At 42.1% G+C, this 144,179-nt stretch overlaps 3 protein-coding genes and 2 long non-coding RNA genes across 7 annotated transcripts; 2 read left to right on the top strand and 3 right to left on the bottom strand.

Moving 5' to 3' along the window:
• The first annotated feature begins 13,766 nt into the window (after positions 1 to 13,766).
• dclre1b (DNA cross-link repair 1B) lies at positions 13,767 to 18,657 on the top strand. Of its 2 annotated transcripts, none has more exons than XM_085444427.1 (5): positions 13,767 to 13,997; positions 14,525 to 14,808; positions 15,519 to 15,684; positions 15,808 to 15,990; positions 16,727 to 18,657. In XM_085444427.1, the coding sequence occupies exons 2-5, from the start codon at positions 14,611 to 14,613 to the stop codon at positions 17,938 to 17,940; spliced, it is 1,761 nt and encodes a 586-aa protein (XP_085300553.1). In that variant the 5' UTR covers positions 13,767 to 13,997; positions 14,525 to 14,610; the 3' UTR covers positions 17,941 to 18,657. The 2 variants fall into 2 exon arrangements, with proteins under 2 accessions (XP_085300553.1, XP_085300552.1); XM_085444426.1 differs by lacking the exon at positions 13,767 to 13,997 and adding an exon at positions 14,156 to 14,338.
• A 16,659-nt stretch (positions 18,658 to 35,316) lies between these two features.
• On the bottom strand, positions 35,317 to 38,573 carry LOC146684059 (uncharacterized). Its single transcript, XM_085444598.1, has 5 exons — positions 38,374 to 38,573; positions 37,003 to 38,283; positions 36,566 to 36,729; positions 36,148 to 36,292; positions 35,317 to 35,829 (listed from the first exon to the last, which is right to left on the bottom strand). The coding sequence occupies exons 2-5, from the start codon at positions 38,062 to 38,064 to the stop codon at positions 35,317 to 35,319; spliced, it is 1,884 nt and encodes a 627-aa protein (XP_085300724.1). The 5' UTR covers positions 38,065 to 38,283; positions 38,374 to 38,573.
• A 645-nt stretch (positions 38,574 to 39,218) lies between these two features.
• On the bottom strand, positions 39,219 to 136,832 carry cpne5a (copine Va). Of its 2 annotated transcripts, XM_085443077.1 has the most exons (21): positions 136,386 to 136,832; positions 124,317 to 124,357; positions 122,951 to 122,997; positions 106,269 to 106,372; positions 105,127 to 105,166; positions 104,143 to 104,157; positions 103,906 to 103,982; positions 84,960 to 85,023; positions 80,489 to 80,592; positions 80,167 to 80,271; positions 77,994 to 78,035; positions 77,708 to 77,783; positions 74,570 to 74,623; positions 73,957 to 74,018; positions 54,864 to 54,910; positions 52,541 to 52,722; positions 49,609 to 49,736; positions 46,923 to 47,025; positions 44,339 to 44,396; positions 44,017 to 44,090; positions 39,219 to 42,703 (listed from the first exon to the last, which is right to left on the bottom strand). In XM_085443077.1, the coding sequence occupies exons 1-21, from the start codon at positions 136,493 to 136,495 to the stop codon at positions 42,518 to 42,520; spliced, it is 1,719 nt and encodes a 572-aa protein (XP_085299203.1). In that variant the 5' UTR covers positions 136,496 to 136,832; the 3' UTR covers positions 39,219 to 42,517. The 2 variants fall into 2 exon arrangements, with proteins under 2 accessions (XP_085299203.1, XP_085299204.1); XM_085443078.1 differs by lacking the exon at positions 104,143 to 104,157.
• Positions 110,209 to 111,691, top strand: LOC146684058 (uncharacterized). Its single transcript, XR_014917308.1, has 2 exons — positions 110,209 to 110,522; positions 111,184 to 111,691. It is a non-coding gene; the product is annotated as an uncharacterized LOC146684058 (long non-coding RNA).
• LOC146684057 (uncharacterized) lies at positions 111,731 to 113,613 on the bottom strand. Its single transcript, XR_014917307.1, has 2 exons — positions 113,161 to 113,613; positions 111,731 to 112,288 (listed from the first exon to the last, which is right to left on the bottom strand). It is a non-coding gene; the product is annotated as an uncharacterized LOC146684057 (long non-coding RNA).
• Positions 136,833 to 144,179: the final 7,347 nt, after the last annotated feature.

Below are 144,179 nucleotides of genomic sequence, written 5' to 3'. Positions count from 1 at the left end.
ACACTTTCCATACCCATTGTTCATTATCCAATCGTCACTTTTCCAATAGTTTCCATAGCAGATTCCTGATTATTTATATTGCTCTAAGTCTTTGAGTTCTCTTATCATCACAACTTTCGCTTCTTCGGGATTGCCATTTAGTCTTATCATTACTTTGCAGTTCCTCGTCCATGTCGCTTGTATCTTATTTTGTTTTCTCAGGCTGCGTGCCTGTCTTGCAATTTCAGCAGTCTTTTTTGTTAAATGTTCATTTAAATACACACCAGTCCCTTTTAGCTTCTTACCCTGTTTCAGTAACTCAATCTTTGTTTTGCGACTCACAAACCGAAGAATGATTGCTGGCTTTGTTTTACTGTCTTTTCTGGGGAGCGTGTGGCATGCTGCAATATGATGGCTCTGAATACTTACATTCTTCGTTTGAAGGAATTTTATCACTTGCTGTTCAAGCGTTTGCAGCTCCTCTACCGGGGCATCTTCACCGTCTTTACCTCCGCCAGCTGTTACTCTGGCGTAGGTTCGGTGTTGCGTCTCCAGACCACTTATGACTAAATCATCCATTCTTGTGTATTGTTCAAGGTCCTCGATTCGCCGTTCCAAGTCGTCTATTTTCTTGTCCTTGTCCTTTATGAGGTTTTTTAGTTGTTTTATTTCATCCATTAGGTCATGTAGCATACCTTGTTGTTTAGCCACTTTGCTCAGTTCATCAGACATGAAATTAAGCGATTTCCTAATCTCCTCCAACTCCTCTTCAACTCCTGGGTTAGCTTTTTTAGGTGGCATTTTGAAAATGGTGAGATTAGTATTTCCTTGTGATGGCCCGTTGAAGTCACTGTTGATTTACTTGTTGGTGCCTTGCTAGAGGAGCCTGGGCCCAGTGGCTGCTGGAGGATCCTGGGCCTGGTGGAGCAGGAGGATCCTGGGCCTAGTGGCTGCTGAAAGAGCCTGGGCCTGGTGGCTGCTGGAGGATCCTGGGCCTGGTGGCTGCTGGAAGAGCCTGGGCCTGGTGGCTGCTGGAGGATCCTGGGCCTGGTGGCTGCTGGAAGAGCCTGGGCCTGGTGGCTGCTGGAGGATCCTGGGCCTGGTGGCTGCTGGAAGAGCCTGGGCCTGGTGGCTGCTGGAAGAGCCTGGGCCTGGTGGCTGCTGCAGGATCCTGGGCCTGGTGGCTGCTGCAGGATCCTGGGCCTGGTGGCTGCTGGAAGAGCCTGGGCCTGGTGGCTGCTGGAAGAGCCTGGGCCTCAAGACTTGAAACTGTTTAGTTGAGGTTAGGAACAGATCCGCACACCAAGCATCCAAACTTTGGTGTTCACTGATTTAGGAAATTTTAAAATGAAGAAGAAGAAAAAAGGAAGATGACTCTCTGAAAAAGATAAATGAAAGCCTGCAGTGTTCAGCAAAAACACCGAGTATATCTTACAGTGTAAAAGATCCATCTGAGACATCAAAAGCACAAAAAAGCTTGAAAAATTACAGTACTAAAGTCCAATGGACTTATCTCCACGATTAAAAAACAAACGAACAAACATTCAAAACATATAACCGAGTCAAGTAGCCTTTTTGAGGAGGTTGGTGTATCATTGTCAAGGTCTGTAGTTAAGAGATGCTTTCATTAATGTTTACAACAAGGTGCAAATCACTGAACAGGAAGAGCAGATTAGACTGTGCCAGAAAACATCTAAAAGAGCCTGCACAGTGAAAAAAAATCTTTGAACAAATGAAACCAAAATGAACTTGTGCTAGAATGATTAGAAGAGAAAAGTATGGAGAAGGAGAGAGACAACTCATGATCCAAAGCATACCACATCAAACTTGGTGGAGGCAGAGAAGCAGGTCACTTGTGTTTAATGATGATGTGGCTGCTGAAAGAAGTAGCAGGATGATTTGTGAAGTGTACAGGACTCTACTCTCTGCTCTGATTCAGCCAAGTGTAAATGCTGATAGTCACTCAAGGCAAAGAAATGGGAAATTCTTCTTCAGTCAGTCAAACAGAATGTAGACAGCCAGAAAAATGCAGCAACTGACGTTGGCTATATTAAAGCCTAACAGAGCAAATCAAGGGAAGAAACACAGCATTTAGTGATGTCTATGTGTTCTAGACTTCAGGCAGTCATTGAGCATAAATGATTTGCATCCTAGTATTAAAAACAATTCTTATATTTACAGTTATGTGTTTGTTTGTCTGGTTAATTTTGAACCACTGAAAATGGACGCCCTTGTATAAAAACCTCTGTAATTCCTAATAAGTTAATACAATGTTTTTGTCAATCACATCTTGATTGTTTGATTTAAAATTCACTGTGTTGGTGTACAGAGGGAAAACTACAAAAAGTGTGTAGTTGTCCTACAAATTATGGACCTGACATGCATTGAGAGAATGTACACGATCTCATAAATAATGAAAGCCCACTCATGCTGCTCTCAAAATAGTCAACATGGCAGCCTGATATGACGGTAGGCGGATATCGAATATTGGATTGCATCTCTCATTCCTGCAATCAATAGCTGGCAGGTCAGCCTCTCTTCAGTCTGAGAATCTGACACATCAAAAACAAAAGGGATATTCAAGGTTAACGGGCCTGGAGTGTGCCTTCAAGCTCTGGCCCACGCCTTAGTGAATGTGTCAGGGTGAAATCACATTATAATAGACAAGAAGAAGAGACATTATAATAGACAAGAAGAAGAGACATTAGTAGTAAAGCTCTGACTCACAATGCAAATGCAGCTTATATGAAAAAAATCATGAAAATTACAGGAAATTAAGTATGACTACAGTCCTCCCAGACCCTTATGAAGAAAACATCGAGGGAACAGTTTACCCTGCCCGGGATAGGGTTACCGGGGCCCCGCCCTGGAGCCAGGCCCAGGGAGGGTGCCCGAGGGCGAGCGTCTGGGCCTTAGTCCATGGGGCCCGGCTGGGCACAGCCCGAAAAAAGGACATGGGCCCATCCTCCTGCAGGCCCACCACCCGCAGGAGGCGCCATAGGGGTTGGGTGCATTGTGTGCCGGGCGGCGGCCAGGAGCGGAGGCCCTGGCGGACTGACCCCCGGCTGCCAAGACTGGCAATCGGGACATGGAATGTCACCTCTCTGGTGGGGAAGGAGCCTGAGTTAGTGCGTGAGGTTGAGAGGTACCGGCTAGATGTAGTTGGGCTCGCCTCTACGCATGGCTTGGGCTCTGGAACCAGTCTCCTGGAGAGGGGCTGGACTCTGTCTCAGTCTGGAGTTGCCCCTGGTGAGAGGCGGGGGGCTGGGTATCGGTACGTTGGGGTTTTTTACCAGAGGCAGCCGACAGGTATCGACAGGCCAAGCGGAATGCGGCTCGGGCAGTGGCTGAAGCAAAAACTCGGATGTGGGAGGAGTTCGGAGAGGCCATGGAAAAAGACTTTCGGACTGCCTCGATGAGATTCTGGCAAACCATCAGGCGTCTCAGGAGGGGAAAGCGGTGCTCTACCTGCACTGTGTATAGTGCTGGCGGAGCGCTGCTGACTTCAACTGAGAAAATTGTCAGGCGGTGGAAGGAATACTTCAAGGACCTCCTTAATCCCACTGACACGTCTTCCGAGGAGGAAGCAGAGTTCGGGGATGAGGGGAATGACCCGCCAATTTCCGGAGGCGAGGTCACTGAGGCAGTTAAACAACTCCTTAGTGGTGTTGATGAGGTCCGCCCCGAGTTCCTGAAGGCTCTGGATGTTGTAGGGCTGTCCTGGTTGACACGCCTCTGCTTAGGCTGCTGCCCCCGCGACCCGGCCACGGATAAAGCGGATGAAGATGGATGGATGGATACAGTCCTCCCTCATGAGTGCTCTTTTTGTGACATTAATTGCACAAGTCCTCTATAATGAGTCAAATGTTGGGAGGGCTGATATGGCAGTTGGGGAGCTTCGTATCGTATCCTCTTGGATCTGCGTGCTGCTCTCCCGTTCCTAATGCCTTTCAGTTAACCATTAGAGATACAATGAGGATCAATTTGACTGAAACAGGTTAAGAGGGTGAAGACCTGTGGGATTTCAGCTCTACATCTGCACACTTGACAAAAAGGTTATCAGGGCACATTTGAAAAGGTTTCCTTCAGTCTGAATGATCTCTTCCTGAAAAGCTTATGACTCGTGTTTTCACACAGCTGTCAGATTCTGTTTGTCCGCACGATAAGTGACTCAGAGAAATTTCAAACAATGCACCAACAGTCAATAACATGGAGATAAGGCTAACAGCTTTTTAAAAGTGCTGAGTTTTCACGCTGTAATTTTTTCCCCTTGGCTTTTCCCTCCCTGTTTAGTCTGCTTATCGTTTCCAGCAGATGACCGAGCACATCTCTCAGTGTACTAAAAGCTGCTGCTGATTTGTAAAGAATATCACTGGCATGAGTTGTTTCGGTGATGTAATTCATCCTGGTTACAACAGATAATAAAGACTCCCAGCTATACTGAACAGGATAATTAAAGGCTACAGCTTGGGAGGAAAATTGTTCAGGTAGTTTAGTTTTAATGGGGAAGAAATACTCTGCTGCTGCTGCCTTTAAAATTAGCTTCACAATCACACTGAATTTACATATCCAGATGAACTGAGTGTAAATTTAGGAGCTTTTGGTTCTTCTAAAATCAATCTAATGGGCAGGATAAGTGTGTTAAAATAAGAGGAAAGTAATCCAACTTCTTGATCCTGAGCTGTTATCAGGTCCCTGCACAGATTTTGTCTTTTCCTGTCAAAGCTCTGGACATCAGGTCCCCAGAGCCCAAGCCTGAGAAGATACTAAATATATCTTGTGCCAGTGTCTGAATCCCATTTTAAATTAATTCACTTCAACAGAGTTCTTAGTCGTGCAGCACTCTGCCAAACTCACTCTGCCAACTGGGCTTCATAAAATGGTAATGAGAACGGTGCTGTCTGCTGACAATGAAATAGATGCAGCAACACAGATGCACTGGCTGTGGCTCCAGATTGGCTGTTTATTCCACAGCATTGAAAATATATTTACGATAGCCCGACTTTGTCTCACTGCATCAGTGTCTACAATACAAAAAAACCCATTGACTCTGAAATGAGCATCTTCTTAGACTGACACCGGCACAATGGTCTGGCAAATAATAGAGCTTTATGTCTTACTTCTCCTGTGATTACTTCTGAAAATGGTTCATATTTGACAGGAGCGAAATCGCAGCTGCAAATCAATCTGTCATAACTTCTCTGGTGGGGGTAATAGTGCTTTAAAAACTCAAGAGCAAATGCTCTGTTAACTCTGAGCTCAGAGTGCACTGCCTGCTATTTCTGTAGTCTAGCTGCTCTTTGCTGAAGTCCCAAGCGAACAGCAAACATCTTTTGTTAACAGTTGGAGCCCTGTGCAAGACTTAAACTCAAAAGCAACTACTGAAGATATTAATATAGCACCATCTATACACAGGATAAAACTCAGGGGACCATAAAACTGATACAGTGTGTTTATCTAGAACATCAGCTGACAAGGCAAATGGAGATCCAAGCCTTTTCCACCTCTGTATGGAAACCTGACATTCTGTCTTTGGAGAAAGATGCTAAAAATTACATTCAGTGACAGCCAGGAGGTTAGCACTTGAGCTGAGCTTATAAAGGACACGAGCAGTATTTCGTAACAACCACATCTGACCAGATTCCAGGAAACATAAACAGCTGTAATCGCTGATTTCAAAACTCATATTCATAATCGAGCCTGTGATTTCTTGGCTTTAAATTAGTCACTTGTGATGACAAACCCACAAAGAATTATTGTTCTGCTATGAAGGCGTTGCTGTTCTCTCATGCCTCTTTTCCACCAATGGGAGTGTAGTGCAGAACCATTCTGACTTTGGTGCCTGCAGAGAACCAGACCCTGTTAGGTATGTGTCAAGATTGGTGGCTTCAGAGGCATCATCTGTGGCAGCCCCTCTGATGGTCACTGATGTCAGTGGTTGGTCCTTTGTGCTGCTCTGTTGATTCCAGCTTTTTGGCACCACTGCCAGTTTGTGTGTGTGTGTGTGTGTGTGTGTGTGTGTGTGTGTGTGTGTGTGTGTGTGTGTGTGTGTGTGTGTGTGTGTGTGTGTGTGTGTGTGTCAGAACAATAAACGCACCATTTCAGCTCTACAATGTTGATCAAAAATCTGCATGTGATGTGTTTATGAAAAAAACATTTAAAAGCTATTTATTAATTAATTTGACAATTTAATGACTGTTTAAAAATATGTTGAAAAGTATGTCGTCTTTTAATTCTTTGCTTTGATGATTTTGGTGACTTTATAACTTGCAGCTTTCTGTTTTCCAGTTCCTCCTTCTTTTCTACATTTTAAATTTTCTGCTTTTGTGATGTTATCTCTGTGTTTCTTTCATCTTTATAATCATCCTATTCTTACAGTTTGTGTCTTTTATGTAACTCTAGATTGAATATGGTTGTAACCCTCACATATATGCCTTTCGTCAGTTCTAAACTCTGACGTAGTCTTGCAAAACACCGGTTTCTTATCTTGATGATTAAATGCTCTGAGGATGCAATGTGAGTGTGTGTGATTTAAGCTTCTTTTTAACCCATGCTCTCTGCTGTCATGCTATCAAACCGCTCATTGTTGCAATGCCTCTGTGGCTTTAACATTACTTTCAACCTTTGAAGTCTGTTAAAGCAGACAAGTGTTGAAGACAATGAAGACAAATGAAGACTTGCTGTTAAGCCTCATTATTGTAAACCACTCTGCTGCATAGATTTGCAGCCGTGGGCATTCAGACTTCAGAGGGAATGTCTGCAGTTGTCTTAATCATGTTGGGAACAGCAATTTATCTCATGTTTGACTCATATTGGTAGTTTTAGTTCATGTGAATGGCAAGCTGTCTCACCAGCTCATTTGATTCACAGCCTACTGCAATCCAATGCAACAGACCTGTAATACTTTTACAGCTCATAATCAAGTTTTGCTGTCTGAAAGTAGTAAATACAGCTCCTCAGTTATTTGGATCTGTGGTGTCGTGTTGAACTGCATTTAAAGACATTTTTATTGTTTCGTCCAGCCCTGTTTATGGATGAGGAGAACAGAACAGTAGACGGGCGTTGCACACCAGCTGAGAATTAAATGCGGTGGTATGTGGCATTGGTCAGTGCCAGTAAACGTTTATTAAAATTGGAAACACTTTTCAATGCAGTGCGGTCCAAGAGACAGCACCACTAAGAAGAGCTTTAAAATGCCCATAGAGTTGAACTACCACATCTCTCCAGAGTCATAGGAGACTGAACATAAAATTTCCACTCCATACAGAGCATGTTTTTTACCAGTATACAAAATAAATTATGTAATTCTGTAGGTTGAGGTTAACAGGATGAATTCTGTTACGATTAAGTGGGTACATGGGAATCTGCAGTCTACTCTAATTTATTTTCCCTGCCCTGAATATGCCGAGGTCACACGAAGACTTCCTTGTATGATCTTTGAAACTGTTGTATCAGCTCTCTCAGTGCTCTACCGCCGTAGCACTTAGAGTGATTCACCTTACTTTGCAGTGACTATAATTGATGCTGAGTAGGCCATCCTTAAGAATTACATATTAGCATCTGGTTGGTTCATGGGCAGAAGATAAGAGAGCGTTTGTAATTTTGTCGCCTCTCTAAGGTGGAAGCACTCTAGGATGTTTGCCTGGGCTTTTATTCCCCCATGTGCTCACATCTGCCTGTTTTAAAATCGCCGGCAAATAAATTCGATGTTAAAACATGTTCTCACTCCCCTTCAGTTTTTGTAGGATTATTATATATTTGGCTTGACTTTTTTTTTTATCCTGAAAATCCATACTAAGGATTTTATTATGAAAATTCACTATTAAGTGCTCGAAAAAAAATACAAACGTTTTCTGACCCTTAAAACACTTCATAGAAGTCCACAGCTGGATTGTCTAAGAGATCATGCTATGACTTTGAAAAGTGAATGCAAAGGGGCTGTTAACATCCTACTTTAGGTTTCTCATATGTTCTTAGGCGTTTAAATATGGGCACTGCCTGGGTTACTCAAGAACGTGTCCTGTAGCCCGTCCTGTTTTTGGCAGCTGGTTGACTGTTGGGCTGTAGTCTCATATTGCATGAAGTGTGAGCAGTTTTTCTTGACGAATCATCTATATTTACCCATCTCTCAGTTTTGATCTGTGTTTCTGTCTCTGGCAATGAAAAGAACTTTGATAACCTCATGCTGTTATTATTATCAGAAGGGTTGCCTGTTTTTTGGTAGGAGCATTGCCCCAAATAGCTTACATGTTGCTGGTCTATAAAAGGACTGATTGATGGTCATCCTTCTAGCAGGGTCCCCCGTCTCTCAGGGAATCTTCTGGACTCAGTCTCCTCCCAGAGTCATAATTGGTCGGCTTTTCAGTTTGGCTGCATTGCTAAACTTAGAAAGAACTGCACAAATTGAAAACTAAAACCGCACAAGAAGTACACATAGATGAGTATTTTTTCATTGCATTTATGAAGCTGTGCATGATCAAGCAATCAAAGTGATTGACTGACTGATTCTATCCAGAAGCAATATCTGAATATAATCCAATGTCTTGCACACAAAAAAAGGTGCGCGTCACATGATTATGCATCATAAAACTGTGTCAATCTGTTTTTGTATATATTTGACGCACAAAATGCACAGCTTTCATCTTATCAAGTAAAGTTACCACCATCGTGATGAAGTATAGTGTGCTACATATTGGGATGTCAGAATATCAAGTGAACTGCCATCTAAAAACATTGAGAAGAAAATTGAAGCCTGATAACAGAAACAAAGAGTTGCTGTTGAAAACACAACAAAGGCATGTGGGAGAGAAGAAAAAGGCACAAACAGAAGCATCCTGGGATAAAACCACCGGGAGATATGCCACAAAAGTTTCTTTTATGTCAGCCCAACTGGAGCCGCATAAGTAATATCAACCATTTTCTGTTGCTCTGTGCAAATCCACAATTTTCTAAATGATAACAAGAGCATAACAGAAGTGGGTTAGCCAGAAAGCCAGCTAAGGTAAACTAAAGGAAAGATTCTGTCTTTTTTTCTTTTTGTGCTGAAAAATCTGCCATCGTTTTAGTTTTTCCTCATTCATTTCATATCGCTGAAAAAACATCCTTTTATCCACTAAGCCAAAATAAACTGTGGCATTAATGTGGTGACAACTGATAAAACATTTACAGCTTGAGTTTGCAATTTAATTTCGATTTTCAAATCTAACGCCTCGCTGAGACACAGCACACCAAACCCCATGTAATCCATAACTGCCTTGCTTGCTTGTTCTCTTTTTCTGTCTTCCTGTGCAAACTCCCTCAGCTGCCTAATCCACTGGGGGACAAAAGACTTAAACTGCTATCAAAATAAGTGGTTCTGATCTCATATTTGAAATTTACTGACTCTGCATTTAAGCGATTTCAGACAAAGGTCAAGCTCATCGTTTTTGTGGCAGGATGGATACGGGGCTATGAGTCTCTAGAGCCTGATAGGCCTTGTGAAAAATGAAGCTTCACATGACTTTACAGTTGATTCTTTCCGTAAAATGCATTTTTATGGATTTTATAAGCAAAGAAAATGATGGTGTCCCTGCTTTTATACAGCAAATTGATATTGCAGACTCAGTGTATTGATTGTCTTCTGATTGTCCCATGAGAGTACTGCAACTATTTAATTTACTGCAAATCAATCTGTAGTTGCAAAGTGCATGGGGCTATCTACTAGACTGGTTGTTTCGTCAATTAGTGGATATAATGTGACAGGTAATGAGGAGTAGTTACTCACAGCCTTACAGACTGAAACACTGGCTCCTGGATTTTTACCAGCCTGGTGTTTTTCCTCTCTCAGTAAACTGTATACTAAGCTCCTGTCACAGGGATACTCACATCAACTTAACACACTTGACTGAGCTTCAGGCCCACTGTGATTGTGTGTGTGTGTGTGTGTGTGTGTGTGTGTGTGTGTGTGTGTGTGTGTGTGTGTGTGTGTGTGTGTGTGTGTGTGCGTGCCTCATTACCAGCAGGGTAAAGTATTGTTCTGACGTTTGCATGCTTTACCAGCCTGACTGTAGTAATAGGTATATACAACCCCATTTTCTGCAGCTGCTCAGTGCCAGTTCCTCTGAAGTTTCTCTAAGCAAATAACCAACAAAACACCCCAGTTCTGCAGGCACAAACACAACAATCACAACAGAGTACTTCTGTCTATTCCCATTGGACAGAATTACTGCAAACATTGCTCAGTGCTGGATGAGAAGTAAATTCAGCCCTTTCTGTGCTATACTGTGCCATACGTGCATTATGCACATGGGAAGCACTTTGCTAAATCACGAGCAAACGCACCATTTGTCTTGCACATTGATTCACTAAAGTATATGGCAGCCCTGTGATTGAAGTTTCTTTGGGGCCTGTTTGATCAATTATTTATCATGTCTTTTATTATGGTTTGGTGTGCAGGGCACCACTGGCAAAGCTGAGACATCTGTGAAGAGTAAAAGTAAAGTTACATTCATGTCCATTAAATGAATTCAGAATGATGGTCTCTGACCTCGCCTTTCTCTGAAGCTGCTCACTTTAATCCGGTTTCTCGTGCTTGTGTACGATTGTTTTTTTCCCTTGCGAGTAAATTATGCTTTTACTGCAAATTTGCTTCACACCCATCATTTGATGCATAAGCCATTTCAGTAAATTACCTACAATAATAGTTCTCCAACGCAGGAAGGAAAAGAGCTTCCAAAAAGAAAATCCTTTTTTTCTTGATATCCACAGGACAATTTAACCTAAACAGGAAATCTATGAAATCTTGTCCCAATTTACATGAGGAGCATAATAGTAGAGCGTCAACAGCGCTGACTTGGAAGCAATTGAAAATCTGTCATCTCAGCAGCAAGCCAGTCATGCGGAACATGTTGCATGCTATGTATATAGATCAGATTCCTGAATGATCACACTCGTCTTCATCCTATGGAGAAAAATTATGTGTTTGTTGGCAGTGTATTTTTGAGGAGCTGACAGTCAGTTGTCAGTGTTAGTCTTCCTGTGGGACAACAAGAGGATCTCTCTATCAAACAAACCTGTCTGCTTCTGCAGAAATTGTGCCAAATCTTTAAACTCTCATTTTATCATTAAATCTTTTGCTTATTGCTCGGTGCATGAACACTTGATGTGCTGATAGTAAGGAGAAATAGCCTATTACATGCAACATTACACAAATTCAGTACAGCACAAAGAAGGAACTGCAGCGTCAGTGTAGTAAACAATGCTTGACTCATCTCACCACCATCTTAAACCGCTCTCAAGTATTTAGTCGGGTGCATGTGGGGGCTATGCACAATAAAATGTGTCTAAAAGCACGTTGGCGTTACAGCATGTTTCTTGTGCATTTTTCAAACGGCTCGTATTCTTATTCTTTCTTTAGCCCCCGTATCTGTTTGTTCCCTTTTCAGGGGAAAAAAATGCTGTTTTGATTAAATGCTAGTATGGCTGACATATTGACCATGTCCCAGCTTCTCCTGATAGACAATTAATGAGGGTTTTCAGCCCTGCAGCTTGCATGTTACCTATATTAATCCTCACTGCTGAGGATTTTTTCATATCCCTGCATCATATAAAAAGAAATTTTAAAACACTTGGAGCTCTCTGGGATGAAAATTTGAGTCATTTTTCTCTCTGTATGCAGCATTGCAATGACAGTAAGCTACGAATCATGGCTGTGCATTCTGCGGCCCTAAAACTGCACCCTTAGCTGGTCCGTGGGTGATTTCCACCATGCTGACTACATGCCACACCTCTCAGCTCACTCCTGAAAGTCCAATAAACTGAACTTATCAATTCACATGAGGGGAGAAACAATAGTGCTTTTGTGGTGCAGCTTCTCCACCTCTATAGGTGTTATACAGCAGTGTGGATAAGAAGGTAGTGCTCAACACACAGGGTAAAGAGGACTAGACAGCAATCATGCTACTGTACTGTGGTATCATGACACTGTTTTTATGTCACACAATGAGAGCATAAAAGGTGTGACCCTTGAAACCCCATTGAGGATGATGGAATGGCAGAGGCTGAAGCAGAGAAAATGAAACAAAGAGCGCAGAGACTGGAGGAGGGAGAAGGTGAGAGATAAACAGAGAAAGACAGATGGAATAAGTGAGAGAGGCTGCCAAAATGAGGATATGTGTCCTCACCAGCTTCTTCTAGCCTGCAACTTGTTCTTAGCCCCCGAGGGACATTTTTAGCTCATCACACATGTCTGTAAATATCTCTGCAGCAGGGAGAGTGTGTGTGCAGCACCACTGCATCATCCCAGAAGGGAAAGAGACATAAGCCGCCATCGCCACTGAGTCTGACTGTACAAATTTGTTGACTCAGATGAATGGGGGTAATAAAAATAGATCACACTGGTCTTTATTACCGTGGGGATGGTTATATATTTAGGGAAAAAAACTAGAGAATTAAGAGAAAAACTTTTATGGGACCACCGAATCTCATTTAATCATCGTTGTCATTGCCAAAAAACATCAAGTTGGTTTACATCTTTTTATCTGTATTAATTTAAGTAACAGTTGGTAGTAGCATTTGATAGAGGGGAATAAAGGATATGGGGACATTTGCACACCGAAATTAGCGCAAGAGAATGTGTTAGATATAAAGCATTCCTTTTAAAAACAGCAGTGGCATATCACAGACTGTGCAGCCATCTGCTTTTGAAGCATCACTGGTACTGTCTGACAGCACTTTTGTTTTTTTTGTTTGTTTGTTTTTTTCTTCTTCTTGCAGAACACCATGACAGGAAAGACAGCTCCTGCTGACCTCAGCAACCTTTGGCTTGATACATGTAAACAGCTGCTAATTTTAATCTTCTCCCTGCACTGACATTCCTATAATATTTGAAGAATCACAACAAGGCACGGTGGTTTTGTGCACGCGTTATTTAAGGAATTTAATTATGTTCGTTGCTGATTGAGAAAGAATATACTAAATAATAATGAAGTGCGTTACTGTTTATTTATGCACAGTTGCATAATTATACTTAGAATATCTATGAGAAATATTTGTCCTGTTATCAATATTTTACTTGTCTCTAGACACTGTTTTAACACTGCAGCTGGAGGTGTGAACGTAGAGCAGCATTACCCCCAAAATAAACACATCTATTGCACATCAGGGACAAAATCTTTATTAGTTACAGTTTCCCGCTGTGGAACCATCACAAAGATGTGAAGTGAATAGTAACAGGGGTTCCACTGAATCCTTGCAAAGTGGGCGCATGCGTGCATTTGGGGGTGATATAATTAACTGTAAAGCAGCGTGTGATTAATGCGCTCCTGTATGGAAAGAGAACTCATGCCGCGTGATAAGAGAGGAATGCGCAGCAGTCCCAGGTATTATCCTGAAAAGTGAACAGCGTGCAAAGGAAAAGGGTGGAGAGGTGCGGGGGGTGGGGCGCTACAGTGAATTCCTATCATCACCATAGCAATGACCCCATTTAGCAGTACCCCCTTCTCAATGTATATAACAAATAATGCATATTGGGATGATGATTTTTATGAGTGTTACATATATATAGTCATATATTAGATACAGTAAGTAAGTCTCGAAGGTTTCAGAGGGGAATCAATCCATCATCCAAACACCAAAGTCTTCAGTATATCTCTCTCTTTTTTTTCGCTAGAATTGTTTAAAGCTTTAATATATTTCGGAAATAATCAAGCGCTCTTCTCTATCAATTTATAATCTCGTAAAATATGAGAAACACAATAAATGCCCTGCAAAGTTGCCATGAAGCGACTGTTTCCGCTCTGTTGGCGCCATCTTGTGGATACTACAACAGTTTGCTTACGTTGTGTATTTCTGGTAGCCTCCTGTATTGAATATATATTTTTAGAGATTTACAAATACAGTTTTAAAAATGGATATTGTTGAAATTGATTTGCTACATCCTTGGTTTCTTCCTATAAAAAGAAATTTCATTATTTTTCCTTTCCACTGTCGCCAAGTGCTGCTCCGAAGGGACCATTCGATGAGGTTTTCTCTTTAACATTGTAAGTTTTTAGTGTTTGCCTTACATCATAAAGCATATTGAGGTGACTGCTATTGCTGGGGGGGGGGTGTTTCTAGTTTTTTTTATATGGATCCAGCCGAGTGCCGCCTTTTGGTGGCAGTATTGTAGATAAGCAGCACGACCGCTACAATAAAGAAAACAAAGAAGAAGAAGGAAGAGGAGGCGTTGAGCGTTAAATTGAAAACAGAAATGGCGGGGCTTAACAGCTGCTGTTAGCACCGCAACTGTGAAAATGTAACGACCGGCCAGCTGTTTAAGGTGCTCAAGGTTGGGCTGAAGATTTTCTGAACCTAAATCAGAGGTCAATACGAGAAAAAAAAAGTATGTAGCCTTTAGTAACGAGTGTTAAATTTGTATTTAGCGATTCCGTTAGCCAGAAGCCAGTGAAGGGTTTTGTTTTTTTGTTTATGTCAACACGCTGTTGTGTTTCTGCTGACATTTTAATACGCAGTTTGCTCTGTGACAACCTTAACTGCCCGTCAAACTCCCAACTATTACTTTAATTAGTCTCTAACAGCTGGCCACAGGCGAAAAACCCGTGACATCTATCGACTGACCACACAGCTGGATGACCTCAAGCGGTGGCAATAACAATGCCCGCAAACGGGAAAGTCATTCCCCACACGCCGCTGGCCGTGGACTTCTGGCATGTGCGGAAGTGTCCGGGTATCCGGCTGTTTTTCCTGTCCCACATGCACAGCGACCACACGACAGGTTTGACGTCCACGTGGAGCAATCGCCCCATCTACTGCTCACCTACAACCGCCACTTTGTTGAAACTCAAGCTGCAGGTAAGGGAGGGTGTAGTCATTAAAAATAAAGAAACAAATGCATGTTTGAGTGTAGAAGCAGTGCTGCACGGGATCTAAAACCTTTAATTATTGAATTAGAGCTATTGGCTACACCTGGGCTCGCACAGCACAGGTATAATTAATGATTATCCAGCTACATGATTTTCTATAGCCAAGAAGCTGGAGTTTTGGAACAGAAAGAACAGTAACAAATGTGTTTGGCTACTGTAGAGCCCGACACAGAAGCAGCAGGTAAAATGGCAGATGTTCTGTACCAAGGACACTTTGACAGATGAAGTGTCAAACCCTCAACCCTGCAGTGGACAGCTATAGTATGCACACTTATAGAAAACATTAAGTGAGTGGCAGTTCTCTGGGCAAAAATGTCTTGCTGATGTCAGAGGAGACTGGCCAAGCTGTTTCACACTCATAGGAGGCAACAGTAACTCACATAAACATTCAATACTGCCAGGTTATAAACCCAAGCATCTCTGATCTGAGTGCACAACATGTCAACCCTATACAAAATATACAATAACAGTGGTGTGTTATTTCTATAGTTTCCAAACTTTGATCTTTTATCAACCTTAAACGTGTTTCAGACTAAACCTGACCGTGATCTGGAGTAGTAGATATTCTGTTGCACCAAAGTCTTTTATAAGGTTTTGATGTTTTTTGGTTTTCCTCTGAATGTTTCCATGTCTGCTTAGGTGAAAGAACAGTGGATCCATCCTTTAGAAGTGGGTGAGCCATACCTACTCCCACTGGATGATATTGGCAAGGAGAGGCTCACGGTCACACTGATAGATGCCAACCACTGTCCAGGGGCTGTCATGTTTCTATTCGAAGGCTACTTTGGCTCCATTCTATACACTGGTCTGTTTCTCTGAAGCTTCTCAGACATTGAAAAATGCAATTTCTCAAGTTGTGTCCTGTTGGATTTAATTTCTCAAGTTTTTGGTATCACGTAAATTAACATTCCGCGCCGATTTATTTCAGGCGACTTTAGATACACTCCTTCAATGCTGCGTGAGCCATGCTTACGGACCTACGCCACTATAGATGTGCTGTACCTGGACAACACTAACTGTGACCCTAACCGTACCCTGCCATCAAGACAGCGAGCCACTCAACAGATTAAGGAGATTATTCGCAGCCACCCCAGCCACAATGTTATCATAGGTCAGTTTAAACAGCTTGCTGCAGCCCTGTCAGTTACTGTATTGTGACTGTGCATAAATGGCTTTTTTTGTATTTTTTTTATTGGGTGTATATACTGCCAAAGATTAATAGGAGTTAGTGCTGTCAGCGTTAATCTTGTTAATACAACGTTAACACCACAACCGCATTAACGCGGCAAATCCCCGTTAGAGAGTTAACATGGATCGGCCCTGGCGAGGGCTGCACGTGTGTTGATGCCGTGCAGCCCTCGCCAGGGCCGATCCATGTTAACTCTCTAACGGGGATTTGCCGCGTTAATGCGGTTGTGGTGTTAACGTTGTATTAACGCTGACAGCACTAATAGGAACCTTAGCCTCACCACCACCATTAGGGGACAAAAGCTGATGTTACATACACAGGAGTCGCATTGCACTCTTTGCCAAAGGGTGTGTCTGACAACAGTACATGTAAAATTAACAAAAACAGCAATATCAGTATCAATGTTGGGATTGAAAAGAAGGATTTTTTTAAATTTGTTTTTTTGTAGCTGTGCGATATTTTGAACACAAAGCTCTTCCTCAGATTTCTGATAAACACATTGTCTCACTTTCAAAGCTATTAATTCACATCCTCAGCTTAGAAGGTGATGATTTGTCATTCTTGTGTTCACAGCTTGTTCCTGCTGATTCTCAGTAGCTAAAAAAAGGTCAGTTATTGCAGGTCTAAAGTTTTCTTGTTGCTTTATTCCGTCTTGCAGGCCTTTATTCCTTAGGTAAAGAGTCCCTGCTATTGGAGCTGGCGATGGAATTTAAAACCTGGATTGAGGTGAGCTTTGAGAGAATGGAGACCCTTAAAGCTCTGGAGCTGCCTGATGTCTTCACTACTGAGCCAGGGGCCGGCCGTATCAGAGCTGTGGACCAGTCAGAGATTTGTGCCTCTGCTTTGCACCAGTGGAACAAAGAACAACCAACTTTGGCCATCTTGCCCACCAGCAGGCCGCTGATCTCTTTCCACCCTTATGTCCATGTAGTACCCTATTCAGATCACTCCTCCTACCAAGAGCTGGAGGATTTTGTCTCAGCACTTAAACCTACCTGCCTTATACCCATTGTAGGAAAATGTGTACCTGGAAGTCTTTCTGCCTTACTCCCTCACAAAAAACGCCATGAAATCCTGGTACCAGAGTCAGTCCGACACTACATGTCGAGAGAGCCAGAGAGGCAACTCTGCTCATCAGCATACACTAGCCTTCGCCGCAAACACTTCCATCCTCTTGTTCCTAAAGGAGTGGTGTTTGAGTCTCCTGTAAGGGGATCTGGGAAGTCATGTGAAGAAGCCTGGGAGGCAGAGTGTGTGGAGCAGGATGGATCTGGGGAAGAGACAGAAACAGAAAGTAGTGAAAAGGACTCTGACTGTATTCTCCTGGACCTGAGCAAAGAGCTCACCCCCAGCAGAAATGGAAGAGGGGCTGGAGATGTGTGGAACCTCAACATCGTCCAGACAGTCACAGAAGAAAGAGCGAGGGAAGGGTCAACGCCACTGAGCGAAATCGCACCGAGCCGCTTCTCTCCAGTGGAGATTCTGGCAAACACCAATGCCTGCTTGAAGCCCAGTGTGACCACAACGTTGTCTTTAGAAACAAGTGCCAAAATAATCAATAACCAGCACAGTGAGTGTGAGAACAACCACACATTGCCAATTGAGAATACCATGAGTCAGCACTGCGGGATTGATCAGAACGACAGCGTGACATTATTTCAGAACAGCCCTGATAATGATTCCTGTGCTTCATCCAGCCCACTGGCTTTGCTGAACTATGCGTATATAGAGGAGCTTGAAAACAGACTTTTAAAGAACCTCCCCTTCTCAGAGGAGGACTTTAAGAGCTGCGGCCTCCTGCAGAAAGGTTTTGTGCAGCAGTTTACCCCTTCACCTTTACAGTATTCAAAAGACAATGACCTCTCAGACTGATTTTTGTTTGTGGTGATTTTGAGGTTGAAGTTTTTGCCTTCTTTTAGAGGCCTTTTTGTGTCGTCATAAGCACTTTAAAGCAGTTATCCTACTTGTTCCTGCGCTTTAATTCCTTGTGCTATTTCTATTTTTTATTTTTTTGTTGTTGGTGTGGCCTGGACGTTATTGGTTATTGAGCAGGAACAGTTAAGTGATGGTTTTTGTTTTTTGTTTCTTTAAGCTTTTCCCTCACGTTTGCATTTTTCTGTGTAAGATCGACAGAAAATAATTATTTCTCATTTGGAAGACGTTTTATCCGTTTGTTGGTCGGGGAAAACTAATCAGTGACTTTTTGTATGGACAAAGCTGAGGCACATTCTCAGTATTATGTGTTGGTCGTTTTCACACTTTGGGTGTACATGCTTCAGCTATACCAAACTATGGGGATACGTGTTAAGAAACCGCACTGCACCATGGGCCATTTTTGAGAATAGTGATGATTCTCAGTTTCTCTGTAAACACCACTGTTTATAATTTAGTTTCACTCCTGTGTCCTTGTTTGTATATTAAGATATCAGCCACATGTTATTGCTTACTGAGCACTTTTTGTTCCTTTTTAGTTTAAACAATAATTAAACTAAACAATTTAGTTTACCGTAATTATTGCTCGTGGATACCACTGATGCTGCGTGATGCAACTTAACATCCATGTGAATAAACATTTTTTCTAAATGTGAACATGTGTTAGTTACTGTTTTGTATTTTTTAATGTTTTTGGTAGCACAACCAAATCTTTATTCAATCTGTACAGTTTGTGGATTTTGCTGGGAAAATTAGTTTTAAGTCTCAGGATTAGAATTACATGTGAGAGAATTTGGTACCAGATTCATTTTTTTATTTAAGCTTCTGTTTTATGTTTAATTTAATGTCCTATCAGGTGACATAAGGAGTCCATTTTCACCCCAACACTTTAGAAAATGATCAACTCAATTAACAAAGCAAGTTAGCAGCGCTATTTGCAACAATAAACAAGCTGTGTACGTTACAGTCACCTCCTGTGACCGTTTAACAGCCCACTCTGACAGTGAAGCAACCTTTAAGAGAACAGAAATGATGAATCTCTTGAGCTTAAATAGTAAATATAATGTGGTTTGTGTTTTAGGCAGAAACTTTGAACCATAAAGGCTTAAAAGGCTTTCTCTGGTTCAGAATTTGGCTGTACCGTGCACCATGTGTTTTCTGAACATAAGTTGCAATGTTAAAGCTCAAATCTGATTCTGATCAATCAGCCTGCCTGAGTGATAAGCGAACAGTAACATTTTAGCAATACAAAAGCTGTGAAAAAGCAACACAAGGTTCAGTAAAATGTCATCTTTGTGGACCAAAATGTCCTGCCAGAATAATGAGTTTAATAAATTCCAAATCCCTGGATCTCTCCAGCTGATCCAGGAGAGGACAACCGCTGCCTAAGCAAAAACCCTTAGTGATCCCTCATGTGACAGGAGTATCGGGACAGATGAGGTGCATTTTTTCTAAACACAGCGTCTCCATAGTTTTTAAACCCTAAAACACTCTGCGCCAAAAGCTGGTCCACCCCAAAGATCGGGTCCCCTGACGCAAACGAAGCAATGTAGCGTACGCTGTTAAGTGCCAGGAGGATTTCCATTTCCTCTGGCGAAGCGGATGGCACAACACAGAAGAGCTAACTTGTCAGTGATTGTTTGATCAGTGGTCATGGCAATTTGCATACTAATGATGGAAGAACTGACCTCACAGCTCACTGTTCATTCAGTGGGCTAGTTTGTCATTATGCAATGAACAGTTTATACGGCACCTGCAGTGCGCTGAGACTGAAGAAGTCACTTGCATGGGTGACGAAACATTTCTCCCACTGAAAACACTACATCCACATGAACAGAATCAACCTTTGGGGCTCATGCAAAAAAAAAAAAAACATGTATTAAAACCACATGTTTGATAAAGGAAAGCATTTATCTTTAGAGAGATTGTTTTCTTGTGAAATAAAGTCAAAGGAACTCCAGTTATGGATGTAATTACATCGGAAGAAAAACGAATTTATTTGATTTTTTTGTGAATGTCATAATTTCCTCCTCACTTAATTTTTGCTAATAAAGCCACAAAATAATACTAATAAAATATTTACACAAGATGTATTTCTGTTGATTCAACATAATTTTTGTCATCTGTTGTCATACAGATCTGTTTTCTAACATAAATCTATTTGTTAATATCAAAATATTTAAAGTTGTTATTCACTGAGCACATGTTAATTTGCACTTTTTAAGATAACTCACTACACAAACTGTAGCACAAAGATTTTCAGCATTATGTGTAAATGTAGGCTAAATATTCCCCAGCTGTTTCTTGCTGCAGTGCTCTTATTCTTCCCTAAGATGGCAGTAGTTTGTTAAAAAAACAGCTGTTTTTACTTTGTCTTGCCTGTCATTTAAATGTGGTATGAAGGTTTTTTTAATTTATATATTAAAATGAATAGAATTGTGTTTTTGAACAAAATCCCAATTTTCACTCTCTGTTTTATATTAATGAGCATTAAGTTTGATAGTCACAAAAAATATTTGACTGCAGTTGGCATTCAGACCATTTCTCTAAAAAATACCAGATTCCTGCAGCGCTCTTATTGTGAAAGCCAAATCTTGACTAGTTTCAGTCCTTTCCATGTTCATACATAAAAGCTTGCACACTGCACTGACTGCAGAGAAGGACTAGATGTCCTTCCTTTTAAGTACCAAACACAATGGTGTCTTGGAGGCCTATCTGTTTTTTTGTTGTTGTTGTTGTTTTTTTCTCTATAACACAGGGAGGGCATCGACTAAAGAAACTTCAGCTGAACCAAAATCCACTCTCCAAGAGGCTGGTTTGTGTTAAACTGAAACCACAGTAATATTTACATGACTGCATATAAAACTGCCAAAGAACACAGAAAAGGAGCAAAAACTCAAAATAAAAAGTGTGATGCAGTGTTCTTGAAACTCTGCAGCACAGCACAATGACCAGTGCAATAGCTAAAAAAAAAAGTGCATCCTATCCAGCTATATCAACATTTCTTTTTTCTTGTTGTTGTTGGCTGTGACACTAACACGTCCCATTAGGCTGGACTTTGAAAAAAAAGTGCCTTGTGAAATGTTGTCTCTGTGTGAAGTTCAGAAATCTCTGAGGTGTCACACTGCGACATCGTAAAGTCACCATCAGCGGGTTGTCAGGCTGACATGAGCAGCCAACAGGAGTCTCCTCATGTGCTCAAAAAGGATGAATGACCAGCTCCTGCATGGTGTTTAGCAGCAAGTGTGGAGTAGGGAGGGCCGCTCGGGCCTTACTGTGTGCAGATAGATGTTTATTACGACCACTAGCTGATTGTGCACATCCTTTATTTAAGTAAAAGTATTAATATAGCAGTATAAAAATTCTCTCCACTTGGATTACTATCATATTTAAAGGTCCTGTACTACCCAAAAAGCTAAATTTGCATGTCTTTCCTCTAAATGTTTACATTGTTTTGCAGTAAGTTTCCCTGTTTTGGTGACATCATCTGCAGAAATGTTTGTAACCTAGTCACAAGGGGTCACAAAACAGTGCCCTCTCTTCAATGCAATGAACTAGATGCCATTTGCTCAAAGAACCAAAAAGTTACAATTTTTAACAATAATTTAAAAGAAAAAAAAGTCATCTTGTGAATCTTTTCAGGTATGAAAATGCATCACATGCAGTTAACTAACATTACAGCTCAGCCAAGTGGGATGCCATTGACGTTTGCCTCCTGTCAATCTGTCAAAGTTTTGTTTCCTCCTAAAGTGATAAGGGCGGACAGCGTACTTTCCTGCATGAAGCTGCTCACAACCATGTTGGTGGATGTATTTGTTTTAATAACCAAATGGATTTTTGGAAACTCACATCAAAATAATCTAGATGGGAAAACAGCACTGCGGGGCAGAGGAAAACATATAAATTTAACTTGGTGTTGCGCTGCCAATTTAATACTATTTTTTAAAGCCCAGACTCTACATATTTCCCACAGAATTTTGCATTTAATCATTTTCTTTGACAAAAAATATTTCTCCAGTTACTACCGCACCTCTAACCAGTGGCTTGCTGTGTTAAAAGGCACCGTGTGTTCCTCCTATACTGGTGTAAAATCTGTTTATGTAAAACCTGACATTTTTCACTTTAGTGTAGTATCTTTTGTTTGGTTTCAAATTCAGTGTGGCAACGTGTTAAGAAAGAAGAACAAAGATTGCAGCTATTCAAATGCTAACACTCTGGGCTGTTCTGCATCATTGGGTTATCATAATTGTTTTCAACACGGCAACTAATCTGGTTATTTTTTTTACATACGATAATCTCCTGGTTGATTTCAAAATAAACTGATTTGTTAGTTTAAAAAATCAGAATTATATGTCAAAATCAAAATAATCATTTAAATTTTTAATGTCTTCATGTCACAGTACTCACATCAGTTTAATTTAATAAAGAGGTATAATAATTATTTTCTGTCGAGGTATATGATCAACCTTAAATTCATAGTGTGGGACAGCAGTTAAGTAAATGTACACAGAGCTCACCATCAGTGCTGGCTACACCGCTGACAGAGGAGGAACACAGCACCAGTGAACGAGTTGCTCCATTTTCTGTGGATAACCAGGATGCAACCTGCCCCGTGGGGACTCCCAGAAATTCAGAGAGAAACACATTGTTTTGTCGAGCTCTTATAGTGCCTTGGCTTGTAGCCATTTGCAGTCTTTCTCGGCAGTAAGGGGGGCAGAGTTGTGTCCTCCTAAGATTGGTTGAAATGCAATCAGGACAAGACAACACAAGATGCTCAATTTGCATTAAGATTTCTGCATATTTAACGTGAACCTGTTTTTCTCTCACTTGCAGCACCAATGCTATTTTAAGACTGTGCACTGGTATTATCAAAATAGAAAAAAACATGTTCGTGACTAAAATCCTGACAATAATTTGGGCCAGGGAGAAGAAGGGAGCAGGGTTTTTTGTCTTTATTTTTAACTTTTTTTTACACTGTGAATCTGAACCTCTGGCAGTGAGGCCAGGAAATGAAAGGAAATGGAGTGTCACGTACCCCCACAAACATCGCAGCAGGGCATTAGAGCTAAAGTAATGGATTCCTCACACACACCATTACTTCAAAGTGGAAAGCATGAAGACACTGCCACCTGCAAGGCCAAGCTCTCTTACCACAAGTAAAATAGAATGACATGGCCTCTACAATTCACTCAGCCCCACCTTCAAATCAATGATTTTACTAAGAGTAATAATCTGATTAGCACCGTCTCTGGTTAGTTCATAGTCTCTATAGTCTCTTTTACATTCAGAAATAATTGCTGATCCAGGTCATTCACCCAGAATCACAATGTGGCTTTGAGTATTTAACATTTCTCCGTGTGCTGAAAAGAAGAATGATCCAGCTGTGTAATTTATAGCTCAGCTCAAGCAAGCGCTCTTTGTACATTCTTCAACTCTTACTAGGCACTAAAATCCACTTACCCTCAGGACCCACAAATAAAAAAAAGTTAATGTACATGACGGCTAGTACACCCAACTTTGGTTTTTAAGTATCAAAGCACTAAATCACAGTAATCACAGACTGTTGCCTGCAGACTCTCTGCTGCAGTTGTAGAGGGAAATCTTTGAACAAGACAGGAGTGTTAACATTGTTTTGTTGTGTGTGTGTGTGTGGGGGGGGGGGGGGGGGCTTCCAGGTTCACCAAAGCTTCTGAGCTTTACTGGGATCTTTGCCAACAGGTAATCCAGCTGTTTTTAATGCTTCTGAAGTGGTGCAGGAGAGATCCAGTTTTGACTGCCAGCCCTAGATTGCAGCTGTCGTTTCAAAGATTTGCCTGATGTTCTCCTTTAGACCTCTCAGTTGATATCTAGCACCTCTTCTTCCACCTGTTGTGGATCTTATTTATTGCTTGTTATTAAATATGCGTGGATCTTGTGAAATTTTCCATTTAGCCTAACTAGCTGAACTGCATATTCAATCATTTCTCAATTTTAGGCAGGTTATTCATTACTTTCAGCTGATTTTTGTTGTTGTTTTGTTTTTTATGTCTGCTCACTAAATAGTACTCACACACTGTGGATATATTTTTGGCATCTGCAGAAATAACTCTGGTTGCAAATCACAGTCTTAGACAACCTCATTATGTATGTAGCTGCTTTTCAGCACCACGGACAGCACCCAGTGGAATCCAGCCCTCTCAGTCTTCCCCGAATAGAAAATGAACCTTAAATTTTTATAATCGGAGGCAGTTTTTTTCCTTATCTTGTTTTTATGGAAGTAAAAAATATTGCTAACATGAAAATGAATGCGTTTTCCACAAAACTGGGTTTTGGTGGGTTTAAAGAAGCGTTCATCCATGATGCAGAGAGAGCCCTCTTCCCCACTCAAGCATTACAACTTGACTGCTCATGTCTGAAGCAGAGGAGAGAAAAGTAAAACCAAACCTATCAGCTTGACAGACCGCTTGACTTGACACAGGACTTTCCTCCAGGCAAAACCACTGAGCAACAGGATGGCCTTTTAACTGACTCCGCAGGGAAAAAAAATTTAGCCCTTATTTCATTTCCACTTTAATGTCTCAAATGCTGAATCTGTCAGTTTTCCGGAGCTCTTCAAAGACTCGGAGCTCAGCATAGGTGACATCAGAAGAGTACTGCAAGTCTTTCAGCAGAGCAAGACAGTAAATAAGAAAGCCACTGGTTTCTGCACTTTATAGTGATTTCTCTCAGTCCCTTTTTCCCTGACTGTCGCAGAGAGTTGGAATGATGAAGCAGAGCTGTGTCACACCCACACAGCAGCAGAGGCTGTTGTCTTTTCGCTCACAGTCTACTGCTATTTCTGTTGCCTGTGCCAGTGTTTCTGCATGCGGTGGTATGGCAGTGCATGTGTCTGAGCGTGTTCGGAGGGGGTGAACACACAAGGATGAGCGGGAGTAAGAGGGATGAGACTGAGCCCTGTGGTTGCAAAACATCTTTGTTGACTGGAGAGAATGGCAGAAAAGAAGGATTTGGGGAGGAGAGGTAAAAAGCTTCCAAATGCAAACAGAAATAAAGGCAATTATTTTGAGAACTGTAGTCTTACGATTCTCTTTTCCAGTCAAATGTTCATTAAAATTATGAGTTTTTCAACATTTTAAAAAGAAGCCATGCTGTGCCACTTGTGCAAAACAAAATCATTAAATATTGTTCAGGGTTATCAGCATGCGAGCTTCTGAGCGTCATCAAAAACCGCTGCACTGCAGTGCATGGACTGATTCGCTCATTGCAATATTTCACTTTAAAAGAGCCTCAATGAGACAGCCTTGGCTTTACTAAGAGAGACTTTATTCTCTTTATTTCTTTTTTTTTCTTCCAGAGAGAAGTCAGTGATCAATCTCTCTTTGTTAAAATCCCCCAGACCATAGTAGGGAGTCTCAGGCTTGCACAGGCTCTGATCCAGCTATTTGTGAATGACTCATAGGATAGTGCTTCCCTGTGGCGGGCTCTGTCTTCCTCTCCTCACTCCTACTGTACTCCCATGCTCTCTCCTGCTGTTCTGTTCTCCCTCCCCTGTGCTGTCTCTAATCTCCTTTGCTCAATATTGCAGCCCCCCCCCACCCTCCCTCTGTCCTTTCTTCACCTGACAGCTTTTCTATCCTTCCAGTGCTCCTCTTTAAACTCACCGCTCACCTTCCTCCCCTTGATCATCTCCTCCCCTCTATATTTTCTCTCTTCTCAGTCCCAGAGATTAGACCAGCCCCAGATCACTGTAGAGGTAACCTAAGGTGTATAGTAAATACATTTAGAGTGCACTGCAGAGAAAGCAGCAGACAAAGCAGCTGTCAGTGTGGGAATGATTATCCAAGCACTACGTGAAAACTACCACCTACTTTGATTTATTTGAAATCTCCAAAGCCTGTTACTGCATGACAGGCTGGTCAAGTCGACAACTGTGGACTTTTCAGTTTGATGCTAAACGGCACACGCAAACCAGACACTGATTCTCACTACTGAAATAATTTATAGCTGCTGAAAGCGCTCAGAAATGCAGCAGCCTTTTTATTTGGATCAGAGTGTCTTTAAATCAGACTTCTCTTGTGAGATTTATTGTATACATCAAGAGATCAGAATAGTTACACCAAAAGGGGTGTCACATGTGCCATGATATGGCTGAAAGAGAGAGTTATAAATATGAGCAGTTTTAGAGATGCATTTTTCAACCCTGGGCAATTTGCCCACAGGGCCATAAATATAATGTTGTTTGTCTGCGTCCTCGAGAACAACATATAAAACTGTGGCTGGAAATTACTTTGTCTGAGCCTCGCTTACATATTTATAAATGAATAATATATAAATGAATCAGATTTATCTATATATTATTCCTAAGACTGTTAAGGTTTATTGTTATTATTGTGCTACAGGTTTAGTTATTAATGGCTCATCACAGTTGCTGCTGGCTGATTTATCAATTAATGAGCCAGTTTAGCCTCTAATTATGGTGTGAAGTGCAGTAATATGCAAAAGTCTTGAGTCACTCCTCATTTCTTCATATTTTGCTGGGAAACATGCACATATATGGATGGAAATACAGTATAAAAGTATAAAAGTATTATAATGAGCTTGAAAGTCAGTGTTTGATATGACCACCTGTATTCTTCAACACAGCCAAAGTTTTCTTTTAATTTCTTTAAGCAGTCTTCAAGTTCTCCAGGCTTCTTTAAGGACAATCAGAGCTCTTCTTTGGATTTTGGCTGCCTTTTGTTCCATCAAGATGATGTTTTTCTATGTTTGTATTGCATTGACAGTGCATTTTGGATCTTTGTCATGCTGACAAATACAGCCATTGCCAAACCAGATTCTTTCCAGATGGTTTCTGTGTTCCTAATTCCCCCAGTTCAATCAATTCTGACAACATCCCCAACGTCACTGGGTAAAACGCAGCCTCAAACAGACCCAAATATCCATACATATATAATGATTTCAATTTTAAAAATTTACATTTTGTATTCTTCTCTCCATCAAACCTGTTGCTGTTGATTTTCACTCTAGTTCTTGTGTGTAATTTGGCACACACCAGGTTTTTCTCACTTCCTTAAAAAGGTCTGCTTGAACCCTTTTAAGGCTTCTTATTTTAAAATGTTTTTTGTGAACAGCACGTAAGTGAACAGTAGATGCATCAATTAAGGAACGGGATAAGGCTGCTTATCTGTTATGTGTATGTGTGCTTTTTTTAATAGTAGGTGAATGTTAAGTGGATTATTAAACATTCATATGAAAATGGTCAGGTTCAAGAACTGCAATGAAAATGAGTAAAATGACTGAGAGCGCAGTCCTACGACAAAATCACATTATTATGTCAAACTCCTTGGAAATAAAATATAAAGGAATGTCGGGTTGCCCGAGCCTTTTTCTCTAGGTTAGGCAGTTGTCACTTTAGTGTACAGGCAGTTAAACTGCACAGGCGCTAGTTTTATTAGTTGTAGACTGGGTTATTTATCTTCTCAGTCTTTGTATTTTGTGCTGCCATATAGAATCAAATAAAATCAGCAAAATACCCCTGACAGTTTCAATTTCGAGTTGTTTTTGTCTGTAATGGAAATGCATTTTTATGAGGAACAGGCTGTTCCAGCATGAAGCAAACAGTAAATAAGGCTCCCTCTGCAAGGGTATAATGATATTCAGTACACCGGACTCCCCCCTGAGAAGGCAGTACTATCATTCTGTGGGCACTCAGCTCATCTGCATTTTGTATTTGTTGAATGCTCATGGTGTTTTTTCACATTTTCACAATGCCTCAAGGTTAAATCGCCACTGTGTTCGTTAGTTTAACTCTAAAACAAACAGGTAATGCAAATATGAAATTGTTCTCTTTCTTTACAGTAAATTTGATGCAATAATTAAGATTATCAATCACATTTATTTTGTGAGTCGACGGCTATCTCAGCTGACAAGTCTCCAATACATTATCTCATATAGGTGGTAATGGGAAACCACCCACTGCTCCACTCTCGCTTCATTACAGTGCTCTGAAAATGCACTTTCTTTTATAATATCATTCCTTATCGGAAGCCTAATGATGATTTATAGCCGATAGGAGAACGTCTAGAGAATTGTGGCGGTGAGTGGGTTTGTGCTGTTGAGCAAGACCTGAGTTGTCGCCCCGAGGTGAGAGCAGTTCGTTTTGAATAGCAGAGCAGAAAGCTTACAAAGAGGTGTGCAGTTAGTGGGAGAAATGATTCGGAGTCCGAATCTGAAAAGAAATGTGTTTGCAGCTGACCTGAGCTCTACGCATTGATGGATGTCGTTCCACCCACCACTGCCAGACATGAAGGCAGCTCACCTTGCTACCAGAGAGAGGCTGTTTTAATTGGGAAAAGCTGGCAGTTCTGTGATGACATCTGGTTCTGGTTGGTTTCCAGGTCAATGCTGAAGCTGCAGTCCACCCTGATCTCTTATTAGAGTGGGTAAAGCATCTGCACACCTCTCTCCTCACCCTGATGAGCAAATTAAAAACAGTCTGAGCAGTATTACCTCTTGACCACACTGAGCTCTGACCTCATTATGCACCCAGAGTTAATTTGTTTATGTCGGAAATGAAAAGCTGTCATTTCTTAATATAAAAGGGGAAACTTTTAGTATTTATTTTGGCTCAGTTTTATATTTTCAGCAGTGAATATGTTGACTTTTTTTTTTTTACTGTGCCAACTTCATCATTTGACAATGTATTACAGATCTGTCCAAGACTGATGAACACATATTAACAAACTAAAGAGCCAACAAACTAAATAGATGTTACCAATATTTAATTTAGCCGTGTTAAAGAAATAGTTCCACTCCGTATCAAGTACAGCTGGCAGTAACAGTAGGAAGGGTCTCTCATTCCCAGTTCATAATATATGGATCCTTGTCAACGACCCCTTGACCTTACATGCCAACACATTGGCATCTAAGCCAAACAATCTCTTTCTAAACCTAAGCATTGGCTTTCACTGGCACTAAAAGAAAACCAGTAATCACAGCAGCATTTGTGGGGGGCAGCACTAGTTCTGAGGACAAGTGTACAGAAGATCCATAGTTTCTTAGCTTGTTCTGAATTTCTTCACATCTTTTCCCTATTTCACTTGATCACTTCTCATTTAAGGACAGAAAGCCTTTTGACCACATAGTTTTAGTTTGTTGTCCTCCACTTATTCATATAGATTATATGTTTATACAGCTATGGCTGGAATTTAGAGAAAATTCATTGTTCATTGTTCTTTCCCCACATTTTGACTGGATGTCTATTATGATGGTCAATCTTTGGTTCTGAATATAAATTAAATTTTGAATGAACAAAATGAGTTAATACGTGTTTGCATTAGAGTAAAGATGTGCTGATCGCAAATGGTTTTGAGCAAACTGTCTGCTGGTAGAAAAGTAAAGAAGTAAAGTGTTCCTCTAAGTGTATTTAGTCGATGTTTAAATATCTTTTTTTCTTTGTGTGTGTGTGTGTGTGTGTGGGGGGGGGGGGGGGGGGGGTCGTGTTATCTGCCACAAATCCAGAATAGCTAATTGGCGTAAGATCTTCTGAGCAGAGCTCTCATATGAGTGCCTTTTTTCATATTATACATGTAAAATGTTACATGCACTGTAAGTACGGTGTAATTCTATGTCATTAGCTGTTGATTTCCCTCTTTGCTGCTGCTGCTGCTTGGTGGTTATTGTTCAAGCAGTAAGTGGGTGGGCAAGGGAGGTGTTGCCTCTATCTTAGGCTGGTAATTTATGACTCCAGCTGCTGTCTCCCTCTCCCCAGGTGGACAGCTTGATTCCTCAGCAGTGCATCTAATTAGGAAGAGAAAAACACATTTCTGAGGGAGGCACAGTCTATGAAAGGATGGCACTCATCCCTGATTGGACAACAGTTTCTCAAAGGAATAGATGCGTAGATACAAATTAGGGAGCCTGATAAAAATAAATAAATAAATAAGTAAATAAAATGGAGGAAAAAAACATAAATGTGAGGAAAGTGGTTTTTTGTTTCTAATCTATGATACACACTGAAATTTCTATTTGTCTTAAAATAGCAGCAACTCGGTGCATTTAAGTACGGTCAAGACAGCCTTGTGAAATTCAAACCAAGCATCAGAATGAGGAAGAAAGGTGATCTAAGTGACTTTGAAAGTGGCATGATTGTTGATGCCTGATGGAGTAGTCTGAGTGTTCAAAAAACTGTGGTTTTCTGACATAAACATCTCTAGGGTCTACAGAGAACAATCTGAAAACAAAAATATCCAGTGAGCAGCAGCTCTGTGGACGAAAAGGCTACAGCAGCAGAAGACCACACCAGGTGCCGCTCCTGTGACTACGAACAGGAAACTGCAGCTACAATTCGCATGAGATCAAATTACACAACAGAAGATTGGAAAAACATCAGCTGGTTTGATGAGGATTGATTTCTATTATAACATTTGGATGGCAGGGTCAGAATTTGGCTTTATTAACATGAGAGCATGGACCCATCCTGCCTGCTATTAATGATTCAGGCTGCTGGTGGTGTAACGGTGTGGGGGATGAGTATTGTTACTGACCAGGTCCCTCTTTTCATGATCATAGTGTCTCAATACAGTAGAGCACCTCAGGATGTCGTGAAACCTGAGATCGCCCCAATTAAAGTGGCTCTGAAAGCAAAAATTGGGTCCAAACCAGTACCCGTGCATTGTAGTGACCAGTGAGTGTATTTTGAAAATAAATGAGACTGAGTCTTTTATAGTTGTGGATGGAGTTTATATGTAATCTGCTAAGTTGTTTCTGATGTAAGAGCTATAAGTTAAAACAGGTATAATTGCATAATATATATTTAAAAAGGGGCCTAATGTGAACCAACAGAGAAATATAGCCAGAATCTGCAGCTCCTATTGCCTTTTTGCAGCTTTATTGTGAGTTTCATCTCATTTTCAGTAGCCAAGGCCACAATATTTTGGTTCGCTGTCCCTGCTCTCATTGCTTTGTTTTCTCCCACAGCAGGCAGCTGTTTTCAGCAGAGCTCTAAAAAGCCACTATAATCCAGAAGCATAGCCAGATATCACATTAAGAGTGGATATAACAACATCAGATGGGCCTGACTGCAAGGCCCTAAGGCACAGTACTCTTGGCATGTAAAGTAACTTGTTCAATCACTAGGCACCCAAGTGAACAAACAGAAAATAAAGTAATTCCTGATGGAGATATTAGCCTGGCCAGATAGCCACACACCTGCAGAGGCACTGCACTTCCAGGGTTCATATGCAAACATGAAAATAACTTACCCAGAATGACTAAAGTGAAACTATTTCAGGTCAGTTTGAACAGCAGAAAATATTAAGAAATTTCACTTTGTGGGCCAATCTAAGTGAAATTAACATTTTTGCCTAAATAATAAATACCAATAGACTAATTACATTTTAATCTGTACTGCAATGCATTATAAAAATGCAGCAAATCAGGACCAAACATAAGAACATGTATTTTAAGTTTATACATATACAGTTTACAGTGGTTAACTGTTCATGGCAGGGCACTGTCACCCTCAGACCACCAGGAAATGTCCCAGCGCTCCCAGCAGGGTGCCTGCATGTATCAGTGTAACTCTTTTCCTGTCATGTCCATGTCACAGCAGTTTCTCTTCTCCTCCGTGTATGTGTGTGTAAACCCATCTCCTCACACTCATAGTGGAGCCTAGGGCAATCTTTTAGCTGAAATATGAGAACTCCTCTTCCAAACACTTTCTTGTGTATTCGCAGGAACACACCTGCCAAGTGTGAAGCAGCACAAATAAACGATTGCTTAGAAAAGCAAAGAACACTGAGACAGGCAGACACTGAGAGATAATAATAACTTATTACTTTGATGCTTATTATTATGAAATTCAGTATAATAAACTCTGGGCTGCATGACAAATACACACTTGGTTTTAGTTTTTGCATAGATCTCTTAGCCTTGTCAAATCACCCCTTCCTATTATATATTAGTATAAATTTACTAACATCATCTACTCATTATTTTTACATGATGTTATTTAATAAAGTTGCCACAAGCAAAATACACTTGAAATATATTCATTATCTATTATGAATATTTTTTCACTAAAGATGCAGCTAGTATTAGTAACCTAATGCTTAACCTACCTAAAATAGTGCCCCCCAACCCAGTGTCTGTATTTATGTCTGTTCATAATTTCCTATAAAAACAAAATGCTCATGGGATCACAGCACAGTTTTGAATGATACGTGAGTCTAAACTTCACTTTTCTGTTTCTCACATCATTAGTGTGAGAGAACATGAGGCAACATGCGCTGTTTTACCAATTTTTAGGCCTGAACCTCCCTCCCCCCCCCCCTTCTCTGCTGTGAGCTGAGCAGTATACTGGAAATAGACCATTCCTGGGAGACTGCAATATTTTGCTATTGCTATTTGGGATTATAGCACTTTTAACTTCTTTAACTTTAAGTCAGTGAAAATGTTACAATCGCACGTGATCCATTTTCATGAAACCTTGGTGACTAGGTAGTTATAGTACCTACCTGCTCAGCAGGAAGAGCAGATATTTCCCCATTAGAGATGGTGCCAACAAGAACTTTTTCTTTCTTTGCAGCTGCATGCATCACATCTGCCAGCCAGCCAAGTTCAAGCTGACATCCACGTCTGTGCAGACTTGAACTTTGGATATGAAATGTCATAACATCTACATATTAGTCTCTCAAACCCACAACTCTAGTTGCTACTTGGAGCTCTTTAGCTCATCTGTAGTGGCTCTCCTTTGCAAAAAGCTACATTAATATAAAATAATTAATAATAGAAACTTAACCTTAATTGTTAAATCTATACACATAAATGGTTAGTCATGAGTCCCCTTAGCTATAGATTCAAAATCCCTTAAAAACAAGCCATGGAGAAAATTGAAGAATTTAACTGTGCATAGACAGATGTGTTTTCTGCACATTAGCCAAAATAAAACCTTTATTTTTTTCATTACCCTTGTTATATTTGAAGCTTTTTATTTGTTTGATTTATAAGAATGCATGTAGGACTCAAAGAAGCTATAAAGCTGCATGCCACTTCACGATTGCTCAATTTTGTTTAGTAATAATAATAAGAAGAAAACCGTTTTAGCTATCGACACTCTCTGATTCTATATATTTAGCAACAGCATGGTGTTAATGGCATTGTAATAAAACTGCAAAGCTGAAGTGCTAAATAATCATTAATACCCCACTGTAGAGTAATGTTACATCTATTAGCAAAGTTGATAGGCTCAGTTATACTTAATATACCTTGTAACCGTAATTAAAATGAAAGAGGATCAAATATACTTTCTCTCAAAGTTGGTAAATTCTTTTGTTACATTTTTTTGACAAAACAAACATTTCACCAACAGCTTAAATAAAAAGTCATACATGTCTCTACTGATAGTAAAGTTTACTAATCCCTGTATTAGACATTAGTGTTAAAATATCTGCATATTTAACATTTATTTAAGAGTTGCTACCAAAAGCATATTTGTGAGATCACAGTGACCTTCTAGTGCTTTCCTTATCAAATTCTAATCAGTTCATCCTTGAGTCCAAATAAGCATGTGCACCAGATGGGATCAAATTCTCTCCATACACTGTCTTCAAATAAATGTTACTTTCACAGCCAAAATCTAATCAGTCCATCCTTGAGGCCAAGTGAATGTTTTGTCACAGTTACATGCTGACATCCAGGAAAACATTAGGCCTCCAGGCATGTCTGCCAATGGTTTTGAGGTATACGAAAACATAACTTTGAAAGATTGAATACTGGACTTAGCTGTCATGAACAAACTGTTTATAAAGTCCTCGCTCAAAACATTAGACTGCATATCAATTTATGTTCACAACTTACTGGGAATAGTTATTGCACTGTGCAAGTTATTCGAGTGAGGCATGAGAACTGTGCTGTCTTCCTTCCAATTCGGTGTTCCGATACCTACAGAAATACTCTGACGTCTCTGTAGCGGTTGGCTGTATTAGTGATGAGCAGGGTCAGAAGTATAAAGCACTAGTGGATGATTTTGTGGGGTGTGGTCTAGGAGAAATCATCTGCTTCTGAATGTGAATAAGAACGGAGGGATTGTAATTGACTTCAGAAGAAAGAAGACGGCTGTGTGACTTCTGTCCTTGAAATGGTTGATCTGGGCATCAACACTGACAACAGGCCGAACCAGAAGACTAACACAGAGGCTGTAAAGAAAAAGGAGATGAACAGGCGCTACTTTTTCTGTGTGCAGCAAAATAATGGAGATTTTCTATCACTCATTTGTGGCAAGCACAGTGAACTTTGATGGGGGAGCAGCATCGGCGCTGGAGACACCAACAGAATGAATAAACTGATCAGGAAGGCTGGGTCTGTGACTGGCTGCAAACTGCACACTTTTGAAGTTGTGGTAGAGAGGAGGTCACTGAACAAACTGTTATCAATCATGTATAATCCTGACCACCTCTCTGCACCGCTTAGACAGGCAGCAGAGCAGTTACTCAAATAATCTCTCATTTGGATCCACTGCCACAAGGAGAGATACAAGGCATCTTTCACACTGCATGCTCATCACCATCTTTAATCTGTCTGGAAGAAAGTCATCTGCCAGATGTTATTATTGTTATTATTTCTGTCACGGTATGGCATGGCACACCGTGGGGATGTGGGGAAGGAGGACCCAGGTGCGGAGCTCAAAGTTCAAGCAGTGCGTTTATTTACAGAGTGGAACAAAAACAACAATAAATCCCCGTGTTCTCCCAGACTCCCGTGTCGTGTCTCTGCGTGAATAGTTCGTGTCTCTGTGCTCTCCGCTCCCGTGTCAGCACCCCCCGGTGCTCGCTGCTCTTCGTGCCTTCCACGCTCCTCCTGCGGGAAACAATAGACGCAGCCGTCAGGACACAAATAACCGCGGGCATACACTTACACACATTAACTCAATTCAATGGGACGACTAACGTGGAGTCTCAAGGAAATGATCCCGCGTCGGTGGGAGCTCCAACTCTCTCCTAAGTAGCTCCCCCGACGAGGCCTGATCAGCAGCAGGTGTGTGACTTCGGGTGTGGCCAGTCCTTCCGCAGGGCCTGCTCAGGGACTGCTCAGGGATCCTGGGTTGCTCAGACCCAGGACCCTGACAGTACCCCCCCTCTAAGGGCCGGCTCCCGACGACCCCAAAACAAAAAACAGCACAACCAACCCAGGGCGGGCGGCTGGGGGAACCAGGACGGAGGGCCAGAACCAAAACAAGCAAAAACAACAAAACAACAAACCGACCCAGTCCACAGTCTCAGAGTCAGACCGCGCATCCCGCAGCGGTGCAAAAAGAAAACGAAAAGACGCCACAAACAGTCACAGGCGGCCCATCAACACAACAAGAGAGTTCAGGGGGCCTACCTCGAGCCCAACGGCGGCGACGTAGCAGCTCCGGCGGACGGCCCCGGGTCCGGCGGCAGCAGCAAAACAGTTCAGGGGGCCTGCCACGGGTCCGGTGGCGGCGGCGCTGCTCCGGTGAGCAACAGCGAGGCGTGGCAACAGGTCCATGACGCGCCGATCGCTGACGTGGACGCACCGGACGTGGAGGTCCCTCCGGTCCGCCGGCAGCGAGAGCTCCTCCTCGGCCGGCAGCGAGAGCTCCTCCTCGGCCGGCAGCGAGAGCTCCTCCTCGGCCGGCAGCGAGAGCTCCTCCTCGGCCGGCAGCGAGAGCTCCTCAGCTGGCGGTGCGGCCTCCTCCGGCTCGCCGAGCTCCTCAGCTGGCGGTGCGGCCTCCTCCGGCTCGCCGAGCTCCTCAGCTGGCGGTGCGGCCTCCTCCGGCTCGCCGAGCTCCTCAGCTGGCGGTGCGGCCTCCTCCGGCTCGCCGAGCTCCTGCTCGGGCATGCTGAGCTCCACAGCTGGCGATGCGGGCTCCTCCGGCTCGCTGAGCTCCTGCTCGGGCATGCCGAGCTCCTCCTGCTCGCTGAGCTCCTCAGCTGGCGGTGCGGGCTCCTCCGGCTCGCTGAGCGCCTCAGCTGACGGTGCGGGCTCCTCCGGCTCGCTGAGCTCCTGCTCGGGCATGCTGGGCTCCTCCGGCTCGCTGAGCTCCTGCTCGGGCATGCTGAGCTCCTCCGGCTCGCTGAGCTCCTGCTCGGGCATGCTGAGCTCCTCCGGCTCGCTGAGCTCCTGCTCGGGCATGCTGAGCTCCACAGCTGGCGATGCGGGCTCCTCCGGCTCGCTGAGCTCCTGCTCGGGCATGCCGAGCTCCTCCTGCTCGCTGAGCTCCTCAGCTGGCGGTGCGGGCTCCTCCGGCTCGCTGAGCGCCTCAGCTGACGGTGCGGGCTCCTCCGGCTCGCTGAGCGCCTCAGCTGACGGTGCGGGCTCCTCCGGCTCGCTGAGCTCCTGCTCGGGCATGCTGAGCTCCTCCGGCTCGCTGAGCTCCTGCTCGGGCATGCTGAGCTCCTCCGGCTCGCTGAGCTCCTGCTCGGGCATGCTGAGCTCCACAGCTGGCGATGCGGGCTCCTCCGGCTCGCTGAGCTCCTGCTCGGGCATGCCGAGCTCCTCCTGCTCGCTGAGCTCCTCAGCTGGCGGTGCGGGCTCCTCCGGCTCGCTGAGCGCCTCAGCTGACGGTGCGGGCTCCTCCGGCTCGCTGAGCGCCTCAGCTGACGGTGCGGGCTCCTCCGGCTCGCTGAGCGCCTCAGCTGACGGTGCGGGCTCCTCCGGCTCGCTGAGCGCCTCAGCTGACGGTGCGGGCTCCTCCGGCTCGCTGAGCGCCTCAGCTGACGGTGCGGGCTCCTCCGGCTCGCTGAGCTCCTGCTCGGGCATGCTGAGCTCCTCCGGCTCGCTGAGCTCCTGCTCGGGCATGCTGAGCTCCTCCGGCTCGCTGAGCTCCTGCTCGGGCATGCTGAGCTCCTCCGGCTCGCTGAGCTCCTGCTCGGGCATGCTGAGCTCCTCCGGCTCGCTGAGCTCCTGCTCGGGCATGCTGAGCTCCTCCGGCTCGCTGAGCTCCTGCTCGGGCATGCTGAGCTCCTGCTCGGGCATGCTGAGCTCCTCCGGCTCGCTGAGCTCCTGCTCGGGCATGCTGAGCTCCTCCGGCTCGCTGAGCGCCTCAGCTGACGGTGCGGGCTCCTCCGGCTCGCTGAGCTCCTGCTCGGGCATGCTGAGCTCCTCCGGCTCGCTGAGCGCCTCAGCTGACGGTGCGGGCTCCTCCGGCTCGCTGAGCTCCTGCTGCAGCTGGACGAAGTCTGAGGTTTCCCGAGCTTGCACTACCCCCCGGGCTTTACGCAGGGTGCAAAGGCAGGCGGAAACTCCCTTGAGCTGGCCGAGGTAGGGGTTTCCCTCCAGGATTGCCTCGATGGCGTTTAACCCCACCACTCCTGCCCTTGCGTTGGTGGTGTGAGTTACCCAGTCCATCAGGCGTTGGACGCGGGTGAGGTCGCTCTCTCCGGACAAGGCCGCTGGAGTGGGCAGTGGAATGGAGGCTGCTGCTGGTGGAGAAGATGGCTGAGCGTGTGATGTGGATGGTGAACAGGATGAAACGGTAAGCGGTGAGGTAGATGTCGCGGGGGATGATTCAGCAGGTGACGGCTGGATCACTAGCCGGGCGATAGGCTGAGGTACAGCGACCAGCTGGGCCGCGGGCTGCGCTTTGGCTACCGGCTGGGCAGCTGACCGTATAAACATAGCCCCCGAGTAAACAGTTGAGGTGAGTGACGATGAATTGTCCATATGACTCACCACAGCCGGCTGTTGAGATGTCTGTGGATTTAGCTGCGGTGAGGAACGCTGGCGGCGCGAACGTAGTTTCCGTGTCGGCGTCGGGGCCGGCGTCTCAGGCAGTGAATCCACCAGCTGTCCGAGCTGGTGGGCAGCCTGAGGAGGAGAGTGGAGGTGGAGGGTGGAAAGTAGGAAGTCCAGGACCACCGCATTAAGGGAGTCCACCAGCCAGGGGAATTCAAAAAGCATCTCCTGCAGCCGCCTCTCCACGGCGCGACGCAAACCTTCCGCTGGCTTCTCCCACCACACCTCACATAGGTGGTACACTTCGTCCATAACTTCCCTCCTGAGCCTCTCCTCGGAGACCGCTGGGTCCATTAGAGGCGGGATCATTCTGTCACGGTATGGCATGGCACACCGTGGGGATGTGGGGAAGGAGGACCCAGGTGCGGAGCTCAAAGTTCAAGCAGTGCGTTTATTTACAGAGTGGAACAAAAACAACAATAAATCCCCGTGTTCTCCCAGACTCCCGTGTCGTGTCTCTGCGTGAATAGTTCGTGTCTCTGTGCTCTCCGCTCCCGTGTCAGCACCCCCCGGTGCTCGCTGCTCTTCGTGCCTTCCACGCTCCTCCTGCGGGAAACAATAGACGCAGCCGTCAGGACACAAATAACCGCGGGCATACACTTACACACATTAACTCAATTCAATGGGACGACTAACGTGGAGTCTCAAGGAAATGATCCCGCGTCGGTGGGAGCTCCAACTCTCTCCTAAGTAGCTCCCCCGACGAGGCCTGATCAGCAGCAGGTGTGTGACTTCGGGTGTGGCCAGTCCTTCCGCAGGGCCACACCCCTCAGGCCTGCAGGTGGCTGAGCTCCATCCTCCAAGCATACCCGCAGACACACACACACACACACACACACTCACATATACAAGCATGGAGAAGAGCAGCAGCAACACCAAAATACATATAATAATAATAATATAATTCATAACTGCTCAGGGATCCTGGGTTGCTCAGACCCAGGACCCTGACAATTTCATCTAGAAAAAAAATCACAAATATAAATCAAATAATAAAGAATTTCTCATTCATTCATTAAAAATCCAACTGGTATTCTGCCAAAGTTGTCAATATTTTATTCATCTTAAGGCAATCCATTACAAAGCATTTCACAAACCACAGTATGACGACAATATCATGTCCAACACCTGGTTTGGAAATATTCAGCATGCAAGTCAAAGACCAAGAGAGGTATGTAAACAACCTGGGATAAAACAGGAGTAGTGGCAAGAAGAACCCATACAGTATGTGTCTCATAGGAACAGAATGAAAGAAACAATAGATGCAACATGCTGGATGGGGCCGTTTATCTCCAAATACATCCTAAGTAACGATAATGACGCACTGGCAGATGCACTAATCAGGTGAAATGATGGCAAACTACCAAACTTCCTGCCACTTTGGCACAAACATGCACATTTTCTAAAGAGGCCAAGTTCAACTACTGAACACACGTTGGCACTGAATGTTCTTTATGCGGGGCCTATGTACATAATTCAGCCTCAAACAGAATTTGAAAGGAAGTGGAAAAAAGAAACAAAGCCATTTCCACCAAGAGAAACGGAATAATTCTGTTGCTGCAAAAGACATCATTTATACTGAGCAATAAAATTCAGAGGTGTCAGAGGTGTTATTGATTATTTAGCTTTTTTTCCTATATTACTAAGGATTGAAGTTTCTGATTTCACTGGGGGAATTTGTTATTATCATCTCAGAAAAACAGCAGTGCTACTTTTTAAAAATTATTATTTAAAACTCCACAGACAAAGTTTGGAAATTTGCATGCGTTTCAGGTTTAACGAGCACAGTATATGTATGTATTATGTTTGCACGTATCCTATTCCCTCCTTAATGAGTGGGACAATCTGAAAGAAACTTTGGAAGAACATCGTCATACATAAAGCATTTCTAATGTTTTTAAAGATTTATTACAAATCCCAATTCTTTGGATTTTCACATTATGCAAATGCGATGGTTGTTCTCGTTTAGCGTTTGTTTTGTGTGTCACGTACAATGTTTTTGAGTCATCATTAAATACTGAATGAAGCATTTCAAAAAGCAGTGCAGGCCTGCATATATTTATATTACTTATATTTATAAGTTCATACTTCATCTTATGATAAATGTGTTCAGTACAAATTGTTTCCCTTAGATTGACTGAAAAATACAGTACAGTATGTAGCATTTTAAAACAAAGAATCCGTATTCATTTTGGGGGGTTGTTTTCCCATATTTTCAACCATACACTGAATTTTATCATTTGACATTTATAGAAATGCCCATAAACTTCTGTAAAAGAAAAAAAAAAGACTTATCAGGACATTTTCTGTTTTTTATAAAAAAAAAATTATCATCGTGTTAAATAGCTTTCTATAGAGGCATACTGGTATTTTTGACCATTATGTAACTCAGCCTAATTTGAAATGTGATGAACCAAGAAATCGGTCAGCAGATTAAACCCTGCTTTGTCTTCTGAGAGGGAAATGTCATCACTAATGAAAAAGTTTAAAGGAAAGAAACCCAAATATGGGGCTGGACTCATGACAGAAGGAGTTCAGCACCTCAGGACTGACTTTCTGCAGTATCATCAGACTCTTTCTGCTCTCTGAGAGCAACACAGCCATGGGAGTCAAAGAACAACAAACAAAAACTCTAAAGCAACATGAATTATGCAAACACATTTAACTCCGAACACAAAAGAAAACACAACCGAGATTCACATTCACAGAGAACAACACAAAAAAAATCTTTTTAAACGTTAGTTCTCCAGTTTCATTGAGTGAAATCATTTTGAAACACTGTGCTAACAAAACAGAAAGGAATTTCTTAATAAAACCCATGAATGTTTACTTTTTCCTTGAGGCCATGTAAATGCCACAGCTGAATTGTAAACAAGTCTTGACTTTGAATATTGTACAACAAGGCTCGATGACACTGGTAGCATTTATTACTTCAAAGATTCTTAGTGAAGAGCTGTAAGTATAAAAAAGTGCAGAGCAGTGGCGGAGACAGTGTGTACCAGCTCCTTTGGCTGAAATAGTCCTAATCTCACAAGTGTTTTATCATCTCCAACATTTTCTGTGTGTACATCTTAAAACATGCTGGCAGAATCACACCTGGGTAACTAAATTTGGATATGTTTCCATATAAATAGGCACATCTGGATCAAGATATTGAGTGACTATGTGAAAATGGCCATTATATATGGATAACTTGATGTACACAACTGGGCCACGACTGTCTTTTTTGTTTTTTTACACAATTTATACACAGTCGCCATAAAGATATATATATATATATATATATATATATATATATATATATATATATTAACAAGCTTAAACTAAATCTTAAAACAGAATTGTGCAATTGTGTCTTTAAGCATTTAAATAGCATCCCGATGAGTTATAAAAATGGGCCATTGTGCATTAGTATAAAACAAAATGATCTGAGAACAGTCGAGAGACAGAAGACAGCAGACAGGATGGAATAAAAAAAAAAAAAGTCTGTTTTTGTTTTGCGCAGTCACTTAAAAAAAACACTCAGTGCCTAAATATATTTTTTACTCTGTTGCAAGATTTATGATTGTTCAATCTTCATTCTGGGGAAAATCAAACAAATCAAATTTAATGAGGAGAAAAATGGCTGTTAGTTGACATCAGTCTTTCAAAAGTATATCGTATTTGAAGTCTCCTTTAAAAATACTGAACTAAATCTCAGATATTAAACTGTCACCACAACAAACATAATGGAAAGAAGCAGCAAGATGGAAAATGATGGCAGCATGAGAATAGTTTTATCTACGTTTCCTTGCATACTACATGGAAAAGTGAGTATGTGCTTGTTTTTATGATAGATACAAGTTCATTTAAATATCAGTATAATAGTAGTGATAATCCTTTTTAAAATAAAAAAGACAGTGTCAAAAAAAATTCAGGGCCCTTTCCATTATTGTCATTGTGGCTAGTCCTTTCAAAATAAGAGTTTTTTTTTAGCTTATCACCACTATTGCCTTTGTGCTTTTTATTTGGACAATATTTAGTGCATTCTGTAAATATAAATATAAGAAAGATGTATAAGACATGGTGCTAAAATATCTATATAGCAACAGCTCGCAGGAGGTGCTCTACTTTATAGCTTGCAATTAAAGATTATTCATAGGTGAACATGATTAATAAACTGCTGAATGGGTTTTGTCACATGCTCTTATATTACAGTCCTTATCAAAGTAGAAATGGGGGTCGTTTTTATTATACTGGTCACAAAATATAAGGTGGAAAACTTCTGGGGAAATATGACTTTAATACCCCACCCTTTAAAACCCCCTAAAATGAACAGATCATTCCTGCAATAAATAAATAAATAATTATACACATGATTTCCTAGTTTACACACATTGATTCCAAAAGGTATCACAAGCATGATACACACTGGCACATCCTAATATATTTATGCCTTCAAACAGGCCCTCTTTATGGGCTCACTTGCTATCCATTACATCACCATTTTGTCAGGTTAGACAGTGAACAACTGAAAGCTCCTTTCATACCGGTCTCTCAGCGCTCCGGTCCTCAAGCACTCAGAGAGTAAGCTCCCTCATCATAGCAGGTTCCCCTCTGCAGTCTCACTGCTCCAAACCACAATGGAGTCTCATCATCTTTGTGTTACGCTGGATTAATATTTACGGAAGGGCCTCAAAAGCATTTTTGCTTCAAAGAAGTGTTGGTGGAGACGGGTTCCCATCAATCTCAACCTTGCTCTGCCCGACGCAGAGCTTTGTGTGTGTGGGCGGGGAGGGGCTCACACGGGGTTGGTCGGCGGCTCATCACTGGGCGAATACACTGGCACAGGGTTGGGTTTAATGGCTCTGCTCTTCATGTAGGAGATCAGTTGGTCAGGGATCTCAGCCAGTACGTCTTTAGCCAGTCGAGCCATGCTCAGCACATGGTTACCTGTGCGGTCCATGTAGTCTCTGAATGGTACAAACTGTTGTGACATGAGAAAGAAACACATTACTTTTAAAAATCCCTGAATCAAACTGGCAATGTTTTCCTGGTTTCCTGGCTGGTTCACTGAAATGATGACTCAAAGGAACACCAAGGTTTGAAAATTCTTTGTAATGTCCAGAAGGGGGCGACTCCTCTGATTACAGAGAGAATTTTATAAGCCATGTAGGTCTATAAGAAAATTAATTTAGTTTTGGTTAATTTATAAATTCTGCAAACAATTTTGTGCTAAGTTTATGGTCCTGTTATTGCAAGACTCCACAGTGGTAGATTGATGTGCATACAGTCATGTGGAAAACAATCAAGTTTTCTCACAACTATAAGATGTGCTGTGAAAGACACCCTTACTGCTTCCATGGGAGTTAAGACTAAGCTTAAGGAGCACCGAGGTGCTGCTAATCAAATGCACTTAAAATGATCCTCAGCCAGTGTGAGCACCTCTATTAAAGAAGACGTTTTGGCAAGTTGCTGGTTTAAAGCATTCACATGTGTTTTAACACATTTCCAGCAAATTCACCTCAAGCTCAGACTGTGCAATACTCGGACAAATTGCAAACCCACCCAAGAACTATGATTCAGACTCTACAGACTTCAGTTAGCATATTAAACATTAATGTTCATGACAGTACAATATGAAAAGACTGAATAAGTATGGCTTGTTTGGAAGGGTTTCCAGGAGAAAGTGTTGCATCTGAAAAAATCACAAAAGTGCTGTAACAATGAGAGATGAGACCATAATGCACAACACCACATCTGGACAAAATCAATCACAGCATTTCAGCACAAAACCTCATACCAGCTGTCGAGCACTGTGGTAATTTAGGCTTGTTTTGCAGTCACAGGACCTGGGCACCTTTTGGTCAATGAGTGAACCGTGAACTCCTACTAAAATATTCAAATGTAGGGTATCTGTCCAAAGTATGAAATCTGGCTAAAACTAGGTGATGCAACAGGACAACGATCCCAATCACAGTAGCAAATATAAACAGAATAGCCAAAAAAGAAAAGAATCCAGATGTAGCAATGACCCAGTCAAAGTCCAGAACTCAGCCTGACTGAAATGCTGCAGCGGTACCTGCATCTGTGCATAAACAAATGCTGACTGTATGTATGAATAAAGCAGCTGGAAGATAAAGAGATCACCGATATGATTGAAATTGAAAAATGTATGCTATACTTTAAGAGATATTTTGCACTGGAATAAAAAACAGAACATAAGGTCGCCGTTGCCTAATGTTTTTATGCCTATAGAAAATGAGCTGTTCCTTCCCGTGACGAGCCGAGACGTCTCACCTGTACAATGTCTCTCTCTGCCACCTTCCCCCGTGAGGAGATTCTGACATCATCACCATCCAGCTCAACCATTGCTACAGAGAACAAAAATGGATTTTTAAACAAATCTCTAGTATACCTCAGCATCAAAATTATGTATACACTCTTTTTTAGTTCATCATGAAACTTTCCAGAGCAAATATGTCTTCATACTGTGAAGTCATTTACAATATTTATTATTCTTTGCAGAAAGTCTGAGCTGGTTTAATAAAACAAACCATCCCTAATCCGAAGAGGCAACAAAGTGCTTTCCACATATTTTGTGTGTAGTTAGTATTCTCACCATCAAACTCAGCCTGGCCAACTCCAACAATGATGATAGACATGGGGAGTTTGGCTGCCTGTCATAAACAAGAAGAAGAGACAGTCAGTTGTCAGTCACATGCCAGGAATACAATATTTTCTTTCAAAAAAACAAAAAAGAACCAAAGCCATCAAAGTTTTCCGCAGAGCATGAAAGGGTTACATTTCCAATTACGTTTATTTATCCACCAACACACATCTCATTAAAACAGTCAGTATGAACCGACATGCACAATTCCCCAGAGAAGACATAAATGATAATGGGCAAGATAAAATAAGACAAATATAAATTAGAAATAGCATAAGAACGTTGTCTTGACTATGTTACACATCACATTGTGTTGTATAGTTTTGTTCCCAAAGGAGCCAAGAGAAAACGCAAAATGCATTATTCAAACCAGGGCCTTCAAGGTGGCTACAACTGTCAGCACGCACAGAATTTGTTAGCTAACCAATATACACACATTCACAATCTCATAGTAAAGATAACATAAGGTTATGCAATGCTCTTGCAGTTTGCAGAAATCCTGCAAACACCACTCAGTATAAAACCCTTTATTCAAGTTTGCTTATAGAAATGATTCAAATGCTTTTAACATCAGAACAGAAAAGGGCCGCATGTTGTGTCTATTTAAACGACAGTCAAAACAAATCATAAATCTACAAGATAAAAGGGGGCATCTTCTCAACGGTTTGTGGTGTAGAGGTTACTGCACTGCATAAATTCAGACCATGGCATTGGTGTGCAGAACGTGAAAGCCCTGGCACGAATGAATGAATGATATATGCTTTCACAGGGGCAAAAGTAGGTCAGCTTTCCTGGAAAAACCTCTCAAGGGGAGAGGCCTGTCACAGATAGGAGTAAATAGACTGAGGAGGACCTCCCCTTTCATGGTCTCTATCGTTTTTCTCTCTCAGTCTCTATTCCCGATTTATTTCTTTTCTCCACTAGTGTTATTCCTCATGACCTCTTGCTCGCGCACAAAATAGCCTATATATTCTATTTTCCCAGTTTCCAGCAGACCAAAACCCTCAGGTATATACTTGCCAGAGCTGATACTGTTGCTTGAGCTGCATTATTCAGTTTACACCATTTGTTACTTTGCGTGTACTGTAAAGTGTCACTCCTCCAGTTTTTCTGATGCTTCACTTTCACTGCAGAGAACCACAACAAATCTAAAGGGATTCAGTAGATATCCGCTGTGATATCAGCAGTTTCATTTAATATTAAAGGACTACAGAAATATTTTGGGACAGGAAGAATGGCACCACCATGTTTCAATCATGCCCATGAATTTAATTCTTCACAAAACTTTTACCACAAAATCTAAATATGTACATTGCCTCTGCAGTAGCTTTCATTTGATTCTGTACCAACACTGTTACGTATTCTGTATCAGGTTGCTCCATCTCACCGAAGCTCGAAGATGAAGACCCAAATTAAGCTCCCTAACAGGAAAATATCCACAGTTTTATGAGGTTCCTGAGTCAGTCTCACCCAAACAGCAAAGTGACAACTGCAGATATAATCTAAATTTCGCATACAAATTAATTTATGTCTGTTCCTCTCGGGCTAAAAGCAGGCTCTGCTTTACAATTTTATTAAAATGAAATTTTCAGTTTCAAGGAAAAACATCAAAGGAAAAGAGTTGCAGACTGTATTTACCTCTGAGGCTGTTCTGTCAGATAAGTGGATATCAATCCCTGAAGGCTAAGCTGTTTAAAATACAGTACCATACAGTGTGGCCATTAGCAGTAAAATTACCAGTCAATATTTGCTCTGTACAGTATTTTAAATTAGCTCTCATGACAGAGCACAGCCTGGAAGAAAGAAAAAAATATGCAGAGCTGAGTGTTGGACACAGTTACTTGTTTATGATTCATCGTTCCAGGGCAAAGGCTGAATACCTAATGAAGCTCTTCCATCCAAAGAGAGCGAAGTCAGGTCCAGTGGCTGCAGGATGTGGCAGGTTGAGGTTGAGCAGAGCGCAGAGCAGCAGACAAGATCTTAAAAGGAAGGTGTGGCTGTTCGAATGGTTTGATTAACAGTCGCAAATTCCCTTTAAACCCAGTCTGCTGGGGGTCTGAACACTGTGTTCCTGTAAGGCTCTACCCGCTCGACGATGACTGATCGTCAGCCTTACCTCTGCGGGCAGATTCCAGCCAAAGGTGAGCTGCAGTGTTGTCAAGACACATGAAATATGCAGCAGGCAGTATGGGACAAAACAAACACCATGAAACTTTAAAAAAATTGGCAACACTGTTGCCTCAGATCTCAGATCAGAGCACAGAGGTTGAATCTCAGCTGAGCCTCTAAGCCTCTTGAGGGTCTCAGAAAGAAATAAAAATATTGGACAAACTGAGCCTCTAAGAAGTGGGGTAGAAAACATCCCATAAATCCTCAAATCCAGTGCTACTGGCTTATAAACCCTCAAAGTAACAGAAAGCCTGAGAACAGTGCCACAGTAAGCTTAAAGCACCTGCAAAACCAATGTCCCGCAGAGTGGAGGAGAATGGAGAGAGAGAGGTTAATATCCTCAGGCTAGTGTTAAATCAGCACTTACATTCACTATGGCCTCCTTGGTCTGAGCCATGTCCGAAATCACTCCATCAGTGATGATGAGCAGGACAAAGTACTGAGATCCGTCCTGCACTGCTGCTGCATACCTGGGTGCAAGAAATGGTAAGTGGTAAATGGCCTGTATTTGTATAGCGCTTTAGTAGTCCCTAAGGACCCCAAAGCGCTTTACACAACCAGTCATCCACCCATTCACACACTGGTGATGACAAGTGTGTGAATGTGTTGTAGCCACAGCCACCCTGGGGCACCAGTAGGCAACGGGTGAAGTGTCTTGTCCCAAGGACACAATGACCGAGACTGTCCAAGCCGGGGCTCGAACCGGCAACCTTCCGATTACAAGGCGAACTCCCAACTCTTGAGCCACGATCGTGAAACTGACTGTGACAGAATGATTTAAGCACAACAGCTCATGTTAGAAAAAAAAAAAGTTATGAAAAGCGCGCATGCAGGAGCAACCAGAGAGAAACTCTTAGAGGAGCAGAAAACAACTGTGTGAGAGATAAAAAATACATTAAAAAATATATTCCTCAGAAACAAACTCTCTCCGCACAGTGTGTGACACAAGAGCTTAATATAGACACGTAAAGAAGAAAAATATGTTGTATAGCTCTTCACGTCTCAGAGGTCTATCTAGACACTCTTACGAAACCCATCAGAGACACCACAGTGAGTGTGGCCTAGATTCAATCGCCCATCGCTGGCTGCTCTATGAATAATTTGTTAAACTGTTTATGCAAGTGCAGCAGTCTTATTCTTCTGGAACATTATTGATTGCCTTGCATTCATCTTACTAGACTTGATGAGCAAAAAAAGAGGGAGAAATGTGGCAGATCATTGCAAGAGCCAAGGACAGGTCAGAGGTGAAGCTTCACTCTTTGCATCCTGCTTGGTCAAATTGACTGTGAGGCACCGACAGTTTAATCAAAGAGCGTGCCCTGTCTGTGACAACAGCAAAAGCGATGGCTGCTGTTTAGGGGATTAAAGTGGCATTTGTCTTCCTTAGCTGACTTACAACAATGTAGGCCACACTCACTGGAGACTGTTCAGTGTATTAGCAGAGTACTAACAGCAGAGTCAAACTCAATTTGTAGATTCCTACACAGATGAGATCCTTAAACTGGCTAAAACATTAACAACTCAACATCGTACATTTACTATACATTATGCATCATGCATGAACATCTTTCCCCCTTTTATCAACATTTCCTGACTTCAATAACTTATCAGCTTTCTTCTTGTGGTGGATGGAAAAGTTGAACATGCACATTAAACACAACTACTCAAATGAACTGCATTGTTAAGATCATTTCCTGGTTATGCAAATAGTTATCTTTTCATCAGTTTTAAATTGGACATCCTTCTGAGACTTTTATTTATTCTTTTTTTTTTATTCATTGACATTATGCATAAAGGTCTGCAGGGGAATGTTTTCTTTGGTGCGTTTTAAATTAAATTAATTTAAGCTGCAGTTTGTGCTTTCAGTTATCTCAACACCCTAATCTTTAGCTTCTGCCAGTTGTTAGTGAGGCATATAACAGGATTTTAAGCTCTAAGACTGGATGATTCCAGGCTTGAAATAGCTCCTCCCACTCTACAACATCACTGGGGAAAAGGATTCTTCACAGTTTATAACTGTTATTATACAAATCAGTAAGAGATAGAGAAAAGCAAATATTATCTACATGAAAACCTGCAAAACTAATACTGAAACAAAAAGTGACATAAAAGCCCTTCAGATGAAAACAAGTTACACATTTTCACTACTCAGACTACATTTCTCTGATCACATTTGTATTTTGATTTATCTTTTTGATTAAATACAGATGATCTACTTACTAGCAGATAGGAAAAAGCTCTATTTTAGCACCATAATAGTTTGTAATTACGTAAGGATGGATATGACATCCTTTAACCTTCTGTCAGCTGTAGGGGGTGGGCAGGGCATATATATATATCTATATATATAGATATATATGTTACATTTTGTTAGTTTAAATTTTGCGCGTCGTTTTATTGAATAAATCTTTTTGCATAAGCTCTATTATTCTACTACAAGATTAATCTTTATGGGGAAAATATTAACAAATACACTTGAAACACAGGTCACAGGGACACGTTATATACATGGGACTTAATATAGTAATATCACAACTGTTTTTAGCCGCAAACAGCACATTATGTCTTCTGTGTGTTTAATGTACTGCTGTCGGTTTGTAGGCACAGCTTTTTAATTCACTTTGTGCACTTACTCTATTTGCAGTGACAAGGAGTTTGTAATGGTGAATTAATGCCATGCCTCATTTACAGTAAAACTCATTAAGTGACTAGCGTGGCTCATCGATACATGTCACGAAAGGCTGCATGACCATTTACAAGTTCCCTCCCAGAGACGCCGCCTTACCTCCCCACGTTCATCACGTTATATGTCTGCAAAATAAACGTCTGGCACCACAAATCCCTGATTACCATTTCTATTTGTCTTAGCCTGGCAGCTGATTGTTTATTTTCCCTTCATTATTTCTACTCAATTCACAGAGAAACCATCACTCACTGTCCTAATGCCTCTGATGGCATGGCTGCCTGCTGAAGATTATTTACAGACTGACTTTCAAAGAAAGGGCGACTGCACTCTGTCATATATCCACTGGGACAGATGTTTGCGTTGGTACCTTGCCACATGATTAACAACAGGAGCAAAGTTGGTGGGTCCATACAGCTGAACTGTCTTAAGGCTTTGATGGTACGCTTCAAGAATCCCCTCCATACCATTACAGTACGGGTTGTCGACGTTGCCATTCTGAGGAAAAACAACAAGACATAAATGGTACAAAAACTACAACAATGGCAGAGTCAAACAATCAACAAAAATGTATTTAACCTGTTAAAATTAATCTCATGTTAAAGTGTTAAACTGTTAAAGTGATTAAAGTGATTTATTAGATTTTCAGATGAATACAAGTGGATGTGCTAAATACTCCAGTATGTTTGCTAGCTGGAAGGTCACTATGCTTATAAGCAGCAGCATGTTGGACCAAACCAGACTGGAAAGACTAGTGATAACCTGTTTTAAAGCTCTGTATTTGTATTAAGTTTAGCAGCAACCACATAGCGACACCACTTTCTACCCTCCCTGCTACAGAGATTTACTAACATAAAGGTAACACCACAGAAAATGACATAAAATTATTTATATAATATAATTATTATTTTTTTTTTTTTTTGTTTCACACATGGTACAGCAGTAATGCATTCCCATACACAACCTTCCTTTCAATTAAAGTAACACTGTTTCCATGCATGAAAAGGAGCAGGAAGAAGAATAAATTCATAAATTCATAAATATATCAAGACAGACTATAAATAATTTTTAAAAAACACGACTTGCTTAAAAAAAACCTCTAGGAAACATCCAGCAAGAGCTGCTAGTGTTTTAATAAGCTGAGTGTGTGATGATGGTGAAACTGAAGAAGAGGGCTTAAGCCACCAATCATCAGAGTGATGCTACTTAAATTACTTTGATTTAGACACCAGGGTTACTCGAGTAGAACAATTCACTAGACCATTACCTGCACATCTGTGAAATCAAACATTGTGCAATCTTTATGCTGTACAGTAAAGTTCATGTGAAGGGGACTAGCAGGTTAAGGATCATTTCAGGTCCCATCGGTCAGCGGTGCATGTATGAAAACCATTCATGACTAAAACAATACAACATAACTTTTAACTGTGAATGGTAGTGGTTAAAATGTCTTTTTCTGTGTGGGCAGGATGGCCAGATTTCCTCAATCAAACAAAAGTAGTTTAAAAAATTAGCTAACACATTAAAGAATCAAATATTCATACAGAGCTTCATTTAAAGTAGTGTTTTGTGCCAATCATAGCCACAAACTGAACCATATCCACCGCGTGCCCAGCTAAGAGACAAAATTATTTATTTAGGACTACATTTATTTAATTTTTTAAAAGCAGTGCTCTCAGTCAATTTTACTCAACTACAAATCAAAATATTTAGCAAAGAAAAAGCTTAAGGAAGTTTGTGTGTTACAAATTTAACAAATGCAACAGAAAATTTAATTAAACAACATTTAGGCTTTTTAAAAATATTAAAATATAACCAGCGGTCTAACAGCTATTCCACTTTTTGCAATCAATTTTTAATGAAGAAGAAAACAGACTCCCCTGCACTGTCTGTAAAGCTCACCACTGAGACAGGTTCACAAATTATCAGCGGGATTTAAGCCATGTGAGGAAGAAAAGGTTAGGTCATTATTCAGTCATTCTTGAGCTCTTAAGCTGCTCTGATGCTTGAGTATTGTCCTACATAAAATTCATCGCCCTCTTGAATGCTGCAGTGTTGTGTGGTATCTTCCAATAGCTGGCAGAAGGTCTGGGAGTTGCATAAAAGCTCCAACTTGCTCATCCTTAATGAGCACAGTCCATACCAGAACCTTCACCACTGTGCTGGCGCCAGTGGTGAAGTGGTGTCTGATGTCTATAAGTGATCCAGCCGCACACATCCATCTAGAGGCACTCTCATTTCACCAGTTCTAAAACCTTTAAAAAACTCTGTCTTCATACATTTCCTGGACTAATCTCAAATATGAAATTTGTGAATGTTATTTTAGTGGTGGGCATGTTTTCTGTCTATGCACTTGGTAGTTTGTACCTCAGGACAACATGTTGACACTGAAGCATCACAGGTTTCTGCTAGTTTCATGTCTTTTACGATCAGTCTTGCAACCCTCTTTACTGTAAGCCAATAGCTCTTTAGATTTGCATGTTCTGGAGTTTGGAAATGTAGAAATAACAACAAGATCAAAAGACTCACTTGCTTTATAACTGTGCATGGAGAGTCGAGGAACTTCAGGTTGTAATTTGGTCAAAGCTAATCAGTATTGTAAATAATATAACAATAGTGATGCAGTAACTGTATGTGCCACGGGTACTTCTAAAATACTGGTGTGGAGTTGAGGGCTGAATGGCGTTTTGAAAACACTGTTTTAGCCGACAGAGATGTTCTTGTCAAACTTAGCTTCAAAGGTTAGCGTCCTTGCCCATTAAGGCACAGTCCAAAGCAAACATACACAGTATAAGAAACATTTCACTCAAGACTTAACTTTACTTTTAAACCCACTTACATGAGTATGGCAAGAAAAAAAGAGAGACTTCAATTATATGCCGAGATGAATCTTAATTCACAAGTTTTAATGGAAACATGGAGTGATGCAGACATTACCCTGTAGACACAGTCCTCATTAGGCTGTACTATGCAGCAGCCAGAGCACATTACTGAGTGAAGCTAAATTGATTTAAGAAGCCGTCAGCCTTACAGAACCTAATTTGCACTATAAAAGGTAAATGGAATTCAGCCTGAGCTCCGCATGTCAGAGATGTAGCTGCTTTTATCTCAAAATGCACACATCTACACTGCACATTCAACATGCTTACCCACACGTAGAAAATAAACACACAAATGAGCACTCCCTGGGATCACCTCCAGTGGGAGGGCCAAAATCATCTTCCCACTGATTCAGATTAAGTCAATGAACCAGATGCCGAAATACAACGTCGGTGTCTAAAATAATCACATAGTTTACTCACCAGTGGAAACTCGTGGGAAACCCTCCAATCAGGGGGCAGCTTAGCACCGAATCCTAGGGCAGGGAACATCTTATCACTGTCATAGTCCTGGATGATCTCTCCAACTGCCTTCAGGGCCATGGCATAGGCATTCATCTGGTATGGGTTCATGTAGTGTAGTGAAGTGGACTGTGATGGATTTCCTTTTAAGAAGAGAGAAGTCAGAGTCACTGATGCAGACCATCAGACTGAGAGGAAACTGACAGCCGAGGCAGGGGAAACAAGAGCAAACTAAAGCTAAACTGAAGATTTGGGTTTGAGGAAATGACTGCCTTATTGAAAATAACTGTAAAACTTGATGTCTATTTATTTTGCACTATAAGGCTTCCCTCCAGATAATAAGAGCCCTTATTATCTCACAGAATTAATATGTTTGCTGATTTAGTAGTTGGATAATATTATTAAACAGATTAATGATATCACTGAATATATTTATCTCTTATTTTTATTACAACTTATCCCAGATGGATCTAATGAGTGTTCGTCAGAAACACAATAAATACTTGTGTTTGATTACACTAAAAAAGACGCTTCAGCTGAGAGGATTTGGCATCTGTGCTTGACTGGTCATCTACTTTTATATTTTAAAGCTTCAATGCCATTAAACATTATGCAGAGACAGATAACTAATTAAAATAAACACTGGTATAAAGTGTCTTCTGTGTGCTTTGGTGTTAGTTCTACTGGAGGGATGAAAAATTGCTCTTCCAAAAGATATTCCCTTGGTTTTTTGTTAGTGATGGTGGAGCAGATGGTGCCGTGAAGCACGTTGGTTTAAAATCTACCCTAGGTATTTAGTTATGCTGACATCTGGTGACAGTGAAGGCCATAAGATGTGTGAGGCACTATGGGAAAAGCCAGCCCAAGAAACTAAGAATCCCAGCTGTGCACGCAAGTGGCCAAGCAATCAGGAACAGACAGACTTTCCAAAATTTCAACTGTTTGTTATTTTAACTTCACTCTCTGCAAATATCTCTCAAAACTATGTGTGGAAAATGTTGTTTATTGAGCAGTTACTTTCGCATAAACTGCTATTTAACCAACACGCTGTGTTGCCTCAAATCCACATCCTGGAAACCTCTTGCTTGGGAGGGGAAAACCCTGACTCAACACACCTGGGAGTGCAACCTGGCCAGTCAGCCAGTGAAATTTACCCTCTTAGTGATGTTGGCAATTGCCCCCTAAGCCTGTGGCAATAATGCTCTGAGGATTGTGAGTGATCTAAGGTTTCTTGCAAACCTAGTGGCGTTTTTAACAGAAGTTTAATCACTTATGAACGTGGTACAACTTATTGTTGGGATTTTCTCTCTATTATTGCAGGGCCTTTGACCTAGAATATAAAAGGACTTCGAGGCAATTGTTGATGTGAATTGGCGGCATATAAATAACATTCAAGTGAATTGAGTTGAACTAATTTATAACACAGACAGGTTGCTCTCAAAATGCAGTCAGTCTGCACCACAAGACATCTATGACACATCAGGAACTCAACTGAGCTGGTTGTATTCTGGTTGTATTCCTAAATAAGAGCAAATTGCAGAGCGTCTATGTCATTTTGCAGTTAAATCAACATCCTGAAGTAATTTTGTCACTATTTGTGGTGAAATTTCTGAATTTCTGTATCAAATCTGTGGCGTTCGGAGATTCTGACTGAATGTTAGCAGTAAATGTGAATTTCTGGGTATGTAAACGGCAACAGATGATGACACATTTGCAACCTTTCTGGATTCATTACAGTTAATCACATTATTATTATAAACATTGCATGTAATTACAACTTGAACCCCTTCAGTTTCATACTGATATCAACTGAATCCAGCTTATTGCCACTTTATCGCTGTCTTGATGCACCAGTCACTTTAAAAAGGGCAACTGACTGCAAGCAGCTGCAAACCCAGTCGCTGCATTTGAAGTAATCGTCACACAGGCAACAAGATCACAAGTTCATTGTACACGAGCGCACAAATTTTATTCATACCACGGTCTCCGGCCACTGAAGATTTTCGATTTTGTGCATTTTTATATTTGTACATGTTTGGGTATATATACTATAGCTACCATCTTTTTTAATTATCACTAATATGATTTAAAGTTTTCGTTTTATATATTGCAGGCTGGCAGGAGCGCTTAATAGTGTCTGACATGTGAACACCTTGAAAAAAAAGGGAGATCACAGGCAGAGAGGAAACTCCAGCCCCTCTTTGAATAAAGGCCAATCTTCTAGTTATACATGAGATGACAAATGGAGGCAGAGCAGGGCGATGGTTGTTGTTGAAACACTCACCATTTGATGCTGTGAAATCAATGGCCACTGTGAAGTGAATCTGAGTCCTGAAACAGATGAATAGGGGAAAGGATGCTATTAACAAAAGCGAGGCAGGAAAACTCGGTGCTGCAGTTTAATGAAGCTCTCCCAGGTTTCAGCATCCTCTGTGGTCTTATTTGAGAAGAGGTGCGACAAAACTGAACCACAAACAGTGTTGACAATATATCTTTTGGAGTCAGGCTTTAATAGTTTAATTTTTAAAACAGCGAAGGAGATACATACATAAATTATTTATTGCTATACTGCATCCAGAGGACTGTTCAAGCCTTTTAATGATTACATTACTTAAAGATTTAACAGCACAACTACAAGACCATAAAAAGCAGAAAACCTGATAAGAGTACAGCCATTTCCCCAGTGATTTGTACAAACACATAATGAGTCGCTGCAGCTGGCTTAATGAAACATCCGGAAAGATATGGGGATGAACAAAGCATCTGAATAAAGTAACTCAGTTTCATTCACTGCGCCCAGGCTGAAAAAGCAACCTACAGCCAAAAAAAGAAGTCAAAAACTACTGGATATTTTTTATTCATGAGCCCATAATGATAGCCAAAACCTTGAAAAGAAACTAAACATGGCCTAACTAGTCTCTGCTGGATCTGTTTATTTCCCGAGGGAGAGAGACGAAGGGAGCGAAAGGAAGAAGGGCGTAGATCTTTCATTGCGATTAACACTGATTGCCTTTTCTTAGCTTCACCTCCATTCAGAAATTCCCACAAGCGCAGTATTGTAGATAATGGCACCGTCCTCCTGGGGAGGCTCTGACCTCAGCTCATTAATCAGCATTGAGCCGAGCATTCAGCTGACAAAGGGGAATTGTTGCGGTGGCATGTTGCCTCGATTTGAAAGTCTGATTTCTGTGGTTAGTTTGAATGTTTGGCTAGAAAAGCTAGATGGTGGGTTAGCATTAATACTACAGGACAGTAGACTCTGGGCATGTTATTCAAATTGTCTGTTGGATCATTATGAACAGTTTCATACTTAAACATTAATTGCTGAACTCTGACCTAAAATAACCCACAACATGGTTCAAATTCTGAAGTGTTTTTTTGCATCACATAGCATTACCTTGCATCATATTTGTAAATGAATAGTTCAGTTTTGTGCTCTCTAAATGTCTCCAAATTGATACTGCGTATAGGAAGGAAGAAAACACCTTAAAGTACCTAAAACCTCTGGACAGCACTGCAGGCCTATGTTCTTGGGACAAAAAAATCAATATGCATTCATGTTGACTGATGCTGTAATATTGCCAGTTTTGGCAAACAACCAATGGCTGATCTGGAGATGTTATTTTTATCCTTGTCCTTGACAGCTGGTAATTTCTCTGTCATTTTTTTAACTTTTATGCTCCTCTTCGAGCAATGTATCACTCAGTGGACAAATTAATGTACCATCACCATTTCCTATATTTCACCAGGCGTTTTTAAATCTGACATCAGCCTTTAAATGGCCTCATACAATCTAATTCAACACAAATCTTTCAGCACAGGTAGTCCGACAATTCCCTCTTGGCACCGGTTTGTCCTTTCACTCTGCCACTCAGTGTCTCCTCTCCTTTCAGTTTTGTTCCAAGCTAAAATGACGGTTCCCCAAACAGTTTGTGGATCACCTTGAATTACAGCAACAGTATAAAACAGGCAGAAACGTATCAGTGTCATATTGACTTTACCCTTCCAGTTAGACAAACACCATATGGCAAGGGCCTGTAATGTGAAATGCCTGCAGACTAAGCAATCTGAGCAGGGTGGGTTATTGTATGCAATGCAAAACCGGGAACAAACAATGTACCTACAGTTAATTTACAGTCTCATCAGTATGCTCTGGAAACATAAACTACACCAGTGAACAGACTGCCACAACAGTAAAGATAATTAACAATCCACTGCCACCTCATTAGTGCACCTACACTACCTCTCGTTATTTTAATATTTTGCTGCCAATGAGCCAGACTCTCTCATAATGTTTTTTAAATGGTCATGAGCAAAAATTCTCAAAGGTTTTTGACAGGATATTGGAATTTTTTCACAAATTTTCAATCCAGTTCTCATACCTGACCATTTTCAGAGGAATGATTTTTTGTCTGTTAAGCCTCTTGACACTGACCTGTGCATATTTCAAGCATTAAAAGGCACCTATCTCAGGTTTGTTATGCGCAGTCTGCCCATTTTATTAGTTCAATCTGTAAAATATACTAACACGGTTAGACATTCATAACATTGTATTTTTGTACCAACGAGGGGATTTCCAAAGAACTATCTCAGCATTGTGCGCAATGCTTCCTTAACAAATATGAGGAAACTGGAAGAGTGGAGGGCAAAAGAAAAAGTTCAGTGCGCCCCAGGGTGGCTGTGGCTGCAATGTAGCTTGCCATCACCAGTGTGTGAATGTGTGTGTGAATGGGTGGATGACTGGATATGTAAAGCGCTTTGGGGTCCTTAGGGACTAGAAAAGCGCTATATAAATACAGGCCATTTACCATTTTTACCATAAATAAAGCCTATCAACTGCAGATGAACAGTATCTGAAAGTCATGTCCTTAACAACTTTTTAAAAAGCCAGCAAAGACCTGTCATAGATTAACTGGGCTTTCAGTTAATCCACCTACTATTCACTGAATCCACATCAGAAATTAGTTCACAGGATATCAAGAAGCCATTATTAAGGAAGGAAATGGCGAGGAAACAACTGCAGTATGCCAAATTACACAAGAACTGGAAATCAATGAATCCAAATTTGAAATACTTGGCTCAAACTGTTCTAAGTCTTTCCCAAGGGGGTCAGGAGAGAGGTAGAACTTTAGGGAAACATTTAAGCCAATGGTGTTGGGGAACATTTCAAAACTGATGGATGTTGAAGGTAAAAAAGCACCATCAGCGCCACTATGTTTTGCTTCACCTAGCCATGGTATTAATCCAACACCATCTGGAAAGCATCTGACTGGCAAGAGATTAATTTTTCAGCATCACAATGATCCCAAACACCATGCCAGTAACAGCATACCTGGATAGAAAAACACACAGTGGAACACTAAGTCATGGATTGGCCTCCCCAGAGCCTGAACCTCAACAATACTGAAGCAGTGTATGTTCATCTTCACAGAGAATGGAACAAAAGGCAGCCAACATCCAAATAAGAGCTCTGAATATGCGGACGTCATACCAAATATTTACTTTCAAGCTCTTAGAATTACTGTTTTTTGCCTTATATGCTGCATTTCCATTCTATTGCATATGTTTCAATAAATCGCTGCCCTTTTACTAGCAAAGTATAAATACATAATGCAGTCTAACTGTTATACTGACAGGGGTTTCTTTATTACTTTGTCCATTTATAGCAGTGCTAAGCTAGATTTTAAAAAGCACCTCAGACATTTGTAAATGAATGAGTCATTCTATAGATTACACTGAATTCGAGCGTAGTACTGTAACAGGATGTCACCACAACAACAAGCCAGTTTATAAAATTTCTTCCTCCTAGATTTTTAACTGAAAGTGGCATTAATGCAAAGTGGAAGCATTTAGGAACCACAGCAACTTAGCTACGAAGTTACAGAGCATGATCGCCACTGTCAATGTGCATAGTGTGTAAAAGTTGCCAACACTTTGCTGACTCAATAGCTGCAGAGTTCCAAACCTCCTGTGGCGTTAACATCAGCAGAAAAACTGTGCTGGGAGCTTTGTGGTATGGGTTTCCAAAGCCGAACAGCTCCAGAAGGTGTAATGTTAGGTAGTCCACTACTTCTCTATATGCTGCATATTTAGAAACTTAAAAAACTGCATGGGACATGATTGTAAAGTATTGGGGTTATCAAGCAATAGCTGTACACTGTGAGAACGACATTCAGCCAGACTTTCAAAAGAGCAACAAGCTAAAAACAAATTAAAAAGCTAAGTGGGCGAATGTAAAACTGGAAAACAGCAAAGGGGACATAGACCCCATGAATATCCATGAATATACAGCATGTGGCAGTAGAAGAGGCTATCAAAAAGAGTAGCAGCACTAACACTGCTGGAAACTGTCATTACTGTTTCTAGCTGTGCCGATTCCCTGGACAAAACGTATATCTTTGTCATACATAAATTTAAAGAATTCAAAGTGAACTGTTCTGCCTCTGGTGACGGTAAACTCAAACTTCTGTATGATCACAACAAATCACCAGACTGCACAGCCTAGCAGACCAGAAATATCTGTAAGGGTTTAGCATCAGTACATCTTGTTTAGTTATCATGTGAAAGTGCTTTGATGAAGTTTATAGTCCATGACCACATTTTGCCATGACAGACAAACACATGCAGATACACATAAAGGGAACAACACTGCATCACAAAAATAACCTTGCAGAAGACTGAGTGTCACAGCTGAGAAACACCTCTCTTTCAAAAGTCAGCAAATAGCAAAGGCCAGTAAAAGAAGCAGACGAAAAGAAATTGTATGTTTCTGTGCAGTGCGATTTTGCAGTCTGACCACAAAGCTAACCTAAATCCAATAAAAAAAAAACCCAGTATCAATTTCTCAGGATATTTTGGGATGAAACTATTAAACCTTAATAAGATCTCAACACAATAGAAGCTCCCCACCAGCCTTTATATGACCAATCTCACTAGAGATTTAATTTAAAAAGAAACATTTCAATATGTGATGAAAAGAATATAAATCTTTCATTAGCCTCTCAAAGCAGCATGTGGCTTTTGGACTTTAATTACCTCTATTTGACTATATCTCTGCCACAACTGGAGGTTAATGAAAATTAATGAAAAACCAATTCACTGTGAAAACAGTCAGAGTGCAATGGTGGGTCTTGAAAAGAAATTGCTTTTTCCCCCCTCTGCTTCACATATCATCCAAAATGCACCGTGCTAGTTATCACCTGTTAGAAACGGAACAGCAAAGCAAACACACATGAAAGGAGAGAAATCAATAGCAGCAATCTAAAATATCAAATCTGATATCAGATCTTTTGTATACAGCCTGCTGCTCAGGCTCCTACTCACATTTCTCATCATCTGTCTGAATGACAGTGTTGGCACGCGTTCAAGTAGAATCTTTTGCATCAGTTGAAGAAAACTAATCTCTTTCACTAGGCAAGTACAGATGCCAAATCAAAACTAAGTGATCCACGGGACAAACACAGAGTGTTCTGTGCCTGAATCCACGAACTGCATTTTTTTGTTCTTGCGAACGAGAATACATAAAAAAAAAATGAAGCCAAAACTAAATCTTGCAAGTTTTTTCTAGTGATTAGAAGAAACTTGTTTCTCTAAGCATCTTTATTTTTCACATGCTACATAATTAAATAAAACAGCATAAAAGTGCACATAATGTAGCTGTCAAACTGTACTTCTCATTTCAAATGCTCCCAAACCCCCATTAGCAGTTTTCCAGTGTTTCTCAACACCCATTTAAAGGTTGAGGCTAAATAGGTGAAGTTAATTTTCATAATATGGCTAATGCAAAACATTTTGAGACACACATTTGACAAAATTATATAACTAAATATCATCTAACTCAGTGATGACAAGTATTTGCAGTTGTCTTAAGTTGTTTCCAGTCCTCCAAATTGGCAGTCTCTTCATGTGTATCATTTTTCAACGATACAGTTAATCTTTCCCATCATGGATAGGCAACATGGTCGTTGTTTTTCTTTCAGCACTAGTAAGCCTATTCTGATTTATTTTCTTCATCAGTCTGTTATGCAATCTGCTTCAAATCGACAGTCTGTTCAAAGCACCAGTTTTTATGCACCTTTTCTTATTTGATAAATTTTTCACAATTATGGTAATTTGACAGTCGGGTGGAAAAGTAAATAGATCCTATGGAGATTTGTTTTATGATGGGATATTTCGACATGCAAACCTCTCTTATACTGTGTCTATACATAAAGGATATCCAGGACTGTTCCTGTTGTGTCTGAAAGCAGCACAGCATGGGCAGCAGCGTGTGTCGCATGATTGACAACAGGACCAGAGCGTTTTGCAAAAACCCCAAAGAGCAGACATCAAAGTCTGTGTCAACATTGGGAAATCTGCAATGGGAAACTTTAAATATATGGGAGAGCAGAAAAGAAATTAGCCAGGGAAGATGATTTTACAGAAAGACTGCTACTGGAGAACTTCCACGGGGACTTCCCTTGAAGACGTGCAAAAAATTAAACCAACTGTATATGAAGATGAATGGTTAGCTATCAGGGAAATCGCTGGCATCTTTAAATTCTTATTTGTCACGTTTCAGACAAACTTCACCCCCAACCATAGCATGCAAGGCGCTTCTGAGAAGGAGCAGCACAGTATTAAAGTGTGAAAGGATCTCCATCAGCAGGCAAGAGATTACCCAACCTTCATGATTATCAGTGTGATAAGAATAGGATGCACTGCCACTGCCCAGAGAACAAACAGCAGCCTTCTGTCAGAAGCATGACCTAGAGCATGCTCATCATTTTCTCTCACTCAGGGGTGCTGTGCACTGAAAATCTGTCCCCAGGGTCAGACTGTCAACACCATGTTTTACTTCAGTGCTCACAACTTCTCACCAGATATTCTTCCTCTTCCCCAAAATGTAACTAAAGTGGAAGGATTAGGATTTTAACACACTGGAGGTGATCCAGTATCCATCAAAGATGCTGCCTGATGCACTGACAGGACTTCCAATGAGTGTTCCAAATATGGCAGCAGGAACAGTGTATCACTGCACGAGGAGACAGTTTTAAAGGGCAGAACAAGCCAAATTTAGATCAGGTGCAGTTTTTCATTGCATCTTGCACTGAACACAGCACAGCAAAGAAAAATACCTCCTCAATCATTCATTCAACAACAATATTAATAGATTTATTGTAATACTAGTCTCTGCCCTCAAAAGCTACGACTTCATCCTTTAACAGAAGTAACTTGCAGTTTAAGTTACTTCTGTTAAAGGAGATCTTCTGCAGTATCCATGCAAAAAATCTTCCACAGCAAGATGTTTATGGGATTTCTTGCAAAAACTCCCAGTTTCAATTATTTATTTCAGTGGGTTTCAAATATTGCCTTTCTACATCTTAACCAGGTCTTTCAGTGACACTCAGTTTTTACTTACAATGTCTTTAGGATTCAGGACACTTCACCTTTCAAACGTATGCCTTCACAGTAACTTGGAGCTTTCTTTGCTATAATGCTGAGCACATAGTTTAATCAAGCTGCAAGCTGCCCAGTCCCAAAGCAGCAATCCCAACTTATAACATTTTCATCACCATGCTCCACACTGGTTAAGAGATTCTGCTACTTGGTCTGTGCCAAACGTGTTTGCTGTCACTGTGACTGAACAGCTCAATCTTTGATTTGCCTGTCCAAAACAAATTATTCAAAGCAAGCTTGGGCTTTCCTTATGTGTCGCCAATTTTCTTTTTGAACAGCAAAGGCTTGTTCCTCACACTTTTCCCATATGTATCAAAATATCTCTGATTATAGTAGTAGTCTAAAAACTACCAGTTCTTGGAAACTGATCTTGTATCAAACTGTACTAAGGCTGTTTTATGGCCCAGTCACATAGGAAGTGACATGCACTGTGCTGTGCACTGAAACTCATTGTTTCTCTGTGACTTGCACAGAGCAATAATGGTTTCCCGCTGCTCTGAGCAAAGTGCAGCATAGGCATAAGGCCAGGGAGCATTCACATGCACCACAATGACATACATCTGTGCAACCTATAGAAATGCAGACAAGAAGCTGGCATATGTATTGTAGTAGGTGTGAAGGCCATGGGCAGCAGCAAAAAGTGACATACTATGAACTCAACACAAATTTTGAGTTATTGGATCAAACTAGTGGTTGGCGCAGAATTTGCTGCTTCCTATGTGAAAGGGCCTTAAAAATAGAATAGCGGCCTTCTTGCAACTAGGAAAAAAATGATGGTTAACCAGGGATTGCAATGACTTTTTTTTGCATTTGGTGACTGTTTGCAAGTAAGTACAGCAACCAACCAGTTGCCCAGAGGTTAAACATCCAATGTCATCATGCTCTGAGCAACGACTTTCAACTGCAAGGTGAGTGCACAGGTCGCCCATTTCCAATCGCGCTCTAACTGCAATCACTCTCAAAAATTTTGACAAAGGTTTGCAAATAATTGCCATCTGTGTCAATCAATCTGTGTCAGTCTGCAGCAGTGAGTGGAAATTGACACGAGCAGTGCACTCAGCCGGTTATGCAACTTGTTGTATTAAAGGTTTCCAGGTTGTATAGGTTGTATAGCAAGGTTCCCAGACACTAATGTGATTTTGCTTGGGTTACCACAACCTGATTTCATGTAATTGACAACTTTTTTTGCCATTTTATCGCTGTCTTGAGAGAAGCATCAGAATCGGTTTAAAGGTAGCAACTGCAGGCAAGTGGTTGCAGAACATTTCAAAAGCAACAAGATTGCAAGTTCACTGCACACAGTTGCAACAATTTTAGTCGTGCATCAGTCTCTAACCACCAAATGTATTTACCTTTCAATAGGTCTTAAAATCTGCACAATTCAGATGTAATACTAAAACAAAGTGCTTTATAATTTGTTGTTTATCAACTCTTTTTTTTTTTGCTGATGATAAATTCAATAAGTGAAATAATTAATAAACTTAAAAACAAAAATTTGCAATACCATAAATGTTTTAGTGATGGAAACTGTTAAGGAATACACGAGTTCATTTCTGGATCCATGCCATCCTACGCATTAAAAAGTAGTTTGGGTACAACATTATTCATTAACATGCTAAGTAAGAATTAATGTTGTGTTACACGTGTGTTGTGTCCACTAGAGGGCGCTAGTGAGTATGTTGTTCTGGTTGTGGTTTTGGAGAAGAAAAAAAGAAAAATAAAGAAAGGAGTCAACTCCGGTAATCCTCTGTTCCTACCTGCGTGTGTGTGTAATACTTGCTGAACTAACACCACACAACAAGTGGCGACGAGAGTAGTGGTGATTAAGTTATGGCTCTGCTCTCTTTGCAACCCCCGGCTGTGTTCCTGGATTGCCCGGGCGAACCGAAAATTCCATTTGCTGCGTGGAAAAAGTTGTTCGATAACTACTTGCTGGCGATCGGGGGTAATGACTTTGCTACGGAGAGGAAGAGGGCCCTGCTCATTCACTGCTTGGGAACGGAGGGACAACGAATCTACAGCGCCTTACCACTCGCTACGGATGATTACGAGGGATCCGTAAAGGCTTTGGAAACGTACTTTCATCCTAAAGTCAATGTTGTCGCCGAGAGATACTGTTTCAGGCAACGAGCCCAAGCTGTCGGTGAGTCTACAGATCACTACGTTGCAGCACTGCGTGAGCTCGTGAAACAATGTAAGTTCGGGGCTATGGAGAATGAAATGTTGCGGGATCAACTTGTAGAGAAGACAAATAATGCTCGTATACGTGAAAGACTGCTAATGGAGGAGGATTTGACGCTCGATCGAGCTTTGGAAATTGCTAGGCGTACAGAGGCTGCAATAGCTGATGCAAAGGCCATTGCTGTCGGTGAAACAAAGCCTGTTGCCGCTGTTCAAGTACAAAAGAAGATGCGCAAGCCAAAATACAAAGCAGCTAAAAAAACGGATACAGCTCCGACGTGCTACCGTTGTGGTTCAGCTGATCACAAAGCCAATGATAAATCCTGCCCCGCAAAAGACTGCAAATGTAATACGTGTGGGAAAATCGGACATTTTTCGAGAGTGTGTAAATCTTCTCATAAGCTTGTTAATGAAGTGACTGTTCCTGAAATGTGTGTTTTAACTGTTGACAATTGTGTCAGTGGTGATCCGGCTAAATTGATGTGCACTGTTGCAGTCACTGTACCAAATACTGCACAGGCATGCACTGTTAAGCTACTAGTAGACACAGGGTCTGGTGTTTCCATACTGCCTGAACATGTTTACAGCACAAATTTTGGCTCAGTTAAGTTAAGTAATCCAGCTGTTCAGCTTATTACATATTCAAAAGAGAAACTGGATGTATTAGGGTGTCTTAGAGCTGACATTACTTACAATGGCAAGAGTGCCTCCACAGATCTCTACATTGTGAGAACAGGAACACCCATACTGGGAATGGACTTGGTGACTGCCCTCCAGCTACACATAAAAGGGGGACAATTAGTTCTTGACAGTCCCAAGGTCTGTGCTGCACTCCAGCAAACCTCGGCTCTGCCCACTCAATGTAAACAGGAATGTGAGTCTCCAGTTGCATTCGGATGTGCAAAGGACTTTGTACATAAAGTGAAGGTGCGACCTGAAGTGAAGCCAATACAGCAGAAACTTCGACGCTTACCCCTGTCAGTCCGTGATGCTGTTTCCGCAGAACTCAAGAACCTTGAGGAACATGGCATCATAGAGAAAATTGATGCATCTGAATGGGTCTCCCCGATTGTAGTCACTAGAAGGAAGACTGGTGGCATACGCATGTGCGTTGATTTGAGAGAACCTAACAAAGCGGTGGTCGCTGACAGTCATCCCTTGCCACTGATAGAGGACATACTGTCTGAGCTGCGTGGGGCTGTCATGTTCTCCACCCTGGATCTAAAATCCGCCTACCATCAGCTGAAACTACATGAAGAGAGTAGAGGGCTCACTGCTTTCATTACACATGAAGGACTGTACCAGTACTGCAGAGTTCCCTATGGGTTGAGTTCAGCACCTGCAGCCTTCCAAAAGATGATGACACAAATCCTACGCGGCCAGAAAGGGGTGCAATGCTACCTTGATGATGTCATCATATATGGAACGTCAGAAGCTGAACATGAGGCCAACTTGCGTGCTGTGTTACACAGAATCAACAATGCAGGACTGAAACTCAATGTTGACAAATGTCAACTCCGTCAAACTACTCTGAGCTTTTTGGGTCAAAAGATCGGTCCAGAAGGTCTGCTGCCAGATGACTCTCATGTCACTGCCATCCTGCATGCTCCGCCCCCTACTGATCCTGCAACCCTGCGCTCATTTCTTGGCTTGAGTGCATGGTACAGCAAGTTTGTGCCAAATTACGCGACTGTTGTTGAACCTATGAGAGCTCTTCTGCGTAAGGACTGTTCATTCCACTGGAACGAAGCAGCTCAAGCAGCGTTTGATCAAGTCAAGCGGTTAATCGTGCACAGCCCTGCCCTGGTGATGTTCGACCCCAGTAAGCCAACCATAGTCTCAACAGATGCCTCAGACTACGGTGTAGGTGCTGTTTTGACTCAACTTGACGGTAATGATGCAGAACATACTGTTGCATTTGCATCTCGCAGCTTGTCTGATGCAGAGAGGAAATACTCAATCGTTGAGAAGGAAGCTCTAGCTTGCGTCTGGGCTGCTGAAAAATGGCGCACATGGCTCTGGGGCAGAAAATTCCTCCTACGAACAGATCACCAAGCACTGACAACACTGCTGACTACTAAGGGCAATAACAGAGCTGGTCTACGCATAGCCAGATGGTCAGCTCGCCTGTTGGAGTTTGATTATGAAGTGGAATATAGAACTGGGTCACTGAACCATGTTGCTGATTGTCTTTCTAGGCTTCCACTTTCCAAGACAGACATGGCATGTGCAGTGTGGAGTCAGTTGCAGCCATCCTCACTGATCTGAGTGCTGTGTCTGAGGATGACTTCCAGTCAGGGTGCAAAGACTGTCCAGTGTTCACAAAGCTCCGTGTGCAGATACAGAAAGGCTGGCCTGCTAGGAAGACGTCACTGGATCCTGACTTACAGCCGTACTTCCCAATCCGCCATGAACTCGCGGTCTTGAACGAGTGCATCATCAGAGGTACACATCGATTGCTAGTGCCTGAGTCGTTGCAGAAAAAACTCACTGATATAGCTCATGAAACTCACCAAGGCATCGTCCGTACCAAACAACGCCTGAGGGAAATGTACTGGTGGCCCAAAATGGATTGTCATATAGAGACACTGATAAAGAACTGTGCAACGTGCAGACAGAATGACAAGTCCGCTGTCACCCATGATGCTCCACTCCAACCCATTCCTTTACCAGCTGCTGCTTGGGAAAAGGTGTCTGTGGACATCATAGGCCCTTTTGAAATAGCCCCTTCTGACTGTAGATTTGCCATCACATTGGTAGACTACTTTAGCAAGTGGCCTGAAGTAGCTTTTGCTCCCCGAGCTGATGCAGCTACTATCATTCAATTCCTTTCTGTAGTTTTCTCTCGTGAAGGGAATCCAAAGACACTGATAAGTGACAATGGCTCTCAATTTCTCTCTGCTGAGTTCACTGACTTCCTGAAAAGCAGGGGAATCCAACACCTGAGATCCTCAGTGTATTACCCAAGAGCTAATGGGGAAGTTGAGAGATTCAATAGATGCATTAAAGACTGCCTACAGACTGCCTCGATTCAAGGACAACCCTGGAAATCGTTCCTGAGAACTTACCTGATGGACTACAGAGCAACCCCTCATTCAACAACTGGAGTTTCCCCTTCAGAACTGCTCCATGGACGACGAATGAGAACAAAGTTACAGGTAATGGATATGCCTGTTCCTCAGACAGAGAGGCATACCATGTGCGAAAGAGTTAAGAATAAGCAAATGAAAATGAAAGAATACACTGATGCTCGCAGACACGCCAAACCATCCAACTTTCAGCCTGGTGACAAGGTACGGGTTAGGAAGCCGTGGAAGGTAAAGAAAGGCGAGTTAAAGTTTTCCAAACCAAGGACTGTCATGACAAGGAAAGGACCAAACACTTATTTGCTGGATGATGGACGGACCTGGAACGCCTCACACTTATCGGCTCTGTCAGAGCTGAACGCAGGTACTGATTCTGACACAACAATGGACTGTCATAAACCAGGAACTGATCTAGCATCTAACTCTGAGTCTGATAGTAGGCTTAGGCCCACCAGGATGAGGAACCCACCTTGCTGGACCCAAGACTTTGTCATGGGAAAGTGAATGTTACTGAGTAATGTGAAATATGTTAAAAGTGTATTAGGTGACATACATCAGAATGATGAAGTCAGGTTCACATAAGAAGTCCTTGTTCAAAGGGGGAGATGTTGTGTCCACACATACTATTGCATTTGTTCTGTAGATGCATTTACCAGAAGCGCTAGAGGGCGCTAGTGAGTATGTTGTTCTGGTTGTGGTTTTGGAGAAGAAAAAAAGAAAAATAAAGAAAGGAGTCAACTCCGGTAATCCTCTGTTCCTACCTGCGTGTGTGTGTAATACTTGCTGAACTAACACCACACAACAACGTGGGATATTGACTTCAATTTATCATTCTCAAATTATTTTTGACAGCTGAGTCTAATGACATCCAGAATACATCTACATACTTTACATCTGCTCTCTACCTCTCAGATGATTTGGCACATAAACAACTTGCTGACAACTTGCAGAGCTTTATTCCAAACAGAAACAAAAAGGGGACAAAAGCCTTGACTTAACATTAGCTCTGACTTAGAGAAGAAGATATGAAACCGAAATACTGAAACTTTCTGCAGCCTGTATTTAAGTGTCGTATTTTAAGTAGTTTGTTCTAGACAAATCTTCCAGGAGAATTTAAATACACAAGCACCGCCATTGTTAACAGTATTTCTCAAAGAAATCACTGGGGAGACAACAGAAGGGACAGAGGCAAGTCTTTCATGATGATGTAAAAAACCTCAGGAGAAAAAATAAGTGCACGCACAGATGCTGCAGAGATTTTCCTGCAGAGATCCCACATTTTTTTCAAAGCTGCCACATCTTTTTAAAGCAGAAGCCTTTGTCATCAGCCTTTTTCACAGGCACGATGGGCTTCTAACGTCTCTAAATGGGTTGTAACAAAAAGATGAAGTACCACTCCACATATTGCCTGGGTCACATTAATTAATGGGATCATCTCTTTAACTTCTGTCTGAAAGAGTTTTATGTGAAAATTACCACAGGATGACTCAAAAGCTGTTTCAAGCTTCAAAATAAAACTCAATGTTTTAAAAACGTAATGAAAGCAGCTTGTGTAAAAAGAGATTTAGGTGGATGCAATGCATAGTAGCACCAGTAAGATTTGCACAGATTTCAAATCATTCAATAAATCCTCTGTAACAGAAACAAACATGTTCGTGTTCTTGGGTCCAAACACCAGATTTCTTACACACAGCAAATCAGAGTAAGGTTCCAACTAAAATAAATGCACCAATGGGACTTAAAAGGTCTGTGGGTCATCTACTAGCATTGTGCTAATTTATAAACAAAGATGCAGCCAGTTCTTGCTAATGACAGGCATTCTACCAAGAGCAGCACAAATTAGCAGGTCACAAAACATCAGATCTGATGACAGAGCAATGTGCCAAGCAAAATAAGTCAGTGTACGCACAAGTGTTGTGGAAACATTGTGGCAGTTCAGATCAATTACCTGCAGCTGGGAAACGCAGAGTTTTGATATATGGGCAGGTTCTGTACGAAATTGCTGTAGAGTGTGGATAAATGTGTGTGGTGTCTGGATAATTCTGAGTGCAAGATTCAGAATGATCGGCTCCATCACCGAGCGGGGGTGGGGGGGTCGTGGTTTGGTCCCGCCTTCGCCATTGTGGTTGATGTGGAGGTTGGGACGGGCTTAGGGCGTCTGGAGAATCCCTAGGGACGTTATCCCTGGAGGGCTTAACCCAGGGGTTGTGGTCATAACCTGGTTAGTGGCTCTGGTTGCTCTTAGAGGGTGTTCTCCTTGTGGCTGCGTGCAGCAGGCCTGGGGGAGGGTCTGTGCTGGCGGACGTAGATTACTGGCCTGGTAGCCTGGCTGCCCCTGAGTGGATCCGGGGCAGGCGTGGGGGCTTGGGGTTTGGGAGTGCTTCGCCTCCGTGCTAGGGCTCTGGCTGGGCCTTGGGGGCTTCGGTCCTTGTTGGTGTGTCGCCAAGGTTGTGGGTGGGTGCATGGGGGCTCAGCCCTGGCGCAGGGGGCCTCTGGCGCATCGGCCTAACTAGGGGGCTCTTCAACTGACAGGGAGTTTGTTCCATCCTTGCAGGAGTCCACTCTGCAGGTGGGGGAGAGTCACAGGAGAGGTGGAGAATAAACTTAACCTGGGTGTCTACTGTCTTGTCCAGTCTGGGAGATGATTGAATGTTAGGGTGGGTACAGTTTCCTCTGCGGTGGGGTCGGGTGGGCTGCCCCGGGTCCTGTGGGGCTGGGCGGTCCTGCTGCCATAGGCCCTGGTCTGGATGGGCCTGGGCCCCCTTGCCTTGGTGGGTGCCGAAGGACGAGGGTGCCTACTGGGGTCAGCGGGGGAGCTGGCCCCAGGGAGGGGCATCTTGCTCCTCCCTTCTTTTCCTCCCCATCCCCGGCTGCCTCCCTCCAACACACCCACCCACACAAGTAGGGCCTTGGGGTGCGGGTGTGTCACCAGGGTGCAGGGGAGGCACACCCCCCCCCCCTGTCCCCTTCTGGCCACCCGTGCCTCAATTTTATTCCACAACTTAGACATCCACATTACTCACACTCGGTCTGTGTATTCAACCCCACCTCTGGCGCCGGTGCCCACCTCTCAATTTTAAATCCATGTAGACACTGAGGGTTCTTGGGAGGGGCCGTGCTAGCACCTGCTGCTCTCTGGCAGCAGCACCATTCTCTCCCGTGTTTTAAGTGCACCTTAGAACAACACGCAGCAACACTACATATGAGCAAGAGGAGGGAGGTTTGGAGCCTTCACACACCCCTGTTCTCTGCTGGCTATCGGGGCGGGGGAGGCTGGAAGGAGGTGTTGGCCGTTGGAGGCTGGAAGGAGGTGTTGGAGGTGTAACGTGGAAGCACAAAGGGAAATCACAAGGAACTACCTAAAAATAGACATTTTAAACCCTTATATGGAAGGTCTTTGGAGTGGTGTCTTTTTCTCTATATTTAGGAACCGTAGCAGTCTGACAGAAAGCGTCTCTTTAGTTTGAAAATGGCTTGGGGTTGATAAAGCAGTTTCTAGTATTCCTAACCACTCAAAGTGCTTTTTACACAAGCCACATTCTCCCATTTACAAGCACACACACTCTTAAAGCACTTTTATTCTACTGTATTCAAGTTAAGCACTTTATCTAGCACACACACACACACACACACACACACTGATAGATGCATCAGAGCAATTAAGATTCAGCTTCTTGCTCAAGGGCATTTCCACATGCAGACCAGAGACACTGATGATCAAACTGCTGTCCATATTCACAAGTTCCTGTATATGAAGACAAAATCCAAGGAAAATGGTACACTAAATTCTTTACAGACCATTTTTTAATCTTACTTCAAGACATAAGCATGTTTACTACTAATTATTCAACGCACACTTATAAATAAATGCACACAATTTTAAACAGGTCAGTGCAGTCTCTCTCACAGCTTGGTTTGAGGCCCCTTTTTTTCTAAATGTCAGTTTAGAAAAAAGGCAGTAGGACAGTGCATGTTCCCCAAGTATCAGCTCTCATATGTAGGTTGCTGTGAACTTGGATAACTGCTTATCTGGTTTGGTGAATCCAAAATGATGATAGGTTGCCCCATCATAAAAATGAGAGAAAAAAAACCCCAGAAGAACTAAAATCTGAGAGCAAATACAGCACAACATAGTTTGATCTATCGTATCAGTACTTCTAACCTCATTGTTTTCCCATTTCCCCTCTTCCTCCATTTTTCTTCGGTTTCTCAAGGACAAATTAGATCAGAGTCGAACAAGTAGAAAAAGGTGAAAACACTGCTGTTTTGACAGTGAGTGAATGTGTGCTGTGTGTGAGGGTACAGTGTGTGTGTCCGTTTGTGGGAGCTGGAGAGAGACCAACGGGACAGATCTGGGACACTCAGCCACCAGCAGCAAAGCAGCAGAAAACTAAAACCAGGGCAGCCACTGATCCACTGAGAAACATTTCCATATGTGACAGGATGTTCGCCCTTAATTAAGCCCTCAGATCTTCTCCATATTCTATCATAATCATTCATATTCATTTACTACGGAGTTGTGGCTGTGGACACAATCGTTTCCTTCGGGGCCACACTTTGAGCTGTTATGTGAAAAATCAGAAGCACCTCAGTAACCACACTCAATAACACTGAGGAAAACATGGATGAGTGCTTGTTATGCCATGGGCAGCAACAACAGGAAACAAAGTAAAAAGGGGGAGCCAGTGTAATGCATTTTAAAACTACTGTGTTAAATCTCACAGCCCTGACTCATTTCCGTGTATTAGTCACAGCGATGGCTGTCACTGTATAAAGTTTTAACACTCACTATTGACTGTTGTTCTACCAGATTTATGCATGGCGAAAATAAATTTGAATTTAAATTCTTTTATGACCTCTTTTCTTTTATTCTTCCTCCATTTGACAGCAAATATCTGAGAGCAAACATCAGAAAAGTCCAAGCAAACCCAGGTGCTCTGCACACACTACATCACTCTAGACCACTATCCCACTGTCATACCCCTGATTCAGTGGTTACACAATACAAGCAAACAGAGGCTGAGGCTCAGCATATCACTATTTACAGTCAGCAGCACCACTATCTATGACCATGAACACAGAACAGCTGTTTTTCTTGAGCAGATGACTCACTCAAACAGCCAGAGTGCTGGGTCTCCTATAGTTATTGCACAGATGCTAAAGGGTAGCATTAAGCGTTCGTGCTGTGTTTGGCGGGCTGGAGGACATGTTGGTATGCTAACAGTGAGAAATGTGATGCATGGATGGGAAAGACTGGGATGGATGTTAAGTGTTCATATACTGGATTGAGTGGTAAATGATCATATGATAATAATGATTACGTGCTGTGTTATACTGACAATATAGCATCAGTGCTAGCATAAAAATAGCATAAAAATCCTGAAACTGAGCCTACAAATGTCAATACAAGCATCTGCAATATCGTATTGCTGTTTTATTCCCATGAAATGACACCCAAACACAACCATTAATGCATAGTTAAAGCGTGTTTGTGTATTGAAATCTGTAATTCCATGGCTTTCTAGGTCAGTGGTTACCTGAATGATATTTAAACACTGCAGATTTCACCACCATGCAAGAACAGCTGTGCATGGATGTCACAGTAATATGATACTATGATTATGATTATTATTAGCGCAGTCAGCATTAATCTCATTAAAATGAGGTTAATACGGTGGCCCTGAGAGGCCAAACGGATTTCAACTTCAGAAAACACCTGCAAAAAGAAAAATGCTGCAAAAAGAAAAATGCTTCTTTTTGCAGCATTTTTCTTTTTGCAGCATATTTCTTTTTGCAAGTGTTTTCTGAAGTTGCAGTTCGTTTGGCCTCTCAGGGCCACCGTAGGCTAATGCCATAACTGCATTAACGCGGCAAATCTCTGCCCGTTAACAAGCTAACCGTGCTAACGTGTTGATGCCGTGCAGCCCCACGCACGGGGCGATCACGGGTAACTCGCTAACGGAGATTTGCCACGTTAATGCAATTATGGCGTTAACCTGATTTTAATGAGATTTACGTTGACAGCGCTAATTATTATATTAACTGCTATATACCTTAGCTAATATTATTTTATCAGTGTGCTTAACACTTAAATGTGTAATAAACTGCAAAACAAGATTTGTTTTTAAACTTGAAATCTCCATCAAATTAAATTTTGGACACATAAAATATTCTGACAGGAATCATTAGAGTCTTATGTGCTAAAAGTTCAATTGCCTGTCTAGGAATAAAAAAAGAATCCAAATGATGAATACATTTTCCAAAGCCCCTCTTCACAGCAGTCATTTTGACATGACAAAGTGGGACAGCACAGGTGTCTCTAATGATGTTAATGAAGGTTTTGTTCTATCTGCATGTAAGCCGTAATCAATGTAATTAGTCACACCTGTGTTTAAGAACTAAAAGGTCCAGTCGACAGATGAACTACTGGAAACAATATGTTACTTGTACATGTGTTAAACTCATACTAATAGGGAGTCTGCACAGCCATCATTGTGCACAATTAAATTCAAACAGTGAACTTCCAGTATGCAAATCAAATTTTTGAGTGCAGATTTGCAGTAAATGAAACTATGTGGTCATAGTTTCTGTGAGCCACTCGTAGAGGTGAAACACAAACAGCGTGAGTACATAAACAAAGTAATGTAACTTGCACACAAATGCATGACTCACCCTCCTCTGATGTAATCCAGGAAGGTGTGCTCTGACTCTACACTGAATGACAACAAGGATACCTGAGAGGGAAAAAAAGGCCCCAAAAGATTAACTCGTCCTTTTTAATTAAACAAAATTTGCCAATCTACACATTAACACTGACCTCTCAAAATGACCTATCCATGCAAAATGATTGCGTTGCCGAAGCAGCGCCTTAGAATTACAATCACTGAGCGTCAGTGTGCCTGTGGACTGATGGATGATCAGCTTGATGGATAGCTAGGCACAAATTTTAATTACAGAGTCACAGTATACGCTAAGAGCTGTAGCAAAGCCGCGGCTCATTTATGAACTTCTGTCACTATTCTTCAGGGAAAGGACACAGACACAAGTCTCTTTTATTTAGCTTTACAGACTTGAATAATCATCCCGTTTGAGGTCATGGGAATGTTTTCCCGTCTACTTAAATTCACTGTCTGGATCATAAGCTCAGGGAATGGGAATAGAAGAAAAACATTTAACAGAGTTCATGCAATCCACTTAGTGAAAACTTCCTGCTGAATACAAAAGAGAAGGCAGGCAGGGGTGTGCATGCACAAGGAGATTTGCTCTTACAGTATCTCAGACTCACCGTCCCAGAGTTGATGTATCTCTTCTTCTTTATTTTCTTCTTGGCATTCACCACCTGGTATGAAGGCAGAATGGGAACGAAGGATAATGATAATGTAAACTTGCAGCACAATTCTTTTTATCCACCCTTGGGCAAGTAATAAAAACATCTTTGTCCTCCTACTCTATGTCTGTAAGGGTAATGGAGCATAGGGAGTGAATCCAATAACTGTAGCAGGTGAGAATGAGATACCATTGATCATGCCTTCCAGCTAAGTGCAGATAATTCAGAGGGATTTTTATAAGCATAAGCAGTCTACTGTAAATTTCACATGCATGCTGCCAGCTGTGGTGCTTATAACCACATACAGAGTGAGTGCAAGTGCACAGTTATGTGCAGTGGGGGTAGATGCATACAGCCAGGTCCAAGCTTTTGGATAGTGACACGATTTTTGTGCTTTTGCTTCTATGTACCACCACAGTGGAAGAAAGGAAATGAAGCTCAAAATATTGCTTCAAATTCAAATTTTCTGCACAGTCCCTCCATTCCCATGCCATCAAAAGTAATTGTACAATTAACTGGTAAATTAAACTGATAAAAGGTATGCAGTTGATTCCAAAATTTGCATTTGGTAATTAGCCTGAGAAAACAAAGGCGAGCCATCAGAGAGAGCAGAAAATATAGGAGTGGCCAAGACAACAATCTGGCTAATTCTTAAAAGGAAGGAAAGCGCTGGTGAGTTCAAGCCTGGACGGCCATGAAAAGTAGCTTAAACTGAATGATCTCAGAATTCCTTTCACAACCTCTAGCCAAATCAAGAGCACCTCAACAGGGGTAGGCGTGTCAGAGCCTGCAATCACGACAAGTCTTCATTCATGTAACTACAAAGGGTTTAGCTCAAGCTGCAAACCACATGTGGCACTCAAGAACAGAAAGAGCAGATTACACTTTGCTAGGAAATGTCTTAGAAAATCTTGCCCAGCTCTGGAACAAGAAGTCTCTGGAGACAGATGAAACCAAAATTAACTAAGAGTGCCGAAAAGGAAAGAAGCAGCTTGTGATCTAAAGGAAAACACATCATCTGTCAAACATGGTGGAGGCGGTGTTTTAGCACGGGGATGCATGACTGCCAGTGGAAGTGGGTCACTAGTGTTTATTGATGATGTGACTGCTGATAAAAGCAGCAGAGACGACAGAGCTGCACTTTCTGCTCAGTTTCAGCCAAATGAAGAAAAACTGACAAGACAGCGCTTCACAGTGCACATGGACAATGACCCGAAACATGCAGTGAAAACAGCTTAAGAGCTTTTTGGCAAAGACATTAAATATTTTTAGATGACCTAGTCTTTCACCTGATTCCATCCCAAGTGAGCATGTTTTTCACTTACTGAACACAAAACTAGCCAAAAAGAAAAAAGGCAGAGCTCCCTTAATAAGCAGTGACTGAGCGAGGCTGACAGCACTTCAAGCGAGAAAACCTTGCACTTTTTGATATGCATAGGCTGTAGCCTTCGGTATGTTTAAATAGCTGACATTTTGTATTAAATTACTTTGTCCAGCTACATATGCTGTGAAAATAGAGGGACTAATAAAAAAGTCTGTAATTCCTAAACAGTTGGCTTGCTTTTCTGGTTACCCGGTGTATGGTTAGAGGTTATACGCTGCACTTCAATTAGATATTGGCTGCTTCATTTCAAATCCTGTGTGGTGGTTTACAAGGGCATGAGTGCAACACTGTGCAAACACCTATAGACTTCACTAAAAACAAAAAATTGGGAAATACTTGAGTGATATCCAAGGCAAGCAGAGTGATTACAGTCTTCAGTGCATTAAATAAAAGTTACATTTAAGCTTGCAGCCAAAAACTTGTATGCAACAGTGAGCAAAGTCAAATATCTGCACTGCTCATTCTAAAGGTCTGCACACAAACACAAAGCATGAGCCTGGAGGAAGCTGTGCAGGATAATAAAGTAAAAGGTATCCCATTCTACCCTCCTTTCGTCTCTCTTCTCTACTCTTCCTTTCTGGTTCTGTACTTTCTAAAAGCGCCCCCTGAACTCGTCTTCCAAAAATTATGCCTCACAGCGTTGTGACCATCACTCAGCCGCCAAAACTTCACATGACATCACAAAGGAATCACATTCAGTTACAGCGTCCTGTACTGACATTAGCCTGCTGTCGTCGTATGTTTACAAGCTTTCTGCACGTCACGTTGAATATACAAAAATATGCAAAGAGCTGAAAAATGTGGCATGTGACATACTGAATTTCTTTATTTCTCCATAATGAGAAGGTGGTGTTATGTCATTTTTGTCCACATCACAAAAGTCTCTGACCTTACCTGCGTTTTATATATAGAAAGGTTTGGTGAAGGGTAATGGATGCACATCCTTATGCCGTGTCAGCAGTGTAAAAGGACACCGTCTTTCCTAACCTAACTCACCAGCTTTTCCCTTACTCTCTACCTTTACTGGCCTTATTCTTTTCTTAGAGTGCTTCTATGACTGATTCAGAGGCTAATGTAATATGGCAACTGTTTTAATGAGCAGGGACCTATTCAGACTTTCTGAGTGCGATCCAAAGGAAGGAATAAGTAACATAGTTCTGTCGCATTTCCATTTGTATTCCCACCGCAGCAGCACTCTTCTCCAGTCGATCTATGGCACCACTTAACCTCTGAGAGGCTTAATAGCGGGTAGGGTGAGGACAAACAGGGGAGGCTAGTTGTTAATCTTGAACAGCCACAACTTTGCTCAAACAAGTGAGACCTGTAGAACTTCCTGTCATGAAAGAAGACCTTGCTGAGTATAAAGGGCACGCTGATTTGTTCTCAGACCGAGGCAGGTTTCTCACACTAGCATGCACAAAGGAAGCTGAGGTTTCTTTTTGTGCCATCAGAATCGTTTTTTGGCACAGGTGCTTCCAAGGTTCATTCATTAATAATTCGCACATAGCTTTGGCCGGTCACATTCAGCTCGATGTGCTGAATTTCACTTGAAACTGCGTCTGCCATAGTGGCTTCAGAAAGTGATTTGCATTCTACTTGGAAGCAGCTTAAAGCAAACGAGCTCCCTACAGCAGTCAACATTTGCAGCTTTTACATAAAGGTCCGCTGCTCTGAAGGTGATGATGGTATTGGTCGATTTTATCTCCGCTCACCTCATACACATTCAGCTGGTTCTGACCCCGACACAGCTCTTTGAAACTTGTGGTGAATTCACCGATGAAATCATGGCTGGTGGAAAGGAGACAAAAAGCGTCATCACAGCCTTGACTGGTGGAAGATAAAAGCACATAACCATTAATGTGTACTGAAAAGAAAGTAACTATAATTTAGTAGTCAGTAAGGACAGTAAAATAGCGTTGTCTATTAGGGATGAAAATTTTTTTTTGATAAATTTCTCTTGTGCATGTGTGTGCACACGCTCCTCTGTGTATCAGTTACCTCCCATCTCTGTCCCAGTCATACACCTCCACCTTGATTGTCCTAGGAAGCACATCAAAGAGCAGAAAATGTGTTTGTTTCCTTGTGTGAACATATTAATGCCTTGCGTGAGCTACAAACTTAATATTCTTGAGGAGAAATGTTACAAAGAGCATTTTGAAAGTGACAAACCAAGTTACTTAAGCTCATTAATTGTTAGTGAAAGCTGAATTAAAGCCATCAAAGAGAGCATGCTCTGTGTTCTGCATGCAAAAGACACAAACATCTTTCTAGAGATCTAATGGTGACAACATTTGTTTTCTCTTTGAAGCTATACTGCGTGGCAGCCTGAGTCATGTTAGGTTTTCAAAATTTATTAGCTGATTATTAAGCACCAGTCTCAGTAATTGCCAACATTTAAGCAAGACTGACAATAATACAAATTCACAGAGCTTATTGGGTTTCTGTCTGCTTAATTTATGTATAAAAAAAATATGGTGCGGATTAGTAAACTAGCATTAAATATTTAAATGAATTGTTTTTGTGTATCTCACAGAGTAAAGAGCTGGGCGACAACACCAACAGTTTAGGTAAAGCATTTTCTCCCCACATGCCTAAGACAGAAAAGTAACCTCTTGGGAAATAGCATATTTTGCAAGTTCCCAAAATAAGTCGGTAGGAGAAAAAAACAAATGAGCAAGCCTGAGAGAATATAGGCAGAATGAGGAAGATGCCTCCTCTTTTCTTCTCAGACTGATGGAAACTAGACTAGTGGCTTGCCACCCCCATCTTCCCATCAGCTGCTGCTGTCAGTCACTTGTCAGAGGATCCAAGAGGCAGATAAGTATCGGAGGGCTACTCTGTTATCCTGACCTGAACTAATTGTGTCTGCACTATTTTTCCCAGCTAACAAATGTCCAAATTGTGTAACGCACAAAGAAAGGAGACTTCCTCTAATGGTCTGTGATGAACTCATCACTTGTTTCCCTCTAAACCAACCAGACATTCAGAGTCAGAGTTAGAAAACTTTGCAATCTTGACTAGTATGAAAAAACAAATGATTCTTGACACTCAGGGCCACTTGTGACAGATGATTTGCCTGTGATGAGTCAGCATCATTATAATCAGCAGAGTTGGGGGCAGCTCGATCCTCGAATCAATTTCATTTTAGTTTCTGAAACCAGCGTTGTGTTGGAGTGGAAATGGGAGAGATTTCACTTTCTGATCGCTATCGAAGACAAATGATTACAAGAGATTTATCAGATTCTCATGAGGGTGAAAAATGTGACTGCAGAGAGATAGTCAATACATCATTATTAATATATTGTAAATTTTGCTGTATATTTGCAGGAGAAAAGGGAACAAGAATGAAAGACGGTAGTGCAGAAAATACAGCACAGACCAGCTTGTCTGTGCATTTTACTGGAGTCCAAAAGAAAAGCCTGTGGGGGAGAAACCAGGCCATTTCTACTTATACAATTTAAGATCAAAATCCTCAAAGGGAATCAGGATACTTTCATGCTTCTGCTCCATCTGTCTGACCCAATTAGCTTCTCCGGGCAGGTGAACAGAGACAGGATTGAAAGCAGCGAACCTTCGCTGACACCCAGTGTAGCGGAGGCCATGGTTTGACATGTTCTTCTACACACTCGCGCGGCTGTCTGGGTCTAAACATTTTCCTGCTTCTGCACACAAACACACATAGAAGGGCTCCTGTGTTGTTCCAGCCACCTGTCAACATCTTTAGACCGACTCTCCCTCTCCTCTCGCTCTCTTTTTTCGCTCGTGTTATTTTATCTTCCTGCCAAAACTCTTCCTGCTCCTCGGGTATTCTGCAATGCCCTTCACTCTGAAAAGATTCAGATAAGCTAGAAGTTGCCACCAGAGAAACCAATCAGAAACCCTGCAATGCTCTGAAAGGCTCTCTGTGATTGTGGAGAAATCAATAAAGAGCCAGGCAAGGTGGCATGTAGTGCTAGTCAGCCTGTAATAATTGTCTATTTCAGCAGCGGATAGAATAACATTAGAAAATCAATTTGCTCTAAATCTGATAGCCCTGATCCACTTTGTAAGAGCTACACCACATATTAAAACTCTGCACCGCTTTAATTTTTCCTTAAAAAACAAACTCTGAGTGTGTGGGAATATTTGTTTGTCTTCATGAGACTCACCTGTACATCATCAGTCAACCTACCTGTCATAGTCTCCATTGCAGAGCGCTCTGACAGGGATGGAGAAGGGCTCCCACACAGGGTTCAGTGTGTTCTTCACCACCTCGGTCTTGTGGCAGATAGTGAACCTGGAGATGCAGTTAAAACAAACATCTCTAAAATATAAACAAACACGTGTTTGAGTCCATAAGAAAAGATTCATTCTTATATCTGAAGGAATAAATATATTTCAATAAATATTAACGTTAGCCCGCGACTTTGTTCCAGTTTTGAATTTTGGCCCACTGTGTATTTGAGTTTGACACCCCTGACTTACAGAGACGCAAATGCGAAAGACAAACTCACGTGCCATCCTCATTACTTCTGTAGAAGACCATGAAGGGGTCTGACTTTCCAAAGAAGTCCTTTTTATCCAGTTTGTTGGCACAAAATTGCATGGTGGCGTAATCCTACAGACAAAGGAGGAAGGCAGTCAGAGAAATGGAATGATGGAAAAGTACAGGATACTTTAAATCCATGCTACTGGCTGTGTTTGCCTCCCGATGTTTGTGTACACATGCTGTGTGCCAAGATATAAAAGCACTGAAGCACCAACTAAAAGCAAAGTGCTGACTGAATCTTAATAAGAGGACAGCAAATCCAAACAGTGGGCTCTAATTTCAAAAACCTGCAAATGCATTCATTACCATTTCTTTATTATGCAACACCTGCATAACAATGTAGATGGAACACGGCAAATGAAAATACCTTGTGCTGTATAAAATAACAATAAGAGTAACCATACAGAGGCACATAAATGGATCCTAACACCCTGCACACAGAGAGGGGAGGGGCCTGTGTACAAAAGCATGTGGGGGGTGTGAGTGCAGCTAATGATACATTAGAAAGGCTGGTATTATCATAATTATACTCATTTAGGCAGCATTTCAATGTGTACTGCCACATCAAAGACAAAGAGCATGCTCCATAATGTTCTTGATTCCAGTTTGGCTCCCTGTGGTCACTCTAGAGTACAATAATGAAGCTGCATAATGGGCACACTGGACAGGTAAATGTCCACATCAGAAGAAAAGCTCTGCAAAGTGTTCTCCATCAGCATCTCAATCATCACCTTCACCTGAATGATGTTCAAACCTTCTTAACAGCTTTGTACCCCCCCCCCCCCCCCCCCAAACGTACCACATATGTAAATTGGGGGTCTTATTCTCACATCTTAGAGTCTGTTAAAGTTTTATGCCAGAAGACATTGAAGCTTTCAAGGAGCAAAAAGAGGAGCTGTCTTTACCCAGCTGGTCTTCAGGGCTTTTAGGTTTTGAAGTGCTGCTGTTAGATCTAAACCAGCATGGTGCAGGGCAGGGCCTCTATTGATTGCTTTGACCCACATCAGTCGGACACGGTCTGCCACTGACCTGCCTCTCGCTAACCCCCAAAAACATCACTTTTTGCCTTGGACACAGCACTACCACGGAGCTACTACATAATTCAAAGTACAATAACTCCTGCAGTTTTCTCCTTAAGAGGGGGATATTATGCTTGTCCTCATTTTCTGCCAGTACAAAAGATGGCATAAAAGAAGAGGATGAAAGGTGGGCGTAGCCACGCGCGGGTTTCATGCCGCAGATAATCCAACATTTTAAAACCTGGTATGACCAAGATTTTCATAATAGACTTAATTTTCTATTCAGTATGATCTAAAATGATTGAGTGAGTCCATAAACTTAGCAGGAAAGTATTTACAGAGGCTACATCAGAGAGCTGTATGTTCATAGACTTCTATAGGACCAGAAGACTCTTTGCAGCCACAGCTATTTCTATTTAGTGGCCTTCAGATAGAATGACACTTCACTGGCGTCATATTTCCACACTGGAAGCTATGTATTTTAACTGTATATGCAGGACTCCAACCTGCCTATTGTTCAAGGAGCTCACTAAAAAGAAGAGTGGACTAAATAAGAGTATTCAACAAGGTCCAATGTTAAATAAACAACACTTATTTTGAACTATTTGAAATAATACAGTTACTGTTTTAGAGTCCAAAAGAATGAAATTGTTGCGCTGGAACAATTTAAAGAATGAGCTAATCTGATTACACCACAGTTTGAATCCTTTCACTGTGGTGGAAATGTTGAAGCAGGTGAAGAGTAAAGCTATGATTAAAACAGTCAGCGCTGGCAGCTGAATGGGTTGCTATATATCCATTTTCATTTCCTACTGTCATTTTCAGTTATTACCTACCTTTCTATCCAGCCTGCAATATCTTTGCATTTTCTACCTGCAGTGCGTCAAGCTCTCCCTCTGTGGTTTTTTCACAAGAACGTTTAATTTTCCAAGGTGCTGTTTGGTGCATTAAAACTAACACATCATGTTGGGAAAGTTTGCTTAGGTCAGATATGAAAGCCCTTAAAAAATAGATCCGTAGTATAACTGTCCTGTTTAACCCTGACACAGCTTCTACAATTACACTATCATGGCAGCACAGTGCCCTAAGCCTTCATTAGGCATGGATAACACATACCCACATCGGAGCCTAGCAGTGTTCTCTCATTAAGCGAGGAAAAGGCAGAACATTCATTTCAGCCACTGAGGTTTAGGAGCAGCAGGGGAATAGTGACTTCAGTCTACATCCTCCTACCCGTTTCTCTGCTCTACTAAGATATCACCGCATGGGGTAAGTGGCAGAGCAACGCACACTGCCACTTACAGAGAGTGGGGTGGGTCTATTCAAAGAGATACAAAGCAATGCACACAGTGGCTGAATTCATGTTACACAAGCTTATGACATCCTTGGGATTGCAGACTGTAGTGAATCACAAAATGAATCATAAGCTTCGCGCATCACTCCATTCATCCGAGCATTCGTCTATTATGACTGTAAGCCACAGGTGAAGGATTTTTTGTCAATGTAAGGATGAGCGTTATGTAAGCTCAAGAAGTGAAGAACGTTTGCTTGATAAATGAAAAATGTTAGTGTAATCAGGGTTTTAATGTTACCAGAGCTAGTTTAAATTCATTCAAGAGGTTTTGTGTTATTTTATTTCATTTAATTTACTTGATTACTTTTTCCATATTCATAGGACGTGAGGCTGTTCTGTAAAGACTAAAAAGCCTCTGTAGAAAACTTGTGGTGTCAAGTTTTATAAACAAAATCGCCACTTTGTGAACAATTGTGAGTCGAACTGATAACCAGGACTGAGGTTTACAGCTTCCATATGTTAAATGTTGTGTGGTTTACTTTTATTTAAATCAGACAGAGCTGGACCGTGTGGAAGATGTGAAGCGAGCCAGCCACTGCTCTGCACTCCTATGTGCCAGAGGCAACGACAGCCAAGAGGAAGCCTTTGATCCATGCGGAGGCTGTTTCTCTGTCTAATGATACCTGGCAAATCCACCACGAAGGTGAGAGCCAGCCCAGTTCTCGATTCACAGTCCCTGCAGAACTTCCCCAGTCGATTCTCCCTCTGCTCGTCTCACTTTCCCCAAACAAGAGTTGCAGTGTTTACCTCGGGCGATGCTGCAACTCAGCTGCCTCCATTTATTGGTCACAGGTGGATTATAGAATAAACAACAACCAGATGGATGGTGGCAATCCAGACTGTAAGAATTCACAGGTTTGGTGTTGTGCTGACAGCGCTGTCTTCTGAGTCACGCTTTTAGTACGTCGTTGCTTTCATTTGCCTGTTCTTTTCTCAAACCTGAGACATTTCTGTTCAGGGTTAAATTCTGTGTATACAGGGCAGGTCTGCGGTGACATGTCTAGTCGGTGTCTCTCTAATGGAGTCCGGGAGAAGGGGAAATCATCATTTGTACCAGTAACGATCATTTGCATTTATATTACTGAATCGCCTCTTGAAGAGGTGCTTTGCATTGATGATGCTAACTCCTATCATTCGCAGATCCAATGCACCTGATGACTCACAGCAGCCCTCCAATGACTGTGAGCACTGACACTTCAATCCAGCAGTGCAGAATCAGTAATGCTTATCATGGTGGTTTCATTATCAGCATGTCTTATCAGTCTCACTCTAACAGGAGACTCTTTATTTGTCAGGGAATAAACAATAAGAAAAAAAAAACACCTAGTCAGGTACAATGATTGTTAAACAAGGTGCTTTTTTAAGCTAAACAAGTATGTCAGGAAATTAGAAACCACTGAATCATTGCTTACATGTATTAGGGAATCATAAAACATTTACAGAGAAGCTCAAGGGCTTTTTGTTCAGCCTCTGAGGGAGGCCGGTTGTTCCGGTCAATAAGTCCTGCTCCACTGGCAGCAGTATAATGTGATTATTTACTATCTTCATTTAGCAGTGTGGAGAGAAAGTCAATGGGCATTAGTGGACACAGGTTATTAACGCAGACTCATGGATTAACGCACACTACATAGGAGCAAGTGCCTGTTTTAGTGATTGAAATGAAGGCGGTCTCATTAAATAGCTATTCAACCTCATAGCATATCCACTATGTACACAAGTTCCAAATGGCAAACGCAATTGCAAAGTAACACGGCATATCCTGCTCGTTTAATGGGGACAGTTATGGCACAATATATCTCGCTGGAGTAAAGGATATTAAATATCCCACTTCACTTCAGCGGACTCGTGAACATTGCTAAACACGGATAATGGAGCAATTCCATGCAACGCAGGCGATCTCACAGTGACGTGTCACAATTTAACAATTCGCTCATTTAAAGTCAGATGTAAGGGTCGAGTTCACATGAGACAAGTGAACACTGCAAAACATTTACTCTGACACTTAAAGTGTAAACAGTTACAAAAACAAAAAAAGTATGATGGTTAAAACTTTTTGGACTTACTCGGCAGTTTCCAAGCTCCTCCGCAGACAAGATAACAGTTCCACATTTCTTCCCGGGTATACCACTGTGAAAACAAACACATATCCTTCTCTCATCCAAGTAAAACTTTCACAGCGATCCATTTTGACCATTTTTTAGATGTTAGCAGGTGAACAATTAGAGGCATTGTGTTGCATTTTGTTATACTAATCCATGATGCCAGTAAACAGCAAGAATTGTCAGTAGTTCTAGCATCCTCTTTTGTAAATTCCACTGAATCCGGTTATCTTTGGGAAAGGGGCCGAAACATCTAAGTGGAGCTGAAACGCTTTCTTGTGTCTTTCTATTCTACAAGTTTGATTTCACACCTTCTGAGCGATAGAAGAGGAAAGACCACAGATAAGATTCATGGATGTAGCGAAGGAGGACACGCACAGGGCTGGAGTGGCAGAACAGGACACTAGGGATAGGGTGAGATAGAGGCAGAAGATTTCCTGTGGCAACCCCTAAAGGAACCAGCCATATAAAGAAGAATAACCTTTTTGAGAGACAGAAGTATCAAAAATTAGAAATATTTATGTTTCTAAGATTCTTCTTTGTTTGAATTGTACAATAAGGCTTCATTTCTGGCTTATTTTCACATCCAATTGTATTTTAAATTCAGTAGTATATAGAATTGCAATGTTAATTTAGTATGACAGTGTGACAGCTCTAATGAGCACATTATTCCTTTTTCTCCACCTTAAGTGAATCAAAAACAAGTTATAAATATAGGCTCCCAAGTTTTCAGAGCAGTGTGATATCAGACTGCTGAGAAGCCGAGCTCTTCCGATTCCCGATTGCCAGCACCATATTGAGACTTTAAAGCTGCAGTTGTTTACCACTGATTCACGCTCCAGCAGATGATCAAGACATATCGCAGCACAAGAGGCACTCTCTGCATGTCTGTGTTTCCATACATCACCTCTTCACTAAGCTGCCAATCCAGTGGCTGATTCTAACAAAAATAGAGACAGCGCTGCATCACAGTTTGTCCTAAATGTTATTTGGCTGTATTTTTTGAAGCGGAACAAAATGACTTTTTTTCCCCTGATATCCAATCTAACCAGCTCTCAGCATCCACTGAAGCTGTGAGAAGAAGGCAGAATCCATTCGACCCAACACGGAGCAATACACCATATCTGTTTTCCAATCATACAATAGCATTCCAGCTGCTACAGCTCCCATCATCCTTCTGGATAAAAAAGGAAATTACACGAGTGTCCTGCTGTGGCCTTAGCTGGAGACCAGTCATTAGAAGGTCAGACTTGCTGTGACAGACTTGTTCATCAAGCTGTGATAGCTGATCTGAATATCAGTACTACTACATACATACTGCTAAGCAAGAGGCAGCCTTTGACTATAATGGCAAAAGTTCCTTTATTCATAACATCAATCTCAAGCACGAACCTAAGTGAACTTTCAGAACTGGATTATATCAGAGAACCAGGGCCTGCCTGCACATGAGATTTCTGTAATGTTTTTAGGACGTATGGTACGAGGTGTTTTCCATTCATCTCAATCAGGTTTGCCAGGACTGCATCACAAGAAGTAAAGCTCTATAAAACCAGTTGTCATGCTGTGGAGGAATAGTTCTCCAGGCTTCTCTTGTGCTTGAAGGACATCTGGCCACTCTTCCATTAAGAATATTTCAGACTAGAAATGTTCCTCTCAGGTCTTTGCCAGATTTTTCTTATTTCCTAAGAATATGATTTGCTGTTTATCTGAGGTACAGATAAGGACACTGCAAAGTAGAGATATGCAAAGTTTTCAGCTAATGGTTCTTTGGGAATCACCTTTCAGCTAAAGAAAGGAACAACGTCTGTGTTGTTGCAAAAGCCTGTTAGTAACAAAGTGTCTAAAGATGAGATTTTAAATTGTCTGTTTGCCAATTTGTCTAAGATGTAAAGACAACACTGGTTCATCCCTTGAGTTAGGCGCCTTTGTCATGCTTGAAATATTCATAGGTCAAAAAAGTGCTCAGATACAAGCAATAGACTGAAAATGAGTGAAAAAGCAGCCAATGCTCAAAGAACAACTTTGAAAGACCTTGAGCAAGCCTGGACAACTATTGCTCATGACCGCTTTACAAATTCTTTACATTTAAAAAAGTCCAGCTCCTGGGTACTAAAATATAAAGAAATGAGGGTCTGAGAGAGTTTTATACAGTACTGTACCTCAACACAAATCCACTTAGCACTGAATTGTGGCTGCTGCATCTGCTTTCATGAGGCAAAAGGAAAAACTGAACTCTCACGGAGCAGGTCTGCTTAGTTTTCGGGCTTTATCTTGGAGGTCCACAGAGACCCATCTCAGGGTGAATTAACTGTCCTTGAATTATTGATGCTTTACTCCAAGTCACCACCGTGCAGTTTGATGGTGCCTTGAAAAGCGAGTAAAGCTCTAACCAATGATGCCAGTAAACCCTGCACGCTCCACTGGTCACATTATCTCCCTGAGGTCACAATAATGTTAGATATTCCTATTAAACCAGGAAATGAGATCCAGCAATTGGTAAAGTATCAGCTCCAGGCACGTTTAGATGCACCACCCTGCTCTAATCTCTGCGGCAGAGAAGAGAGCAGGTACCAAAAGGGCAATGGTCTTTTAAATCAGGTATGCATTATTGAGTTTGCAATTTCCCCTGACAATGACTAGTTAACATGAAGAGCAAGCAAGCAAGCAAGCACTGAATGGATAAATACAGTTCCTACTAATTATCGATCAAACGTGACTTTGGGGGTTTTTTTCTCTAAATTTTTCTGCTCCGTGCTGCGATGTGACTGCAGGTGATACAAAGTGTCCTGCATCAGGAGGCTTCATTCTCACAGCACTCATATACTGATGGTTTTTCAGTGGGGAAAATGCTTTGATGATGAAATTATGTGAAATTTTTGGCTGTGGTCCTTCTTTCCTGTAAATCCCCAATGAACACAGTCTACATTCTGTCAGCTGTGGGGAACCAACAGGATTTAATCAAGGTGGTCGTGTAAGTGCAAAACACATTTGTAACATTTTTAAACGAGTCCGGTACAACAAGATGAAGCTATTTTGTGATGTTTCACAGCCTGGCAATCCCCAGCTTAGCACAGCAACAATTTGAGACCTTCACTGTTTCAAGTTACACCATCATGAATGTTCATGTCAATACACAGTATTGCCCTGAATATGTTTTTTTTCTAGCACACAGATGGCTCTGTTTTACAGTAATTCCTGGAGATTGTTCTAGATACATGGCAAAAGTCAAATAGTTGGCTTAGTAACCAAAACTGTAACAATGGGGAATGACGCAGAGAGAGAACTCTTTTAAAGAAGGAATAACAGCATTTACATTCTGAGTTACAGAAAGTCTTAATGTGGACAACTTGTTCAGAGAAGGCTGGCAGCCTGTTAATATAAAAGGCTGATTAATGCAATATGGTAATATTCCTGCAGCATAGCAATACAGGTGAGTGACTGCAATAACCGCATGCTAAGTATGTATGATGATCCTTTCCACCATTCTTAGTCCTCCATAATTCATCCAGTCACTTACAGGCTTCCCTTGGCACTCAGCAGACACAGTACCATAAGGGCCTGACCAACTAAATTCTAGTCCAGTGCAGAAACCTCAGCAGGACTAATTTTTAAAGTCAGATTAGCATCATGTCTGCTGTTCCTCCTTTTCCACAGAATCCCCCAGGATCAAACAAAACTTCATGAAGAAGAGAAACAAATAGAGAGAGAAATGAAATAGCGCCTTGTAGCACAGCAGCTTCCTTTACCCAGAAAGAAACAGAGGCAAGAAGTGCTGTCATGCTCTTAGCTCTGAAACAGAGGGTTAGCTACAGCTGCCTTGACAGAACCCCTGTTTGATCAACTGAATGGAGAGAGATCAAGCAGCATATTTCAACATTACTACAATTACTTGGCCAAAGTTTTTGATACTGCTGTTCTGCAGAATACCGATGAGAGTACTGGGTGTCTCTATTTGCCAGGGAACCATGTATGCGAACCATTTATTCCTCCAAAACGCAAGCATCAGAGATTATTAGGCATGACATATTATAATATGGATATTCAGGCTCAATGTATGGCCTCTATAATTTCCCATCTAGAGGCAGTTGCTGTCATGAAATAGTGATTCACAATCCCTGTATTCTCCATTACCTATCTGTGCGGAGGTCGGGTGGATGGAGGATGGTGAAATTAAAGTCCGAAGAGGGAGAAGGAAGCAATTGTTGATGCCGTTCACATTAGGTCATTAGGATGAGGGATGGTCTTGATATTTAACGACAGCGCAACGTGTCACGCATAAGAGAGTGAGAGAGGGTTATCTGCTCAACAACATGAGTGAGAGTCCTAGAAGAAGAAAGCGATTTTTTTTTCACACTGCAGTTTCTGCAGGGTGGGTCTGCATATATTTTTTTCCTGTGACGCATAGTGGCTGCACTGCTATCGTGCAAAGAAGTGTTATATTGCAATTTCACACCTAAATGGCAATTAATCACTTAAAACAAATTATTCAGTAAGGTTAGGTGCGAGCACAGCAAGAAAAAAAAGGATCGGTTTAACTGCATTTCACTGCGACTGTCCAGGTCAGTGAATTTAGTAAATCTGCCTGGATGACAAGGGGACTGATATAAATGAACAAATCTAACGAGTTCCAGTCGAGTCAAAGGCTAGCAGAGATGGGTGGAAGGCAGATAATCGGGCTTTGTGCCACTGTAACCATATGGGGCAGTGGGCATATCAGAGCTGAACAGAATTAGCCAAGGTTGCCAAAACTCTTTGTGGGTTTAAATGGGATTATACCACTAATCCCTCTGATCTTCATATACCGATAAGAATCCATAATCCTTCACCTTCCCAAGATTTTTTTAAGAGGATGAAAAGTGCAACGGCTTATTCAAAAGGGCACCAGAATACCCGCTGTATTTCTCAGACAGGAGCTCCTTCCTACAGGTATTGCAGGAGGAGATGCTGTTTGTGTTCAAGGCTGGTAGCCACAGGCTACCTGTGCTTAGCTTTTTGAGGCTCTGTCAGAATGAGCACAAAGCTGGTAAACACGGCAAAAACTGTGGCACAGAAAAATGTCTAATAGATATTATTAAACCATCACAAGGAAAAAATGTGTTTACATTTTACCGATGGCGCATGGTGCCATGAACCTGCCATCCTTCGTTCCATTACTACTCCAGTCACGTGTTATTCACTGGGTACCACTGACGGGTAAAGACCATCACCACAATCTCCCTCAATGGAGCTAATCGTGTAATTTATATAGTGACTAATTAAACAAGAAATTTGATTAAATTAAGACTGTATTCCATTCTATGAGTATAGTGATGTAATGAGATTGGTGTTGACGGTTTGATTGCATAAATAACAGCGCAGGCTTTAATTACTATAACAATCTTTGCTTTATTGAGATTTTGAATAAATGAGGCTGTCATCAACCACCTGCAAGCTAAAAATCGCTTGTTTTGACAGCAAAAGAGAAGAAGCAGCTGTCAGTCAGAAGGAAACTTTCTCTCTCAGTCTAAAGGCAAAACCTGTTGATGACAGCGAGCTCACTCTAATCCCCGTGCTCTGCCAGTAACAGAAACTCTTCAAGAGAGCATAACGAGTCAGTTTCAATTCCCCCCTAGCAAGCAAAGAACATCTCTATAGGAAACGCCAAGAAAGATGCCCAATTTCCATTGCTTTTATACTTGGAATGCATTTTATTGCACTTTTAAACTACTGTCATGGCAGAAAAAAAAGAAAGTACACCCTCTGTCAGTTCTAAGGTTTTACATATCAGGATATAATGAAAATTTATTTGATCCTAACCAGGTCTGAAAATTTGATAAATGCAACTTCAGATGAACAACAAAACATGACGGTTTCCACCCGGTCATTAGTTATTTAACAAAAATTAGGCCAAAATGCAGAAGCCGCAAATAAAAAACTAAGCAAACCTCATGGTCAAATAGTGTATTGAATCATTTTTTCAGGGATAATTAAGTAACTTGAAGTAATCACTTTCTGTATGACTTTATCAGTCTTTCACATTGTTGTGCAGAAGTTCTGGCCCACTCTGTGCGCATTAGAGGATGTACAGCTCTCTTAAGGTCAGGTTACGGTCTGGACATTGCAACACCTTGATTCTTTTCTTTTTCGCCTTTTCTGTTATAGATTTGCTGCTGTGTTTGGGACCATTGCCATGTTGTATGACCCAATTTATGGCAAGCTCCAGCTGTCAGACTGCCTCACATCTGACTCTAGAATACTTTGGTAAACAAGCTCAAATCATCACCACTCCACCAACACGCTTACAGTCGGTATGAGGTGTTAATGCTGTGCTTGGTTTTCTTTCATACATGTCACTGCATATTGTGGCCAGACATCTCCACTTCAGTCTCATCTGTCTATAGGACTTTGTACCAGAAGCCTTGTGGTTTGTTCAGATGATATTTTGTAAACCTAAGCTCTGCTGCCATGTTCTTTTTATAGAGAAGAGGTTTTCTCCTGCAACCCTCCCAAACCAGACTTGTTGTTAATTGTAAAGTCATTAACTTATACTTAAACTCAATTAGAGAACATATAACATGCTAACTGAGGCCTGTAGGGCCTGATGTAGCTACTGAATTTGATGCAATTTCTCTGAGCACTGCATGAGGTAAATTTCTGGGATGTCCACTCATGGAAGGGATAATAATTGACTTGAATGTTTTCCACTAGTGAATAATCTTTATCTCTTTGTAAATGGTCTTATAAACCTTCCAAGGCTGATGGGCAGCAACAATTGCTTCTTTAAAACAAACAACAGAATTAGAATGTATAGAACAGAGTTTGAATGAAAGCAACAGAATTCTAAAACAACCAATAGAATTTGAATAAAAAGAGTGGAATTAGAATGAAATGACTAAAATTTGAATGAAAACAGAATTTGAACAAAAACAACAGAATTAGAATGTACAGAACAGAGTTTAAATGAAAACAACAGAATTCTAAAACAAGTAATAGAATTTGAATAAAAAGAGTAGAATTAGAATGAAAACAAAAGCATTTGAATGAAAACAACAGAATCTCAATGAAAAGAACGGAATTAGAATGAACAGAACAAAGTTTGAATGAAAACAATGAAATTTGAATGAAAACAACAGAATTTGAATGAAAACAATGGAAGTTTAAGACCTTTACTGACGTCTTTTCCTGTTGGAATCATGTTAACACACACCTGAATGCTTCAGACCTTCAGTTAAACAAGTGAATTTGATTAGCAGCACCTGCTTCTGACTTAGTTTGTTACATAAATAATCATAAAATGAATATGTCGATTACTCTTATTATTCCGCAATAACTAAAACCATACTATTAAGGGTGTATTTTCTATTTACCATGACTGTAGGTAATATCAACTCACAGCTCATTCTGCCCTCTGTTTTCCCTGCAGTGTTACTGTTGAGCCACCTTTCGCCCCCTCATCTAGCGCTGAGCACATGTAATGAAATTCATATGATGTTGCAGTGGGTTGCCCTGACCTCCTCTGATTGTAATCTGCGCACCGACAGATTGTTTTCAGCCTCTGAATAGATAGATCAGCAACACAGAGTGCCTTTCAGTTTGCTCTCTCACCTTTGCAGCAGACACAGCTTGTGGTCATAACAGAAATTAACACTGTCTGCTCTGACTGCAAAACCTCCACTGCCCTTGCCTGCACTTGCACTATTAGTAGTGTTAAGACAACAATCTATTGCCTTATTACCTGCAGAGCTTTAAGAGACAATACTTATAACAAGCAGGGTATATATATATATATATATAAAAAAAAAAAAACACCCAGCACGCCCCTGCGGGCGGTTTATCCTTCAAGCTCGGGTCCTCTACCAGAGGCCTGGGAGCTTGAGGGTCCTGCGCAGTATCTTAGCTGTTCCCAGGACTGCGCTCTTCTGGACAGAGATCTCCGATGTTGTTCCCGGGATCTGCTGGAGCCACTCGCCTAGCTTGGGAGTCACCGCACCTAGTGCTCCGATTACCACGGGGACCACCGTTACCTTCACCCTCCACATCCTCTCGAGCTCTTCTCTGAGCCCTTGGTATTTCTCCAGCTTCTCGTGTTCCTTCTTCCTGATATTGCTGTCATTCGGAACCGCTACATCGATCACTACGGCCGTCTTCTTCTGTTTGTCTACCACCACTATGTCCGGTTGGTTAGCCACCACCATTTTGTCCGTCTGTATCTGGAAGTCCCACAGGATCTTAGCTCGGTCATTCTCCACCACCCTTGGGGGCATCTCCCATTTTGACCTCGGGACTTCCAGGTTATACTCGGCACAGATGTTCCTGTACACTATGCCGGCCACTTGGTTATGGCGTTCCATGTATGCCTTGCCTGCTAGCATCTTGCACCCTGCTGTTATGTGCTGGATTGTCTCTGGGGCATCTTTACACAGCCTGCACCTGGGGTCTTGCCTGGTGTGATAGACCCCAGCCTCTATGGATCTTGTGCTCAGAGCTTGTTCTTGTGCTGCCATGATTAGTGCCTCTGTGCTGTCTTTCAGTCCAGCTTTGTCCAGCCACTGGTAGGATTTCTGGATATCAGCCACCTCCTCTATCTGCCGGTGGTACATACCGTGCAGGGGCCTGTCCTTCCATGATGGTTCCTCGTCTCCCTCCTCTTTCTTGGGTTTCTGCTGCCTGAGGTATTCACTGAGCACTCGGTCAGTTGGGGCCATCTTCCCAATGTATTCTTGGATGTTCCTTGTCTCATCCTGGACTGTGGTGCTGACACTCACCAGTCCCCGGCCCCCTTCCTTCCGCTTATATATATATATATATATATATATATATATATATATATATATATATATATATATATATATATATAAAAACACCCAGCACGCCCCTGCGGGCGGTTTATCCTTCAAGCTCGGGTCCTCTACCAGAGGCCTGGGAGCTTGAGGGTCCTGCGCAGTATCTTAGCTGTTCCCAGGACTGCGCTCTTCTGGACAGAGATCTCCGATGTTGTTCCCGGGATCTGCTGGAGCCACTCGCCTATCTTGGGAGTCACCGCACCTAGTGCTCCGATTACCACGGGGACCACCGTTACCTTCACCCTCCACATCCTCTCGAGCTCTTCTCTGAGCCCTTGGTATTTCTCCAGCTTCTCGTGTTCCTTCTTCCTGATATTGCTGTCATTCGGAACCGCTACATCGATCACTACGGCCGTCTTCTTCTGTTTGTCTACCACCACTATGTCCGGTTGGTTAGCCACCACCATTTTGTCCGTCTGTATCTGGAAGTCCCACAGGATCTTAGCTCGGTCATTCTCCACCACCCTTGGGGGCATCTCCCATTTTGACCTCGGGACTTCCAGGTTATACTCGGCACAGATGTTCCTGTACACTATGCCGGCCACTTGGTTATGGCGTTCCATGTATGCCTTGCCTGCTAGCATCTTGCACCCTGCTGTTATGTGCTGGATTGTCTCTGGGGCATCTTTACACAGCCTGCACCTGGGGTCTTGCCTGGTGTGATAGACCCCAGCCTCTATGGATCTTGTGCTCAGAGCTTGTTCTTGTGCTGCCATGATTAGTGCCTCTGTGCTGTCTTTCAGTCCAGCTTTGTCCAGCCACTGGTAGGATTTCTGGATATCAGCCACCTCCTCTATCTGCCGGTGGTACATACCGTGCAGGGGCCTGTCCTTCCATGCTGGTTCCTCGTCTCCCTCCTCTTTCTTGGGTTTCTGCTGCCTGAGGTATTCACTGAGCACTCGGTCAGTTGGGGCCATCTTCCCAATGTATTCTTGGATGTTCCTTGTCTCATCCTGGACTGTGGTGCTGACACTCACCAGTCCCCGGCCCCCTTCCTTCCGCTTAGCGTACAGCCTCAGGGTGCTGGACTTGGGGTGAAACCCTCCATGCATGGTAAGGAGCTTTCTTGTCTTTATGTCAGTGGCTTCTATCTCCTCCTTTGGCCAGCCTATTACCCCAGCAGGGTACCTGATCACGGGCAGGGCGTACGTGTTGATGGCCCGGATCTTGTTCTTACCATTCAGCTGACTCCTCAGGACTTGCCTGACCCTCTGCAGGTACTTGGTGGTTGCAGCTTTTCTAGCGGCCTCTTCATGGTTCCCATTCGCCTGCGGGATCCCCAAGTACTTGTAACTGTCCTCTATGTCTGCAATGTTGCCTTCTGGTAGTTCAATCCCCTCAGTTCTGACTACCTTCCCTCTCTTTGTTACCATCCGACTACACTTCTCCAGTCCGAACGACATTCCAATGTCATTGCTGTATATCCTGGTAGTGTGGATCAGTGAATCGATGTCTCGTTCACTCTTGGCATACAGCTTGATGTCATCCATGTACAGGAGGTGGCTGACAACTGCTCCGTTCCGTAGTCGGTATCCGTAGCCAGTCTTGTTAATGATCTCACTGAGGGGGTTCAGGCCTATGCAGAACAGCAGTGGGGACAGAGCATCTCCTTGGTAGATCCCGCACTTGATGGTGACTTGTGCTATGGGCTTGGAGTTGGCCTCTAGTGTTGTACGCCACATCCCCATTGAGTTCCTGATGAAGGCTCTTAGGGTCCCATTGATCTTGTACAATTCTAGGCATTCCAGTATCCAGCTGTGGGGCATTGAGTCATAGGCCTTCTTGTAATCAATCCAGGCAGTGCACAGGTTGGTCAGTCTGGTCTTGCAGTCTCGGCTGATTGTTCTGTCTACCAGTAGCTGGTGTTTTGCGCCTCTGGTATTCTTGCCAATTCCTTTCTGTGTCCCGCTCATGTATTGACCCATGTGCCTGTTCATCTTAGCCGATATGATGCCTGACAGGAGCTTCCATGTAGTACTGAGGCAGGTTATTGGTCGGTAGTTGGAGGGGACCGGTCCCTTCTTGGGGTCCTTGGGGATCAGGACCGTCCGGCCTTCAGTTAGCCATTCCGGGTGTATCTCGTTAACTAGCAGCTGGTTCATTTGTGCTGCCAGACGCTCGTGGAGTGCAGTTAGCTTCTTCAGCCAGTAGGCGTGAACCATGTCGGGCCCTGGTGCTGTCCAACTCTTCATACTGGAGACCCTTTCTTGGATATCTGCCACTGTGATGGTTACTGGACCCTGTTCAGGGAGGTCGCTGTGGTCTGCCCTCAGATCCTCTAGCCACTGAGCATTGCCGTTATGGGTTGCATCCTTCTCCCATATGCTCTTCCAGTATTGCTCCGTCTCCAGCCTTGGTGGTGCTGTTCTCTTATTGTTCCCTTGCCACTGAGAGTACACCTTTGCTGGTTCTGTGGAGAACAGCTGGTTTATTCTCCTGCCTTCTATCTCTCTGGTGTACCTCCTCAAGCGGCTGGCCAAGGCTGTGAGTCTTTGCTTGGCAGTTTCCAAGGCCTCAGGTATGGACAGCTTGCTGTATTTCTTAGGCACCTTATTCGTCGCACCTTTCTGCAACTCCGTTAGTTGGCTAACCTCTCTCCGTGCTACTTTGATCTCGCCCTCTAGCCTCCTTCTCCATGGAGGGTACTGCCCCTTGTGGCTGTTCAACTTGTAGCCAAGCATATATATATATATATATATATATATATATATACATATATATACATATATATATATATATATATATATATATATATATATATATAAATGAACCATTTCCTTTCATCGGAGGCACAAAGCAGAGATTTTCCAAAGTCCTTGAAGAGTCATAAACAGAGCAATGTAGCTGACAATTTATCTGAATAAGTGGGAAGGCAAGGCAAACAAACAGTTTGTTGTGAGAGCTGCGCTGCAGAGAGGGGAGGCTTTTTGCTTCTTATGGAAGCAAAATGGTACCTAATAAATCCCTGTTTCATCGGACAAAAAGGGTTCTTGTACACTCAGCACAGTTGGGGTTTTTATACATCTAAGCAGGAATACACATTATTAGAGAGGGACTCTTGTTAGTGCTCAGCCTTAGAGCCCAAATTGGCATTTAGCAAGGCAGCAGAATGGTCTAATTGTGTGTGATGCTCCGAGGCAGAGAATGCTGATTAGTATAAGCCGTCTAGAACAGTTCACCTCCCAATTAAGTAAAACAGACAAAGCCAACAGGAGGCTAAAAGTTAAAGAAACACTGTACCTGGCTGCATGTACCCATCTACAGTATCAAGAATAATTGGATTAGGGATTTTCAGTTTCACTAACAAATAAACTTCTCTCACTCCCACTCATTATTTAAATCTGTGATTTTATTTCATCTCAGAGGAAGCGCCGCCAGCAGCCATCTACATTAACCAACAACTTTCAAAGAACTGTGAGTCTCTGAAGTCAAGATGAGACAAGTAATGCCCTTTGTTTCAGTGTTCCCTGAGTAAATTTATGGTAAGTTATCGCACTCTGCGAGTTTACACAGCAGTTTGAAATAATATTGCGGGCATGACATTACGTATTTGATCTTTTAGTATACATTTCAACTGTTAACTTTGAATACAATATAATGCTGCATTTCATAATTAGCTTATGTAAAAGAACCCTGTTAGAAACCATTTCATCTGTGGCTCTAACTGACCCGTCACCCAATCCATCCCTCGAGCAGAGATCGTATTGTCATAACGACATTAGAATGCAGAGACAACCTGAATAGGAAGCTATTTATTGGCTCCTCCAACAAAGAGACAATCATGTGCACTAAACCAGATGAGCCAAGCAGAGGTTCACAGACATATCTGCTGGCTATTGGAGCGTTGGAGCCATTTCAAGTTCAAGTATGAAAATCCCCTCATATTTTCTATTGAAAAACAAACACACACTATATGGACAAAAGTACTGGGACACCTACAGCACTTGCTCAGGCATGGAAACCTGTACCATGAAGCTCCTGGCACACAGTCATTGCGCTGATGTTAATGTGAGAGGAGATTTGGAACTTGGCAATTATTGATTTAGCAGAGTTAAGTTACAGACCCTCTCTGTAACTTGATGTGGGCTGACACTTCATGGCAGGGTTAACATGGTTCCAACGCTTCCACTTTATAAATGTTTATAAAGGAAGACTGAATGGGCGGTGATTTTATAGTCGTTGGGCAATGGGACAGAAAACATGTGAATTCAAAGATTAAAAGGTGAGCAGCATACTTACTGTTTTAGATACCAGTTTTTAGATGTTTTTGAAGTTTATTTATCTCTTTGTTTATTTTTGTTATTTTATTTTATTGTATGTTCTTTTACCAGTCTTATTTTTCACGTTGTCTGCCTCAGTGTTTGGTCCTCTTTTCAGCATTATTGCTGATGAGAGCAGCCCACAGAGAAAGTAATGCAGCCTGAGGCCATCTCTGTGTGAATCAAGGACCCATTGTTTAGTAAATTACTATCAATTTCAACACACGATCTGCCTTTTTTATAATTGCAAACAGCCTGTGTGCATATAAGACTGCAAAGCAATTAAGAGAAGGGGCTCGGCAACTACTGCTTACAAACATATTTGTTTCAGTGAAATAATAATCAGGTACAACTTCATCAAACTTTAAGATGACACAGTTCTGCTCAAAGATGAGATTTTTAGCACACTGAAATAAGTTGGACTGCAGTTACAGTGTTTTTTCACCCCAACGTGCACTGATGCCCGGTGACCAGAAGGATGGAATATAAGTCTAATAAAAACCTTGGTTTTTAAGATCTGACCAGAGATACGGATGAAAATTAGCCTTTTGAAAATGAACAAAAAATATTAAATATTATTAAATATTAAATGTGAAAACATAAACCGGATCGCAACAGATATGAAAAGTTTAGAGTTTCAAAGATTTTTATCCTATTGCTGTTGTGCTAGATTGCATCAGTGTATTGCTGTTGTTGTCTTGAATATCTGTTCAGTCCTAAACTCAATTAGAGAACTGACACAATGTTTTTTTGATATGTTGAATTTTGACTTGTTTTGACAGAGAGATAACTCAGTAAATTAAAGGATTGCTGATTTGATGAAAGCAGAACTAAGCTTTATTTTAAAAAAACATATTCTCCGTTCACTGCTTATCTTTCAACATCTGCGTTGCGCTGTTGTGATCAGATATCACTTAACATGTGACAAACGCAATTTGATAAGTCTGTACTGATTGACAGATTAACATTTGTGGTGAAGTTTTTTTGCATTTGCAATAACATGACCTAGAATATCTTCAGTGATGTGATTCAGCATCAAATACACTCAAACCAGTCTGGGTTGATGAGGCCCTGGCTTGTGTCCCAGCAGCACTAACGCATGGAACTTTCCTCCTAATCCAAAGCCAACAGGAGGCTCTTTCTTTCACGTTTTCTCAGCCCCTGTGATGTTGAGTAGCATGTAGATCTTCCACAGTGACCAACCTGTGAATCCTCTGCCCCCCACTTCAATAAGCTTGCGGCATGCCTTCCAGTCTCCCCTCCTGCAGAGCCCCACCAGCTCCTGATATGTGGATTTCTTTTTTTCATTTGCCTCCTCCATGTGCTCCTCCCAGGGAACTGTGAGCTCTAATAGGAGCAACTGCATGGAGGAGACTGATAGAGGTGCCCTGTCTGGCCTCTTTGAAGTTTCTATACCTCTCCAGATCCAGTTCCAAGTCTGACGCTGAGGTGAGCAGCCACATTGCAGGTTTAGGCTGAGATTGTAGCAGTTTCCCAGTCTCTGCTGGCAGATATGTTTGCTCTTGGCCTTGGTTTTGGAGATGGTAACAGTGATGGTCTTTAGCATGTGGTCTTGCTTTCATAGCAAAGAGGATATGCATGTGAGTCGATCTTTTTGGGTTTTTGTCAGTCAACAAGCTCTCATTCTGCACTGTATGCTGAATATCCATGTAACCTGGTGCTGCAAGTCCACCATCACGCTGTTCCGCTCTTCTTTGATGCCACTTGTCCTTTGCCTGACTAGATGTTACCGCGAACACAAAAAGCTTATGTTTCAGCTGGGACTCTGATGCCTCCAGGCATTCCTGGGCTCTCCATTTCCTGCCTGTCTGTACCATGATGCCTGCTGATACCACCCAGGAAACTTTGGAGTCCAGATATAGTAGAGCCTCTCAAATACAAGCAACCCTGAACTCGTCCCCAAGGCTGCTGAACAGGAGTTGCATTTGCATTTGCTTTAACATCAGTAATTAAAACTCTGGGGGCAGAAACACTGAGCTGTCCTGATTGAGATGCTTTCCTGTTTCCAAAATCAAACGGACACATAGACGCCTGCCAAAGTATGTAAAACTGTCATTGTGGTGTTTTCTAACGAACTAGGTATCTCCAGTTACCACACCGTCACAATGACGCACACACTCTGACTCACGAGGGGAAAACAATAACAGCTTTGACATTGCACCTCCCATATGAGAATGATTACAATTATTTTAAATAATCACCAATTATTATCATCACAAATCAGGTTAGACATGAACGTGTTGTGTGGCACATTAGCCACCGCACTAATTAAGCCACATATTCTCACAGCAGAGAAAACAAATTAATTATCAGCAAATCTGAGATCAAACTTCTTGAGATTTTGATCAAGTACTACACTTTCTTTTATCAAAGGATGCTCAAAACAAATTATATCTTCATCAAAACAAGTAAAAATTCAAGAGAAAATTTATCAGTTTAACTACACTTTCATCTTTTCTCTTTTTAGCCCTACCCATGGGATTACTTAATGCAATTTCTGCCTGTCCTTTGACTTTGATGTTTTTATGCACAGTCTGTTTAGCCAAAAAAAAGTCATTAAAGGGTATGCAGCATGGCTATAAGTACATTTATGATAAATCAGGAACATCGTCAGAGTTCGACAGTCATAAATGAGCCAAGTTCAAGCTAAACTTGAAATGGTAAGTACATGTAAACAGTGAGTTACAGCATTGAATTGACGAACTTAGTACCTCTGTCTTTACTTAAATAGTTATAATGAATAGAGAGCTTATTCATTTCCTTATAACTGCAGCTAGAAAGAGGAGCTAACACAGAACAGATTCATGTGTGAAATGCATGAGAAGTGCAACATACTGTACCTATCAGAAGGTGTAAAGATTTTTTTTCTTTGTCAGTTATCCTTCTGTATTCAGTGCTGGAAAAACATCATTATTCCTTTGAAGCGTTGGTTTTCCCACAGGAAAACAGGTCAGGTGAGCTTTTATGTGAGCTCTCAATTTATTCAGTTCCACATGCATGCCTTTGATATGTTATTTTTGTATATTTCCAGCTTTCCTCCCTCCCTGTGTGGGTTGATCGACACACCCGCGGCAGTCGTACTCTTCCTTATGGTTCATTTCCAGCTTTAAGCATGCAGCAGAAGGGCACAGTAAGGGTAGGCTAATGGGTTTAGCATGCTAATCTTGTGCTGCATTTATATGCTGTACAAACATATTGTGTGTGGTATATTTCACCATACCGACAGGAAAGGTTACAGCTATTTTTTTAAATTAACACTATTATTATGGTACCTACACAACTATATTGTGATTTGTTCCTGCAGGCAAAACAACAACAACACAAAAACAATCAAAGCTAAGAAAGCTGTGTCACAGCACCCATGTGGGGGGTTTTTTTTCAAAGAAGCCATTCACCCCATCAGTCACTCAGCTTGACATTTCTTCCTGCACCAATAATTTTGATGCATGCCTCTCATTAAAAACAGATTATAAACGGAAGTATTTGTACCACTATGTCTGTAATGAACCACTGGTCTGTTCCATAAAACTGCCTTTACAGGAGTTGTTGGACCTCTGTGTGCAGTAGTATGAATGACGGACACGACACATAAGGTATATTACTGTGTTTGCATTTTGATTTTCTGTAAACTCTCTTTCTATATAGCAGCATGCATTAATGTGCTAATCTTAACTCAGATATGTGTGTCTCTCAAGCTAGCAGCACTCCCTGAGAAAGGAAACAAAAGTGTTCACGGGTGTTTTGCACCCTTGGCAAGTGGAGGGAAGGATGTGATGTTATATTTTATTTAACTGAACTGTGAAGCACCTATATGCAGTTTTTTCAGTTATAGATAAAATCTCATATTTCTCATTTTAAGGAGATCACTCTGTATATTAGCCTGCTATCTTTGTCAGAATACTGACTGACTATAGTTTTTCAGCTATGCAAATACTGGGAAAGCGAGGCTAAATGTCAACGGCTGGCAAACCAGCTTTACTCCTCATCTCCAGTGTCAATGTTCTCTCTCTATCCATATTTTCCATCTGTCTCTACTATCTGTCAGCATGGGTGAAAATGCCAAAATTGCTTGCCTCTATCCTCTTGCCAGCCAGTAAAATACTACTGCTATATTGTATAGCTGTAGAGGAAAGAGTTGAAGCCACATGTCTTCCAAGCTGATTGCATATGAATCTGTAAACACGCAGTTAGGTCCTAAAAAAGTTTAAAAAAGGGAGGCGGAGGAGTTAGAATTGCCTTTAGATTTAAAATCAAAATTATGACTGGATTAAACTTTGGGTAAGTTTTAGGCTTTGATATGTGCTTGCGTGCTGGTTGGAGCAGAAAGAAAAAGAGGGAGAGGTCTGGAAGAACAAAAGGAATAAAGAACACGATGAAGAAAAAAGGGGTCAAGCCAGAAGAAAAGAATCTGGTAGATGGAAGGAAGACGAATAAATGAAAGATGAAGTCTGGAAAATAGGGAAAGGGGTGCTGATGTGCTTCTTAAGCAGGTCATTGAATGCAGCGTGCCTTGGGAGGGCTCCTTTAAGCATGACTAACAGATTTCCTCAGTCCCTGCAGGAGCTGTTCCTCAAAGCTATGGCGCAGAGAGACAGTGTCACTTTAGGATGTATGACAAGGAAATGGAGCACAAAAGCCATTAAACAACTTTTGGGATTTCGTCTATCACAGGAGGGGAGAACAACTACGTTTCTCATGCACATTATTTAACTATTCAAATAAAAAAAGAGGGCAGATGAAAACTGCACCCTTAACTGAGTGTCATGGAGTTGAAAAGAATCAAAAGAAACCTTCACTGTTCTTGCGCTTCGTGAATTGTTACTTCCAAACTTGAAAGGAACAGCTAATAGCAACCCAAGTGAAAGTTTTCACAGGGGCTCATTTCTTGACTTTCTAATAAATTGTGGACTGTAACATCAAACTTATGATCATCATCACCCTCTCAGCAATGATCAAGGTACCCTGCTGAGGTTGTGGAATCAATACTTTTCTCCATCATGTGTGCCTGGGGCTCGTGATCCTCCTCCCTGTCTCTGATGTGAGGTGTGAAGCCTAGTTTATGTGAAGCCTAGTTTACAGCACACTGGTGAACACGGTCTCTTGATCCTGCTCATCCTCTTATTCAACACCGAAGGGCACCGAGCTCTGTAATCCACAACCCCCGGTCCCTGGCTGAGTTCATGGTCGACACCAAAGCCCTGCTGTTCTCACAAACCCCCCCGCTGCCGGGGCCAGCACCGCCTCATACTTCACATAGAGGCATATATTTTGCACTCGTGGTCTCACACACCAACACAGGCTTCACAGTGTGTCAAACCCTCCTTCGCACTCTCAAAAAGACACATAACTCAAAGAGCTGCACACAGGTCTGTGGGTGCCAAGTGCTTCAGGCTTTCTTATTTCCCAGTTTACACTAAGGAGCTGATAGTGTCATGTGTCTCCTGCTGACTTCAATCCACTCTTAGAGCTAGATCACCTCCCTAATGACAGTAATTGTATTGTGGAAGCCCCTGGTCATGTTCAATTACCCATTCCCATCCAAGCACATTGGTCTAATCTCGCACTGTAATGTACAATAAAGATGGCTCTAGAAGGGAGATGTCAGCTTCGCTGGCATGGATGAAATCCAGCAGAAGAGCCATGCTGTGATTGAATAGGCTGAGAGGTGGCACTGAGTTTTCATTATCTCATATCTGAAAACTTCCAAATTAAAACTGCTCTTTGTCTACTTCCATTTAAAAAACACTGAGAGCCTGCCATTCTTGTCACACAACTCTGCAAATTGAACACTGTGAAATCTCCACTCACCCGAGCGGTTTCTCCAAGCGACTGGCAGGTGAGCCCACGATCTCTCCCAGCGTACAGAAGACCTGTCCCAGGAAGTCCTGCCATGGGGAGGAGGGCATAAAGTGGGATCGAGAGAGAGACGTAGGATGGGAACATTCAAATGGATCACGGGGGGTAACAAGGAGAGGCCGTGAGGAGTTAAGCATAATTGTAAGCATTGTACAGTTATTAATTAGGACGTCTGAGGCAGACACGTACGTTAAATTCGGTTGGCTTCCGGGGTGAAGAAGGAGGAGGAGGAAGAAGAGAGAGAGACCAGGCAGCAGCAGTGACACAACAGAGCATATCATGGAACAGAAGACACATGACTCAAATACCAGACTGTCATCAACCAAGTGCGAGAAAGAAGAGCAAAAGTGAAAATGTGAGAGAGCAGAGAGGCAGAATGAGAACAGCAGAGGGTAAAGAGTCACAGAGCCTCACAGGAAGCGAACAGGAGAGCGAAAGAGCGCAAAAGAAGGAAGGTGACGGAGACACACATCACACAGGTTGTTTCCAGAGTATGGAGCACAATGCAAAAGCGCAACAACAAAGCGTCACGTGACATATTTGATGATGAGCATTTTGGCAGTATGCAAACCAAGTGCTGCAAATATATTGTTTTGTGTCTGCATTGTATGAGTTTATCTATCAAAGCTTTCAGCATAAAAGACGACACTAACATACATTCACCTTAATGAGCTGTTCTCTTGAATGTATGCTGCACAACAAAGGACCTCGCCTTTCAGACAGTCCTGCCATTTTAAAATAAATAGATACTGTTTAGAAAAATTGTCGGCTGTCTTGGAAATCAAAATTCGCAGCTGCAAAGAGCACCACGGCGCACACAGGGAAATGTGTTGAATAGCTTTGATAATGATGTGCAATGCTTCATTTTTCATTTAAAAGAAAAAAAAAGTAATGAGTCTATGCCAGATGCAAATGAAAGTTTGATTATTATCGCTCCAGAGGAATAATATAGCTCATTTTAGCTGATGAAAGACTAAAAAAAAGTCATAATAATAACAAACAACATTTTGGCAGATGAAGCACAATTCACTCATTATTTCTGAATATATTTGAGCATTTAGATGCTACAAACTTTGGTTTGCATAGAACCTAAATATCACATGCACTGACGACTAAAGGGTTGTGTATGAAGTAAAGCTGAGCTCCCGACTCTTAGAAAAGTTTTTCACTTACGTGCTTTGCCAGATCTGGACTTTTAGAATCAATATCATACCTGAAATCACAAAGAGACCACAAATGGCAGAGGTTAGTGCGTGGGCACGACAACAGAAGATTTTTTTTGTGCTGGTGCTAATTAAAGGAAAGTGACTGCGGTGTGGACACTTTTTGTCTGTCAATCACACACCGGGGGAGAGCCGCCTAGCCCAAAAAAAAGAAAAAATGGGGAGGGGGGAAGAAACACGTAAGCAGTAATGTGACAGTTAATTAAGGAAGTCATTCTATAGTTTATGAATGTAATTTCCACTCTCTGCCAGGGGGCACATACTGAAACAATCCACCAAAGGAGAGTGGGTTTGGAGCATCTGCCAGTCAAACTTAATGGAAAAGTAATTAAATCTGAGCACGCCCTGCCTCCCACCTCTGTGATAAAAGAGAGAAGTAAATGAGTAACACAGATTGTGAGGGAGTGCACTCCCTCCTTTACTGTCCCAGTCTTGCACCAAATTAATTCATTAAGTGTCTAAAACTCCTCAGAGACCTTCAGTGCAGTCCTGGAAGGAAACATCCTAGTCCACCAGGGAATTCATGCTTTGGCGGATATGGATTTTTGTAAGAACATCTCCAATCCTGCAGGAAGAAGGGGGTGGAGAAATTATCCTGATTCTGTTCTGGGAGACCTCAAAATGAAGCTGCACCTTCCTGACCCTTTCACTAGTCAGACCTTTTCAACAGAGGAACGCCAGGACAGCGGTCTTTGTGAGTTTTATGGGACTTGCTTTCAGACATTTGCTTTTCTTAGCAGCAGGAAGATTAAGGATAAAACTTTATATGAAATATTTATCACCTTATACCAATCTCCACTCAACGAATGACTACTGAGACACTGCACCAATGAATAATTCCTTGGGAGAGACTCAAGCTGATGACGAGCAAGAGAAGATAGAAAAAGAGTGACTTTGAGAGAAAATGACAGGCAGGAAAAAGGGGAGAAGGGATGATGAGATAGATGGGGGACAAGGAAGCACGGTAAGGGAGAGGATGTTAAGAAGATGCTGCGTTGGAAATAAATGAAGAACTGGAGAAGAGGGCGGCATAACTAAAAAAAAAACCTCAGTGTGTGTCCTCAGAGAAATGGATCAAATAGAATAACTCACACGTCAAAGCGCAGATTCTGCTTCTCCTCAAAGAAGTAGTCCAGGATGTACTTCCTGACAAAGTCTGGGTTTAGCGTGTTGTCTATCACCTCTGTTCTCCCAAACTAGAGACAAGACAAGTTAGACGTGAACAAGAAGCTTTGAGAATCTGTATTTACTGCTCTATTACCTCACACCATCCCATCTATCATGCTACCAAACAGCCATCTGAATTAGTAGCTTTCATTGAGATCAGAACAGGAATAAAAAAATCAGAAGGTTCTATCTTCTTCTTTACCTTTTCACATTGTGCTGGGCATGCATAAGCTTGCAGAAGGCATTTTATTGAGTCCAATTACACTAATTTTCTTTAATACCACATTCACGCCTCCATCATTCTCTAAAGCCACTTCTAGGGTTCCCCTTTGCTTTTACAAAGGGGAACTAACAACACTCCTGCAAAAGGAAGAAAAAGTAAAGCTGCCAGGGCAGACACCAAAAACCATTACATCAGTGTTACACAGCAAGACTTTGTGATGAGGTGATGTTCTGACAAACAAATCAACAAAAATGGAAAGAGTTGCACCCTCTTCCTCGTGAGCACACGCGCATTAATTGTTATCCGACATGAATAATTCAGTCAGAAAGTCAGAGAAGTGATGTCAAGCTGCATAAATAAAACATCGCCAGTAAAAAAGAGTAACCATAAACTGACACGGTGAATTAATAATAGCAGTGTTAGGGCTTAATAAGGAGATGAAACAGCGGGATTACAGACTCACACTTTTGTGATTACATCCAATGGGGTTAAGACTCAAAGTGAGTCCTAACATGAAAGCAGACAGGCCACACTACGCGAGCAGAATACGTTGAACGGATGGACGCCGATGCTAATGCAAAGACAGTCAGGGTGGATTGTGTGCAACTTATGACAGCCTAAGAGTGTGGGTTTGTTCAAGTGTAGCCTGCCATCAGGTATAAAAGTGTGTCTAGGTCTATAAAAGTTTAACTACTTTGTGTGCATGTGTGTGTGTGTGTCACTACCTCCTCTCCTGCTTTTCCTGTCAAAAAATGTGAGAGCTCTGCTCCAGCAAACGCAAAGAAGGTGAAATCTGTCCCGAGCGAACAGCAGCCTATTTTTAATGACAGAAGGTGTATGTGGCAGCGGGAGGGCTATAGCATATTCACTTTGGTGCCACGCCAAACATAACAAAGGAAGAAGAATCAGCACCAGAGCAGCTAAAAAAGCCACCCGAGGAAATAACAGATCTCCCACTCCACACATTATCTCCACCTTGGCAAGTACACGGCCAACATGTAAAGCCAACGTTGCAAAGCTCTACAATTAACTGTCAAGAGAGAAAAAAAAGACCCTTCCTGCAGGGATATCCGGGTGCTGGCAGTGTGACTTCTTTCCCTTAAGTAACCCTGTACTGAAATAAATTGTGAGCCCTAACGTTAGAAGATTTATCTTGGTAAAAAGATTAACGTCAAGGAGTTTGAAAGGAATTTATGCAGGTTGTACTATGTCAGCTGCTCAGGTAAGTGAAAGTGCGAGACAGGGGAAAATCTGTCATGCACCTGGAGTAATAACTGATGAGGGAGTTGGATATTAAGACTTTAAGTCATGCTGCAGGAAAATGATGGATTGTCAGATTCATGTTGTGACCAAAAGTGAGTTAAGAGCTCACTGGTTTCTTAGGAAGCAAAACACAATGCATGTGTAACATCTGCTTTCATGTTCTTCTGTTGATGAGGTGTGTGAATGATCAGCAGCTGATGGGGAAGCTTGTCCCGTAGAAGGGTAATTGGATTACAGATGGCTGGTGGCACACTGGCTACCAACCACACTTACTCCCAGGAGAACAAAAACACATTACCTGACAGAGGGGCAAAAGAGGCACTCCGCTTTATCAATTCTGCACAGCTTGACTCGGCTGCTCGCAAAGCCAGCTGTCATCTGCAGCTGAAGACACAGGCCTATCTCCTTCAGGGAGAGGCATTCAGCCTGCACCCACAGTTTGTACGCTCGAGGTGGGGCACTATAACCCGAGGTGACAACTGTAGGAGACTTATCACGAATGAGTGCAACACTTGATGCTCATCCATATTTGCATGATAAAATGTTAAAAGTACTTTCTGGCTTAGGAACAGAATATTACTGCGTTGATACCAGTACAAAGACTTGCTTTTCTGCGAGTCAAGGCCGGCAGACATTCGTTCAGAGACATAAGAGGAAAAACTGTCAAGCATCAACCTCAAGTGTTGTTAAGGCTGCAGAAAACTTTCTTAGACTTCTTCGTCTTCTCTTTGAGATGCACTTGGCAATGCAAATCTGCAATGCATGTCTGTTGACAGTAAATAGTCTCCAGTCTGCTTCTCCTCCCAAACTGCTCAGTCTCAGTAGAGTAAAAACAGGAAGTCGATCTCCTTGCCATTAGGAAACACACTGCCAACACATTGCAATCAGTCTGAGTCAGTCCATGCCAATGAGGGCTACCTTTAAGTTTTTTTACAATAAGAGACTCAATTCAACTGTATTCTGGTTATATTTGTATATAAAAGCAAGGCTGCTGAGTGCTTGTGTCACTATTAGTGGAGGAATTTCTAAACCTCTGTTTCAAATCTGTGAGGTTTTGTTTAATGTCAATTTCTTTGTATATAAAGGGCAAAATATATTAAACAGACAGCAATAAGTAGCTTTTTTCTGATTTACCAGAGTAACCTTGGTATTATCACAAAAAGATTGCATGCGATTGCCAACTTCATCACAAAATCATAGCAGACCAACTCCGTATTTATCGCCTTCTGGATGCACCAAATCTACCTTAAAGACAGCAGTAGTCGCAGACCAGGTCTCCATGTTCGAAGCAACCGTATCAAAGGCAATAAGATTGCAAGTGCCTGTAGCATAATATGAAAACTGTGTGATGTTCAACAGCATCAACATGAGCAGGTAGCTGTCCAGTGAATTCACAGCAAACAAGTGTATGCACGGTGCAGACAGCACCATTGCCTAAATCGAAGAGTATTTCAAGTAGCGAGAAATCACTTAGGTGTTATAAAGGCAACTTTGGACTGTGTCCTGACCTGATTCTTCCAACATGGCTGGCTTTGAATGAAAGTCAACCTTTTTTCCAGAGTCAAAGGGTTGGCCGGCAATCGATCACAACCATAAGAAACATTAAGACTCCGGCATAGAAGTACCAAAAAAAGGAAGGGAGAAGGGAGAGAGCTGAAGATGACGAGCATCTCCAAAAGTTGATTCTGTTCATCTGGACGTGGCATTTTGTGGGAGAAACGTTTTGTCACTCATCCAAGTTTCAAGCTTATAAACAGGAAATTTGCATAATGACTGAAACCAGCCCACTGAAGGAACAATGGGCTGGGAGGTCAGTTCCTTAATCATAATTATGCAGATTCTCATGACCATTGATCAACAACCACTGACCAAAACCCACTGATCAAAGACCACTGATCAATGGCCATGAGTACCATTCACAGAGAGTTGGGGAATGGCTGCAATCACAGCATTGTAAGATGGCGAAAGATGTACCCTTAGGCCCCCTCCTCGATTCAGAGATGGTCTTTCCCTTTCACGTAAATGGCCTCCTTGACTCCGCCCTCAAACCAGCGTTCCTCCCTGTCCAGAATGTGAACATCCTCATCATTGAAAGAGTGTCCACTGGCCTGTAGGTGTAAATAGACTGCAGAGTCCTGACCTGACGAGGTAGCTCTTCTGTGTTGTGCCATCCGCTTCGCCACAGGTTGTTTGGTTTCCCTGATGTATAACGGTGTGTTCACACCGAACGCGATAGAGGCAGGCAGAGCGTCAGGCTTACATGTAAAGTCAATGGAAAGGCGCGCTGACCCGCGATTGCGGCTCCCGCGAAAATTCGGAAGCAGATTTGCGTCGCGAAAACGCCTGAAACGCCTGAAACGCGCTACACTCACGCGCGAAAAAAACCACGCGCGTGAGTTTATGTGTTGCATTTTGTGCATACACGCGTTTCGCGTCCCCCGCTCGAGTTGGAAAAATCTGAACTCCAGCGTCAAATCGCGCCGCGACAACCAATCAGGAGCCTGGTGACGTGGCTGTTACCTAGTTCAAAGGGGCAGATCCAGCCAAAGCCCTTTATTCTTCAATAGAAAGAAGGCTAATCAATGCCGTAGCAAACAACCCGGAGCCGTACGACACCAGCTGCTTTCTGGACCGAGACAGGAATATAAAGGACCGAGCTTGGAGGAAGATATGTAAAGAGATCGGGCAACCTGGTAAGTTCATTCATTTTTCTTAAGTTTTCTCTAAAGTTTTCACTGACCCGGGGAAGCCGCACAAAAGCTAGCAAGCCACCGCTATTTTCCCACTGACGTACAAATACCGTTCTGCTTTTAGGCATGTTGTCATTTAAGAATATATTTTATTGTTTATTAATAAACAGCACACAGTGGTCCCGCTGTTCATCCGTCACTGCCTCTTTTTTCTTAATTTTCATTTTCTTTTGTTGCACCGGACAGCATTGCATTCTGCAGCCTGATTGACAAATCTCCTGCGCTTGCCAAATTTATCATGTTTGGTTTTGATAACCATCACGTCCAATAGAAAAAACAGCACGAAGACACCCATAACTATGACCCTCATTCGGAAATAGACACCTGCACCGCGAGGGAAAAAGGCGCACGAAAGTGGCAGGCAGATGAAGACAAACCGCGGCATATTAATACTTTTACGTTTTGCAATCTACAAAGGTTTGCACTTTGAGAATCAATTGTGAGAACTGTGACCAATGTTCATGTGTGTGTGTGGAAAACAGTGTATAAAGTGCGTGGCCAGGGGCTAGTTATTCTGAGAACCCCTGCTGCAATAAATGAGGGACCACTGTCTACTCTATGATTATTATATTCAACCTGTTAACATTTAATACTGTATTGATAGAACCAACTGATTCTGAAGCAGAGCATCCCCTGTTGCTTCTCCTGGCTCCCCAGTCCCTGAGCTCCTGCTGCTGCACCCACAGATATGTACAGCAAGCACTGATACCTTTTTAGTCGGTGGGATTGCCTGTGATCACCTTTACTAAATATCTACAACCAATCTGATTATATCCTGTTTTTGGTTTGTTTGTTTTTTTCAAGGTTGAAATTAAAATCTAGTAGCAGCCTTCTCATTTCTTTGTGTTTTGTGCTGTTTTACAGGCCCACAGGGGAGGACGGCTCCGAGGCAGATGAGGGACGGGTCCCAGGACGGTCCATCGGTGGTGGAGCTGGAGCCACACCAGTCTCCAATGGAGCATTTCCTCCTTAGCCTGGTTCCTGCTCTGGAGAGCAGCTGGTCCTTTTTATTCCTGTCTCTCTGTAAATACTTATATTTTATATATTTATGTTTAATGTATTTCTGTGTGAGAATTTTAATATTATTTCAAATAAATTTTTATAATGACTAATGTCTCAGTTCTACTACACAGCAAATGTTGGCACACGACTTGACACATGTAGAATTTATTTCATATTATACTAATGACAAAATATACTAATACAGTGGGATGCAGAAGTTTGGGCAACCTTGTTAATAGACATTATTTTCCTGTATAAATCGTTGGTTGTTACAATAAAAAAATGTCAGTTAAATATATCATACAGGAGACACACACAGTGATATTTGAGAAGTGAAAAGAAGTTTACTGGATTTACAAAAAGTGTGCAATAATTATTTAAACAAAATCAAGCAGGTGCATCAATTTGGGCACCACAAAAAAGAAATGAAATAAATATTTAGTGTATATCAATGTGTGTGTCTCCTATATGATATATGGGGTGCCTTTGTCTGGACGTGCTTCCCATCCAGAGCTGCACAGCACAGAGGGAAGTTCCAGCGCTCCTGGAGTCCCTCTGTGATGGACCGCCAGTCTCCAGGTGAAGGCACAGCCATGAAGTCGTCCACTAGACAGTCCCAGATGGCCGTCGCTGCCTGGGGGGTGATCTGGCTCACCGACTCTGTAACTGAACGCTTGGTGCTGAAGCAGTCCGCGGTGACAAGGAACCTGGACAAAATTGTTCAAAATCAGTATTATGTGTGCTGCAGTTACAAAATACATTATTCAAATTCCAAAATACTTTGGTGATGTCAGATTTAAATCACAAAACTTAAATCTTACATAAAACATTTTGTAATTATAAGGATAATTACAAAATGTATATTAGATAATATCTAAAACAGTTGTTTTATTTTAACTTTAATATATCATAATTTGATTGGTAGCAACTTTTGCCACTACAGTGAGCCAATCACTCATAATTTCTAAACATGTCAATCAGGTAGGAATGAAGTAAGACATTAATAGAAATAAAGAGTTGTATGTTGACATGTAGCCCTTTCCTTGCTTAAATCATTAATATTTTTGAAAAATTAATCTGTGATAAGACAGCTTATCAAGATAGAACCATGTAACTAGAGATGAATCAAACTGTTCACAGTTTTATCTAACTCTGTTTTAATAAAGGCTGTGACCCCTGCTATAGAGTCTGACAGCTGCAGGGATTATATACAAATATTCAACTATCCCAGAATTAAACCAGGTCTAAATAAAAAGGAGTGAGTATCACTACAAGGTTAACTCAGTGGTCCTAATGCTACAGTTTGATATCAGCAAACCCCGAGCACATACATTGATGTGACACCACAGCCATGCTATCATGCAAACACTGATAACAGCATAAATCGAATTAAATCGGGACTTGATGAGACCTTCTGAGTATCACTAGAAATATTATAAAGAGTCGTCTCTGTACCACAGTTTGCTTTCAGTAAACACCGAGAGCATTAACATCCATGTTAGCAGTGTATAAATGGATGGTTTAGCATATATTAGCACAGGTGTCAATAAAGGACTACGTATTAAACACTTTTACTAACCTCACGCAGACGGACAGGCGCTCTGCAGGTGGGATTGAGCGCCTGTAGTCGGTGTCTAGGCGGGCGATTCTGGGACCGACGCGGGACAGCAGGTCCTCAAACTGGCCGAGTGAATGACGGTGATAGCGCTGGAATCGGCCGTCATCCAGGCGCAGCTCCTGGAGCAAGTGGTGAAACTCACCAAACTGCTCACGCCTCTGGAGGACCTGATGGACCCAGGTACGGCAAGGATGTCCTTTACGCCGCTACTCTGCTCTCCACAGTAAATAGAGAAGGGAGACTCTCTCTTCAAGCGCTAGCTCGACAGCTGCCATCTTGCAAAGATACCGGTCTTGCAAAACTTCCTCCCACATCCCTCCCACATTTCCGGTTCACGCGCGTTAAAATATGATATTTTGGGGCGCGATGGATTTTTCTTGGACACGCGTAGAGGTGCGAATGTGCACGCGTCAAGTTAGGGGCTACAATGTAGCTTGCCGTCACCAGTGTGTGAATGGGTGGATGACTGAATGTAGTGTAAAGCACTTTGGGGTCCTGAGTAAAGCGCTATACCAATACAATTTCTGCCTCCCTGGCCGCTGTGTCTGTGGAGATGGTGTTCGCTCTGTGTTGTAGCGTCCTGATGACACCCAGTTTGTGCTCCAGTGGATGATGAGAGTCAAACCTTAGATACTGATCCGTATGTGTAGGTTTACGGTAGACGTCAGCTGTCCCCCATTCCTGATGGAAATCTCACAGTCTAAGAAGGCTAACCTGCCACTTTTCATATCCTCCCTGGTGAATTTGATGTGTCGGTCCACCGAGTTAATGTAGTACGTCCTGAGATTTGATTTTCACCCAGGTGTCATCCACATATCTGAACCAATGGCTTGGTGGTGTTCCAGGGTAGGACAGCAAAGTCCTCTTTTCCACTTCTTCCATGTACAAATTGGCCACGATGGGTGAAACTGGGGAGCCCACGGCACACCCATGTTTCTGCCTGTAGAACTGACCCTTGTATGTGAAGTAGGTGGAATGAAGACACAGTTCCAAAAGCAAACACACTTGGTGGATGCTGAGAGTGGTCCTGTTGCTGAGGTTGGTGTCATCCTGTAATCTCTTACGGACTACCTCCAGCGCTTTCGTGACTGGGATGCAAGTGAAGAGAGATGTAACGTCGTACGAGACCATGGTTTCATATGCCTCCATAATGACATCTCTCACCTTCTCAACAAAATCCAAGGTTGTGGTGTTCAGAGCTGCCCACCAGCGGGTTGAGGATCGAAGCCAGAAACTTGGAGATGTTATAGGTTGTAAAGGTCCAGTTTTGTTTATTGATCTAAGCCTGAACAGCTACGCGTAGTGTCCAGTAGAGGGCTCTGTTGTTTAGTTAGCGGCAAGCTGCACTTCCAGCTCAGACCGGTTTTGTGGCGCACATTTCCCAGTAGGCAGCTCTCAATGAAGCGTGAAGCAGCGTGATACCGGACTCTAGCGAAACGAACAATTTGCAGCCCTTGGAATGCGGAGCGAGGTACATGTTTTAAGTTGTATTTCTTTGCTTAATTGATATTTTGTTGTATTTTCTGCTTTATTTGAGTTCATATTTGTAATAAGCGTCTAAGAAAATGTATTTTTTAGAAAGTGAAAGAAAGTGTACTTTATTGGTCCCCGTGGGGAAAATCCCTCTCTGCATTTAACCCATTCACTCAGTGAAGCAGTGCCCGGGCAGTCCCCGGGCAGCCATTGGGCGCCCGGGGAGCAGTGTGTAGGGACGGTACCTTGCTCAGGGGTACCTCTGGGTAGCTGTTCAGGGGAATCGAACCCCCGACCTTCCGATCATGGGGCCGCCACGCTACCTACTGAGCTATCCCTGCCCCCGTGTTTCTGTTTAGTTTTCACGGTGCATTGGCGCACCTGGCGCACTGTTAGATTCTGAATGAATATCAAAGTAAAAATTACTGCACCCGTCAAGGCTCTCTCTATTTCTTCCTTGGTCCGGGGGACTGCTACAGTGAAAACTCGATCGCTGAGTGAAGGCTACTTGCTAGCTCCCATGCCAGATGAGTGCAGCCCGTGCCACGAGCTGGGTCCGTGTGTCAGCTGTGAGAGATTTCTACACCAGTCAAGATCATCTTTGCTTCGTTGCCTACCTCCCCTTTGAACTCTGATGGTCACTTTACGAAGGTGCAGGTATTATGCCCATTAAGGACTTTGCTGATAACAGGACTCTGCACTCTAATTCAGAATTACTTGCCTTAAATATTTTTGTGGTTACAGCCTTAAAGGTATACTGCATTGCACTGAGTAATTACAATCTTTGAATTGTATGGGTTTATTCTTCTTGAAAGTAACGTATATCAGCGGTATTTACAGTTACATTTTGTCTAATATGTGGGTGCTAATCTGTTTATTTATGTGATGTAAATGTCTGATGTGAGCATTGTTTCCAAAAGTAACACTCACGTAAGTTTAAGTCCAGACGTTATCGCATAGAGCAACATACACATTACAGTAACAAAATGTTGAACGCTGCTGAAGAAGCCGACGACTCAGAGCAACAAGGAGTAAGATCCAGCAATCGTGAAAGGCATTTAACTGAAAAGGGTAAAGAAATGCAGGAATATGAGGCAAAGAAAAATGAGAAGGCATTTAACAAAGCTTATGACACTTGGAAGAAGGCAGCTAAAGAAATCAGAACAAAGCTGAAAACTTTCTGCTCACCTGAAGAGCTAAACAATGCCAGTCATGACATAAGAGACAAGCACGCTGTAGTACAACAGCATTATGAACCCATTCGCCGCAGCCAATCCATGACGCCCGACATTGTTAAGCGAATGGATGCTTGTGCAGTGCTTACAACTGACATTTGTGAAGTTGTTGCTAAACGACAGGAAAATATCGATCAGCTCTTTAACGATCGCCTTGAAAAGGAAAGAGTACGAGTGATGTTAAACAAAAGGGACTATGGTTCTGTGTTTGGTGATACAAAAACTGAAACGTCGTTCCCAGAGGGTTCAGTTGCACGCTCAAAGGCAGAGTCTACTGGCAGTCGTGAGGTGGAAGCAGAAGCTGAACTTGCAGCCAAAGTGGAACAAGCAAAGGCCACACAAGAAATATTGGCACAGGAAACCAAGATCAGCCAAATGGAAAATGAGTGGAAAATAAAGGAAGTGGAAACAAAGGCAAAGTTGGAGGAGGAAAAGACTAAACTTCAACAGTTAAAGGCAGACAGCGAAGTGAAAGTAGCAGCTGCACGAGTAAGTGTCAGGTTCGACGGTGCCCCGACCGGCGACCTGTGTGTGTGTGTGTGTTTGTTCTCCCGCTCTGTTTTTGTCTCCGTTGTAGTTGTTACGCGGTTGCGTAGCAACGGGAGATGTCCGACCCGGAAGTTCCGCCACTCTGCAACTGATTCCTCGCCAGCTGCTGCCAATCATCCACCATTGTGACAGAACTATTTAATGGTGTGGCTGAGTGACAGACAGCGCTGGAGTATTCCACCAAGCCGGGCTACGAGTGAGACGGAGATACGAGAGGAGAGACGTCACTGTTTACGAAAGTCGTATGGACACACGAGGGGAGCACGGAAGGGACTTAGCACTATGGATTACTTTGGATTTGCTTCACTGTAAATAAAGACACTGTTCAATCTTAACGAGCGATCCGCGTCTGGGTTCTCTTACTCATCACCCCCGTAACAGTAAGAGCCCTTAGCGCTCAAAATGACATTGAAAGCCATGATCAAGTGTCCTGCTACAACTTAGAAAATTCCGCAAATCTCCCCAACAGCGCACCACGGCTCTCTTTAAATCCACAAGCACCAACATTTAGATCTCACAATACTACTCTAGAACGTGAAGAACTTAGCTTAGTTCAAGCCCTCGCCAGCTCTCTTACCCTAAACAGGCTTCCTGTACCTGAGCCCACCATCTTTAGTGGCGACCCCCTAAAGTTTATGGATTGGAAGGTATCCTTTATGGCACTAATTGGTGACAAACCTTTACCTGTGTGTGAGAAAATGTTGTATCTAAAGAGCTATCTTGCAGGTGAAGCACGAAAGGCAGTAGAGGGATATTTCTTCCGCAACAGTGAGCAGGCATACGCAGGCATTTGGAGCGTTTTAGAGGAAAGGTATGGCAGCCCATTTGTTATCCAAAGAGCCTTTAGGGCTAAACTCACAAAATGGCCTAAAATAGCTGCCAATGATCCTAAAGCACTGAGGGAGTTGGCAGATTTTCTCCAAAGCTGTGCAGAGGCTATCCCTCAAGTCAAAGGCCTAGAGATCCTTAATGATTGTGAGGAAAATCACAAGCTTCTAAGAAAACTGCCTGAGTGGATAGTGCAGAGATGGAGCCGCATTGTGGTGGAGGAGCTAGACAAAAGCCAAGACTACCCCAACTTCGCTCGCTTTACAAAGTTCATACAAAATGAAGCTAAAGTAGTTTGCAATCCTGTTGCCTCACCATTCCTAATAAACGAAAGGGCATCAGAAGAGCAGCATGTTAAAAGAGCGAAGGCACTCAGTACTACCATCCAACCAAAGTCTCCACCAATCCCAGTATCTACTTCTAGACCTAAACCCCCATGTTTGTTTTGCAAAGAAGAATCGCACGGCATAGCTAAGTGTCCTGCTTTTGCAGCGAAAACTAGTGATGACAAGAAAGTTTTCATTCAAGAAAATCGTCTCTGCTTTGGGTGTTTGAGGAGGGGTCATGTAACCAAAGAATGCAGAGGACGTCACTCCTGTAGTAAGTGTGGTCGGCGTCACCCCACCTGTCTACACACAGAAAGAGTGAATGAACCTAAAGAAAAGAAAACTGAGGATTCTAAATCCCCAGATGAAGGTGCAAACAAGGAAGTGCATAATGTTATGACTCATGTACTAACAAGGAAACTATCTTCCACATCCAGCATAGTACCAGTATTTGTGTCAGTTGCATCTGAGCCTGAGAAAGAAATACTTACATATGCCCTGCTTGACACCCAGAGTGACTCATCCTTTATTTTAGAGGATTTGGCCTCAGAACTAAATGTAGACGCCCAACCAGTGCAGTTAAAGCTTAGCACCATGACTTCCGTCGACACAGTCGTTGCAAGTAAACTTGCCAACAACTTACAGGTGCGTGGGTTTGATTCTGAGACTCGTGTCCGAATAGAACACGTCTACTCTCGTGACTTTATCCCAGTTGACAAGTCTCATATCCCTACCAAGGAAACTGCACTTCAGTGGCCACACCTTGAAGGCTTAGCTAACAAGTTACAGCCATTGCTGAACTGTGAAGTAGGTCTATTGATTGGTTATGACTGCCCATCAGCACTAGCCCCCCTAGAGATCGTCACAGGCAAACTACAGATCCCAGACAGTGGCACTACATTGACACAGCTCAGAATCCTGCAGATTACGCCTCTAGAGGGCTCAGTGCATCAGAAATCATGTCAACATGTTGGTTGTCTGGTCCAAAGTTTCTGTGGGAACATGACATTTCATATGCACCCAGCCCCTCAGCTGTGTTGTTAGTAGGGGATCCAGAAGTCAAAGCAGTCAAAGCTCTCACAACTCAAACAAGTGAACAAGACAATATCCTCAGCCGTTTGTCAAGGTTTTCAAGCTGGTCAATGCTCCTTAAAGTGGTTGCAAGGATAAAAGGATTGAGATCCAGCAAAGCCCAGTATGGAAACTTTGTAACAGTAGATGAACGGAGAACAGCTGCTGACACAATAATAAAGCTCCTTCAGCAGCAGGCCTTTTCTCAAGAGATGGAAGTGTTGAAGGTGGGAGATAACCTTCCAAGTTCAAGTCCCCTCTTTAGAGTAGATCCAGTGCTAGATCAAGGACTTCTCCGTGTTGGAGGAAGACTGAAGAAGTCAACACTCTGTCAGGGACTTAAGCACCCCATCATCCTCCCAAAAGACCATCACATTACAAAGTTGATCATTGCTCATTTTCATGCACAGATTTGTCATCAAGGTAGAAGCCAAACTCTCATGGAAATCAGATCGAATGGGTTTTGGGTGATTGGTGGGAGCAAGGAAGTTGCAAAACTAATAAGCAAATGTGTTCAATGTCGAAAACTAAGACGTTCACCAGAAGAACAACGCATGTCTGAACTTCCAAAGGAACGAGTTGAAATCTCAGATCCTTTCATGTATTGTGGAATGGACTGTTTCGGACCATTTGTCACAAAACAAGGTCGCAAAGAGCATAAAAGATACGGACTCCTCTTTACATGTCTTTCCTCACGTGCAGTCCACATTGAGATGCTTGAGGATCTTTCTACTGACTCTTTCATCAACGCTCTGAGATGTTTCATCAGCTTAAGAGGAGCTGTTTGTAAGTTGTACAGTGACCAGGGTACAAACTTTATTGGAGCCAAAAATGAGCTAAGAGAGTCTCTTAAACAATGTGACATGGATGCCTTAGAAGCATTCCTTGCCAATAAACAGTGTGAGTTCGTCTTCAATGCCCCATCTGCTAGCCATGCCGGAGGTGTGTGGGAACGACAGATTCGAACCATCCGCAATGTTCTCAATGCCACCATTGCTCAATGCCAAGGCAGGCTGGATGACAGCTCTCTAAGAACTCTATTCTATGAGGCGATGTTTATAGTTAATGGTCGACCACTGAGCGTCGATGGAATCAATGATCCTAAATCTCCTGAACCTCTAACTCCAAATCACCTCATATTGATGAAATCAAAGGTTGCACTGCCTCCACCAGGAAAGTTTGTGAAAGAGGACTTATATGCAAGGAAACGTTGGCGCAGAGTCCAGTATCTCACTGAGCAGTTTTGGAGTAGATGGAAAAGAGAGTACCTTCTGAACATATCTATGAGACAGAAATGGCACCTACCACGTCGAAATCTTAAAGTCAATGACATAGTCATTATCAAAGAAGACATGCTTCCCAGAAATCAGTGGCAACTGGCTCGAGTGGTTGAAGCTCCAGAAGAAGATGACGGTTTGGTCCGCAGAGTCAAGCTTCAAGTTGGCGATCGAGGCTTAATAAAGAAGCAGGGAACAGCACACAAACCTCACGTAGTTGAGCGACCTGTTCAAAAGCTTGTAGTTCTATTAGAAAATAACTAATTGATGTTTCAATCAATACTGTCACATCAGGCGTATTTGCGAAAGTTTATTGATGATGTATTTGAAATTGTGTTCGTTCTTGTAGTAATGTCCATATGTTAAAGCTGGAAATCATGTAAAGAATGTTGTTTATTATACATGATTTGGTGGGAGTGTAAAGGTCCAGTTTTGTTTATTGATCTAAGCCTGAACAGCTACGCGTAGTGTCCAGTAGAGGGCTCTGTTGTTTAGTTAGCGGCAAGCTGCACTTCCAGCTCAGACCGGTTTTGTGGCGCACATTTCCCAGTAGGCAGCTCTCAATGAAGCGTGAAGCAGCGTGATACCGGACTCTAGCGAAACGAACAATTTGCAGCCTTTGGAATGCGGAGCGAGGTACATGTTTTAAGTTGTATTTCTTTGCTTAATTGATATTTTGTTGTATTTTCTGCTTTATTTGAGTTCATATTTGTAATAAGCGTCTAAGAAAATGTATTTTGTGTTTCTGTTTAGTTTTCACGGTGCATTGGCGCACCTGGCGCACTGTTAGATTCTGAATGAATCTCAAAGTAAAAATTACTGCACCCGTCGAGGCTCTCTCTATTTCTTCCTTGGTCCGGGGGACTGCTACATAGGTTACCGAGTTGATCATGCAGACGATCGGTCTTAAAGGTGCACCCTGTTTATGTATTTTCGGTAAACCATACAGACTTGGTGTAGACTCCCCTGGGTACAGCCTGTGGTATGAGGTCCGGTCAATAGCCTCGTCTTGTTCTAACTGCTTCAGACAGTCTATCACCCTCTTCCTGTAGCCACTTCCTGGGTCTCGTTTTAGGGGCTCGTAAGTATTTTCATCACTAAGTAGTGACAAAATCTTCTCATGATAGTCTTTCTGGTTTAGCAATACTGTGCACCGACCCTTGTCTGCCAGAAGGATGATAATGTTGTTGTCATCACTAAGTGATGTGAGTGCCTTCCTCTGCCTTCCTTTATGATCTGTCCAAACTGCATGTCAGATGGTCTGCTACCATCAGAAGCGCCCTAAGCCAGCACCACTCTGAGGTCAGATAAGGGGTGTCTGTGTCACACATTATCTGTCACTTTTGGAGATCAACAATCTGACATTCACATCCACTTCAAACTGTGATCAGCCACTGCGTAGAGCCCAGGTTTGTACTTCTTTTACGACCTTGTATATCGACTTCCCCTCCTTCAAAATGCAACACCAATGTCAATGTCTCTGTGGAGGAAATGTCTGGAGCAATGCGCCATCTCATCACCATTTTTCTAGCGATCCACCAGTAATTTCTTAGAATTCTTTGAGTTCATATCCTGAATGTAAAAAAAACGAGTGAACAGGACTACTTGGGCATAGAATCGACAATTTTCTGTTTCGAATGTAGTGAAAATTTCCTCCATCTTTCACCCTGCAAATGGCTAATTCTTACTAATGCTACATTTATTTTGTCCGTGGCACCTGTGGAGGTGCTTTATGGTTATGATCCTGGACGAGCCATTCATACAGTGAAAAATATTATTAAAAAAGGCCGATGGTATGCTTTGGAGCAGTGGAAGAGCTTTTGGTGGTTTATCACCCTGTCTCCTTGCCCACAGTGCTTTTTCAAATGGCCTGTTTGCCACACTGTTTCTGGTAATTCTTGTTGATCCCTGAGGTGGTTTCTCGTGTTATTTCTCACCTGTTCTTTGTGGTACTCATATTTTACTCATATTATCCAATCTGCTGGTAATCTTTCTGGGTCTGCTTGTGTTACCTCTGTTCTCAGTTCAGTTTTTGTTTTTACTTTTAGACAATATAATCAAACTATGGAGAGCTGATGGAGCATTTCCCAATCTACTTGTGAAAAGATGTAATTTGTGATTCAAATAAACATTTGACCTTTTCTCTGAACTCATTTCACATCTCTTCTTTGTAGTTTCTCTAAGCTAAAAAAGAGCAAGGTAAAAATGGTGGAGTGTAAAGCCATTTATACTGAGGTTCACACAGCAGCTAAGCAGAGTGGCTACAGGTATAGATTATTCTTTAGGTTTGACAGTCAAACTGAGATCATTGCTGCTTATTCCGTTATATTCTATGAAATAAAGAGTAAAATTTGGTGATACTTTAACTGTTTAGCTACTAATTTGTCCAGTGAATCCTGAAATCCAAGTTATCAATCTGTGCGGTACAACTGAAACACATTTTTGCCTTTTTGGAAGCAAAAACTCAACAAAACTATATGTTTTGTTTTTATTGGGGTATCAAATCTTTCCCATTTTAAATCTGAAGTCACACCACTCACCGTTCAATCCCAATCGATTTCAATGTGTAAGCAAAGAGACTAGTTCGACTGCCTTAGATCAAAATAATAAGAATTGATTTAATTTAAGTTGCAGTTTCAGTGTATGCCTTTAATTTGTGATTAGTGTCACATAACAATTCCAGACGGGCCTAATGTCTTACTGCAACCTCTGTCTGCTTTGATCAGAGGGGAAGCCAGAGGGGACAGCGACACAGAGGAAAATCTTTAATGATACATGTAGCTGCCACCTTAATCAGTCACAGCTAACACAGTGCTGACCAGAGCACCAGCATTTACAAGGTCAGTCAATTGCAAGTGATTGGCACTCACAGCATTTACCTTGAGACAGAGGAGGGTGGGGAGGGGGTAAGCGGGATAAACAGAGTAAGATGTCACGGAAAAGAGACGGACTGACTGAGCTGTGTTGACAGGGAAACGGCGTGGTCGCTTACCTCTCTCCACTGTTTGGTCTCTACGCCCTGGGTGTACAACACAACCACTGAGAAGTGATGAAGAAGGATGAGATAGCAGCGAAGAGAGAGGAAAAATGCAAAACAGAAGAATACGTCACCAAACAATCTCAATCAAGAATCCTGCCTCTTCAAATTATGTTTGTTTTGTTCCTTCTTTGCTGACATTCATGATCAATTATCTTGCCACGCCCTGACAACATAATGAACTGCCAAGCTTGATGGTTCTAGGTATGCTGTCCACAATCAAAAAAGAAAATCAAGATAGAGAGCCCCTGAACACAGCGACACCCATGCAATCAAAACACAATTTCTTCATTGTGGGATTCTCCTGATTCCCATTAGATCTGGCGACTTTAAATGAAGCTGGGGCGGGTGAATACCACATGACCTGTCATATATACCGAGGTTCAGCTTCAGGCGAATACAAAACAGGGTGTCAGCGCTATTTTCCCAGTAGCTTATTTACACAAAGGGCTTTTATCTCCTCCCTATTATGTTAAATGTCTCCCCCTCCATTCTCTATCCTGCAGGGAGTATCAAAGAAAATGCCTTTATGGTACAGGTCTATACAGGCCAGAACATCCAGACTGGCCAACAGCCTGTATCCACAGGCTGTGAGGCTCCTGAACTCTCTGCCCCCCTCTCACGGACAATAACCATATCCAACTTCTTAATAGCAATGAACTGGTCTGCATTGGTGCATCATATCTTTATTCTCTTCCCCCTCCTGCCCCCCCCCCTCTTTCTTAAATAGATAACTATCATATCTGATATCATATCTCACAGTACAATAATATTGAATGGGTTGCATTGTTGTATTTTGTCATGTTTCTCAGGTCTTTGTCTGAATTTCTACGAACATTATTGCTAAGGATTGTCTTATTGCATTGGAGTCACACTGGGTTAAATATGTACACTTGGGTTTTAAAGGGTATTTATTATTTTCTTCTTTTTTTGGGGTTGTATGGAAGCCCCAAACGCAATTTCATTGTTCTTGACAATGACAATAAATAAATACTAAAATACTAAATACTTTATGGCGTTTCCCCATGTGTCTCACCAAAAGATAGCCATTTGTATTCAAAGGCTGGCGTTTACACCCTGCATGCATTAAGGTACTTTAGCTCTCAGCAAGGAAAGGTTGTCACATTATTGTGCAAATGATATGCAGTTATTGAAGGAACACTTTGAAACAGCGCAGTAAACTGAATCAAAGTTAAGCTCAGCAAAAATAAAAAGTGAAGCTTTGTAAATGGAGACGAGGTGTCAGCGAACCATATTCTGAGCAAAATCTCCCGCAGGAAAATCTGAGCTGCAATTATCATCGTAAAAGCTGAGAACTTACAAGGGTCAGATTTGGAGAAAGTGTCTCGGTCCAACAGATTCCTGTAAGAGAAGAAAAGAGTTGCACATCAAAATGTGAAAACAGAGTCCTGCATGTGTGTGTGTATATGCAATTTCCGTTTAACTCATTCACTGCCATTGACGTCTATAGCCGTCAATGGCAGTGAATGAGTCAATGGGTTTAACTCATTCACTGCCAATGGCTGGCAGTGAATGAGTTAAGACTGCAGGGTAACAGCTGTACACAATACACAAATGCTTCTTCTTTCATGCTGTGAAATCACTGAATGCCATATGCAAAGAGCTACAACATAATTGCACGGTAATTCAACAACCATACTCAACTTCACACAAACCACAACGCCCCGTGGGATATCATTTCCATGTGAGTACAATAAAGTGCAGTGGAAAGAGACAGTGGTAACAGGCAGAGGTGCCTTTCAAAGTATGGACACTAGCCTGCCTCTACAGTGCGCTCAGAAACTGCAAATCCTTTTAAGAATATGTAATCCTTAAATAAAAAAAATGCAGAAATGTGAGTATTAAACAACAACATTTTTTTAAAACACCTGAAGATAGAATAGCATACATTAAATGTCAGATTTCTTTTATTCGTGTAAGTTTAGTAGATAACTGTAAATCTAAAAATGATGCAAAAAAACAAGTGGCATAAAAAAAAAGCTCAAGAAACAGATAAACAGTTCAAACTAGGCATATTTATGGCTGGGTAATGTATTTAATTGTACACTCAATCACAGATTTAACTTTCAAAGATTATTAAAATAAGATAATCAAGTTTCACAATAATTTGCTTCTTTTTGTCTCGTTTTAGAAATCCTGTTCATCTTCCCCTTCACAATTGTGCCTGCACCCATTCCTATAAAAAAAAGCCCTGGAGAGCAGGCATTTTTAGCTCAGCTCAAACCCGAAGGACAAAAAGACAGTCTTTGAGCAATGGGAGAGGATAAAACAGCTGCTCGGAAACATTTTGGCTCCAAGTAATCTGAAAAGTAGATGCGGACACAAAAAATTGTCAGGGCTCTGTGTGCGGGCAGGCGGAGAGGAGGATCCAAACGCAGGACTCGAACACTGAATAGTAACTCAAAAAAACCCCTCAGCTTTATTTACTGGCAGAAAACAAAGCAAACTGAGCAACGGTACACGAAAGTACTGAACACAAAAACACACAGGTATAAGCCGAAGGTACGACACGACACCGAGCACGGGAAAACACAGGGCTTATATACACAGGGTGGTAATGAGGGAATGGGCAACAGGAGGGAGACACAGCTGGGAGAGATCAGGGCTGACGAGACAGGGGGAGCAAAGCTGCACACACTAACATAAGACAAGGACTTTCACAATAAAACAGGAAACATGAATCACTACTCAAGGACACAGACTCAACACAGAGAGGCAGACAGAAAATAATACATGGAACTCAAACAATACATGAGACAATAAATCCTGACCACGAATAAACAGAAAGATAGAATTCTAATAATAATGGACAAAGCACAAGAGGAACAAAACGATCATTCAAAAAATAAACCAAAACATAATAAACTCAAAATGCTGGGTCGAACCGACCCAGAACCGTGACAAGAATAATACAATTTGTGCTCAAAGTTCAAATAATGCCTGATGTTTTAAAAGTTAATAGATAATCAAGTTAAATAATCCAGATCTCAGCACTGACCAAAATAATCATGATCACAGCTTCTCTTTAGCACCCATGTACAAACCAATGAGCAGCCTTTATTGACACTGAGCACAGCACCCAGCTTTCCTCATATGTACATGGCAACGCAGAGGAGAGAGTGTGGCAATTAACAGGTTAGCAGCTCTGTCGCAGCAACAGAGTGAATGTAAGGTGTCCAAGTGACTCGGGCCAGGAACCAACAAGCTACAAAACAGACTACATATGAGAATTTATTTAACCATTCAAACCAATATCATTAGACTGAATGAGTCCATCACTATCTGGTGGCCTGTAGCATTTTGCACATGCTAAACTCTCTAAATAAAGCATTCACGCTTTCGTGAAAGATCTATCCAGTTTGCTAACACCGATCATCATCAGCTGGCACCTTTTCAAGCAGCCACGCACCCTGATTGGCTTATTGACTCAATCCACATAAGAGGCGCAATCAGCAATAATATTATTCATGTCATCCTTATTTTAAGCTAAAACCCTGAACATTTTCCCTTAATATGTTCCCTCTGTGCAAATTCTAATAAGGTAGGCATCACCTTTACAACATAAAGCAATGCTATCATCATTTACCATTTTAGATGGAAGACATGTTCCCAATGTTTTCAGGGATCTCATTAGCATATCTGTAAAGTGCAAAAGCTTGTGCCGCTAAATAACTTGATCGCAATTCAGAAAAGTCCTCTTCCCTTCAGGGGACAGCAGAATTTCAATGAATATAGATGAGGGTTCAGGACTGAATCCAAGCAGCAGGGCATCGTTCGTGTACATGTAATTCCCCATTCCTGGATACAAAATCTTCTGTGACAGGGAAACGTGGGGAAATGACAGATGCGGTGTTATTGGGTATTAGCCTTGGGCTGACCTGACTACAGTTGGACGATTGTCAGTGCAATTATCATTGGAAGTAACAAAGCCATCCATGACTAACCGCCTCTTTGTATCCACCTGTTACTGTCTGGCATCCATTACCCTCAAACAATTAGCTTGTCCATCACCTTATCCCTGCTCTCAGAGCAGACAAGAGTAGAAAACATGACATCCTCTTTTAGTTTTGCTCCATGTTCCTGTAGAGCACAAGCCTTCGTTTACCTGGCTAAACCTTAATTTGTTTTTGCAGAACATTTTTATTCCAGAAAGAAATGATTAGTATACAGATTTATACGCCTGTACAAATTAATCCAGGAGCTTAATGTGCGCATGGCCAGAGTTTGCGCATCAGTGCCGTAGGACGGGTATTAACATCTCAGATAATCCGTCTGCTTTCACTGAAGTAACGCTGCCTATTTCAAAAGTTAACTCCTTCTCTTTGCAAATCTCAGTGGGATAAGAGAAGATCATTATCCCGAAAGCCAATGTAGGAAAAGCTTGTTGATGAAGATGAAGTTCATTGAAAGTAGGACAAAAGTAATTAGATACAGCTATTTTTCATTCACACCATTTCATGTATCCGCCTGCTTTCAGATCCCAGCGCTTTTGTGATCACTATGGCCATCTCATTTAAAAAACATGTAACGAAAACAGCAAACTCTCCTTTTTTCTCTATTGCTCTTGATCCCGTCACCTTCATTAAAACTTTGATTGCAATAATCTCTTCTTTCTTACTTAAGCTTTTCATATTTTAGTGCGCCTGGAGTAAGAGTCAGCAGTGCATTATTAGATGTTTAACAAGAATAAATTCAATTTCGCTGGAGAAAAAAGCAGAATATAATCTTAATAGCTTTCTTTTCTCTGCCTAATCATCCCTCACAAAGTGATGTTTGTTTATTCGGCAGTGAATTAAGTTCATAGTTATTGGTTATGCACACTTCAGTTGATAAATACAATAAGCCACAACCAGGAATTTCTGTAAACGCTGAATTAGCATCGGCCCAGAAATGCACAAGCTCTTAAATCAAATCTGCAAACTCTCTCTGCTGGTATAAATGTGTCAAAAGGCGCTGTAGTTGATAAATGGTTTCACTGAATGCCCAGTGTGAAGGAGATTTGACCTCTAAAGCATGGCTGGCTGCTGAACTCTAATTAAAAAAGAATATATTAGGAAAACGCTCCCTCTCAGTCAGATCCCTGGAGATATTTTAGCAACTCCATGGTCCAAGGGGCTGATTATTAAACTAAGAAATGTGGAATTTAATTCCCGTGCCCACAGTGCCTTATTGTCACCAGTCCCTTAAGTCTCCTCTGCTTCCTTAAAGTTGTCAAAGTCCTAATTGGCAAGTTGGAGAAATGGTATCTAATTCAGTGGAAAGTGGTTTAAAATTGTCCTGAATCTAACTGGCCAATGAGCTGCTGCCTCATTGGTTTTTACAAGGACATGACAAATGAGAGCCTGAAAGTCAAGTAAGACTGATTTACAGAAAGAAAACTCTCCATAATACATTAGAGACGGCGGAGAAAGCCGGGAGGTCAAACAGAAGGATGGTTTGCATTTCAAGTCTTCTCTGTCACTTCACTTTCTATTCTGCCTCATGGCTCTCTCTCTCTTTTGACAGACGACAGACCTCGCCTTTTCCATTACGGATCATGGGGTCCGTGGGACTATTTCCTGTCTAACATGCCCTTGAGCAGATGTAAAGGGTCAAAAGGTCAAAGAACAAAAAGGGGAACGTATATAGTGCTACAAAGAAGAGGAATCCCATTATGTACAGTGAAATATTCAGCTTTTCCTTAAGGGTAATTAATTTTTTATAGCGCAAAAATTATGTATAGCATACCATATAGCAAAGCTCATCAGATAGCATGCATACAAAGGAGAACCTTCTCTGAGGTTTAAGCAGAAACAAAAATGAAAACACAGCAGATGAAAATGTATGTGTGGCTTTGTTTTGCTGCATTTTGTCTGTATTTGGAGTCACGATCAGCGATACAGGTTAATGTTGCTTTTGTCGAGAGCTCTAAAACCTCCCCTCTGTTACATTAGACACACAATCTGGTCTCCTTATTAGTGAAACGCACATCTGCTGTCTTTCACTGTGATGGCACCAGGTGTCTTCTTTTCCTCCATCTTTTTAATTATTCAGTTTCTGCCTCGAATCTCTCCATGTCGACAGTACCTGCAGCAGAGCACTCCCTGGGCAGCCATCTCACAGGCAGTGACAGGATCTCAGTCATAAACCTGCTCTTCTGCTCGTGTAATAAATGAGAAAGCACATACGCTGCAAATCCCTGTATCAGGTTGGCTTTTGCCATGTTGCTAATGTCCGATCTGGGAATAATAACGTTGCTAATTGCATACTGTGACAGCCCAGGGTTTGTGCAGAGAAAGATTCCTTTTACAAGAAGGGGAGGGAAATACAGACTGATATTATAGGGCTTATAACTCTTGGCAAAGCTCTTTGCACTGAGTCTAGTGTGAACTTGCGGCAATCCAAAAAAAGCACCAAGCTGCAGGCATACACTATCCAAATCAGCTACAAAATGGCAATATAAAGCACTCTGAATTGTACTCTAGGCACCACACTGGGCACAGTAAAGAATCAGCTCATGCATATTTTGGCAACTGATCATTTAAACAGAGAGAAGACACTCTGCATGCATTCTGCCAAGTGTGGAGTGAAAAGAAAAGTGATGATGATCATTTACAAAGAAATGATATCACTAATTGAGGTTAGTGAAGCATCAGAGAGCTGCGAGCGCACCTTATAGTGTGGAAATAGAGAACTGTGGCTGCGTAATTGGTGGTGGACACATGTTGAGCATCAATAGGTGAAAGCAACACACAGCAGGTGGGTGGTGGTAAACCGTAATGAGCATGAAATAAGAAACACTAACTAATGCCGGGAGAAAGAAAGACGTAAGACCAACTTGTGACACACGCCTATGCACTCAAACACACACTAATTGACTGGGTTGGAAATAAGTGTTCCATGTTTCTCAACAAATATCTTCCTCTATTTAATTTTATGAGATAAACGCTGTAATAAGCATGTCCATATTAGAGCCCGAACAGCGTAGGGTTTAAAGACCAGTACCCACCGATACAGCACACAATATATTTTTACTTTCAGACACAAAAAACGTTTATTGCGAGTAGTTATTTGCCTGTTTATGCTCTGCATAACTGCGCTCGGATCAGCTAATGGTTAAGTTGCCGACTGCCCTCTGGTGGACGCTGTGCGATGACAACAGTCGGAAGATGGTTGAAGGGTGTTTCTCCCAACTGTTCCTTACTTTTATTTTTCATTTATCAGCTGTTGTAAATGTTTATGCTGATAGTTCAGCAAACTGCTTATACTGTATATGGCCCTAACAAAAAGACAAAAGGTCGCGCTACAGACTTCAAGATTTATTTACTGGGAGTGGCCAGAATGGACAGGAATAGAAGTGAGTACATCAGAGGGACAGCTCAGGTTGAGCAGCTTGAAGACAAAGCTGAAGAGACGAAGCTGAGATGGGTACTTTGGACATCAGCACAAGAGGGATAGCGGATATACTGAGCAAAGGGTGTTGAATATGAAGCTGCTGGGCAGGAGGAAAAGAGGAAAACCTCTGAAGAGATTCATGTGTGTAGTGAAGGAGGACACAGATGGTTGGTGTGACAAGAGGATACTAGTGAAATGGGTGAGATGGAGGGAGATGATTCGCTGTGTTGACTGCTAAAAAGAGCAACGAAAGAAGGCAAAGAAATAGAAGAAAAGCCCTGATGGGCTCGACCCTGTATAGCAAACCTTTCATTATTTTAACAGTCTCATCTCTGTAAGTCAACTTTTTCATCCAATCCACACTTATTCCTGTTTTTATGACATCACTGTTCATAAATGTGGCCGGTTGCTTGAAGGAAGCCAGGATCCCCATTCTTATTCCCAACGAAATCTTTCTTTCTACCTAAACTCTGATTCATTAGTTGCCTCTCCACCTGGGGAAGAAAAGCAGTCAATAGCACAGCGGCAGATCTATTTAAACAAATCAGAGATGTGTGCGCTGGCCCATATCCAAGGTTTCAAGGCATTCAAGACTTTATAAATTGAAATTTTAAACATCTTTTAACAATTGATTTTTTTGTTACTTTGTTGTAGAACTTTTTACTTCCTATGGCTTTAACCTGGGTTCAGCTTACTCAATCTGCTTAAAAACTACAACCTTACATGCTCCATTTGAAAGCTTCTAACATAGAAAAACCCATTTCAGTGAAAATTTGACTGAATTCCTCCACAAGCTTATAATCATTTGCTTGGTAGCGTGTAAAAATTTGACTGATAATCCATTTCCCAATAGAGAATACTAAATATATTTGTAATTTAAAAAAAAAAAGAAACACGCACAGAATTATGCATAGCTACCAAAAGCACACATTCTCACACATGTTGGCTGAAATGTCCCTTATGGCTACTGGATAACATGTCCACTCTAATGCAGAAACAGAAAAAATCCTCAGAGACGACAATAAGCTGACACTGAGTAGCTCGTTTAGCCCTTCAGCTAAGACTGCCAACGAGTGAAAGACCTTCAACATATGCAACGCAGTGTGGAGAAATCTTCACCGAGTAACCTGTCACACTTTGTGCAAATCTGCCACCAGCTCTCATTTTCCAGACACGCTGTGATATTAGGTCAAATACGCCCTCACGACAAATCCTCCAACATACTCTGCTGACCCTTAAGTTTTTCGGAAAATAGTGACAAAAGCAGCTTGATATTTCTGAGCCACTGGGGACTGCTTTGATCTCTTATTGCTACAACACACTCTTGACTTCCCCTGTCATTCCAATCAACACTTTCACATGAGGCAGGCAACATGCAGAGTGTTATAAACCTCTGGCATGGCACTGCAGTTGCGCTTCCATGGGATCCCCCTCTGCTGTCATACATCCCAAATGAGAATATATTAATAACACCGACACCACCACAAGCCAAGTGTCTGGGATCCAAATTCATTTTCACTATGTCAGGGGTTCATGCATAATTATCCGCTTCATCGGCCTGTGAGACTCGTCTGCTGCAATGTAACATCCACAAAAATGGGGAGTAAAAAAAAAAATTAAAATCTGCCTCCTCTTGGCACCCTGGTGTCGTTTAGCCTTGATCACCAAAACAGATGTGACACATCATCCACAAACACAAGCCATCCAGTGAGATAAAAGCTGCAAGCTTGCCTCAGGTCAGTCTTAACCCAGATCACAATATGAAAAGCACAAGGAAAACGCTGCAAATTGAAATTTCTCTCTTACTCAGAGAGATCTTTTATTAATATTTTATGTTCTTACACAATGCAAACTGGTTCAGTTCAAACTTGCTGCTTGCCAGAGCAAAACAAAAGCATTTTTCAACCAGAAAAACCAGGTCACAGCTTTTACTAAATGGGTATCCAAGACTGAGTGAGAGTAGCAGCTATAAGAGCTATTAACATAACAACAGCAGCGAAGTTACACACCATGCCAACACATTCAAATAAACAAACGGTTGGTTACACAGCTCGAGTCCAAATTGCTCTGCTCGAGCAGTAGCTCTTGCTGCATCGAGCAGTGACACCAAACATCCTAATCGTCCTGATGATTTCATTACGCCTTCCCCTCTGCCGCAATGATTGTCTCGGGAAGAGACCAGATCCAGAGACAAGCCTCAAGTCTTCAGACTGACCTCGCGGGGACAGCAATCAGTGGCCCTGTGCGCCAGGGGAACCCCTCCTGCACAGGTTTGCCGCAAGACTGCTGGAAGTCATGTGGTCCCTGTGTGTTTCAACAGGTAATGAATCCCTCGGGTGATGAGTGGCACAGATGAGTTACCCCCCCTCCCTCCAGCTATGGAATGCATCGATTGAAGGCATTGCTACTCTAACGAATCTATGACAGCAAATGAATGGTTACAGGGAGGCACTAAAGCAACAGCAGGGAACAGAAGGGGATGGACGAGCTTGTAGTGTCTTTGTCTTTGTGAAATAGGTGAAGGGGGCTGATAAAGTTTGTGTTCAAGCTGTCAGGTGGGAGGTGGAGCACAGTGGAAAGGGAAGGCAGCTCTGTCACCCAGTTTTACTTGTAATCACCTACCTGGGTGTGCTTTGACAAGCCGAAGAGGAGCAGTAAATTTCTAGAATTGGCCTATGTTGGCAAATGGCAAGGAAATAAATAATAAACATTTGTCCTTCTGCTTGCTGGTGCCATTGGTCTATTGTGCTAAAACAATCAGAAAAAGGAGTTTACGCCTCTGAAACAGCCACATGAAAGCCCTCATTCGTGCAACTTTGTTACACAACTTGCTTTCATATAAGCATAACAAACGAAGCCAAATGTTCAGTTTATAGCAAGAAACTTTTGATTAAGTATTTTAAAAAATGACCTTGATACCACTCTAGCATCCTTGCTGTTTCCATATCCCGCCTTGAAAACACACGCATGTGAACAGTGCGCAGTAAATCACAAGTGCATATTTTTTTTGTTTTAACAAAATAGTTTTATTATTCAGTCATTTCTAACTATATAAAAAAATGCGATGCCAAAAAAGTAATCATTCAGAAGCAGGATCACCACCACCACCCCTCCGTCGCTGTGTTCTGATAAGGGTTGTAAACCTTTGTCAGGCTTGTCGAGCTTATCAGAATGATTCCCCTCCCTTGTTACGGTCACATAAGCGTAAAGGGTAAACACAACATTTACAAATCATTACTGGATTTATATGCACATTCTGATGAGCAAACGAGAAACTGGGGGTAAAAAATCTTCCTTAAATAAAGTTCAGCGTGTCAAGCCTTTAGCGGCTCTTCGGAAGGGGGGGGGGATTTTATTTGCTTTTTTTGTCTGTGTGCAAATTTCTTCCAGCATTCATTCCTAAAAGTGGAACCACAAAGTTAAAGCCCCAGTTTCCCTAAAGTCATTGTACATGGAAACTCTGAGACAGCCTGCTAAGCTGAGATATAGAGAGGGCACATTCTGCAGTCCACGAGGATTCACATTTACTCCTTTGCTCATAATTAAAGCAAACCACACGAACAACTTAAAAAACATTCACCAGAGCTGCTTTAATATTAGCTAATCAACACATTTATTACTGCCACATAAGACTTGGAGGGGTCAACTTGTAAAAAACACCAGGGGACAACTGGTCCTAATCCAGTAAAATGTATTCACTTGACTGTGTTTGATAAAAGGCAGATGTAAGAAAAGAGGCTACTTGAGTTTGAAGAGCCATCTTATCACTGAGTTAGAGTGCAGTCCTCGCAGCTAAGAAGCAGATGCTCGGGGTATGGCTCACTGGTTGACCTGTGAGCAAAGCCAATCAGAGCCATAGACAGGGAACAATGTGCTATCACGGTGATATGCACTTGTTTTGATAAGCGGTTGTCTGCCTGAGTCCCTCTAGTTTGTCAGACAGGCTTGCTGCAATATTGGCAGAGGGTTATGAGAATGCCTGTAGGGCTGCACGGCACAGTTCAATTCCATGTGCGCTGCAATCTCAGAGCTCTCAGGCTTGCTAAATCAATTACACAGAGTTGTGGAGCCCGGGCTTCTCCCCTCATATAACACCAATTGTTTCTGTTTGCTTGCACTGGATAGATAAAATATACACTTCCTGATAAGTGGATAGAATAGCTGCGTGCATTGGTGTGTATTCTGCATGAGTTCAACTTTTGAGATGTCCACTGAAGCAGCTGTCAGAGGTCAGACTGCAGCAATCCCCGCAAGTCACAAAGAAGAACAGACAGCAACTGAAGCCTTTGCATCTAAAGCAGACGATGCTTCAAGGCCCCAGTGAAAAAAGGAATAAATTTTCCTTCTCCATCAAACTGAGTCCAAGAGCTAGTGTTTGGAGAGAAATTAAAGACAAGGGCGCTGCAGATCAGAGCCTGGGGGCATCAACAGATGCCCCCAGGCATCTGTTGATGCCTGGGGTCTGCAGGGAAAAAACAACAGCGTGCTCCAAGAGGGAAGCAACACAAGTCCAGCTGCTACTCGTACCAAACGCCCCACACTGGATAAAACCCACCCTAAGCTCCATGTCTGCCTCAAACGCAATCTTCCCACACACTCGAATTTACCACAATTTTACACAGTTGACTATTTTTGTTGCATAAACAAGGGCTACAGCAGAATGCTCCCACGGGGCTTCATGCGGCTCATCATCCTCAAACAAAAATCAATCATCATCTCCTCACCTGTCCGCCCAATAAAGGTCAGCTGACACGTTTTTGAAATCTGGCTAATTAATATCCAGAATGTCACAAAAGGTCAGCTACATGCTAACGGCTTTGTTGGTTTTGTTAAGCTGTTTGTTGAACTCGCAAAGGTAAGATTACAAAGCTTATTTAAAATTAAAAATCACAGTTTTAAACAAGATCGACAGTCAATTCTCCTTCCGGGCAACTCACTGAGTAAATATTGCAGACGAGGGAAGAAAACAATGGCAGCGGGGTGTTTGGCTGATAAATCTCTCCCTTGTGGTTTTATTTACTTCATTTACATGCACATAACGATGCATGTAGCCGGGAGGTGAAAAGAGCTAAATACTGTGAAACAGGGCAACATGAGAGCTGGAGGGAGGCCATTGAAACACAGATTCACATCACATTTTATGAGCAGCTCTCATTGAAATTGCACCTGCACGCTTAGGCTCTCATATGTCTCAGCATCATACTGTACATACTGTGCGTATACCTGCAACCAGCGCTGCCCCACCCTACCCAGTCGAGCAGGCTCCTGTCACATCCGTGGTATTTTTCCCGCTGCATCTACTTTGGGATTCAGCTGAAGGCTGCTGGGAGGAAAAAACTGTTTAGTGTTCATCTTTACGTCTCGGTGACAAACTACAGTCGTTTCGGGGGAGCCTGACAAGCAGTTGCAGAGGCTGACACATGACACGCTGCCTCGGGGGAAACCTCTCGGGCACGCCAATAATAACTCCACGTCGCTCGGCATCTCCCGAGGCACGCGACTGGGCGCGTGCACAGCACACAGCGTCGTACCCGACCTGATTTATGGAAATAAGACACCAAAGTGCAAATCTTAGGGCGGAATATGCGTAAAGTTTGCATCGCTCTGGTTTCTATCACAGCATCTTTTGCTCACTGTAACCGGGGGAGGACATCACTGCAGTTCTAATTAGTCGCTGGGTGAATTTCTAATGATATATTTTTTTAACTGCTTAAAAATAATTTTTGCTTGTGGGTTTATTGGTGGGCTGGAAAGTTTTTTGTTGTTTAGCATGTTTATACTTCTTTTTAATGGGGAAATATTAAGCAGGGTTATTAAAAAAAACAATAAATAACAAAGTAAAAACATCAAAAAGGTAAATGACGCCTTAAAAATGAAAATAAAATGAAAAAATTACCAATTTAAGTGCTTCTCACAAAAAAATGTAGCCAAAAGGCGCGCTAAGCTTCCCAAACCTGACGCAGACGGGGCAGCATCAGCACCCCGATGGACTCACCTGCAGGACACGGTTATCTCCACTTTGGTGGCCGGGATGCTTCCGCTGATGGGGTCGAAGTCGCGGACCGTTGCCGTGGCCTCCACTTTGTCCATAACGTCTCCCTCCATGCGTGCTGGAGACCCGGGCCAGCTCCACTGGCCGCCTGAGCCCCTTTGAACCTGGAGAGCCGAGGGTGGAGAGCCGGAGCGCGGCGGACGGGCGAGCGAGCGGGAGAGAACACGGTCCACACAAACCTCCAAAGTGCTGTCCGTCGGACGGGCAACAGCATGGAAAGTTTAATCGGGGGCTGCAGCGGTGAAGCGATTAATCTGGCTGAAGGAGGGGTGGGGGGGGGGGGGGTCACGTGCCCGGGACGCCTCAGCGCCAAACTCCGCGGTTTTCCAGGCAAAGACTGAGCTCTTCTGCCAGAGGAGCTTTGAAAAGTAAAAGACGTGAACTCCTCCCCTCCCGTCTGCATTCTCCTACACGCGGGGCTGCGACTACACTCTCACTCGTTGCAGATTCGAGCTGTAGATAGGTGGCGGACGCCTTTTATTCTGGTCCAGATTGCTTTTTAAATCGAGTTACAGAAAATAAATAAGCACCGGAGGGCGCAAATAGCCTCGAATTCTATAGTGTATATATATATTGTGAAATTTCCCTTTTGTTTCGGTTGTTTGGCTGTTCTAAAAATTAAACCCCTGCTTGAAAATTAAACCCAAAGTAAAATGTTCAAAGACAAGTGTTAAAAGGACACGGGTCCCTTCAGAGATACCAGCTTTTATTTCTCACTGGAAGGCTGTTTGTTGCTCCTTCAGCATCTGGACAGCTCCTCAAACTCCTGCGGCTTCAATCACAGCCTCTTTCCTCATTTATCTTCATAAAAACAATTACAGTTTCGTTTTTTTTTCCTCCACACCTACAGAATATTCTTCTTCAGGAGTGTGCATGGGAGGCTGTGCTCTCAGGGGAGCTCCATTTGCATTTCATCATTATTCCTGATTGAACAACAAGAGGAAACCAGGAGAAATGCAACCTGTCAAAAGCTCAGTTCAAAGGTAGACTTCTGTGTATGTGTGCATGGTTGTGCAGATCTATGGGGGACTTATGTCACAGTAATCAGTGATAAAAAAAAAAAGACTCCCTGCTCTCATACAAAAACTGCAAATTAAACTGCACATTTGCTACACAATGAAATGCCCACACGTGTACAAACTATAGCTATTTCAGCCATAGAGTCTGTATGTGGTCCATGCTATAGGCCATCCGTCATTGTGAGAGATCTACAAACAGTGGTAAGGCACCACTATTGCTACAGACTTGAGCTGATTGGGCGATGAGTGCTGCATATTTCGGACAAAGCACCACCAGAGCACAGATTCATCATTATTCATGTTCATTGTGTAATTAGGCTCCACAGTGGCCTTTGGTTGGCTGATTTCAAGCTCCCTTCTGAGCTCAGCTCCCTGCCACCTGCTGCGAGGCTCTCCTCTGATTCTGCCCGCAGCCACCCCATTTCCTATAGCTCTGGCAGGAGTGCAATTACAACTGTGTGAACCCTCTCAGCAGGGAGTGGGGAGTGTGTGTGTGTGTGTGTGTGTGTGTGTGTGTGTGTGTGTGTGTGTGTGTGTGTGTGTGTGTGTGTGTGTGTGTGTGTGTGTGTGTGTGTGTGTTAGAGACAGCAGTGGCACCACCCACACCTGCTCTGCATCTGAGCATCAGCAGGCCAGCTCCAGCAGCACTGGTGAAACCGACACCAACAAGAACAAAAGGCTACAAGTTACTCTATGTTTTTCATTTTTGCATTTTTATTTTGTGCAGCATAAAATAACTCGAGATAATGGCGACAGTGCAGCGATCATTTTGCTTCACATCATTTCCCTGATATCTCTACTTTTCAGACACTAACAGTATTTCAAATATTTACTCAAATATAGTCATACTAGTCAACATGCACATCTATGTAGATCTATTGCAACCAAGTGGAACATTAAACAACAGTTTTAATGTTAACTGCTGATTCTACCATCTACTGTACTGCACAATAGTTTTGGTTTAGTCATAGTGACTGTATAGTCATTGATTTCACCTGACATGTGCTAATCAACACAGATACCTAATCAGCCAATCACATGGCAGCAAATCAGTGCAATTAAGTATCTAGACATGGTCAAGAAGACATGGCACATCAGCTTGGCATGGTTGTCTACTTTGCCGCTCCTGTCAGCTAAGAACAGGAAACTGAGGCTCACCAAAATGAAAGAATACTGGAGAAATGTTGACTGGTCTGATAAGTCTTCGTTGTGCTGCAACATTCCGATGGTAGTGTCAGAAACTGCCATTAAAGTGTTCATCCTGCCCGTCCAGAGGTTCAGGCTGGCAGTGGTGGTGTAATAGTGTGGGGATATGTTTTTGCCACACTCTGGGCCGCTTAATACCAACTAAGAACTTAAAACAAACAACAGAATTAGAATGTATAGAACAGAGTTTGAATGAAAGCAACAGAATTCTAAAACAAACAATAGAATTTGAAGAAAAAGAGTAGAATTAGAATGAAAACAAAAGCATTTGAATGAAAAGAACGGAATCTCAATGAAAAGAACGGAATTAGAATCAAAACAATGGAATTTGAATGAAAACAATGGAAGTTTAAAACAAACAACAGAATTAAAATGAAAACGACGGAATTTGAATGAAAACAATGGAATTAGAATGTACAGAACAGAGTTTGAATGAAAGCAACAGAATTCTAAAACAAACAATAGAATTTGAAGAAAAAGAGTAGAATTAGAATGAAAACAAAAGCATTTGAATGAAAACAACGGAATTTCAATGAAAAGAACGGAATTAGAATGAACAGAACAAAATTTGAATCAAAACAATGAAATTTGAATGAAAACAACAGAATTTGAATGAAAACAATGGAAGTTTAAATGTCATAATCTACCTGAGTATTGTTGCTGACCATGTCCAATCCTTTATGGCCACAGTGAACACATCTTCTGATGGCTGCTTCAAACATGTCACGAAGTTCAAATCATCTCAAACTTGTTTCTTGAACACAACAGTGAGTTTACTCTACTCAAATAGCCATCACAGTCACCAGATCTCAATCCAATAGAGCATCTTTGGGGATGTGTTGGAACGGGAGGTTCACCTTATGGATGTGCACTCAATAAATATGCAGCAACTCTGTAACGCTATCATGTAAATCTGTTACCGAAATCTCTGAGGAATGATTCCAACACCTTTTTGAATCTATGCCATCTAGTATTGGTTAGAAAGCTTTCCAGCGTTTGAATTGTTTGTGCATCCTTATCGTTATTAAGTTATTGTTCCACTATTCAGTTTAATACTAGCTTTTGCCTGTAATGGAGATAAAAATCAACCTTTAAATCCACTATTCTTACAAATGTCCTTCTCTGCTCCTCTTTTTCAATCAAGCGGCCAAAAACAACAGTTCATGCAGTGGTCATATGACACTGTAGCTGCTCTCTCGTGTGACTGTTCTCCTCTACGCCTACTTACATAGTGAAAGTAAGTATGGGGGACAGCAGTCACTGAACTGGACCTCCTGATCATGTTGGTGTCTTTTGGAGCATTTTTAATGGAATAACCATAAATAATGGCTTGCTGTGTGGTAAAGTCTGTATGTGGTAAAGTAAAAAAGTTTGTGCTTCAGTTTGTCAAGTGAAAGTCTGGGATCTTATTAGTCAGCTACATTGCACCATTATAGTGTTTGAATGTGTCCATATTGGTTCATTCTTGTCTAAATGTGGTGACATCTGACTCAAAAAAAAGATCAACAATGAGCTTTCAAAACGCTACAAGCACATCAGTGATCTCACAGGGACTGCGTCCAACTTTAATACACAGTCTGTGGTATAGAGTTAAAAATATGATGAACATGAACACCTGAAAAAGAAAGTGTGTTTGTTTGGAGTCGAAGACGAAGGCGAAACTTCGCCATTACATAACTGGACGAATGTTTTGTTTTTGTTTTTATGTTTTAATGGTCGTTATTTAGTTAAATCTGAATGCAGACATGATACAGATCATTTTAGATACTGACTGACTGACACTTTTTCAAGTATATAATTATCAGTGCTAAATAAATGTCTAAAAAACTCTTAAACCCCACTCACAGCACTTAGCTGAGTCACCATGTTTTAGGTCTTCTTCAGTGTCAAAGTAACTCATAAATAGTTGTTATTCCATGCAGTGGCACATATGAATTAGGTATGATCAATTCAGCATACTTAATTCTCAAAACAAGGATTAAATATAATGGGCCCCAAAATGAGGCCAACAACTCATTGAATCCAGAGCACTTCATTAGCTCCAATTTCCAGTTATGGAAAGAAAAGAGGAAGGAAAACATCTATCCATGGTGACAACTCTTATTGATCAATGCAATGTAATCTATACATACAGTGAAAGAGACAGTCAAAGAGACAGAAAGTCAAATCCCATTTTTCAAACCTGTTATCCTGCCTGAGTGTGTCTACAGCGATACAGCCTTCTCCTGTGTTTGAAAAATCTGTAGTCACCATTTAGCATTCAAATAAATATTCTTATCTAAGAGACATACACATTTCATTTTGTGTTTTTAAAGGAGTAAAACCGGCTCGTCTATTCTGTTATCAGCTGCTCCAGCAGGATGCAGGATACTTAAGACTGGGTGGAAAAAACAGAAAGTTAAAGCTAGTAGTTTCTGCTCCATGAAGTATATTTTCAATTATCAAATCCCCAACAAAGCCGCATGCTTCATGACGACTGGGGGCCGCCAAAGATTGCATGTATTTAACTATGTTTATTGACTCAAATTTTACTTTTCTGTGTGTGTTTTTATGATAACAGTGAAAAAAATAGATTTTTATTATTTAAATGACAAAAGTAAGTAATCTGTGCTGTTGAGAGTTTTGTAAAATTCCACTATTCATCCTGCTTTTTACCCCTCTGGTCTCAAATACCTTCAGAAACAGGTGATTGTACATAGAGTACCTGCTAAACAGTACAAAACAAATCATTGACACACAAACACCTGAAGAATAAACCAAAACAATGAGAAATTAAAATGCTTCATACAGCTACAGCTATGGATTTATCATAAAGGCGCCCATTTCACAAAACGCAGGCTTGTTTGATTAATTAAATTGATATTAAACAGAGCTCTGAGCACAATTTTCAGTGTGGATCTTCTGCTTGGTATTAATTTTTCTACTGTGATAGCGCTGCATTTGCTAAAGGAGGAATTTGTATATTTGTTATACCACTAAATGTTATGACATCAGTGCATCTGCGCTGCTGGCATTTCCTGTTTTTGTGAAATGACTTACAATAAAGACAGAGCACTCTCGAGAGTCTGTAATACCAACTTTTATTGTGCAGTCTGAAAACATTCCATGCATTTGCTTTGAAATGAACATCTCTGAAGCAACCCACTGTAAATTTACAGCAGATGAACTACTGGAAACAATTCCCAAGTTCCTGGTTGCTAACGGCGGCATTTTGCCTGTTTGAGTTTTAGGTCTTGATTCCATTTTTTTTGCCTCTCTGTCGATTAGCAAACACTTTTCAAGGACAACCGTGCCATCTGTGCAAAAAGTTAGTCATGTTTTAGAAAGAAAAAAAGAAACACTGAATGGATTCACTTAATTTCAGTTCATCTTTCCTTTCTTGTGGAAAATAAATGTCTAATGCAGAGACTGAGGCACAAATTTGCAGCCTTCTGGCATCAGGCGAGAGCAGCGCGAGATGGAGAAGAAATACTGACAGCAGAGCTTCTTGCAGTCACCAAAATCTGTTTGTGTGAGGCTGTTTGCACTAAAAAAAATGTGTTGATGCATCTGTTTTTGTATTTTTACCTTGCTTAGTGCTGTTGTTTTCTAACTATGTTTACACAGTCGCCTCAGTTGCTTTGCACAGTGCCTTCCCTTTGACTACAGCGCTTGTTTTTTAACCTCGTCTGATGACAAGTGTTAGACGTGGCTTTTAGTGCTTTGTACCCAGGGATGTTGCTTTGTATTCTTTTTGGCTAATTATGTGTCTTTTAGCTTAAATAAAACGTCCATGCTCACTTAGTAGTCTGAGTAATCTAGGAACTGACAACTACTGATTGGTCAATCTATGTCCCTGCAGCTACAACATGCCTGTCACTTCATTTAGAATTCACGGGGAAAACCTGAACTAACAATTTGTGCTGGCAGCTCTAGAAAAGCACAGGAAGCATCTCCTATTTGTGTAGCATCTTTTAACATGAACCCTGAATCTCCTAAAAGACTAAAAGGAAAGCTTCTCCCTTTCATCACATAAATCATCGCCTCTGTGCTGAGCTGGAAACACATTTGTCATTCTCCGTTTCAGACCATCCGATCACTTTGTCAGTGCTGTTTCCTTCCTCTAAAGAGAAGGAAACGGGAGTATTAGATCCCTCTGGTGCAATGATGTTCAGGTTACACTTAGAGGAGGTGTGTGCGTGTGTGTGGATATCAACTCATACATAACAGTACAAATGAACAATTGAAGCCAACTGAAAAATTGTGTTTAGTCCATTTCTACTCTGCTGCTCCGTCCAATTGAGCTGCACTGATGTGAGGTGGTTTCACTTAGCATGCCGATGGGAACAATGAGGGATTTTGGCTCATTCATCTTCTGTGTGTCGAAGAAAACCACAGAGGGCATCACGGGACTGGTGCACTCTGTGCATATATATGCATGACATAGATGTGTATGTGTGTGTGTGCCACCATCATTGTAGCAGGGATTCATCCGTTACACCGATTGAGCCAAGAAATGTGATGTCTCCAGCCGCTCTTCCACCATCGCTGAAAATCAGGGGACAGAAAACAGGCTTGTTTTACTGTATTGAAGCCCTGCCAGTCCCCTGTCAGGGGGTTCATTATACTGAGACAGAGATGCAAGGCCCTATAAAGTGAAGGCATTCCTTATTATAGAGCACAGTTAGGAGGTTTCAGAGTCTTGTAAGTCAAGGCTGGAACCAGCTGCAGAACTCACAGATAATGTCAGGCCAGTCTCCGGTGATAACAGGTTGAGAATTACAGCCACGGATACCTTTGTAGTTACGTAAGCGTGTTTTGAAAAGCTCAGGGTTCGCAGGTTTGTGTCTCTGTGGTTTCTGCTTTGAAATGTTGCGCACGTACAGTAACACGGGGTAATTTATTCCAATCATTTTCCGTCCAAAAGAAAAATGAACAGAAAGAAATAACTGGATTTATTGAGAGCTGTCATGCATACAGGGATCATATAACCTTTCATAATTCCCAAGTGTGATTGCAAGTGGTAGAAAAAAAATGCTTGCACATTTTAATAAAAGAAAATAATACTGGGGTCATTCCTCATATCCTCTGACAGATCTGTTCCTTAGGCAGCTGAGACAGCTGGGAGGACTCGGATGTGTGGCAGACATTTTTTCTCTTCATACCCAAAGGAAATTTTAACTTTGAACTCAGCTTGTGGATTGTATTATTAATGCAGATCATGTACACAGCCACGGCAGTTTGTAGCACAGGCTATGAAATTTGTCAGCTGTTGTAATTTCTTTTGTAATGATCCTGGAGAGAGAGGAGAGCAGAAAACAGCAGCAGCAGCTCTGCACTGCACACCCACCTTACCTCAGACACCACTGAAGGGTCACTGGGATACGTGAACCACAGCGGGCCACGGTTGAATCTTTGCCTTTTTATTTTTATCTCTCGCTTATTTGTCTCCAGGGACTCTGCGTGGTTTGCAGGTGTGCTTCCCCCCCCCCACCAACAATAGAACGACTCTGGCGGCCTTCTCTCTGGCAGC

This window comes from Copadichromis virginalis, linkage group LG20, assembly GCF_057382275.1.
Source record: "Copadichromis virginalis isolate Kocher_CV1m ecotype Utaka linkage group LG20, C_Virginalis_male_GT1.1, whole genome shotgun sequence".
NCBI classification, from domain to species: domain Eukaryota; kingdom Metazoa; phylum Chordata; class Actinopteri; order Cichliformes; family Cichlidae; genus Copadichromis; species Copadichromis virginalis.
This window is presented reverse-complemented; position numbering and strand designations above follow the sequence as displayed.

Coding starts and splice junctions, on each gene's coding strand:
- dclre1b (XM_085444427.1), top strand. CDS start 14,611: ATGCCCGCAAACGGGAAAGTCATTCCCCACACGCCGCTGGCCGTGGAC. Junction 14,809..15,518: donor TGTTGAAACTCAAGCTGCAG/GTAAGGGAGGGT, acceptor ATGTCTGCTTAG/GTGAAAGAACAGTGGATCCA. Junction 15,991..16,726: donor CAGCCACAATGTTATCATAG/GTCAGTTTAAAC, acceptor TCCGTCTTGCAG/GCCTTTATTCCTTAGGTAAA.
- LOC146684059 (XM_085444598.1), bottom strand. CDS start 38,064: ATGCCATACCGTGACAGAATGATCCCGCCTCTAATGGACCCAGCGGTC. Junction 36,293..36,565: donor GAGCCGGAGGAGCCCGCACC/GTCAGCTGAGGC, acceptor TGAGGCGCTCAG/CGAGCCGGAGGAGCCCGCAC. Junction 35,830..36,147: donor AGGAGCCCGCATCGCCAGCT/GTGGAGCTCAGC, acceptor ATGCCCGAGCAG/GAGCTCGGCGAGCCGGAGGA.
- cpne5a (XM_085443077.1), bottom strand. CDS start 136,495: ATGGAGGGAGACGTTATGGACAAAGTGGAGGCCACGGCAACGGTCCGC. Junction 77,784..77,993: donor GACTGGGACAGAGATGGGAG/GTAACTGATACA, acceptor CCTTTCCACCAG/CCATGATTTCATCGGTGAAT. Junction 74,019..74,569: donor GATACATCAACTCTGGGACG/GTGAGTCTGAGA, acceptor TTTCCCTCTCAG/GTATCCTTGTTGTCATTCAG.